The sequence below is a fragment of the Pseudorca crassidens genome, chromosome X, assembly GCF_039906515.1.
Source record: "Pseudorca crassidens isolate mPseCra1 chromosome X, mPseCra1.hap1, whole genome shotgun sequence".
Taxonomy (NCBI): Eukaryota; Metazoa; Chordata; class Mammalia; order Artiodactyla; family Delphinidae; genus Pseudorca; species Pseudorca crassidens.
In genome coordinates, this window is record NC_090317.1 from 77,493,629 (window position 1) to 77,637,807 (window position 144,179).

General features: G+C 38.9%; 1 protein-coding gene across 5 annotated transcripts; it reads right to left on the reverse strand.

Moving 5' to 3' along the window:
• Nucleotides 1-18,747: 18,747 nt before the first annotated feature.
• HEPH (hephaestin) lies at nt 18,748-114,827 on the reverse strand. Of its 5 annotated transcripts, none has more exons than XM_067722778.1 (21): nt 114,624-114,827; nt 107,970-108,149; nt 105,891-106,135; nt 103,835-104,047; nt 95,179-95,361; nt 93,842-94,096; nt 91,467-91,635; nt 90,163-90,299; nt 77,186-77,317; nt 74,551-74,762; nt 73,411-73,561; nt 70,852-71,064; nt 64,097-64,310; nt 62,399-62,538; nt 61,491-61,622; nt 29,854-29,960; nt 28,535-28,760; nt 25,960-26,099; nt 24,943-25,105; nt 22,033-22,077; nt 18,748-19,682 (listed from the first exon to the last, which is right to left on the reverse strand). In XM_067722778.1, exons 2-21 carry the CDS (start codon nt 108,143-108,145, stop codon nt 19,450-19,452), a joined length of 3,486 nt encoding a protein of 1,161 aa, XP_067578879.1. In that variant the 5' UTR covers nt 108,146-108,149; nt 114,624-114,827; the 3' UTR covers nt 18,748-19,449. The 5 variants fall into 5 exon arrangements, with proteins under 5 accessions (XP_067578879.1, XP_067578878.1, XP_067578877.1 ...); XM_067722777.1 differs by having other exon boundaries at nt 18,748-19,679; nt 107,970-108,172; XM_067722776.1 differs by having other exon boundaries at nt 107,970-108,172.
• Between the last annotated feature and the right edge of the window lie 29,352 nt (nt 114,828-144,179).

Below are 144,179 nucleotides of genomic sequence, written 5' to 3' on the forward strand. Positions count from 1 at the left end.
GACAGAATGGGAGAAAATATTTACAAAGGATTAATCTCCAATTATAGAAACAGCTCATGCAACTCAATATCAAAAAAACAGACAACCCAATCCAAAAATGGACAGAAGACCTAAATACACATTTCTCCAAAGAAAATATACAGATGGCCAAAAAACACATGAAAGGATGCTCAACATCATTAACCATTAGAGAAATGCAAATCAAAACTACAATGAGGTATCACCTCACACCTGTCAGAATGGCCATCATTAAAATCTACAACTGTTAATGTGCTGTTGGATTCTGTTTGCTAGTATTTTGTTGAGGATTTTTGCATCTATGTTCATCAGTGATATTGGCCTGTACTTTTCTTTCCTTGTGACATCTTTGCCTGGTTTTGGTATCAGGGTGATGGTGGCCTCGTTGAATGAGTTTGGGAGTGTTCCTCCCTCTGCTATATTTTGGAAGAGTTTGAGAAGGATAGGTGTTAGCTCCTCTCTAAATGTTTGATAGAATTCACCTGTGAAGCCATCTGGTCCTGGGCTTTTTTTTCGTTAGTAAGATTTTTAATCACAGTTTCAATTTCAGTGCTAGTGACTGGCTTCTTTAGGCTTCCTGGTGGAGGGGACTGGTGCCTGTGTTTTGGTGGGTGGGGCTGTATCTTGTCTTTCTGCTGGGCAGGGCCATATCCAGTTGTGTGTTTTTGGGTGTCTATGAACTTAGTATGATTTTATTTTTTTAAATTTATTTTTCAGGTTGTAAATTTATCTCCTTTTTTTTAACATCTTTATTGGGGTGTAATTGCTTTGCAATTGTGTGTTAGTTTCTGCTTTACAGCAAAGTGAATCAGTTATACATATACATATGTTCCCATATCTCTTCCCTCTTGTGTCTCCCTCCCTCCCACCCTCCCTATCCCACCACTCCAGGCGGTCACAAAGCACCGAGCCGATATCCCTGTGCCATGCAGCTGCTTCCCACTAGCTATCTACCTTACGTTTGTTAGTGTATATATGTCCATGCCTCTCTCTCACCCTTTCACAGCTCACCCTTCCCCCTCCCCATATCCTCAAGTCCATTCTCCAGTAGGTCTGTGTCTTTATTCCTGTCTTACCCCTAGGTTCTTCATAACATTTTTTTCCTTAAATTCCACATATATGTGTTAGTATACGGTATTTGTCTTTCTCTTTCTGACTGCACTCTATGACAGACTCTAGGTCTATCCACCTCATTACAAATAGCTAAATTTCATTTCTTTTTATGGCTCAGTAATATTCCACTGTATATATGTGCCACATCTTTATCCATTCATCTGATGATGGGCACTTAGGTTGTTTCCATCTTGGGGCTCTTGTAAATAGAGCTACAATGAACATTTTGGTACATGACTCTTTTTGAATTTTGGTTTTCTCAGGGTATCTGCCCAGTAGTGGAATTGCTGGGTCATATGGTAGTTCTATTTGTAGTTTTTTAAGGAACCTCCATACTGTTCTCCATAGTGGCTAAACCAATTCACATTCCCACAAGCAGTGAAAGAGTGTTCCCTTTTCTCCACATGCTCTCCAGCATTTATTGTTTCTAGATTTTTTGATGATGGCCATTCTGACTTGTGTGAGATGATATCTCATTGTAGTTTTGATTTGCATTTCTCTACTGATTAATGATGTTGAGCATTCTTTCATGTGTTTGTTGCCAGTCTGTATATCTTCTTTGGAGAAAGGTCTACTTAGGTCTTCTGCCCATTTTTGGATTGGGTTTTTGTTTTTTGTTATTGAGCTGCATGAGCTGCTTGTAAATTTTGGAAATTAATACTTTGTCAGTTGCTTCATTGGCAAATATTTTCTCCCATTCTGAGGGTTGTCTTTTGATCTTGTTTATGGTTTCCTTTGCTGTGCAAAAGCTTTGAAGTTTCATTAGGTCCCATTTGTTTATTTTTGTTTTTATTTCCATTTCTCTAGGAGGTGGGGCAAAAAGGATCTTCCTGTGATTTATGTAATAGAGTGTTCTGCCTATGTTTCCCTCTAAGAGTTTGATAGTTTCTAGCCTTACATTTACGTCATTAATCCATTTTGAGCTTATTTTTGTGTATGGTGTTAGGGAGTGATCTAATCTCATACTTTTACATGTACCTGTCCAGTTTTCCCAGCACCACTTATTGAAGAGGCTGTCCTTTCTCCACTGTACATTCCTGCCACCTTTATCAAAGATAAGGAGTCCATATGTGCGTGGGTTTACCTCTGGGCTTTCTATCCTGTTCCATTGATCTATCTTTCTGTTTTTGTGCCAGTGCCATACTGCCTTGATTACTGTAGCTTTGTAGTATAGTCTGAAGTCAGGGAGCCTGATTCCTCCAGCTCCATTTTTCGTTCTCAAGATTGCTTTGGCTATTCGGGGTCTTTTGTGTTTCCATACAAATTGTGAAATTTTTTGTTCTAGTTCTGTGAAAAATGCCAGTGGTATTTTGATAGAGATTGCATTGAATCTATAGATTGCTTTGGGTAGTACAGTCATTTTCAGAATGTTGATTCTTCCAATCCAAGAACATGGTATATCTCTCCATCTATTTGTATCATCTTTAATTTCTTTCATCAGTGTCTTATAATTTTCTGCGTACAGGTCTTTTGTCTCCTTAGGTAGGTTTATTCGTAGATATTTTATTCTTTTAGTTGCAATGGTTAATGGGAGTGTTTTCTTGATTTCACTTTCAGATTTTTCATCATTAGTATATAGGAATGCCAAAGATTTCTGTGCATTAATTTTGTATCCTGTTACTTTACCAAATTCATTGATTAGCTCTAGTAGTTTTCTGGTAGTATCTTTAGGATTCTCTATGTATATTATCATGTCATCTGCAAACAGTGACAGCTTTATTTCTTCTTTTCCGATTTGGATTCATTTTATTTCCTTTTCTTCTCTGATTGCTGTGGCTAAAACTTCCAAAACTATGTTGAATAAGAGTGGTTAGAGTGGGCAACCTTGTCTTCTTCCTGATCTTAGTGGAAATGCTTTCAGTTTTTCACCATTGAGGATGATGTTGGCTGTCGGCTTGTCATATATGGCCTTTATTATGTTGAGGAAATTTCCCTCTGTGCCTACTTTCTGCAGGGTTTTTATCATAAATGGGTGTTGAATTTTGTCAAAAGCTTTCTCTGCATCTATTGAGATGATCATATGGTTTTTCTCCTTCAATTTGTTAATATGGTTTATCACATTGATAGATTTGCGTATAGTGAAGAATCCTTGCATTCCTGGAATAAACCCCACTTGATCATGGTGTATGGTCCTTTTAATGTGCTGTTGGATTCTGTTTGCTAGTATTTTGTTGAGGATTTTTGCATCTATGTTCATCAGTGATATTGGCCTGTAGTTTTCTTTCTTTGTGACATCCTTGTCTGGTTTTGGTATCAAGGTGATGGTGGCCTTGTAGAAGGAATTTGCGAGTGTTCCTCCCTCTGCTATATTTTGGAAGAGTTTGAGAAGGATAGGTGTTAGCTCTTCTCTAAATGTTTGAAAGAATTCGCCTGTGAAACCATCTGGTCCTGAGCTTTTGTTTGTTGGAAGAATTTTAATCACAGTTTCAATTTCAGTGCTTGTGATTGGTCTGTTCATATTTTCTGTTTCTTCCTGATTCAGTCTTGGCAGGTGGTGCATTTCTAAGAATTTGTCCATTTCTTCCAGATTGTCCAGTTTATTGGCATACAGTTGCTTGTAGTAATCTCTCATGATCTTTTTTATTTCTGCAGTGTCAGTTGTTACTTCTCCTTTTTCATGTCTAATTCTATTGATTTGAGTCTTCTCCCTTTTTTTCTTGATGAGTCTGGCTAATGGTTTATCTATTTTGTTTATCTTCTCAAAGAAACAGCTTTTAGTTTTATTGATCTTTGCTATTGTTTCCTTCATTTCTTTTTCATTTATTTCTGTTTTGATTTTTATGATTTCTTTCCTTCTGCTAACTTTGGGGTTTTTTTTGTTCTTCTTCCTCTAATTGCTTAAGTTGCAAGGTTAGGTTGTTTATTCGAGATGTTTCCTTCTTCTTAAGGTGGGCCTGTATTGCTATAAACTTTCCCTTTAGAACTGCTTTTGCTTCATCCCATAGGTTTGGGGTCGTTGTGTCTCCATTGTCATTTGTTTCTAGGTAGTTTTTTATTTCCTCTTTGATTTCTTCAGTGATCACTTTATTATTAAGTAGTGTATTTTTTAGCCTCCATGTGTTTGTATTTTTTTACAGATCTTTTCCTGTAATTGATATCTAGTCTCATGGCGTTGTGGTCGGAAAAGATACTTGATACAATTTCAATTTTCTTATATTTACCAAGGGTTGATTTGTGACCCAAGATATGATCTATCCTGGAGAATGTTCCACGAGCCCTTGAGAAAAATGTGTATTCTGTTGTTTTTGGATGGAGTGTCCTATAAATATCAATTAAGTCCATCTTGTTTAATGTATCATTTAAAGCTTGTGTTTCCTTATTTATTTTCATTTTGGATGATCTGTCCATTGGTGAAAGTGGGGTGTTAAAGTCCCCTACTATGAATGTGTTACTGTTGATTTCCCCTTTTATGGCTGATAGTTTTTGCCATATGTATTGAGGTGCTCCTATGGTGGGTGCATAAATATTTACAATTGTTATATCTTCTTCTTGGATCGATCCCTTGATCATTATGTAGTGTCCTTCTTCTTGTAATAGTGTTTATTTTAAAGTCTATTTTGTCTGATATGAGAATTGCTACTCCAGCTTTCTTTTGATTTCCATTTGCATGGAATATCATTTTCCATCCCCTTACCTTCAGTCTGTATGTGTCTCTAGGTCTGAAGTGGGTCTCTTGTAGACAGCATATATATGGGTCTTGTTTTTGTATCCATTCAGCCAATCTGTGTCTTTTGGTGGGAGCATTTAGTCCATTTACATTTAAGGTAATTATCGATATGTATGTTCCTATTCCTATTTTCTAAATTGTTTTGGGTTCGTTATTATAGGTCGTTTCCTTCTCTTCTGTTTCTTGTCTAGAGAAGTTCCTTTAGCATTTGTTGTAAAGCTGGTTTTGTGGTGCTGAACTCTCTCAGCTTTTGCTTGCCTGTAAAGGTTTTAATTTCTCCATCAAATCTGAATGATATCCTTGCTGGGTAGAGTAGTCTTGGCTGCAGGTTTTTCTCCTTCATCACTTTCAGTATGTCCTGCCACTCCCTTCTGGCTTGCAGAGTTTCTACTGAGAGATCAGCTGTTAACCTTATGGGGATTCCCTTGTCTGTTATTTTTCCCTTGCTGCTTTTAATATGCTTTCTGTGTATTTAATTTTTGACAGTTTTATTAAAATGTGTCTTGGCATATTTCTAATTTGATTTGTCCTGTATGGGACTCTCTGTGCTTGCTGTACTTGATTAACTATTTCCTTTTCCATATTAGGGAAGTTTTCAACTATAATTTCTTCAAATATTTTCTCAGTCCCTTTCTTTTTCTCTTCTTCTTCTGAAACCCCTATAATTTGAATGTTGGTGCGTTTAGTGTTGTTCCAGCGGTCTCTGAGACTGTCCTCAGTTCTTTTCATTCTTTTTTCTTTATTCTGCTCTGCACTAGTTATTTCCACTATTTTATATTCCAGGTCACTTATCCGTTCTTCTGCCTCAGTTATTCTGCTATTGATCCCATCTAGAGTATTGTTAATTTCATTTATTGTGTTGTTCATCATTGCTTGTTTCATCTTTATTTCTTCTAGGTCCTTGTTAAATGTTTCTTGCATTTTATCCATTCTATTTCCAAGATTTTGGATCGTCTGTACTATCATTATTCTGAATTCTTTTTCAGGTAGACTGCCTCTTTCTTCTTCCTTTGTTAGGTCTGGTGCATTTTTATCTTGCTCCTTCATCTGCTGTGTGTTTTTCTGTCTTCGCATTTTGCTTTTCTTACTGTGTTTGGGGTCTCCTTTTTGCAGGCTGCAGGTTCATAGTTCCCGTTGTTTTTGATGTCTGTCTCTAGTGGCTAAGGTTGGTTCAGTGGGTTGTGTAGGCTTCCTCATTGAGGGGACTAGTGCCTGTGTTCTGGTGGATGAGGCTGGATCTTGTCTTTCTGGTGGGCAGGTCCACGTCTGGTGGTGTGTTTTGGGGTGTCTGTGGACTTGTTATGATTTTAGGCAGCCTCTCTGTTAATGGGTGTGGTTGTGTTCTTGTTTCGCTAGTTGTTTGGAAAATGTTGTCCTGCACTGTAGCTTGCTGGTCGTTGAGTGAAGCTGGGTGCTGGTGTGAAGATGCAGGTCTCTGGGAGATTTTCGCCATTTGATATTATGTGGAGCTGGGAGGTCTCTTGTTGACCAGTGTCCTGAATTTGGCTCTCCCACCTCAGAGGCAGAGCACTGACTCCTGGCTGGAACACCAAGAGCATTTCATCCTCACAGCTCAGAATAAAAGGGAGAAATAGTAGAGAGAATTACTAGAAGTAGGAAGAAAGAAAGAAAGAAAGGAAGGAGGGAAGGAAGGAAGGAAGAGGAGTGAAAGAACGAAAGAAAGAAAGAAAGAAAGAAGAAAAGAAGGAAAGAAGGCAAGAAGGAAAGAAAGGAGGGAGGGAGGGAGGGAGGACGGAAGGAAGAATGGAAGGAGGGAAGGAAGGAAAAAAGACAAAGAAAGAAGATATAGTAAAATAAAATAAAGTATAATAAATTTATTGAATTAAAAAATAATTATTTAGGAAAAAAAGGAACTTATAGAACCTTAGGACAAATGGTGGAAGTAAAGCGATACAGACAAAATCTTACACAGAATCATACTCATACACCCTCACAAAAAGAGGTAAAGGGGTAAAAATCATAAATCTTGCTCTCAAATTCCACCTCCTCAATTTGGGATGATTCATTGTCTAAAGGAGGGAAGGAAGGAAGGAAAGAAAGAAAAAAAGAAAGAAAGAAACAAAGAAACAAAGAAAGAAAGAAAGTATAATAAAGTTAATAAAATTAAAATTAATTATTAAGAAAAAAATTAAAAAAAAAACAATGGACGGATAGAACCTTAGGACAAATGGTGGAAGCAAAGCTATACAGACAAGATCGTACACAGAAGCATACACATATACATTCCCAAAAAGAGGAAAAGGGGAAAAAATCATAGATCTTGTTCTCAAAGTCCACCTCCTCAATTTGGGATGATTCATTGTCTATTCATGTATTCCACAGATGCAGGGTACATCAAGTTGACTGTGGAGCTTTAATCCGCTGTTTCTGAGGCTGCTGGGAGAGATTTCCCTTTCTCTTCCTTGTTCTCACAGCTCACAGGGGCTCAGCTTTGGATTTGGCCCTGCCTCTGCATGTAGGTCGCTGGAGGGCGTCTGTTTTTTGCTCAGACAGGATGGGGTTAAAGGAACCGCTGATTCAGGGGCTCTGGCGCACTCAGCCCGGGGGGGAGGGAGGGGCATGATGTGCGGGGCGGGCCTCGGGGGCAGAGGCTGGCGTGACGTTGCACCAGCCTGAGGCCTGCCGTGCGTTGTCCCGGGGAAGTTGTCCCTGGATCCCGGGACCCTGGCAGTGGCGGGCTGCACAGGCTCCCCAGAAGAGTGGTGTGGATAGTGACCTGTGCTCGCACACAGGCCCCTTGGTGGCGGCAGCAGCAGCCTTAGCATCTCCCGCCCGTCTCTGGGGTCCGCACTTTTAGCCGCGGCTCGCGCCCGTCTCTGGAGTGCCTTTTAGCACCACTCTTAAACCCCTCTCCTCGCGCACCAGGAAAAAAAGAGGGAAGAAAAAGTCTCTTGCCTCTTTGGCAGGTGCAGACTTTTCCCCGAACTCCCTCCCAGCTAGCTGTGGTGCACTAACCCCTTCAGGCTGTGTTCAAGCTGCCAACCCCAGTCCTCTCCCTGTGCTCCAACCGAAGCCCAAGCCTCAGCTCCCAGCCCTGCCCGCCTCGGCGGGTGAGCAGACAAGCCTCTCGGGCTGGTGAGTGCCGGTCGGCACCGATCCTCTGTGGAGGAATCTCCCCGCTTTGCCCTCCGCATCCCTGTTGCTGTGCTCTCCTCCGTGGCTCCGAAGCTCCCCCCTCCACCTCCTGCAGTCTCTGCCCGCGAAGGGGCTTCCTAGTGTGTGGAAACCTTTCCTGCTTCACAGCTCCCTCCCACTGGTGCAGGTGCCATCCCTATTCTTTTGTCTCTGTTTTTTCTTTGTTTTCTTTTGCCCTACCCAGGTACGTGGGGAGTTTCTTGCCTTTTGGGAGGTCTGAGGTCTTCTGCCAGCATTCAATAGGTGTTCTGTAGGAGTTGTTCCACGTGTAGATGTATTTCTGTTGTATCTTGGGGAGGAAGGTGATCTCCACGTCTTACTCTTCCGCCATCTTCCCAGCACCCCAGTGAGGGTTTTATTGTTATTATTATTTGTTATTTTATTTTTCAGTTCTTTATTTGCCATGTGGACCTTTTAAATAATGATTATTTCTTTGCCATATTTTCTAGTTTGAAAATTTGATTCAGATATTTTGAAGTGGTTTGTTGAAGCACTGTTGTGATGGCTGCTGTAAAATATGTGTCAGACAGTCCCAGTTCTGATTCTTCTCAGTGTTAGCATCTGTTGTCTTTTCTCATTCATGTTGTGATTTTCCTGGTTCCTGGTATGATGAGTGATTTTCTGTTGTATCCTGCATATTTTGGATATTGTATTATTACACTTAGAAACCTATTTCATTCTGTTTTTTAGTAAGACATCCTTTTTTTGAGGTAGTATGAGATCTGGGTTGGTTTGTATGGTTAGCTTCCTGCTTGACCTTACTGACACCAACCCAGAAAACGTGGGGTGCTGATTTACACTATGTCTTTGCAGATGGGTAGAGTGGATGCTCAGTTACTCCTGTAACCCTGATGACATTTTCTTGCTGAAAGTGGGGCTCCATCTAACAGTTTCTCATTGCCTCCATGTGGAGGTGTAAGATCAGCTTCTTTTTAGGCAACACTGCCAGCAGGGAAAGGGGAAGTTGAGGACTGATTCATACTGCTTTGTTGCTACAGGACAGATGTGGAAACTCAGCTCCTTACTGGACTCTGATGATATAAGAATAGGCAAGAATGCCTCACCATGCACCTCCAGGTTTATTCATATTGCTTCCAGCTGAGCTCCATCCTCAGCTCCCCACTGGGCCCCACTGACATGGAGATGGGCATGAAGTCTAGCGGTAATTAGCTTTGACTCATATTACCTCATTAATTCATATTACTGTTGGATGGGGATACAGATCCAGCTTTCTGCTGGATCCAACTGACTCTACCTTGGCAAGGGAAACAGAACATCACCTGATTTTTCTGGGTGAGGGTAGATCAGCTCCCCACTCAGCTTCACTGACACTACCCTGGTTCAAGAATTGGAGCACTGTCTAATTCTGGTGGGAGGGAGATATAAAATCAATTGCCTGCTCCATCCCCAAAACCACCCAATGAGGGACTCAGTGTACTACTGACTTCTGCAGGTGAGGGGTTTAGAAGATCAATTTCTCGCCTGTCTCTACTGAAACTGTGGAGGTGGTGGGCATGTAATTTTCCATAGGTGTTTGGCTGGAGTAGGATGAGTATTGCTCAAAACAGTTTCTGTTGTTAGGCCACATTTTCCCCTGTTCTTTCTAGGAGAAATAATCTCTTTCTGGAGTTTTCTGTCTGTGACTGTTAGCAGTTCCAGGTTGGATTTTTCTGCAGCACCATGTCTGGTATATATAAGAGACAACAAGGGAACTCACTAACATGTTGTTCTTCAAATCTCAAATTCTCTAGGCAGCCAGGCTTTATCTTTCCACCTTTAAGAGATTTTCTATGCTTGATTTTTGGATTATATCCAGGGTATTTTAGTTGTAAGGGGTAAACCTGAGGGGAATGAGGCTCTTGCATCTTGGCAGAACTGTAAATCTCTGCAGTTATTTTTAATTCAGGTATTCATTTACTAATTCAAAAACATTTATTGGGCTTCCCTGGTGGCGCAGTGGTTGAGAGTCCATCTGCCGATGCAGGGGACACAGGTTTGTGCCCCGGTCTGGGAAGATCCCACATGCCACAGAGCGGCTGGGCCCGTGAGCCATGGCTGCTGGGCCTGCATGTCCAGAGCCTGTGCTCCACAACAGGAGAGGCCACAACAGTGAGAGGCCTGCATACCACACAAAAAAAATTATTATTTACTATCTACTACACAAACTGTTAGATACTGGGGACTGGTATCGTTTCTGCTCTCATGAATAAAACATCTTAATGGGGAAGAGAAAGACAATAAATACATAAACAAATACATTAAAAATAGTATTTCGAATAGTTTTATGTGCTATGAATAAATTAAGAGAAGGTATAGGGATAGTAATTTCATTGGGGATGTGTGAATGCATATGTGGCCTTGCTAGACAAGACTTCTATGAGAATATAACATTTTAGTTTGGGTTTGAGTAACAGGAAGCTATGCCAGCTATGCCAATATCTGGAATAAGGGTGTTTCAGGCAGAGCAAACATCACCTACAAAGACCTTGAGAAGAAAATAAGCTTACCAAGTGTGAAGAATAGAAAGAAGGTCAGTGGGGTTGTAAGACTGTTGGGAAATAAGTCAATGTGATAGGCAGGAGCCAGTTGATATACAGTTTTAGAGGGCAGTGTAAGAAGTTTCAATTTTATTATAACTATGATGAGGAGTTTTAAGAATGGGAGTGATATTACCCACTCTATCTATCTTTCTATCTAACTATCTATCTATCTATCTATCTATCTATCTATCTATCTATCTATCATCTATCTATCTGTATATGTATTTTAACATCATTATTGGAGTATAATTGCTTTAAAATGGTGTGTTAGTTTCTGCTTTATAACAAAGTGAATCAGTTATACATATACCTATGTCCCCATATCTCTTCCCACTTGCGTCTCCCCCCTTCCCACCCTCCCTTTCCCACCCCTCTAGGCGGCCACAAATCACCGAGCTGATCACCCTGTGCTATGCGGCTGCTCCCCACTAGCTATTTTATGTTTGGTAGTGTATATATGTCCATGCCACTCTCTGACTTTGTCCCAGCTTACCCTTAGCCTTCCCCGTATCCTCAAGTCCATTCTCTAGAAGTTCTGAGTCTTTTTTCCCGTCTTGCCCCTAGGCTCTTCATGACCATATATTTTATATATATATATATATATATATATGGTCTACAATCTACAGATTCAGTGCAATCCCTATCAAATTACCACTGGCATTTTTCTCATTTTATTTATCCTCTATGGGACTCTGTACTTCCTGGACTTTATTACTTATTTCCTTTCCCATATTAGGCAGATTTTTAACTATAATCTCTTCAAATATTTCTCAGTTCCTTTCTTTTTCTCTTCTTCTTCTGGGAGCCCTATAGTTCAAATGTTGGTGCATTTAATGTTGTCCCTGGAGGTCTCTGAGACTGTCCTCAATTCTGTTCTTTCTTTTTTCTTTATTCTGCTCTGCAGTAGTTATTTCCAGTATTTTATCTTCCAGGTCACTCATCCGTTCTGCTGCCTTATTTATTCTGCTATTTACCCTTTCTAGAGAATTTTTAATTTCAGTTGTTGTGTTTTTCATCACTGTTTGTTTGCTCTTTAGTTCTTCTAGGTCCATGTTAAACGTTTCTTGTATTTTCTCTATTCTATTTCCAAGATTTTTGATCATCTTTACTATCATTATGCTGAATTGCTTTTCAGGTAGACTGCCTACTTCCTCTTCATTTGTTAGGTCTGGATGGTTTTTGCCTTGCTTCTTCATCTGTTGTGTGTTTCTCTGTCTTCTCATTTTGCTTAACTTACTGGGTTTGGTGTCTCCTTTTCGCAGGCTGCATGTTCGTAGTTCCCATTTTTTTTTGTTTTCTGTCCTCAGTGCCTAAGGTTGGTTCAGTGGGTTCTGTAGGATCCCTGGTGGAGGGGACTAGTGCCTGTTTTCTGGTGGTGGAGGCTGGATCTTGTCTTTCTTGTGGGCAGGTCCACTTCTGGTGTTGTGTTTTGTGGTGTCTGTTGCCTTATTATAATTTTAGGCAGCCTCACTTCTAATGGATGGTGTTGTGTTCCTGTCTTGCTAGTTGTTTGGCCTAGGGTGTCCAGCACTGTAGCTTGCTGGTCGTTGAGTGGAACTGGGTCTTGATGTTGAGATTGAGATCTCTGGGAGATTTTTGCCGTTTGAAAATCCATGCAGCTGGGATGTCTGTTGTGGACCAGTGTTCTGAACTTGGCTCTCCCACCTCAGAGGCACAGCCCTGATTCCTGGTTGGAGCACCAAGAGCCTGTCATCCACACAGCTCACAATAAAAGGGACAAGAACAATAAAGAAAGGAATAAGACAATAAAATAAAATAAAAGAATGTTATTAAAATAAAAATTAATAATTAAAAAATGTTTAAGTAATAAAAAGAGAAAGAAAGAAGAGAGCAACGAAACCAAAAGACAAATTCACCGATGATAACAAGTGCAAAAAACTATACTAAAAAAAAACAGAGAGACAGAACCCTATGACAAATGGTAAAAGCAAAGCTATACAGACAAATTCATACACAGAAGTGTACACATACACACTCACAAAAAGAGAGAAAAGGAAAAATTATATATATATATATATATATATATATATATATATCATTGCTCCCAAAGTCCACCTCCTCAATTTGGGATGATTCATTGTCTATTCAGGTATTCCACAGATTCAGGGTACATCAAGTTGATTGTGGCGATTTAATCTGCTGCTCCTGTGGTTGCTGGGTGGGATTTCCCTTTCTCTCCTTTGTTTGCATAGCTCCTGGGGTTCAGCATTGGATTTGTCCCCTCCTCTGCATGTATGTCCCCTGAGGGCGTCTTTTCTTTGCTCAGACAGGTTGGGGTTAAACGATCAGCTGATTCAGGGACTCTGGCTCACTCAGGCTGGGGGTGAGGGAGTTGCACACAATGCAGGGCGAGCCTGCGGCGGCAGAGGCCAGTGTGAAATTGCACCAGCCTGAAGCACGCCGTGTGTTCTCCCTGGGAAGTTGTCCCTGGATAATGGGACCTTGGCTCTGGCGGGCTACACAGGCTCTTGGGAGCGGAGGTGTGGAGCGTGACCTGTGCTTGCAGACAGGCTTCTTGGTGGCTGCAGCAGCAGCCTTAGCATCTCATTCCCGTCTCTGGGGTCCGCACTGATAGCCGCGGCTCGCACCCGTCCCTGGACCTCCTTTAAGCGGCACTCTTAATCCTCTCCCCTCATGCACCAGGAAACAAAGAGGAAAGAAAAAGTCTCTTGCCACTGTGACAGCTCCAGACTTTTTCCCGGACTCCCTCCCAGCTAGCCGTGGCGCACTAACCCCCTTCAGGCTGTGTTCAGGTAACCAACCCCAGTCCTCTCCCTGGGATCCAACCTCCGAAGCCCGGGCCTCAACTCCCAGCCCCCGCCTGCCCCGGCGGGTGATCAGAGAAGCCTCTCTGGCTGGTGAGTGCTGGTCAGCACCGATCCGCTGTGCAGGAATCTCTCCGCTTTGCCCTCCACACCCCTGTTGCTGCACTCTCCTCCATGGCTCTGAAGCTTCCCCCCTCTGCCACACAGTCTGCACCCACAAAGGGGCTTCTCATGTGTGGAGACATTTCCTCCTTCACAGCTCTCTCCCGCTGGTGCAGGTCCTATCCCTATTCCTTTGTCTCTGTTTTTTCTTTTTTCTCTTTTGCCCTACCCAGGTACGGGGGAGTTTCTTGCCTTTTGGGAGGTCTGAGGTCTTCTGCCAGCGTTCAGTATGTATTCTATAAGAGTTGTTCCACATGTAGATGTATTTCTGATGTATTTTTGGGGAGGAAGGTGATCTCCACGTCTTACTATTCTGCCATCTTGAAGCTCCTCTCCCAATCTATGTTTTTAAAAGTTCTCACAATTTGCAGTGGAAAGGATGTGTAGTGGGAAGGCAAGGGTAAAAGTATGAACAGGGAGGAGGTTATTGCTTTTGTTGAGTTGAAAGTTGATAGTGGCCTGTACTTGGCTGGGGGTGTACAAATGTTAAAAATAGATTGATTTTGGATACATTTTGAATATACTACTGGTAGAAATTATGGTTGTATTGGAAGTTAGGGGTGAGGGAAAGGGAGGGCTGAAGGATGACTCTTACGTTTCCATCTTGAATAGCTTAACAGATGGTGATACCATTTGCTGAAATGGGCTAGAATGGAGGAGCAGCACATTTAGTGGGAAAAAGCAATATTTCTCCATTAGACATATTAAAATATGAATTTCCTTTTCTACATCCTAAAGACACAATACATTCTCAAGCTCCCTGCTGTCATATATGCTGTTAGTCTGGCATAGAATGTTTTTTCACCTATCTACCAAGTTTCTCCTCATCCTTCAAGGTTCAGCTGAAGTATACTCTCTTTGTTATTCCTCCTGATCCCTCCCAGTTATCTGGTTCTTCCATCTGCTTTCAGAGCACTTTACTTATAACTGTCTTCTGTACTGGAAAATGAGCTTGAACAGTTCATCCCTGTATCCTTAGTGTCTAACATAATGTCTGAATTTTATTTTTTAATTGTAACATGAGACTGGATGTAGGTATGGACAAGACGGCTGACTAGGTAGACCCTGAACTCACCTCCTCCCATGGGCACAATGAAACTGCAACTATTCAAAGAGCAACTATCCATGACAGCAACCTGAAGACTAGCAGAAATGACATGCTACAGCTAAAGATATAAATAAGGAATCACAAGATGAGTAGGAGAGACAGAGCTTCCGTATAGTTGAGACCCATATTCCCTGGTATATGACCACAAAGGGAGAATAATCCCAATTGCACTGGTTCTTCCCACATTGGGCTCTCCAGCCATGTGGTCCTGCACCAGTAAGATGAGCCTCCAGAACATTTGACATTGAAGGCCAATGGGGCTTTTTGGAGAGACAGAAGACTGTGGGAAACAGAGACTCCACCCTTAAAAGGCACACACAAAATTTAACATGCTCTGAGACTCAGAGCAGAATCAGTAATTTAAAAGAAACCTGGGTCAGACCTGCTTACTGATTTTGGAGAACCTCCTGGAGAGGCAGGAGGCAATTGAAACTCACCCTGGGGACACAGACACTGGCAGTAGCCATTTGTGGGAGCTCATCCCACCAAGAGTACGCTGGTGCTGGTAAGCACCATTGTTGCTTATTAGTGCTGGAACCTGGCCCCACCCATCAGCCATTTGGCACCAGTTCTGGGATGCTCCATGTCAGTCAGCTAGCAGAGCAGGGACACAGCCCTACTCACCAGCAGGCCAGCTTCTGTAGGACCCCCCACCCCAAGACCCAAGCCCTCCCGGGATTGGACCCGCCCACCAGAGGACCCAGGAACCAACCCCACCCACTAGTGGATCGTTACTAACCCTGGAACCCAGCATCGCCCACCAGGGCATGGGCAAGAGCCCCAGGATCCCCTGAGCCTAGTTCCTACCCACCCTTGTACTGACAACATCTCTGGGACCACCAAGGTCATGCAGCCAAAGATGCTGGGACCCAGCTCCACCCACCAGTGGGCTCTCATTAGCCCCAGGACTTCCTGGGCCCTGGCACCACCCACCAGTAGGACAACTTCAGATCCAGAAACTCTGGGTCCCATAGCCAGAGACCCTAAGACCCGGCTTTGCCATCCTGTTGGCTGGCACTAGCTCTGGCACCAGGCCTCACCCACCAGCAGGCAGACTCCAGCCCCAGGATCATCAAGGCCCTGTAGGCAGCTGTGTCAACACACAGTGTAAACACCAGCATCCTGGCACCAGCCCCAGGATTCCCTTGTCCCTTGCCCTATCCACCTACCTATACCAACTCTAGGGTACCCAGGGTCCTGCAGAGACCCACCAGTGTGTTGGCATTAGCCCTGGGTCATCCTTGGCCCTGGAGCTGGACACCAGTGGGCCAACACCAGCTCTGGGAACCCGTGCCCCACAGCCAGGTACCCCAGGACCTAACTCTTCAAGTCAGTTGACACCCAGGACCGAGCTTCAGCTGCTTCTGTGTGAGCACCAGCCCTGGGACCACGGCAGCCTTGCATCCAGCTGTGGCAAGAACCAGCCTGTCCTCTAGCAGGCCAACACCACCCCAGGACGTCCTGGGGCCCCACCCAACAGCAGGTCGACACTTGCTCTGAGATCCCTGGCACCAGAGCCAGCCACCATGGGACCTGGCTATACGCACTGGTGGACCAGCACTAGCCCTGAGATCCCTCTGGGCTCAGTAGCCAGTCAACCTATGACATGGCCACAACCATCTGTGGCTTGGCACCAGGACCTGGAATCCCCTAACTGTGAAAGCAGCCATACCAGGACATGGTCTTGATCACCTGTGGCTCACAGCCTCTGCACAAGGCAGTGTCTGGCAACCAACTGGACAGGGGTACAGTCCCACCTACCAGTGTCCTCACAGTAATCAGCCCACCACAACAGAAGGACCCACACAGCCCACATAGAGGGAACCCAGAAAGTATACTGTCTTTTCTCATTCAAGTTGTGATTTTACTGATTCTTGGTATGATGGAACTCTGAATCATATTAAAACAATCTATTTTAGGAGGCAGTAACCCTGTTTATGTTTAGCATAAGTCCTGGCATAACTTTGTGTTCCAATGGCAATGTAACTTTCAGAGACTTTGCTGTGCTCTTCAGTTTTGCTTGGTCTCTCTGGTGTCACTGAGGTTCCTGTTGACCTCTGCCAGAACCATTATTGTCTCTGGGTAGGAAAAGGGATTCTCCAGCTTACAGGCACAAAGAGTGCTTCTTGGGCTGCAGCTTACTATGTTGGGATTCTCCTTGCAGTTGCTTCCTAATGTCTAACTGGGGGAGGAGAGTCTCTGGTCAACAGAGATGAAGAGCAGCTTCCATGGTTACTTGATGTAAGCAAGGCTCCTCCCCAGTCCCTCGTTCCAGAGTCCCAGGCCCACCTGGGCTGTCCCTAGGACTCCTTTTTGACTTTGGGCTGCATTCTTCTAGGTTAGGTGTTAGGAAGATGATTTGTTGCTATGTTTCTCTATTCTTCTTCAGGCTGCCTTCCTCTTCTCTATCTTTTTGAGCCCTTCTATTGTTGTCTTTTTTTTATTATTTCCAAGGTTTATTTATCTCCAGAGAGAGGTGAACCTATGGCATCTCATCTAAACTGGAAGTCCAATTTATGTTTTTCAAACATCACTTTTCTGCATGGAGAATCAATTGTAGGAGGCTGGAGTGAATGTAAGGTTATAAGCAGGAGGCTACCACACAAATCCTGGTAACAGATGGTTGTGCTTTAGTCTGGGGTGGTAGCAATGAAGATAGAAACAGATGAATAAATTAAAGATATTTTGGAGGAAAAGCAAACAAGGCTTACTTTGCGATTTCTGACTTGAGCAATTGAATGGATGGAAGTGCCACTTAATTGTCAAAAACATCTCCTACATCCCCACAGGGAGAACACCCATTACAAAAATGCATACTTTTCTGTAATACATGGGCTTGAGCTTACATTCCCCAATCAGGAGCAGAGTTACACATTCAGAAAAAACGTATCCCCATCCCACCTACTTCTCCTTGTCTCAGATTCGTGACTGAGACCACCTTCCATTTGCATACAGATTACAATAATTGAGTAGAGTCCCCAGAGTGCACTGAGTTTTCAATAACCTTCACGTTAACAATACACCAACAGAGTTCTGCTGTTAAGTACATTGATTATGCAATGGTTTAAATACTCTCATTTGATTTTATCACTAAAAATCCAAATCTTCTCCCTACTCCACACCCTGTTATGTTTCTGAGACTTCCAGTAAAGCTCTCCACAGAGCCATTGACCACAGTAAACCAAGATGAATGATGGGCTCTGGCCTGTGTTTTACCCTCCAACTTTCAACATTATTTAGCACCTGAACACCAGCTTTGTGGATTTCTACAGTTAATCTGCAAAGTGTTGCTAACTAGGCAGACAGTTTTGCTGGAAAGACAGGAAAAGGAAAGTTGGATTCAATATGGGTAACAAATGATGGAGATTAGTGGAGTTTCCATGATATAGAAGGATGAAGCAGGTATTTGGAGTCGAATAGATGAAGGCTTGAATCCCTACTCAATTTTTAGCTGAATGACCTGGGGTAAAATCACTTACTCTCTATAATAATTTGTTTACTAAAAGGTAAAACAAAGTATCACCCTGATAGAACTAAGGGAAGTAAAATGCAATCAGGTATTAGATGCTTTGTAAAGTGTAAAGCACTATGCATTTCAGTTATTATTTTAACTGTCCCTGATGCCTCTTCCATTTTCCACTTGCCATGTAAAATGGTATTATGGATACTATAGTAAGAATGGGCCATCTTATCTCATCCCTAATCTGTGTCTTGTCTGTGCTCTCTGACCAAGGTTTTAGAGAGGCTTGAACTTGTAAGTGACAAAGGAATATTGCTTTAAATTACCAGAGGAAGGACTCTACCCTATAAAGAGGCCCCCAAAATTGCAAGTAGACCTCTCATACCCCCAACTACCAAAAGAGCCCATTGGATCTGTGCCCACCTCTCCTTGCCCAGTGTAAAGGTTTGAGCTTAGTTTCAGCCCTTTATTTCCCTCTGGCAACTTTTCTTTGCATTCAGAATACTTTTGGCACTTATGGGTCAAAAGATGGTACCTACCACTCTGATTCTGAGGCTTCCTCTTGGGCAGCTTCTTCACTTCCAAAACACAAACCTGCAGGGTCCACAAAGGATAGGCAGACCCATTCTATGACCAACACTAGTCACCCCCACCAGTCTCGCTGAGTGCTCTCTTTTTCAATAACAGTCACAACTTCCCAGAGGCCACAGAGACAATCAAATTCACCAAGTTCACTCTTATGGTGTTCTAACAAGCACTTTAATGTGTAGGATTTTCTGACTAAAACATGGAGAGGACACTCAACATTCCCTTCAGTGCAAATGCACCAAGAACTTGGAGTACTGCCTTCCTGAGGAGCTTTTGCCTCCAAAGGTTGTAGTTGCTCATGACAACAATATTCCATCTACCCACTTAACCAAAACAGTCCACTGCCAAGAAGAATCAAAATACAAGTTGGATCTTAAAATCCCACCTCACCCATTCCCCATCAAGACTATGTTCTTAGTCCTAGTTTAGATTTGGATTATCATCACAGCTCACTTAGCCTCAGTTCAAACTGAACTTGCCTAAGTCCTGGAAAGCAGTAGAAACCTAATCAGTGAACCTTACTCTTGGTATCTACTTTGTGAGAGGAGTCAGTTTTTAGAAATTTCCAGACCTTCCAAGTGTCAGTGGGTGATATAATATAGCTGTTGAAATTTGTGATATTAGATACTAGGGGACTCAGCCCCAGGTGCTCAAGTGGAGTAAAGAAACTAAAGAAAAAGAAAGCATATCATTTCCATGTAAATAAATTAGTGAAGAAATACTCTTTTGAGTTTGATTCCCTCCTCTGCCTCTCTAAAACCCATTCCCCTTTGACAATGACAATGAGGTCAGCTGCTAGTCCATGACCTGCTGGGAGTGTGTCCCAGATGTGCAGTTCCAGGATCCAGCTGTTATTGCTTGAGAGACAGAAGCTTGAAGCTGTCATCCAGGATGGACCTCCTGTTGCGCCGTAGCTTTCTCTGCCGATGCTGGTACCACACCACACCACCAAGAGCCAGAGCAATGAGCAGGAGAGTGACACCCATGGCAATCAAGACAGAAGTCACTATCTCGATATCCTTTACAGGGATCTGCATGCCCAGCATCCTCACATTGCTTTCTCCAATGTCTCTGGGAATTGCTACTGAAATGGAACAAGAGGCAAGTGGGAACCCTGCGATGGAGAATATTCTAAAATGTCTTATTTTATAGTCAACTCTGGGAGAGGAGAAATAAGGTCATCCAAATAGGACAGAGGAACTATCCTTAGCCCTCAAAAGATCAGCCAATGATGACAGATACGGAGGTTACAGAGAACCAGCGTAACAAAATGTCATAGCTGAGAAAATTATTAGGAAGCATTGAGGCACCAGTCCCCCCATGGAAAGAGCTAACACTCAGAGTGAGAAGGGCCTTGACATATTTCTTTAAATATATAAAAACCTGTGATGTAGAAAAAAAAAAAGAATTGAATTTGGTTTGCGTGGTTCCAGAGGGTAGAACTGGGAGCAGTAAGTAGAAACTCCTGAGAAGCAGTTTGACTCAATTATCTAGCTTATCAATACTCACTTTGACCATTGGACCATGACAAGAGCCTGTCTCTGTGCTGTCTGGTCTCTCACATCTTTGCGTCATTGTAACACTGATGTCACATTGATCTTTCTAGGTGAAATATCTAATTTTCTTAGTTCCTGGCATACAAACTTTTGATGATCTCCAATCAGCCTATGGAATAAAGCTCAGACTCAAGTCAGACATTGCAACTCTCACGATCAGGTTCTAACTTAGCCTACTCTTATTTACTATCTTCAGGGATAGCAACTCATTCTTTGTTCTACAGAATGGGTGAGCCTCTTCAGGCTTCCAAGACTTTCTCATGCTGCTCCCATTGCCTGAACACCCTTTCTTCTTCCTCACCATTCTATCCCTAGCTTAAACATTATATGTCTCAGCAAAGCTTTCTTCAATTCAGCTGTATAACTAACAATGGTCTTTCTTTTGTGTGCCCAAAGTACCTGTACTGTTTGTACTCCCACAATTTACTTCCTTGGGCTAAGTGACCTAATCCACCCTCACTTCTGGATTTCAGTCTCCTCTTTTATAAAATGGGGATAATAACCATACTTAATTCAGTGGTTTATTGTGAGGCTTGAGTGAGTTGATATTTATAAAATATTTAACATAGCTCCTGGAAGACATCAAATGCACAATAATTGATCCGTTGTTATTATTGTTTCCCCACTTTAAAAAAATAACATAGTATCCAGCACTGCAATTATTGTCTCTGTGTCTCATTCCACTTTTAGACATGAATCTCTTGGAAAATAGTGACTATGTCTTACTTTTTTGGTGTCTCTGGCAGTTAGTATGTGTTTGATGAATGTATAACTGGATGAATCAATATTCTTACAGAACTGAGAGAAGATGAAATATAATGAGTTCAAATGGAAGCTGGGAAACATTCTGGTTTTGAGTTTACATTCTACCACTTACTTCCCTTGTGACCTTGGAAAAATCACTTTCCATCTCTCAGAAAATATTGGGCTTTAGTAGACCACCAGTTTTGAGGGGTTTTCCTCACTGTTTAACGTTTTTAACAAACAAGAGCTTATGAGGATGTATGTATGTATGTACACACTGATATGTAAAAATGCATATACAAATGTATGCACAAAATATGTATATATAAAAATATATGTGTGTATATATATATATATGTATATATATATACAAATACATATACATATATGTATGTCACTCTGCTCTCTCTGCTTCACCTTACCTCTCCCTAATCCTCCAGGACATACCCTAGTCCCCTGGTTGACTGTTTATAAGATACTTAGATCATTAGGACCTTTCCAAACAGAGCTGAAAAACCTCCAGACTAAACTGAAAATCTCTAACATCTATTCTAGCCTCTCACAACTTTATGAATCTTTCTCAGTTCAGGTACAAATGAGGTAGAGAGTGAAAGCATTATTTGAACCCAGCCTGGATAGAACAAGAAGCTCTATTTTCTGGAAGTACAGAAATGGATGGTTCTAAAGTGTCAACTATTTAGTATTCTATAGATGAAAGATTAATTACCTGGTGCAGACTGAATGGCATTTGTCCTAGTTTCACACTGTCCTTGTGGGGAATTCATATCTGTACTATAGCACCTTCATTCACAACTCAGCAAGACCTTGAATTTTATTTCCCCTCATACATTAGTAAGAGGATAAGATAGCAGCCTTCACTGAGGATGAGGCAATTTTCCTCAACTCAGGAGGTTGGGCATGGGGGTCAGAGAGAATAAACCTGCTGAGGGAAGCTTAACTGGAAGCTTAACCTTAGATTCCTGGCTTCTGAAATCTTAAATAAATCTCAGGATGTTTTCTGCTAGTATTGAGGTCCACATTGCAGCCATATGAAACTCATCTTCTAGAGGCACTGAAATTTTCCCCAAATGCACAACATATATAACTACCCAATCTGTGTATCCTTCTCCCTACCTTTTCCAGTCTCTTCAGAGATGATGGTGGTAGTGCTTAAGTGTTCTGGAGGAAAAAGAGAAAAGAAGTTAGTCCTATTATTCTTCCTACTTATCCACAGGCTTGTTGTAGGAGGTTAGCAATGGTTGGAGGACTCTCTGTGATATAGTAAGCAAAATGGAGGTGACTGGAATTAACTGTCTTGTGATCAAAGTCAGTATTGGTATGTGGATTTGATTTTGAGCAGTGACACAAAATATAAGCAAGAGCATAGTCTTAGGAGTCCAAAAGGTAAGTCACCCCTCTGCCAAAATTTACATATTTATTGACACTTTATCCTCATTATTGCTTTTTGCCACCTTTTCCCAGCCTTCCTTCAGGAAGCCCCTGTTCTTTGTCAAACCTGCATCCCTACATATTCAACCTTTTTAGAATACTTCTTCCTCTTCTTGCTTTAATGAGGCTGAGCTCTTTTCTGAGAACTATACTTCCTTTATATCTTCTCAATACTGTTTTGAGATTATTTATTATTCCTCCCCTTTTTGCAAAGATCCATCTCTTTTGAGGCTTATATTACTTGGCTAAAAAATCACAACCACTTCTTGTCACTGTTACCTAGCAGTTTTCATTCATGGAAGTCTTTGGTACGTGGCTCAGTCTTTCTTGTCTTCAATTCCCATCATAAGTGTCGACCTATCCAACACTTAAGCCTCACAGTTTTTAGACCTCTTAACTCTAACAAATTTCAAATATACTCCAACTCTATCAACCACTCTTATGGTTACATTGGGCTAATTATGCAGACTTGCTCCATCTCATAAGTCTAAAATCTAACAACAGCCTCCTATTCTCTCCATGTTCTAATGCTATTTATTCTATTTCACCTGTTATTTTCTCCTCTCATGAAGACCTCTAGCTCCTGGACACTTCCATTTTTCTCACCTCACCAGTTTCATCCTGTTTTTTTCTTCCATTCCTGGCCAGGCTGGACTCCATTGTCTATCACTTCAACTACTAACTTACCAGGAATATTATAATCATTTGCTGAAACCCCAGTAACTATACTTTCATTGTATTTTTTTCTGGTATTATGATGAATGCTGGTGGAGAAACATCACACAATTGTAAAGATCAGTATTCTTTGGGTCCAACTTCAACTAAGTCCTCAGTGCTGCTTGGCAATAATTAATTTATTTCCCATCACTCAGAGTAACTTTTCCCCCACCACCCAGAGTGGTTATTTCATAACCACTTTGCCCACTCTTCTAAAGCCCCTTACACTACCATCTATCTTTCATTCTTAGTAGATGACTCTGTCTCCTCCATCACAGATGAAACACAGACCATCAGACAGAAATATCTACCTTTTTGTCAAGCCTCTCACCCAAACCTACACATTGGTCTTTTCTGTTTTCTTTCTTCTTTTAGTAGAAAAAAATGACCTTACCCCACTCTAATATTTTTTTGTAGCTCTGACTTTCATCCCCTGCTTCTTCCCTGGGAAGCCCTTTCCAACAATTAGTCTTTTATTCCCTATCTGTCTTCAACTCTTCCCTCTGGTTGGCCTGTTAGCTTATATGTGATTGGAACAATATCAAATTAGACCATAGTCTGTCAAACAAACAAAAGGTAAATAGGTAAAATTTATGGACTGGCTCATTATTATAGAGAGAGGTAAGTTATTCTTATTCATGGAAGTTCCTTGATGATATGTATTGATGCAGTCTCTTATCTATTAGATGGTCCATATTTGACATGACCCGTTACTACACATGGAGAAAATCTATTGCTTTGGATCTATAGCATCTTGATGATATATCAATTTACCACTAGAGTTTGATTCTAAGGACTGACAGGATACAACAAAGAATTATGTGTGCCTGTCTGGGTGGTAGGGAATAGTACCACAGTAGTAACTGGAAGACACATTCTAGCAGTATGTGTTACCAGAGAACAAAGTTTTCCAAAGATATAGGAAATCATAATGTACAATTATTCATCTTCCTCCCTGGGGGTAAATAGCAGAGTTGTATTTTCTACCCTGGTTTGCTAGCCCTGTTTAAATGTCTAAAGACATTTTCCCACTTTCTATTCCTGCTGACAGAATATCAATGGCTGGGAATCCCAGAATACCTACCTCAATATAACCAGTTTTCAAAACAGCATGACTTTAAAAAAAAAAAAAAAGAACAGGAGAAAAAATACCTCTCTGGATTCATGTGGGTCCCTAGAGTTTCTATTGAGCCTCTTGCAAGGGGGATAATGATGAGTACTGGATTCAGGTTAAGAGACTTAAGAAGTGAGACTCAATGCTTTGATGACCCAAGGACACAAAATTCAACACAGCCTACTCTTCTATGTTATTGGTGGTGAACAAAGATTTATTGGTAAAGAAAATACCCTGGCTATTACGTCTCCATATAACAAATACAAGGAAAAAGTTTTTTCCATCCTTGTTAGCATCTGTCTGGGATTAGTTGTAATTGAAGGCTAATATCTCTTTCCAGCCTTAGACAATCCCCACAAAACAAACTAATTAAGGGGTGACTGTTGGAATTATATTTTTCCTTTTTATAAAAAAAGAACTCATTAATAAGATTCCTTTGAAATAGTTAATACCTCTAATAAACTCTAAAATAATAAATTTACATACAAATTAAATGTATTCAAAGGAAGCAAATCTACACTAAGCATCAATGCATACAGCCCAGCCAGGCTGAGTCAATTCATGTGAGCTCAACAAGTATCAAAGAAATTAGGAGGGGGCATGAGCAGGGGAGCAACAGGGAATGAGAAATATTGGTTGGGAGAACACTAGAAGGGGTCTGTTCTGTCTTCTTGGGATCAGAAGATGGATGCAAGTCACTTCTTGGATTATCTGGTTCTTACAGGCTAGATACAGTGCCACAAGATATCCTAATTAGGCTTTACCTCTTTGGGACAAAACCATAAAGACAGTCTCCATGCCAGCATGGACATGGTCTGTAACATGACAGTGAAGCAGCCATGTCCCAGGGTTGCTGGTCACCATCTCCACAACCTCAAAGGTCCCTGGGAACAGATCCACCACGTCTGCCCGGTAACTCTCTCCACTCTGCAAGAGAGATTGTGGGTGAGAGAGAGAAAGTGAAGGGTAGAGATAGTCTCAGAACTTATAGGAATTAAAAGGCTTGGGTATCCACACCAGAGACATGGAATTTCAAGATTCACAGACCAGAGAACAGCTTAAACATTCCATCTTATCCATCTCTTCTGTGAACCCACCCATACAAACTGACTCAACAGAGGAGACTTTCTCTCCTCCTACTTTTTCTTAAAGTGTCCCAAAGTAAAGTTCATTTAGTCTTTCATTAGGGGGATAAAAACTAGTATATCCATACATTTTAGCAGGCTTAAGCCTTGACCCCTAGGAAGGATCCACATATTTACTTTAGAAATGAAACTCAATTTAGTTTCTCCTCTATGCCACCACCTTTATCAGGACTTCTAAGTCTTTAAGTCCACATTAATGCCTACAACTCTGACCCCTTTTCCTAAGACAAAATTTCTTCTTCAAAACCCACATGTAGTCCCATGTAGGTCCTGAATTGAAGTTCAGGAATGGATTAAGGACTTTCAGAGATTGTGAGACACTACTCTGAAATTTCTTACTCAGGATGACTGCTTACTGGACCTCAAGTCCCTGACTGAGACCTAATTACATTTATTCCTTCAATCTCCTTATCACATAAATGAGCCATTCATTTCTTCTATATCATAGGGGAAAGCTAAGGCCTGGAGGGCAATGACTGACCTTGGGATACAAAGCCAAACTAGAATTCCCTGATCAATACTCCATGTACAAGACCTTTCTTCTTTTAACTGATTATTATCATGTTTCTTTTTATTCTCTTTTTTCTTAATGGATATCAAAGCACTCTGAGGGACTCAGCCTCTTTTCCAGCTCACCCGATAGAGAAAGCTTTCTGCATGGAAATGGACAGTGTGTAGGTCAATATCTTGTCCCATGGCCAGCATGTACCAAGCCACTCGTTCTCCTTGGTACATGGTAAGGCCCCTGAGGTTGGCATAGAGTTTTCCATTAATGGCTGTAAGAGAAGAAAACTATTTTATATCTCTCATTTTGACTTACCACTGCCACTACCCTAGAGCTAATCCCTATCATCTCTGATGATAGCAATACCCTCCTAAATTCTCTCATTTTTATTCCATTTGTCCCTCTCCAGTCTATCTTCCACATTGGTGTTACAAGAGTGGTCTTTCTAAATAACTAATATGATCATGTTATTCTGCTGCTTAAAATACTTTAATAGCTCCCTCCTGCCAAAAATATCAAGTCCATGCCTCCTTAGCTCAGCCAACAAGGTCCTTCAAAATACAGCCCCAAACTACCTTCCCAAACTCATCTACCATTATCTAACATATTTATTTCAATTAAGGTGATTTTTTCACCATCCCCCCATATGGTCCCATATTCATGTTCTCTGTGTTCTTGCTTATGTTTCTGATCTTCCCTCCCAGAAATTTTCCCTACTTTTATCCATCTTTTCAAAGCCCAGTCATACCTTCACCTCTTCTAATAATACTTCCCTGATCTAGCGCCTCTCAGCTCCTCTCATTGCCTGCATTCTTTTCCACAACTAAACTCCTCCAATACTGTCTGTACCACCCTTTGGAACTCACTAGAAACTGCCTTATACATTTACCTATCTTTTAATTTGTGGAATTTTATATCCCCAACTAGGTTGTAGGTTTCTATTAGGCAGGACATAAATGTATATACTATATTCCTTGTATTCTTCAGAACACCCAGCAGACACCTGAGCCTACAATAAATGTTTAAAAAAATACCTGTCACATTCTTGGAATTTATAATGATATTAACACATGGGACTCATCATCTGCCTCTTCCCAGGCCACATCCTATGCTTTAAAAACAACAAACCACTCATCACCATGTTAATTCACACTGTCAAGACTATGCCCAGGATACACACCCCCACTTTTCATGTTCTCACAGAGGGAAGATGATTTATACTCTACGTCCCAAGAGAGGAAATAATGGAAGGAACATTTATAGCCTATTTACTCTGGCCAAATTTTGTATTTGAGAGAAGGGACTAAATACGCTTAACTCAGTCTGACCATAGAAAGTGGTGCAGATGGATTTGTTATTCCATCATGGGGAAGATTTTATCCCTGTGAAGGAGGAGGGTATTGTTGTCCCTCTACGTCAATGACAGGATGAAAAATCTATCCATTGTTGGGGTAGTATTAGTAAGCCCATTTTGTTGCAGAACTAAATTCAGTTTGCAAATTAGCTTTCTCAGTAAGTTCACATTTGATCTTAAGCATCTCTGCCTCTTGCTCAATTGGTTCAGGAATCTGGAAGTGAGAGAAAGGGTATTATTTGTTTGCCCTCAGACACCAACATTATTTTTTTTCTCTAGTGTCAGCACTCAGAGAGTTTTCAACAAATATTTGATAGGTAGATAGATTGATACCTGAAGAGTTTGGATGAATAAACACATAAACAAAAAGATGGAAATGAGCATTATCTAAACCCCTGCACTAGCAAGATCTGTGTCCTCTTTTCATTTTGGTTTTGGGCAATTTATTTCTCTGATTTGAAAGGAGCTAAAAAAATTCATTTTGTAAAGTTTGTGAATCACTGGATTCAATGTGAATCACTCATATTTCCATCAAGGGGAAATAGCTAGAATCTGTGTGACTATGAGATACTACTTTTGAGTTCCAGTAGAGTCACTATAAAAGCTGCAACTTATCCTCAAATCAAAGAAATACTACACTAGAAGAGATAGTGAGAAATCACTTCATACATTCTGCTGCACTTAAATTCTCCCTCTTCTTTGAGATTTTCTCTATTTTTTTTAAAGATACACAAATCTCTAGAACAAAGGAAGGCTTGAGTGCACAATTTACCTCCAAAATCCATTTGAGCATCAAGAAGCTCTTATTTGTATGAAATATAACCCAGTATGCTGCTCTCTGAAGCTCTCTCTCCAATCCTTCCATCTGTAAATTGAACCTTTGTTTTAAAAATAGATTAAAAGATAAGCTGTCCTTCATTTGACTATATTAGAATATATTGAGAAAACAGATCTCAGATCCAGAGTGGTAAGGAAATAAGATAATATTGAGAAACTAAACTCAGAATTTTTAAGTAGAGAGGCCCTAATCAGCCAGTGCACCAGGTACATTGAGGGTCATAAATGTCCATCTTGCCTTCTCTAATATGTTAAAATGTGCTAGTGTCACCACAGCAACTTTACAGAGTCAGCTTCCTGCTTTCTGGGCACTTGAACTAACGTAGACCACATTACCTATTTTATGTATGAAATATATAATACTGTAGTAGGAGACATTTCTTCTAATTTGTCCCCATTCCACCTTCCTATCTTTTCAGAAAATATGCTCCCTTGGGTTGTGATGGGCCTATCAGATACCCCCATGCAGCCAGTAGGGACTTCTTTGGAAGAGGGTTAGGTTCTTTTCTACAGACCATGCATTTTATTGCTCTCCAAGAAAGTCTCATCCTGTAGGTTAACATGGCCTGGATCCTGGGGCCCATAAGTTTCCACATTCTCTTCCAGATACCAAGACTGGTTCTCATCAAAAATCAAGAATAACAAGGCAAATTCTCGGTCCATGTCATGCCGTCCTCCATTGGGCTCTAGGATGCCCTTTCGGCAGATAGCCAAGGGTCCCACCAGGCCACTGTACATGTCCTAAGGATAGGAGGAAGAGGGAGAGAGTGAACTAGATGGAGTTGTTTCTGGGTGGTAGTGCTCTACAGAGAGACAGGCTAACATCCAAGCCCATTGTGCCCTCAGCACTTCATCATAATGTCTTGTATTTATAAGTACCTCATCTATATTATCTGAATTCATCCTCACAACAATCTTGGGACATAGGAAAGATATGCTATCTCACTTATGATTTACCTCTGCTGGACTATTCGTTGATCTCCAAACTCACCAATCATTTTCACAACACAATGCCTTTTCTCAGGCTGTTTCTTCTTCCTGTAATGCCCCCCCACCACCATATCCCTATCTTTTATCATACTGCTATTCAGCTTTCAAGGCTCAATGTATGTCTACCTATCATTATGTTGCCTTCTCCAGTTTCCCCCTCATTCATCCTCTCCTCCAAGCAGAAGTAATCACTCTCTCATGGACCCCCACAGCAGTTTCTATTAAATGGTTTTATAGAGCTGCTAATACTATGCTATATTTAAATTTTATTCTGTGTATATATATATATAGTTATATTTTATATATTTAATGTCAACGTTATGTTTATATTCATCTGTCTCCCACAACTAGATCATACTCTTTGAAAATGGGAACTGTATCTTACATTTGTATCATCCAAAGCACCAGGTAAAATGTAGTAGGCTCTCAATAAATGATAGCTGACATCTGCCTGTGGATGGGTGGCTACATAGATAAGCCCATTTTCCAGGAAACAGAGGCAGAATGACTTGCCTAAAGTCACTTCAAAAGCAAGACAGAACAAAATTTGGGCTAGAAACCCAATCTCTTGACAACAAATTCTAGGCTTCTTGAATGATAACATACTGCCTTATATTATCCAAGAAGAAGAAATAAGGAAGAAAATCCTCAGAACTAACATGTGATGCTACCTATTCCTTTCATCCCTCCTCCTAACTACTAGAATAAGCCCAGCATTTGAGGAATTTCACCTGAACCCTGGACTTTAGTGCTGGGCTTCTTACTACATCTGTTTAATAACTTCTTTTTACTAGGCAGCCTGCCCAATTCTGAGACAACTCCAGGAAGCCAATATTGTCTTTACCTTGATGGGATCCACTGCAGAATAATAGATCCAGGAAACACAAGTAGAATCATTGGGCCCAGGGCCAGATCTCTCTGGGATGTTCCACTGGTAAGTGAGAACCTCACCTAGAAGTGGTAACAGGAGTCTCCAGTTAGACCAGATCAGAAATTTCTCCCAGTTCCCGGGTATCCCTAAGAGGCTGTGGCAGGTGAGTCCCAGGACCTTTAAGATATTTCTCCATCATTTCCATATCAGTCTTCATTTTATTTTTGTGACTTTATTCTTATCCCTCCTGGGACACCCTCAACATCTCTTCTACTGTCCCTATCTTTAAATATTCAGGTCCAATACTCTAGTAAGGCAGTTCTGCTACTATTCTCCCTGCTTATAATGACCTTCCTTCTTTGGCTCTGTTTTGGTCTCCCTATCCTGCTGCTGCCTCCTAAATGCAGCTGTTTCTTCAAGGCTCTGTCTCTAGTCCTCTTCTCCTCTTTTTCCATACTGTCTCCATGGAAGATTTAAGCCATCTTTCTGATGTCAATTAATCTGCGTGTATTGATGCCTCAAATACTTAGCCAGACTTTCCTTGTCATTAAGCTCCAATCCAAAATGGGCATAGAGAGAACGTACCTCAACATAATAAAGGCTATATATGACAAATCCACAGTAGGCATCACACTCAATGGTGAAAACCTAAAGCATTTCCTCTAAGATCAGGAACAAGACAAGGATGTCCACTCTCACCACTATTATTCATCATAGTTTTGGAAGTTCTAGCCATGGCAATCAGAGAATAAAAAGAAATAAAAGGAATACAAGTTGGAAAAGAAGAAGTAAAACTGTCACTCTTTGCAGATGACATGATACTATACATAGAGAATCCTAAAAATGCTACCAGAAAACTACTAGATCTAATCAATGAATTTGGGAAAGTTGCAGGATACAAAATTAATGCACAGAAATCTCTTGCATTCCTATACATTAATGATGAAAAATCTGAAAGAGAAATTAAGGAAACACTGCCATTTACCATTGCAACAAAAAGAATAAAATACCTAGGAATAAACCTACCTCAGGACACAAAAGAATTGTATGCAGAAAACTATAAGACACTGATGAAAGAAATTTAAGATGATAACAACAGATGGAGAGATATACCATGTTTTTTTTTGGAAGAGTCAATATTGTGCAAATGACTCTATTACCCAAAGCAATCTACAGGTTCAATGCAATCCCTATCAAATTACCAATGGCATTTTTTACAGAACTAGAACAAACAATCTTAAAATTTGTACTGAGACACAAAAGACCCCAAATAGCCAAAGCAGTCTTGAGGGAAAAAAACGGAGCTGGAGGAATCAGACTCCCTGACTTCAGACTATTTATTTGTTTGTTTGTTTGTTTGTTTGATGGGATTAACAGAAACAAACTACTTTATATAAAATAGATATGCAAAGAGGATATACTGTATAGTACAGGGAATTATAGCAATTATCTTAAAATATCTTATAATGGAGTGTAATCTGCAAAAATATTGAATCATGATGCTGTATAACTAAAATTAACATAATATTGTAAATCAACGACTGAACATTGGGGACAGAGTCAAGATGGCAGAATAGGAGGATGTGGAGTTTGCATCTCCTCACAAATACATCAAGAATACATTGGAACAATTCTCAGAGAGCACCTACTGAACACTAGTGGAGGACCTCGGACACCTAAGGGGACAAAAAAATCCCCGAGCAACCAGGTAGGATGAAGGAAAGGGGAAAGAAAAGTGGAAACAGGATGAGACCAGTGCCCCTGAGGGGTAGCTAAAGGAGAGCAGAGGTTCCTACACTCAGAAAAGCTCACTTACAGCAAGGGGGACAGTGGTGACAGAGAGGGACTTTCAGGGGATTGGGAGATTGGAGGGGAATGCAGCAACCAGTATGTGTAAGGCAGGACAGAGTAATACCTATTTACATAGTCTGTGCCACAGCCCTGCACACCCCAGCCTGAGTTGTGTGTAGGAGGGCTGGGTGCTGGACAGTGAGGTTTGGAGAGTGGACCCAGGGAGGGGGTAGCTGTTGGTTGTGAGGAGACAGCCTGAGGCAGCAGGAGGGAAGGGCTCCATGGCCAGAAAAGTTTGCAGAGGAAGCCCAGGCCACTATGGAGGTGAGATGCAATTGTTGAGTGGTGTGCAAAGAGCAGGACTGCCATTGGAATGCCCTTTCCCACCCGTTTGGCTGGCCTCCTTGGGCAACGTAAGTTGTGCATGCCTGAGCAGGCTCACCCACCCTGAAAACCAGGGTTCCCCTCACCTGCTCAGGCCTTGGCAAGCCTGCTAGGGACCCAGGCCTGAGCCCTACCCCTGCCAAAACCTCCTCTGGCCACATGGGTTCAGGTGGACCTGAGCACAACTCCCCCAAAGCATCCATGGGCTGTGTGGGTCTTGGCAGCCTGCCACCACCCCTGACAAATCTTCCTTTGTCCACGGAGGTCCTGGCAGGCTGAGCACCACCTTTCTCCAAAGCCTCCTCCATCTGTGCCAGCCCCTGAAGCCATGCCCATGGAAGTCTGCACCCTGGCTGGCCTATGCAAGCATGTGTGCTCCAGGCCAGCTTCAGGAGCAGATGCTGGTGAGAGGAACACAAGCAGAGGTGGGGATGACACAGCTGGTCCAGAGACCTACCAAGAGGTCTTGGAGGAACTCCTGGGGAGGTGGGGGTTGGCTGTAGCTCACCGTGGGTGCAGGGACATTGATAGTGGAGGCATCACAGAAGTTTCCATTTTTAAATTTTTTATATTTTTATCTTTAACTTTATTTTTTAAACTTTTAAAATTATTTTATTTTATTTTATCTTTTTGCTGTTGTTCTATTTTGCTTTGTTATTTCATTTTTATTTTTTCTAAAATATTTTTTATTTTTCTTTTTATTCTTTGTTACTGTCCTGCTCTTTGTTATTTGTTGTCCCTTTCTTCCTGTTGGTTTGTTATTTTGATATTTTTGTTTAGTTTTGTTTTGCTTTGTTTATTATTTTCTTTTGTTTTTATCCTTTTTTTCTAGTTTTGATTTTTTTTGTGTGTGTCATTTTTGTGTGTTTGTCTTTTGTTCACTCAACTTTTCTTTTAGTTTGTTTTTTGATTTTCTTTTGTTTTCAGTTTTCTGTTTGGGTTAGTTTTGTTTTTATTATTGGTTTTGGTTTGGGGGCTCTCTTGTTCATTTTGGTGTCTTCTTGTTTTTTTGCTTTCCTTGGGTTTTTTTTCGTTGTTGTTGTTTGTTTGTTGTTTTGTCTTTTGTTTATTTTGATTTTTTTGTTGTCTTTGGTTTTATTTGTCTGTTTGTTTTCTTTTGTTTGTGTGATTGTTACTTCTTATTTTTGTTGGTTCGGTTTTGTTTTTATTATTTGCCTTGGGCTTTGTTTGTCTGCTTTTTGTTTGTTTATTTGTTTTTGTCACATTGTGCAACTTGCAGGATCTTGTTTCCCAGGCCAGGGGTTAGGCCTGAGCCCCTGTGGTGGGAGCACCAAATTCAAACTGCTGGGCTATCAGAGAACTACAGGTCCCAGGAAATATTCATCACTGTGAGGTCTCGAAGAAGTCCTCATCTCAGCACCAAGACCTGGCTCCACCTAACTGCCTGCAAGCTCCAGTGCTGGACGCCTCAGGCCAAACAACCAGCAAGAGAGGAAAACAGCTCCACACATCAACAAAAATGAGATGACAGAGAAATATGTTACAGATGAAGGAGCAAGGTAAAAACCTACAAGACCAAATAAATGAAGAGGAAATAGGCAACCTACCTGAAAAAGAATTCAGAGTAATGATAGTAAATATGATCCAAAATCTCGGAAATAGAATGGAGACACAGAACAAGACAAGGATACCCACTCTCACCATTTCTGTTCAGCACAGTATTGGAAATCCTAGCCACAGAAATCAGGTAAGAAAAAGAAACAAAATGTATCCAAGTTAGAAGAGAAGAGGTAAAATTCTCACTATTTCTAGTTGACATAATACTCTATATAGAGAACTCTATAGTCTCCACACAAAAACTATTAGAACTAATAAAGAAATTCAGCAAGGTTGCATGGTACAAGGTTAATATACAGAAATTTGTTGCATTTCTTTACACTAACAATGAAATATCAGAAAGAGAAAGTAAAAAGTAATCCTGTTTAAAATGGTGTCAAAAAATACCTAGGAATAAACTTAACCAAGGAAGCGAAAGACCTATACACTAAAAGTTATAAAACATTGAAAACAGTAATTGGAGATAATTCAAGGAAATTGAAAGATATCCCATGCTTTTAGATTGGAAGAATTAATATTGTTAAAATGTCCATACTACCCAAAGCAATCTACAGATTTAATGCAATCCCTATCAAAACACCCATGATATTTTTCACAGAACTAGAAAAAATAATCTTAAAATTTATATGGAACGAAAAAAGACCCAAAAATTTCAAAACAATCCTAATAAAAAAGAACAAAGCTATACTTCCAGACTTCAGACAATACTACAAAGCTACAGTTATCAAAACAGCATGGTATTGGCACAAAAACAGACATATGGATCGATGGAACAGAATAGAGAGTCAAGAAATAAACCCACACACCTACAGTCAATTAATCTTTAACAAAGGAATCAAGACTGTACAATGGAAAGAAAGAAGTCTCTTCAACTAGTGGTGTTGGGAAAGCCAGATGGCCACATGTAAATCAATGAAAATATAACACTCGAACACTTCCTCATACCATATTCAAAAATTACTCAAACTGGTTTAAAGACTTAGATCTAAGACATGAAAGCATAAAACTCCTAGAAGAGAACAGAGACAAAACATTCTCTGACATAAATCATAGCAATATTTTCTTAGTTCGGTCTCCCAAGGCAAAAGTAATAAAAGCAAAAATAAACAAATGGTACCTAATAAAATCTAAAAGCTTTTGCACAGCAAAGGAAACCATCAATAAAACAATAAGACAACCTGTGGAATGGGAGGAAATATTTGCAAACAATGGAACAAACAAGAGATTAATATCCAAAATATATAAACAGTTCATACAATGCAATATTGAAAAAAGAAAGAACGCAATCAAAAAATGGGCAGAAGACCCAAATAGACATTTCTCCAAAGTAGACATACAGATGGCCAACAGTCACATGAAAAGATGCTCAACATCGTTAATCATTACTGAAGTGCAAATCAAAATCACAATGAGGTATCACCACACACTGGTCAGAATGGCTACCATCAAAAAGTCTACAAACAACCAATTCTGGAGAGGGTGCAGAGAAAAGGGAACCCTTGTACACTGTTGGTGGCAATGTAAATTGGTTCTCTCTCTATGGAAAACAGTAGTTTCCTTAGAAAACTAAAAATGGAGCTACAACATGATGCTGGGCATATATTCAGAAAAGGTGAAAATTCTACTTCAAAAGATATGTTCACCCCAACATTCATAGTAGCATTATTTATAGTAGCCAAGACATAGAAAACACCAAATTGCCCATCACAGATGATTGGTTTAAGAAGATGTGGTATAGATATACAATGGAATATTACTCAGCCATAAAAAAGAATGAAATATTGTCATTTGGAAAAACATGGATGGACTAGAGAATATTACACTCAGTGAAGTAAGTCAGACAGAGAAAGACAAATACTATATGATGTCATTTATATGTGGAATCTAAAATATAATACAAATGAATCTATATACAAAACAGAAATAGACTCACAGATATAGAAAACAAACTTATGGTTACAAAGGGGAAAGGGAGAGGGGAAGTGATAAATTTGGAGTATGGTATTAACAGATGCAAGCTACTGTACATAAAATAGATTATGAACAAGGGTTTACTGTATAGCACAGGGAAATATATCTATAGCTATCTATCTATATATAACTGAATCACTTTTCTGTACAATATTGTAAATCAATTATACTTCAATAAAAAAATCAGAAATAAAAAAACTAAAATCACAAGTGAATGTAGGGATATTTTACCAACCTCACAGAAATAAAAAGGATTATAAGAAAACACCAAAACAATTATATATCCACCAATTATATAACCTAGATGAAATACACAAATTCCTAGAAATATACAAATTACCTTTCAATACTATCAGTTTTTGATTTCATGTATGTTGGAGTTCTGTTGTTCAATGTGTGCATATTTAGGACAGTTTTTATTTTATTTTTGAGAATTGATCTCTTTATTATATTGTAATATCTTTCTTATCCTTGGTAGATTCCTTAGTCTAAAGTGTACTTTCCCTGACAGTAGTATTAGCCATGTTAGAGTTTACATGGTACATCTTTGTCCATTCTTTCACTTTTATCCTATTTTTGCCTTTACGTTTACAGTGAATTTATTTTATATAACATATAGTTGGGTAATCTTCTAAAATCCAGTATCACAATATACATCTGTTTTTATTGGTGTATTTATGTTTGTTTAAATTTAAAATTATTATTGCTATTGTTGAAATAAAATCTATCATATTGGTAGATTTTTTTTTCTATTTTTCTATTTCTTTTTGTTTTTTCCTTCTTTCTTGCTTTCTTTTGCATTAATTGAGCATTTTATGTGATTCCATTTTTTCTCTATTATTAATTCACTCTACCCCTTTAAAAATAATTTTACTTATTGCTCTAGAATTTATAACATATATTAGAATCTATCTTCAAATAATATTATATTGGTTACTATCTAGAAAGAGATCTTTGCAACTGTATATTCCCAATACATCACTTCCAATCATTGTGGCATTTTTTGTCATATATTTTATATTTGCATATACAAAAATACACTACATTGATAAAGTTTTCTTTTAGACAGTCTTTTGAGCACTAAAAATGAAAAAAATTATCTTTATTTATTCTATTTCCAGCACTCTTTATTTCACTGTATAGTTACCACTTGCTTTCTGGTGTCATGTCAGTTCTTCCTGAAGTGCTTTCTTTAAAATTTCTTGTAATATAGATATACTAGCAATGAATTCTTATAGCCTTTTTTTCTGAGAATGTTTTTATTTTTCCTTATTAGTTTCACAGAATATATAATTCTTCATTGACAGCATTTTTATTTCAGCACTTTAAAAATGTTTCATTACTCTTTCTTGCTTTTATAGTTTCTGATGAGAAATCTGCCATAAGTTTTATCTTTGTTCCTTTGTATGTAATGTGCTTTTGTTCTATTTTTCTGGCTGTTTTCAAGATTTTTCTGATTGTCTTTGGTTTTAGTAGACTTTACATGGCATGACTAAGGGTGTTTGCAAGTGTGTGTGTGTGCATGTGTGTGTATGTGTGTGTATTTATTTGTTTGCTTTTGGTAATTATCCCCGTTGGTCTTCTCAGAGCTTCTTGATTCTGTAGTTCTATGTCTATGGTTGATTTTGGAAAAGTTTCAGCTATTATTTCTGTAAATCTTTTGCTTGTCCTATCTCTCTTTCTTCTCTTATGATTTCAATTTCATTTATGTTAGAGTGTTTGATATTATCACGCAGATCTTACATGCTTCATTCTGTTTCTTTTTCCTCTTTTTTGTCTCCTAGTGTTTCAGTTTTGGTAATTTTTACTGACCTATCTTCAAGGTCAGTAGTCATTTTCTCAGTTGTGTGAAGTCTACTGAAGAGACCAGAGAAGCCTCTCTCTCTCTCTATTTTTCATTTCTAGCATTTTCATTTGATTCTCTCTTATAGTTTTTAATTTCTCCACTGAAATTATCATCCCATTTTGCATGTTTGTCACCTTTTCCATTAGGGCCTTTAACATATTAATTGTAGATATTTAAAAATTCCTGTCAGGCAGTTCCAACATCTATGTTATATTTGAATTTGGTTTGTTGTTTTCTTTGTTTCTTAGAAGTATGGGCTGTCAAGGAACAGGAAGCTGGTGTTCCCTAATCTGCAAATTTTGCTATCCTCCAAATTCTTTTTTTAAGTGAAAAGAATCTAGAAGTCAAAAGCTAAACTGTATGATTCAACTTTTATGACATTGTACAACGGAAAACCATAGGGATGTAGAACATAAGGAAAGTGGTTGACAAAAGTGGTGGGATTGGGGGAAAGGCTTGACTACAAAGAGGCAGCCTGAAGAAGTTGTTTTGGGGTAATGGAACTGTTCTGTATCTCGGTTATGGTTGTGAATACACAACTGTATGCATTTTCAAAATCCATGAAATTCTACAGTATGAGTGAATTTTACTAAATATAAAGTTATTTTTAATTAAAAAAATTCTAAAACAGAAGTATTAGTCCTTCCCTCTGTTAGAACCATGGGTCTTGATTAGGCCATGATCTGTGTGGTCAGGCCTTAAACTCTGATGGGTAACATATTTTTCTTTGGCTGAGAGTCATGCAAGTTATCAGATGATGAAGTACAACACATGTATGGCTGAACAATTAAAATATCTGGGGCCCCTAAAATATTTATATTTGAAATGATTGTCACTTATACACAGAATTCTGCTCCAAGTATGGACAAGATCCTTAGTTATTTAAAAACATGGATTAATGGACCTCATCTACAATCATGATTGCTGAATTCTGAAAGTCAGGATTTTGGTGCATCATGGAAATTTGATAAATGCCTTGATTTCCATTTTAGGCTTTTTAAAAGAGTATGATTTCAATTTAATTTCACTGTAAAATATATTCATTAATGTATAATATATACTTTCTTTAAAAAGCTAAAAAAATTCTTATAGCATGGAAAACAGATCACTTCAGTCACTGTTGAAGAAGCAATTTTTTCCCTGAACTACTGAAGCTTTTTAATGCTGATGGGAGTGACGGTGAAGGATACAGAAGTAGCCTAAGAGTTGAACATTGGCCAAAAGAAAATGGATTGCCCCAAAAGAATTCTCAACAACTAGATCGCTTATATCTGCTGTTGGAAAACTGCTTGCAAACATCTGGCTATTAAAGCAGACACAAAAAGCGACCCTCTTTACCAGAGGGTAAAGAAGCCTCATCATCACAGGGTTCTCAGGAGGCAGTCTAAGACACAATGTAGGAATATTCTGAACACAGTTCCTTTCAGGAAAACACCAAATCTAAATCTACTTATGGGAAAATTTCCTCTGAAAAGAGACCTGAAAACTGGCTGAGTGGTTCCTTCATATTGGCAAATGAGAAAAGGATCACATCGAGGCAGTAGGAGGGGCTGAGACATGGTCTTACCATAAATCCCGCCCCAGCTCAACAATCCAGAATTAGGAGGGAACTCACACAACCGAAGCTTCTCCCTGAGGAGCAAAGTGTTCATACCTCATATCAGCACCCTCCCCCTTTAATACCTGAACCTGAAATATGAAGCTGTAAAATATCTGGCTTTTTAAACCAATGGGGCTCATGTTCATGAGATCCAAAGCGATGTAGTGAACTAAGAAATACCTTCTAAATGGCTCATATGCAGACTCACTCGCCCCAGGGCCCAGCACAGACGTAACCATTCGAAAAGCACTCAGACTTTATGTCAAAGCAATTCATTGCTAATCTTAAAGCACTGACCTGAGGAGCAGGGGCATGTTTGGATAATCTCCATGGATGAAGATGCTGGTGGACACCATTTTCACACTCTCGCTCTAAAATGCTAAAGCTGACAAGAGCTATTTTTTCTCAATGGGCGCCACCTCTACCCACCAATTGGTGGGCACCATCTCTGTGCTCCCTCTCTCTCTCTCTCTCTCTGCCTTGATAAAGCTGGCAGGCACTAAGTCTTTTTTCCCTCAGTAAGTGCCACCTTCACTGTTGCCCTCTGCTACTGTCCAGAATGCCAGTATCTCCCAGAGGGAAGCTTTTATACATGTCTGGTGCCCCAGTTTTTATATCTGGTGCCGTGGTTTATGTGGCTGCAGCCCAGGAGTTTCCCCTTAAATGCCTGGCTCTGGTGACTAGGGGGGGCTTGTGTTCCTGGGTCACATGGGATTGTCACAATTGGAGAGACAGTTCCTGGAAGGCTACCATCCCTGGGGTACTGCACACAGAGCAGACTGAAACAAACCCCCAGTCTTTCCTTGAAAGAGGCCTCTTTGTTTGTCCTGGAGTTTTAGCTTTGTGTGTGGAGGGGAGGGCTGTCTTCAGGTAAGATAAAGAGTTTTCCAGACAAGCAAAAATCTTAAGAAGTTCATCAGTACTAAACAAGAAAACTAGTATGGTGGATAAAAGACAAAAGTAGTTAAAATAACAATAACTACAATAATTAGTTAAGGGATATGCAAAATAAAAAGATATAAAATGTGACATCAAAAACATATAATTTGGGGGGGGAAGAGTAAAAATGTAGAGTTTGAGAATGCATTCAAACATAAGTTGTTATCAACTTAAAATAGATGGTTATAAATAGAGGTTGTTATATGTGTTGTAGTAACTGCAAAGGAAGACCTATAGTAAACACACAAAAGATAATGAGAAAGGAATCCAAGCATATCACTAAAGAAAGTCACCAAACCACAAAAGTGAGCATGAGAAGAAGAAACAGAGGAACTACAAAACAGCCAGAAAATAAACAAAATGGCAATAAGTACATGATAAACATAGGTTTATCATGAACATAGATGCAAAAATCCTCAACAAAATATTAGCAAACCAACATCAACAATACATTAAAAGGATCATACACTATGATAAAGTGAGATTTATTCCAGGGATGCAAGAATGGTTCAGTATCCACAAATCAGTCAACATAATTATACACCACATTAACACAATGAAAGATAAAAATCATATAATCATCTCAATAAATGCAGAAAAAGCGTTTGCAAAATTCAACATCCATTCCTGATAAAAAAAGCTCAACAAACTGAGAAGAGACGGAATATAAGTCAACATAATAAAGGCCATATATGACAAGCCCACATATAACATCATATTCAACGATGAAAAGCTGAAAGTTTTTCCTTTATGATCAGGAACAAAACAAGGATGCCCACTCTCACAATTTTTATTCAACATAGCATTGAGTCCTACCCAGGGCAATTAGGCAAGAAGAAAAAATAAAAGGTACTCAAACTATAAAGGAAAAAGTAAAACGGCCACTATTTGAGGATGACATGATCTTATATATAGAATACTCTAAAGACGCCACCAAAAAACTTTTAGAACTAATAAACAAACTCAGCAAAGTTGCAGGACACAAAATCAACATACAGAAATCCGTTGTGTTTCCATACACTAATAACAAACTGTCAGAAAGAAAAATTAATAAAATAATTCCCAGTTATAATTCCTCAATAAGAATAAAATACTTAGGAATAAAATTAACCAAGGAGATGAACGACCTGAAAAATAAAAACCATAAGACAGTGAGGAAAAAAATTGAAGAATACACAAATAAATGGAAAGATCTTCACAGATTGGGAAGAATTAATATTGTTATAATGCTCATACTACCCAAAGCAATATGCAGATTTAATGCAATTGCTATCAAAATTTCAATGGCATTTTTCACAGAAATAGAACAATTCTAAAATTTGTTCAGAATCACAAAAGAATCTGAATAGCCAAAGCAATCTTAAGAAAGAAAAACAAAGCTGGAGGCATCATGCTCCCTGGTTTCAAATTATATTACACAACTACAGTAATCAAAACATTATGGTACTGGCATAAAAACAGATACATAGATCAATGAAATAGAATAGACAGCCCAGAAATAAATCCACACTTATATGGGCAATTGATCTACAACAAAGGAGACAAGAATATACAATGGTGAAAAGACAGCCTCTTCAATAAACGGTGTTGGGAGAACTGGACAGCTACATGTAAAAGAATCTAACTAAACTACTTTTCACACCATATACAAAAATAAACTCAAAATGGATATAGACTTAAATGTAAGACCTGAAACCATAAAAATCCTAGAAGAAAACATAGGTACTACACTCTTTGATGTTGGTCTTAACATTTTTTGGATCTGTTTCATCAGGCAAAAGCAACAACAAAAAAATAAGCAAATGGGACTACATAAAACTAAAAAGCTTTTGAATAAAAAACCCATTTTTCGAAAAAGCCACCTACTGAATAGGAGAATATATTTGCAAACAGTAGATCCAATAAGGGATTAATATACAACATATACAAAGAACTCATACAACTCAACATTCAGAAAAATGAACAACCTGACTAAAAAATGGGCAGAGGATCTGAATAGTCATTTTTCCAAAGAAGACATCAAAATGGCCAACAGGTACCTGAAAAGATGCTCAACATCATTAATTATTAGGGAAATGCAAATCAAAACCATGTTAGCAACTCATATCCATTAGAATGGCTATTATCAAAAAGGCAAGAAATAAGTGTTGGCAAGGATGTGGGAAAAAGGGAACCCTTGTGCATTGTTGATGGAAATGTAAATTGGTGCAGCCATATGGAAAATAGTATGGCAGTTCCTCAAAAAATTAAAAATAGAACTACCATATGATCAAGCAATTCCAATTCTGGGTGTTTATCCAGAGAAAACAAAACCCCTAATTCAAAAAGATATATGCACTCCCACATTTATTTCAGCATTATTTACAATATCCAAGACATGGGAACAACCTGAGTGTCTTTCAGTGGATAAAGTTGATGTGATATATACATGTGTGTGTATACACACACACACACACACACACACACACACGCACAAAATGGATTTCTATTCAGCCATAAAAAAATAAAATCCTTCCATTTGTGACAAATGAATGGACCGTTAGGGCATTATGCTAAGTGAAATAAGTCAGAAAAAGTTCAATACCATATGTTCTCACTTATATCTTAAATTAGAAAAAAAACAAGCAAAAAATAAACAACAAAAAACCCAAGGTCATAGATACAGAGAGCAGATTGGTGGTTGCCAGAGGCATGGGTTAGGAGTTGGGCAAAATGGGTAAAGGCAGTCAAAAGGTACAAACTTCCAGTTGTAAAATAAATGTCATGGGGATGCAATGTAAAACATGGTGACTATAGTTTATAATACTGTATTGCATATTTGAAAGTTGTTATGAGAGTAGACGTTCAAAGTTCTCATCACAAGAAAAAAATTGTAACTATGCATGGTGACGGATATTAACTACACTTATTACGGTGATCATTTCATAATGTATACAATTATTGAATTATTATATTGTACATCTGAAATGAATATAATGTCAAATGGCAATTATACTTCAATAAAAAAGAAGCCTCATCATGCAAATCCAAGATTGCTGTTGTCATTACCGTAGATGAACAGTGTCTCTGGGAAATCTGTTGTCTGGGGCTTCAAAACAGACTTGAGGTTCTGTAATGCAGTGATGGGTACCTTTCAGGAGCCTGGTGAAGCAGACCTGATGGTTGTTTTTTTCTCAAAATCCTAACTTGTGTGCATATTCAATAAGAAGTCTCTATCATATCCAGATATATCCAGTTGACCAATCTGTTACAGAGTTTTACTGAAGACAGTTTTTATGATGTTTTGTGATCAACTTTGTAAAGTGTTCTGGTTTTAACTTGCGATCTTTTTGTAATGAATTGTTCATAATATGTTGTAGCTGTACTTAACTCAGCCCATCTTTCACTTAAGATAGTTGTTTACAGACATAAGTATGTGAGCATTGTTGATTTGGAGTTGACCACCTGTTAATATGCGGAAGAGATAGATGATAGTTCTTGATTCTTGTGATGAATGTCTCTATATGTTAATGATTTGTTGGTGAGCACTCAAGGTAATAGAATTGATATACATGTAATATAGCATGCTTCTGAAATACAATTTATTATTTAATCTAGATGTTTAACACTATTAGAATATAAGCTTTTCCAAGGGTGTAATTTTTCCATGTATAATTTACAGTCTCTTTAAAAAATATATATGGTGTCTGTAGAATGTGCTATGTGTATTTATAACAACTATTTATATATTATGGTGTAAGTATTTTTAAATTACATGTTTTACATAGATATGTGGGAAAACATTTTTAAGGTGTGTGTACATTTACAACTCTAACTACATGATACTTGTTTTTATAGTAGTAAAATATTATGCTGCATTATTACTTGCATAATCCTCATTTCACCACAAGTTAACCAACACTCTAACTTATAATACAGACACTAAACTAGGATTTAATAAAGATCTTAGGTTAAAATACAAGTTGTTCATGCCAGTATTCTGAAGTAGTAAGTACAGTTTTTCAACAGTGGTGTGATTGGTCTCATAATTGGGTTAGGTTTTTCCTCTCTACTAAGAAGAAATTTACTGAATACAGGAAAATTTGTACGCCATGTGGGAGTATGTATTATAAAACCTTTAAATTTATTTGGGGAAGAGGGGGAGGTGTACAAATTCCAAGCTTATCAGAACCTATATCATTTAATATGGTTTGGGGATTAGGGCATGTCTGGTATAACCATCTTGGAAAGTGGTTTTAAAATGATCCTTCAAAGTGGTTTTAAAATGATCCTTCTATTAAAGGTTTTAGTCATTTACATTGACTAAAATTTAAATAAATTTATCATCTTCCTCCAAAAAAGATCCATAGCAAAGGGTGAGAAAAGTTAGTTGTATCCCCCTTGAGATTAGGAAAAAGCTAAAGGTTACCACCACTATCACTAATATTAGAGATCCTGGCAAACACATATGTCAAAAAGGAAATAATGAGTAGAAGGATAAAATATTCATTTTTTGCAGAATCAACAAACTACAGAATTAATAAGGAAATTCAGGAAGCCTACCAGATAAAAGATTAAATTATAAAAATCAATAGCATTTAACTACATTAGCAATAATCAATTAGAAATATAATTTAAAATTAGCAACAAAAGCAATAAAACATCTACAGATTAACTTAATTAGGCATATGTAAAACCTTAATGGGGAAAATTTCATAACACTATGAAAAAAGTGTTATGTGTCTTCACAGAGAAGACTATCTGAATAAACGGAAAGTTATTCCAACAAGTGAATAATATAAAAATGCCAATTTTCTCTAAAATAATCTATAAATTCAACACAATACAAATCAAAATCATAGTTGGATTTTGTTGTTGAACTTGATAAACTTACTCTAAAATTTATATGAAAAAATAACACACACTTCAGTCAATCTTGAACAAAGGAGGCCTATCCTCCAAATATTAAGACAAATTTCAAACTTATAATAATAAAAATAGTATGATATTTTTGCAATAACATAATAACATACAAATACAGCAGAATAAAAACTTGGAGTCAGATCTATTTATTTAAAGAAAGTAAACAATGAATGTCCATCAACAGAGGAATGGATAAAGAAGATGTGGTACCTATATACAATGGAATATTACTCAGCCATAGAAAGGAATGAAATTGGGTCATTTGTAGAGATGTGGATGGACCTAGAGAGTGCCATACAGAGTGAAGTAAGTCAGAAAGAGGAAAGCAAATATCATATAATAATATGTGATATATGCTTGCATATATGTGGAATCTAGAAAAATGGTATAGATGATATTATTTGCAAAGCAGAAATAGAGACACAGACATAGAGAACAAATGTATGGATACCAAGGGGGAAAGGGGTGGGGTGGGAGGAATTGGAAGACTGGGACTGACACATATACGTTATTGATATTATGTATAAAAAAGACAACTGATGGGAACATACAATATAGCACAGGGAACTCTATCTAATGCACTGTAGTAACCTAAATGGGAGGGAAGGCTAAAAGGGAGGGGATATCTGTATGTGTATGGCTGATTCATTTTGTTGTGCAGTGGAGGCTAACACAATGTTGTAAAGCAACCATACTCCAATAAAAATTCATAAAAAAAGAAAGTAAACTATAAAGGTGGCAAAAACAAGTAAAATGGGGAAGAGCTGAGTTGTTTAAGACATGGTATTGAGAAAACTTGCTCACTATATGGAGAAAAAAATTAAATGGATCCCTAGCTAATGGCACATAGAAAGGTAGATTCTGGCATTATTAAATATCTGAATGTGACAAAATTATAAATAGAAGATAATATAGCCCAATATCCTTGTGACCAGAGGTGAAAAGGACCTTATAAACAAAACTTAAAAAGCACAAATCATGAGGCCAAAATTTGATTACAAATGATGTTCTGTTCAACAAACAACACCATGAACAAAATGAACAGATGAATGACAAATTGGGAAAAGATACCTGCAATGTATAAAACAGACAAGGAACTAATATGTAAAATATAGAAACTCTTGAAAATCAAAAAGAAAAATCTATCTAGAAACCCCAATCTATCTAGAAACCCCAGAATCAGAACACTTCTTACTCCTTTCACTGTATTTGGCTGGCCTGAGCTGCCATCATTTCATACCTGGATTAATCTAATTATCTCGGTCACTCTTTATTGTCTAACTCACTCCCTAAGTGATCTCATGCATATTATATCTTTAAATATCATCTACATGCTGATGACCCTTAAATTTCTATCTCGAGTTCACACCTCTTCTCTAATTTGGCTACACGTGTAGCCAAATAACTACTTGATATTTCCACATCTTAAACTTTATTTCAAACTTCTCCATTTCATTGAATGACAACTATTTCCATTGGTCCAGACCAAAAACCTTGAAATCATCTTTTTCTGCTTTCCCCCTCCCATCTCACATCTAGACCATCAAAATATCTCATTGGATCTACCTTAAAAACCCATCCTAAATATGACCACTGCTCATCACTTCCAAGCTACCATCATCTCATCATCTCTAAACAGAATTACTGCATTGCTTCCTAGATCATCTCCCTAATTCCTCCCTTGCCTACTTATAATCTCTCCTCAACACAGCAATCGGATTGATCCTGTTAAAATGTAAGTCAGATCATGTCGCTCCTCTGCTTAAAATCTTCCAATGGTTTCCCAATCCACTCAAAGTTCCTATTATGGCCTGTAAGACCCAACATAATCTGCTTCCTGCTCTTCTTCCACTTTTAACTTTCTGACCTTTTCGCCTACCCTTCTCCCTGTGGCCTACTCAATTCCAGAATACTAGCAGTCTTGCTCTTCTTGATCAGAACGAATACACTCTTGCTTCAGGGTCCTTACCCTTGCTGTTCCTTTTTCTTGGAATTTTCTCCCCTTCCTCAAATACTCTTTTCATAGTTGTCTCCCTATCTCCTTATATCCATCAGGTCTCAAATTAAACGTCATGGCCTCAGGAAGATTTATACACTTCTCCCTCCACCCTGTCACATTATCTTCTTCTGCTTCCTTCATAGAACTTACCAAATTTTGTAAATATGTATGTATCTATTGGTTTCTCACTTACTACCTGCTTTCTCCCCTAGACTGTAAAATTTATGAAGGCAGAGGTCACATTGGTTTTACTAACCAATTCGCACTGCAATATTTATTAGTGACCCCCCAATTTTTTTTATTAGACATTTGTATTTCTTCCTTCATAAATTTCCTGTCTATATACTCATTTTTCTTTTGCTACTCTTTAAAAAAAATAAGTTTCCTACCTGTAGTAACAATATCTTATGTGTTAAACATCTTTTTAGGGTCTCAAACTTAGAAAAATCTATCTCCACCCAGAATTCAGATATATTTTCTTTTAATTCTTTTATTTTTAAACTATTTTACCTTTAATCTGTTTGTAATTTATTTTAGCATATGGTAATAAACAGAGATCTAATTTTGTTTTTGGCAAGAGACAACTTGTCCTAAAGCCATATAGTCCTCTCTCGGTATCCATGGGGGATTGGTTCCAGGAACCACCATAGATACAAAAATCCATGCTTAAGTCTCTTATATAAATGGTACACTATTTGCATATAATCTACACACATCCTCTCATATACATTAAATCATCTCTAGATTACTTTTAATATCTAATACAATGTAAATACTATGTAAATAGTTGTAAATACAATGTAAATGCTATGTAAATAGTTCCTGGCCCATGGCAAATTAAAGTTTTGGTTTTTGAAACTTTCTGGAATTTTTTTCTGAATACAGTTGACCCATGAACAACACAGGGTTAAGGATGCCAACCTTCCACACAACTGAAAATCCACATATAAGGACTTCCCTGGTGGTGCAATGGTTAAGACTCTGTGCTCTCAATGCAGGGGGCCCAGGTTTGATCCGTTGTCAAGGAACTAGATCCCACATGCATGCTGCAAATAAGAGTATGCATGCCACAACTAAGGAGCCCACAATCCACAACTAAGGAGCCCGCTTGCTGCAACTAAGACCTGGTGCAACCAAATAAATAAATAAATATGTTTTAAAAATTATATAAAAAATGAAAATCCACATATAACTTTATGGTTGGCTCTCCATATTCATGGTTCCTCATCTGTGGATTCAACCAACCACAGACTGGGTAGTACTTTAGTACATATTTATTGAAAAAATCTGTATATAAGAGGACCTGTGCAGTTCAAATCCATGTTGTTCAAGGATCAACTATATTTTCAGTCTGTAGTTGGTTGAATCCATGGATGTAGTTGGTTGAACCAGTGGATATGGAGGGCTGACTGTATTGATCAATTTTTCCTTTCTGCCACTGAAATGCTAGATTTTTCTAATATTAAACTTTTATATACACTCAGCATTAGAGGCAAGAGGCAAGATTTCTATGCGCTTGTGATAATATTAATACAGGACCACAAGAATGTCTGACTTTTATTAATTACTCCTCTCCTTGAGGCTTCTGAAAAACTTTGACTTAAAGTCCTAAACAAAGCTTCCTCATTCCAGCCCCTTGAAACAGATAGCTTGATCTGCAGTGCAGACATAACACAGAAAACCAGTTATATGAGTCTTAACTCATATAACCAGTTTACCCATTTGCAGGCACAGATCAACTTACCACATGGAAGAGTGAAATAGAGAGTGCTGAGATGAGAGAAAGAGTAACCCTGCCCACTAGTAAGGCATTGTCCAACAAATATCCTGGGTTCTGACTAATCAGGTTAATAACATTTCCTTAGTGAGGAGACCTAAGGAGGGAGGTAGAAAGAAGAAATGTGGGCTAGTATTGGAATAATTGTATTCCCACAGCTGTTGACAAAGGTAGAACTTTGAGTCTGTTTCAGGGATTTTTTTGTCCTATTAATTATTTTTTAACAGTACCATGCTGCTTTAATTATTGTACCTTTATAATATGCTGTAATATTGGGTTGTGCTAGTCTTCTCTCATTAATCTTTTTTATTAAAGAGTAGTTGATTTACAATATTGTGTTAGTTTCAGGTGTACAGCATAATGATTCAGGTTTTTTTCTGATTATATTCCATTATAGGTTATCACAGATATTGAATATAAATCCCTGTGTTATGCAGTATATCTTTGTTGTTTATCTATTTTATGTATAGTAGTTTGTATCTGTTAATTCCATACTCCTAATTTGTCCCTTCTTCCTTTCCTCTCCCCTTTGGTAACCATAAGTTTGTTTTCTATGTCTGTGAGTCTGATTCTGCTTTGTATATAGACTCATTTTATATTATTGTATTATTTTTTTAATTTCCACATATAAGTGTTATCATATAGTATTTGTCTTTCTCTGTCTGACTGACTTCACTATGTATTATATTCTCTAGGTCCATTCATCTCATTCATCTTTTAAAATACTTCTTGGATCTTCTTGTCCAGGCATTCCTTATTCTTCCAAATGAACTTTATATACAATCATTTCATTTAAGTATAAAAATGTCCAATTGTGCTTTTGATTAGAACTGCTTCAAATCTATAAATTATTTAAGGTATATCACCTCCTATTAAATAATGGTATTTGCAAAGTTCCATTCTCAGCTCAATGTTATTGTCGCTTTACACACTATCTCACTAGGTGATCTCACATATGACCATGATTTCAACTATCATTTATTGTAGTTACTGGTGACTGTTAAAACTCCACATTTTTACAGATATTTCTTCCAAATTACAAACCCATACTCAAATTGAGTACAGCCTCCTATTTTTTTTTTTTTTTTTTTTTTTGCGGTATGCAGGCCTCTCACTGTTGTGGCCTCTCCCATTGTGGAGCACAAGCTCCGGACGCACAGGCTCAGCAGCCATGGCTCACGGGCCCAGCTGCTCCGCGGCATGTGGGATCTTCCCGGACCAGGGCACAAACCTGCATCCCCTGCATCGGCAGGCGGACTCTCAACCACTGCACCACCAGGGAAGCCCAACCTCCTATTCTTTTCAGTGCTCTCTTTTCCACCTGGATGTCTTACAGGTACCTTATATTCAAGACAATCAAAAAAAAAACTTAATGGGCTTCTCTGGTGACACAGTAGTTGAGAGTCCGCCTGCTGATGCAGGGGACACACGTTCGTGCCCCAGTCCAGGAAGATCTCACATGCTGTTGAGCGGCTGGGCCCGTGAGCCATGGCCGCTGAATCTACGCATCCAGAGCCTGTGCTCCACAACAGGAGAGGCCACAACAGTGAGAGGTCTGTGTACTGCAAAAAAATAATAATAAAATAAATAAATAAACTTAATATCTTCCCCCTCTAAATAAACAAACAAAAACACCCCATACTTCGTGCTTTTTTATCTTCTTTTGTGAGTGGTACCACCATCTAGGTGCTTAATCCAAAAAATCAGTTTGTAATCCTTAACTCTCTCTTATCCCCTAACACCTGTACAATCATCGTGTCCTATTGATTATCCATTAACATCCCTCAAACCCAACTAATTCTCTCAATCCTCATTTCCTACCATTTTTGTTAAAGTCATCATCATCACTTGTATGTACAACAACCTTCTAAATGTTTTCCCTGCTTCCAATGTATCTCCTTTCTCCTTTTACTCATTTATTGATGATTTTAGTACCTGGATCACCATCTTCCTTTCCACCCCAATCTCTACCACTCTTCTGAGTAACTTTGAAGTCTATATGTATGACTCATCCAACACTCTAGCCTTTCAGTCCCTTGATCTCAATTCCATTAACTTTCACTTCCACTTTACTTTAGCCCCTGGTCAAACCCCAGACCATCTCGTCACCTGAAATTGCTCTTCTTAAGTCTTAAAATCAATCCACACTCACTGTTTCTACTCCCAACTCTCCCAATTACTCTTTATTCCATTATAATCTGGCTTCTTTTCCCACCAATTTATGAAAAGCACCAGCCATTCCTCTGTTGCTATATCCAATGGGAAATTTTATGTTATCTCATTTAATCCCTCTGAGGAAGCTGAAACTGTTGACCTCTTCATTTTTGAAATGATCTTTTAAACATTTTCGATACAATCTTATCATGGTTTTTCTTTTAACATCTTGCTCACTTTTTCTCACGCTTACCTTTCAATTAGTACCTCCCTTAAAAGTTGGTTTTCCTCAGGGTATCATTCTAGGATTCCTACTGTCCCAATGAATATACTCTTCCAGGGTGACTGTGCTTATTTCTTTGCCTTCAATTACTACTTAAATGTTGATGTCTTTCACACCTATTCCTTCAGATCCTACATTTCTTTTGAGCTTTGGACCTTTATGTCTATTAGATATCTCTATTTCGTTGTCTTACAGACATCACAAATTCAAGAAATTCCAATGTGAACTCACCATCATCCATTCTTCCCCATCCCAAATCAGTTTCTGCCCATGTTCCCTATAGTGGTGAATGACATTACCATATATCTGGTTGTCCAGGCCAAAAATGTGGGAATCATTCCAGGATTTTCCTCCAAATATCTGGCTGTCATTCAAGAATCCTCCTTCTCACCTTCCATATCCAATTAATCAAATCCTGTTGATTCTACTTACTTGATCTTTTTAGAACCCATTCCTCAACATCAAATTTCTTCTTTTCTTCCACACTATCAATTTACCAATTTACCTGTATACTTACTTCTCATTTTTTAGATTAGTGGTTCTTAAGGTGTAGATCCTGATCCAGCAACATCAGAATCACCTAGGAAATTGTTTGAATAAGAAAATTCTTGAACCCTATCCCAGACCTACTGAATCAGAAGATCTGGGGATATTCCCAGAAATCTATGATTTAACAGACTTTCCAGGTGATTCTGATGCATGTTAAAGTTTGAGAACTACTGATTTAGATCTCAGCTATCACCTACTCTGGGAAACAATCCTTGACCATCCAAACTTTAGATTAGGTACCCTATTCTACACTTCCATGGCACATTTTTAAAGCTCCGATTTAACAGTTAAAACTGGGATTATAATTACTGGTTTACTTATCTATCCTATTAGCCCAAGTTTTTTTTTTAGGGTATGAAAAAGTATTATTCCCCACTCTTTCTATAATTTCTAAAATTTCTCCTGCACCCAGTAAGGCTCCAGTAAGTGTTAATTCAATGAATGAATGCATGGAAGATAATGTGGTCAGGAATATGGTAACACTACATTTAGTATTAGAAGTTTAGTATATGACTGAAGTTAAGATTTAGTCTGTACTAAGAGGACAAGAACTTTATCTATGGCTGGGTTTAAGGATCAGTTTGTGGTCTGGTACAGGTCACTCTCTAGTCATGATTAGGAGCTCAGACTATAGCCAAGTTCAACTTCAGATCTAGAGAGGGTTAGAAGCTCAATCTGTACTCAGTGCTAATGACAGTATAAGGCTCCATGTGTGGCAAGTGTTGAGCATGTCTTTGATTAAACAAAAGACCTAAGGTGGTGGAAGATGGCAGAAGAGTAAGATGCGGAGATCACATTCCTCCCCACAGATATATCAGAAAAACATCTACACGTGGAACTGCTCCTATAGAACACCCACTGAATGCTATCAAAAGACTTCAGACCTCCCAAAAGGCAAGAAACTCCCCACGTACCTGGGTAGGACAAAAGAAAAAAGAAAAAACAGAGACAAAAGAATAGGCATGGTACCTGCACCAGTGGGAGGGAGCTGTGAAGGAGGAAAGGTTTCCACACACTAGGAAGCCCCATCGTGGCCAGAGACTGTGGGTGGCGGAGGGGGGAAGCTTCAGATACATGCAGGAGAGCACAGCAACAGCGGTGCAGAGGGCAAAGTGGAGAGATTCCTGCACAGAGGATTGGTGCCAAACAGCACCAGCCCGAGAGGCTTGTCTGCTCACCCGCCAGGGCAGGTGGGGGCTGGGAGCTGAGGCTCGGGCTTTGGTCGGATCGCAGGGAGAGGATGAGGGTTGGCGGTGTGAACACAGCCTGAAGAGGTTAGTGCACCACAGCTAGCCAGGAGGGAGTCCAGGAAAATGTCTGGACCTGCCAAAGAGGCAAGAGACTTTTTCTTCCCTCTTTGTTTCCTGGTGCATGAGGAGAGGGGATTAAGAGCACTGCTTAAAGGAGCTCCAGAGACGGGCGCAATCCGCAGCTAACAGTGCGGACCACAGAGACGGAGATGAGATGCTAAGGCTGCTGCTGTCACCATCAAGAAGCCTGTGAGCGAGCACAGGTCACTATCCACACCACTCCTCCTGGGAGCCTGTGTAGCACGCTACTGCCAGGGTCCCGTGATCCAGGGACAACTTCCCCAGGAGAACACACAGCACGCCTCAGGCTGTTGCAACATCATGCCAGCCTCTGCGGCCACAGGTTCGCCCCGCATCTGTACCCCTCCTTTCCACCAACCTCAGTGAGCCAGAGCCCACAAATCAGTTGCTCCTTTAACCCCTTCCTGTCTGAGGGAAGAACAGACGCCCTCAGGTGACCTACATGGAGAGGCAGGGCCAAATCCAAAGCTGAAACCCGAGAGCTGTACGAAAAAAGAAGAGAAAGGGAAATTTATCCCAGCAGCCTCAGGAGCAGCAGATTAAATCTCCACAATCAACTTGATGTACCCTGCAACTGTGGAAAACCTGATTAGACAACGAATCATCCCAAATTGAGGAGATGGACTTTGAGAGCAAGATATATTATTTTTTCCCTTTTTCCACTTTTTGTAAGGGTGTACATGTATGCTTCTCTGTGAGATTTTGTCTGCAAAACTTTGCTTTCACCATTTGTCTGAGGGTTCTGTCCATCCATTTTATTTATTCATTTTTTATTTTTTTTAAAAAAAATTCTTAATAATTACTTTTTATTTTAATAACTTTATTTTATTCTATTTTATCCTCTTTCTTTCTTTCTTTCTTTCTTTCTTTCTTTCTTTCTTTCTTTCTTTCTTTCTTTCTTTCTTTCTTTCTTTCTTTCTTCTTTCTTTCTATTTTTTCTCCCTTTTCTTCTGAGCCATGTGGATGAAAGGATCTTGGTGCTCCAGCCAGGAGTCAGTGCTGTGCCTCTGAGGTGGGAGAGCCAACTTTAGGACACTGATCCACAAGAGACCTCCCAGTTCCACATAATATCAAATGGTGAAAATCTCCCAGAGATCTCCATCTCAAGACCAAGACGCAGCTTCACTCAACGACCAGCAAGCTACAGTGCTGGACACCCTATGCAAAACAACTAGAAAGAAAGGAACACAACCCCACCCATAGCAGAGAGGCTGCCTAAAATCATAATAAGGCCACAGATACCACAAAATACACCACCAGACGTGGACCTGCCCACCAGAAAGACAAGATCTTACCTCAGCCAAGAGAACACAGGCACTAGTCCCCTCCAACAGAAAGTCTACACAACACATTGAAAAAACCTTAGCCACTGGGGACAGACACCAAAAACAATGGGAACTACGAACCTGCAGAATGAAAACAGGAGACCCCAAACACAGTGGGATAAGCAAAATGAGAGGACAGAAAAATACACAGCAGATGAAGGAGTAAGGTAAAAACCCACCAGACGTAACAAATGAAGAGGAAATAGGCAGTCTACCTGAAAAAGAATTCAGAATAATGATAGTAAAGATGATCCAAAATCTTGCAAACAGAAGTGAGAAAATGCAAGAAACATTTAACAAGGACCTAGAAGAACTAAAGAGGAAACAAGCAACGATGAACAACACAATAAATGAAATTAAAAATACTCTAGAAGGGATCAATAACAGAATAAATGAGGCAAAAGAACAGATAAGTAACCTGGAAGATAAAATAGTAGAAATAATTACTGCAGAGGAGAATAAATGAAAAAGACTGTAAAGAACTGAGGACAGACTCAGAGACCACTAGGACAACATTAAACACACCAACATTCAAATTATAGGGTTGCCAGAAAAAGAAGAGAAAAAGAAAGGGACTGAGAAAATATTTGAAGAGATTATAGTTGAAAACTTCCCTAATATGGGAAAGGAAATAATCAAGTCCAGAAAGCACAGAGAGACCCATACAGGATAAATCCAAGGAGAAACACGCCAAGACACATACTAAGCAAATTAACAAAAATTAAAGACAAAGAAAACATATTAAAAGCAGCAAAGCAAAAACAACAAATAACACACAAGGGAATCCCCATAAGGGTAACAGCTGATCTTTCAGCAGAAACTCTGCAAGCCAGAAGGGAGTGGCAAAACATACTTAAGTGATGAAGGAGAAAAACCTACAACCAAGAATACTCTACCCAGCAATGATCTCATTCAGATTTGATGGAGAAATTAAAACACTTACAGACAAACAAAAGCTGAGAGAGTTCAGCACCACCAAACCAGCTTTACAACAAATGCTAAAGGAACTTCTCTAGTCAAGAAACACAAGAGAAGGGAAAGGCCTACAATTACAAACACAAAACAATTATAAAATGGGAATAGGAACATATATATCAATTATTACCTTAAAGGTAAATGGATTAAATACTCACACCAAAAGACAGAGACTGGGTGAAAGGATACAAAAACAAGACCCACATATATGCTGTCTACAAGAGACCGACTTCAGACTTAGGGACACATAGAGACAGAAAGTGAGGGGATGGAAAATGATATTCCATGCAAATGGAAATCAAAAGAAAGCTGGAATAGCAATTATCATATCAGACAAAATAGACTTTAAAAAAAGACTATTAAAAGAGATAAAGAAGGACACTACATAATGATTACGGGATCGATCCAAGGAGAAGATATAACAATTGTAAATATTAATGCACCCAACATAGGAGCACCTCAATACATAAGGCAAATACTAACAGCCATAAAAGACATTAGCATAATCATAGTAGGGGACATTAACACACCACTTTCACCAATGGACAGATCATCCAAAATGAAAATAAATAAGTAAACAAAAGCTTTAAATGATACATTAAACAAGATGGACTTAATTGATATTTACAGTACATTCCATCCAAAAACAACAGAATACATATTTTTCTCAAGTGCTCATGGAACATTCTCCAGGATAGATCATATCTTGGGTCACAAATCAAGCCTTGGTAAATTTAAGAAAATTGAAATTGTATCAATTATCTTTTCTGACTACAACACTATGAGATTAGATATCAATTACAGGAAAAGATCTGTAAAAAATACAAACACAAGGAGGCTAAAAAATACACTACTTAATAACAAAGTGATCACTGAAGAAATCAAAGAGGCAATCAAAAAATACCTAGAAGCAAATAACAATGGAGACCCAATGACCCAAAACCTATGGGATGCAGCAAAAGTAGTTCTAAGAGTGAAGATTATAGCAATACAGTCCTACCTTAAGAAACAGGAAACATCTCAAATAAACAACCTAACCTTGCACCTAAAGCAATTGGAGAAAGAAGAACAAAAAAAACCAAAAGTTAGCAGAAGGAAAGAAATCATAAAGATCAGATCAGAAATAAATGAGAAAGAAATGAAGGAAACGATATCAAAAATCAATAAAACTAAAAACTGGTTCTTTGTGAAGATAAACAAAATTGATAAACCATTAGCCAGACTCATCAAGAAAAACAGGGAGAAGACTCAAATCAATAGAATTAGAAATGAAAAAGGAGAAGGAACAACTGACGCTGCAGAAATACAAAGGATCATGAGAGATTACTACTAGCAACTCTATGACAATAAAATGGACAACCTGGAAGAAATGGACAAATTCTTAGATATGCACAACCTGCTGAGACTGAACCTGGAAGAAATAGAAAATATGAACAGACCAATCACAAGCCCTGAAATTGAAACTGTGATTAAAAATCTTCCAACAAACAAAAGCCCAGGATCAGAGGGCTTCACAGGCGAATACTAACAAACATTTAGAGAAGAGCTAACACCTATCCTTCTCAAACTCTTCCAAAATATAGCAGAGGGAGGAACACTCCCAAACACATTCTACGAGACCACCATCACCCTGATACCAAAACCACACAAGGATGTCACAAAGAAAGAAAACTACAGGTCAATATCACTGATGAATATGGATGCAAAAATCCTCAACAAAATACTAGCAAACAGAATCCAGCAGCACATTAAAAGGATCATACAGCATGGTCAAGTGGGGTTTATTCCAGGAATGCAAGGATTCTTCAATATACACAAATCAATCAATGTGATACACCATATTAACAAAAAGAGGAGAAAAACCATATGATCATCTCAATAGACGCAGAGAAAGCTTTAGACAAAATTCAACCCCCATTTATGATAAAACCCTGCTTTCCTCAGGGAAAGCAGGGAAAATTTCCTCAACATAATAAAGGCCATATATGACAAACCCACAGCCAACTTCGTCCTCAATGGTGAAAAACTGAAACCATTTTCACTAAGTTCAGGAACAAGACAAGGTTGCCCACTCTCACCACTATTATTCAACATAGTTTTGGAAGTTTTAGCCACAGCTCTCAGAGGAGAAAAAGAAATAAAAGGAATTCAAAACGGAAAAGAAGAAGTAAAGCTGTCACTGTTTGAATATCACATGATAGTATACATAGAGAATCCTAAAGATGCTAGCAGAAAACTAGTAGAGCTAATCAATGAATTTGGTAAAGTAGCAGGATACAAAATTAATGCACAGAAATCTCTTGCATTCCTATACACTAATGATGAAAAATCTGAAAGTGAAATTAAGAAATCAATCCCATTTACCATTGCAACAAAAAGAATAAAATATCTAGGAATAAACCTATGTAAGGAGTCAAAATACCTGTACACAGAAAATTATAACACACTGAATAAAGAAATTAAAGATGATACAAACAGATGGAGAGATATACAATGTTCTTGGATTAGAAGAATCAATATTGTGGAAATGATTCTACTACCCAAAGCAATCTACAGATTTAATGCAATCCCTATCAAACTACCACTGGCATTTTTCACAGAACTAGAACAAAAAATTTCACAATTTACATGGGAACACAAAGAACCTGAATACCAAAGCAATCTTGAGAAAGAAAAATAAAATGGAGCTGGAGGAATCAGCCTCCCTGTCTTCAGACTATACTACAAATCTACATTCATCAAGACAGTATGGTACTGGCACAAAAACAGAAATATAGACAAATGGAACAGGGTAGAAAGCCCAGAGATAAACCCACGCACATATAGCCTCCTTATCTTTGATAAAGGATGCAAGAATATATAGTGGAGAAAAGACAGCCTCTTCAATAAGTGGTGCTGGGAAAACTGGACAGGTACATGTAAAAGTATGAAATTAGAACACTCCCTAACACCTTACACAAAAATATACTCAAAATGGATTAAAGACCTAAATGTAAGACCAGGCACTATCATAATCTTAGAGGAAAACATAGGCAGAATACTCTATGACATAAATCACAGCAAGATCCTTTTGACCCACCTCCTAGAGAAAAGAAAATAAAAACAAATATAAACAAATGAGACCTAATGCAACTTAAAACTTTTACACAGCAAAGGAAACCATAAAGAAGACCAAAAGACAACCCTCAGAATGGGATAAATATTTGCAAATGCAGTCCCTGACAAAGGATTCATCTCCAAAATGTACAAGCCGCTCATGCAGCTCAATATCAAAAATACAAACAACCCAATCCACAAATGGGCAAAAGACCTAAATAGACATTTCTCCAAAGAAGATATACAGATTGCCAACAAACACATGAAAGAATGCTCGACATCTTTAATCATTAGAGAAATGCAAATCAAAACTACAATGAGATATCATCTCACACTGGTCAGAATGGCCATCAACAAAAAATCTAGAAACAATTAATTCTGGAGAGGGTGTGGAGAAATGGGAACACTCTTGCACTGCTGGTGGGAATGTGAATTGGTTCAGCCACTATGGAGAACAGTATGGAAGTTCCTTAAAAAACTACAAATAGAACTACCATATGACCCAGCAATCCCACTACTGGGCATATACCCTGAGAAAACCATAATTCTAAAAGAGTCATGTACCAAAATGTTCATTGCAGCTCTATTTACAATAGCCCAGAGATGGAAACAACCTAAGTGTCCATCATCAGATGAATGGATAAAGAAGATGTGGCACATATATACAATGGAATATTAGTCAGCCATGAAAAGAAACGAAATTGAGCTATTTGTAATGAGGTGGATAGACCTCGAGTTTGTCATACAGAGTGAAGTAAGTCAGAAAGAGAAAGACAAATACTGTATGCTAACATATATATATATATATATATATGGAATTTAAGAAAAAATATGTCATGAAGAACCTATGGGTAAGACAGGAATAAAGACACAGACCTACTAGAGAATGGACTTGAGGATATAGGGAGGGGGAAGTGTAAGCTGTGACAAAGTGAGAGAGAGGCATGGACATATATACACTACCAAACGTAAGGTATATAGCTAGTGGGAAGCAGCCGCATAGCACAGGGAGATCAGGTCGGCGCTTTGTCACCGCATGGAGGGGTGGGATAGGGAGGGTGGGAGGGAGGGAGACGCAAGAGGGAAGAGGTATGGGAACATATGTATATGTATAACTGATTCACTTTATTATAAAGCAGAAACTAACACACCATTGTAAAGCAGTTATACTCCAATAAAGATGTAAAAAAAAAAAAACTAAAAATAGAATTACCATACGACCCAGCAATCCCACTACTGGGCATATACCCGTAGAAAACCGTAATTCAAAAAGATTCATGGGGCTTCCCTGGTGGCGCAGTGGTTGAGAGTCCGCCTGCCGATGCAGGGTCCACGGGTTCGTGCCTCGGTCCGGGAGGATCCCGCATGTAGCGGAGCGGCTGGGCCCGTGAGCCATGGCCGCTGGCCCTGCGCGTCCGGAGCCTGTGCTCCGCAGCGGGAGGGGCCGCAGCGGTGAGAGGCCCGCATACCGAAAAAAAAAAAAAAGATTCATGTACCAAAATGTTCATTGCAGCTCTATTTACAATAGCCAAGACATGGAAGCAACCTGTGTCCATCATCAGATGAATGGATAAAGAAGTTGTGGCACATATATACAATGGAATAATACTCAGCCATAAAAAGAAATGAAATTGAGCTTTTTGTAGTGAGGTGGATGGACCTCCAATCTGTCATACAGAGTGAAGTACGTTAGAAAGAGAAAAAAAATACCGTATGCTAACACATATATATGCAATCTAAGAAAAAAAATAAATAAAAAGGCCATGAAGTACCTATGGGTAAGCTGGGAATAAAGACACAGACCTACTACAGCATGTAGTTGAGGATATGGGGAGGGGCATGGTAAGCTGTGACAAAGTGAGAGCGTGGCATGGACATATATACACTACCAAACGTAAAATAGATAGCTAGTGGGAAGCAGCTGTATAGCCCAGGGAGATCAGCTCGGTGGTTTGTGACCACCTAGAGGGGTGGGATAGGGAGTGTGGGGGGAGCGAGACACAAGAGGAAGAGGTATGGGAACATATGTATATGTATAACTGATTCACTTTGTTTTAAAGCATAAACTAACACACCATTGTAAAGCAATTATACTCCAATAAAGATGTTAAAAAAAGAATAAAAAAGTAAAATAAAATTTACATACCTTAAAAAACAATGTTTTGTGTATATATATATATATATATATATATATATACACACATATATATGTGGGGTATATATATAGTGTAATATTATTCAGCCTTAAAAAGGAAGGAAACCCTGTCACAAAATACAACATGGATGAACCATGAGAACATTATGCCAAGTGAAGTTATCTAGTCAGAAAAGGTCAAGTACTGTATGATTTTACTTACATGAGCTACCTAGGTCAAATCCATAAAGACAAGAAAGTAGAATGTTGGTTGCCATGAGCTGGGGAAGGAGGAATGGCAAGTTACTATTTAATGGGTATAGAGTTTCAGTTTTGCAAGATGAAAACAGTTCTATGGTTGGATGACAGTGATGGCTACACAACAATGTGAATGTACTTAATGCCACTGAACTGTACACTTAAAATGGTTATGATAGCAAATTTTATGTTTGTTTTGCCACAAATATTTTAAATGGAAAAAGCAGGCAGAAAATCAGTGTTATAGTGACACAATGTGAAAAAGATTCATCCCACTGCTGCTGGCTTGAAGCTGGGGGAATCGGGTGTGAGCCAAGGAATGTGGGTGACCTCTAGAAGCTGGAAAGGACAAGGAAATGGATTCTCCCCTAGATTCTCTAGAAAAAACACAGGCCCTGCCAAAACCTTGATTCTAGTCCAGGAAGACCTATGTCAGACCTCTGACCTACAGAACCAGAAGATAATAAATTTGTATTATTTTAAGCCACACACACACACACACACAAGACCTTAGGTGAACAGTCTGTTCTGAGATTGAAAAAATGAGTGTTTCATAGGGACAGATTCAGACTGGGGCTTAGTTCTGGTTAATATTCCTGTTTCTGTTCGCTAAGGACATATATATATATATATATATATATATAGTTTTTAAAGGAACAAGCCAGAGAGCTGAAACAGAGATGCTTCACGTGTTCCTTCACTAAGTGTTCCCACTCACCAGGCTCAGCAGCCAGTGGCCAGCCGGTGCTAGATTCTAGCACTCCATGGGCATGCACAGAGTAGGGCCGGCTGGCATTGTTCTTGAATACCACAGTTAGAATATCACCAACCTCTCCTCTGATAAGTGGACCTAGTATACACAAAAGAAGAAAAAGTCTCATTAGTAGAATAGTGGAACAGGGACATTAAAGACATTAAAAAAGGGATATACATAGGAGCTCCCTAGATTTAGGAGTTTGCCCGGAGAAAGGGTCCCAAAACTGAAAGTCATGACTGACTCCATTTTTAAATTCAGAAGTCCTTGAGTTGATACTGCTACCCACAGGATAAAGGTACTTCAACAAGATTATGCCTCCAATTATCCCTACTTTTCCCACTCCAACTCTGTATAACAGCCCAAGTTTCTAGATATTCAGGGCTCTGTGGAATAATTGTTGGTAAGGAGTGAGAGTTTGACACAGAGTACAGAATTGCTGGGTTCCCTTCAAGGACCAGTGGGTCCCTTCTGTGTGAAGATAAGAATGATGAAACTCATTGGCTCCTATGAAAGTGAAAAAACTACAGCAATAATTGCAAGGGTGTAAGTGTCATACTAGTTCCCTGTACCATTTTTCCTACTCTTCGATGTTCCTAAGTTCCCTTGCTTTTAGCATTGAAAAAAAAAATCATCACCCTTACAGATCCCTAGATATAGAGGCCTGGAAATACCTGGTTTAGGTTGCAGCAGAATTCATGAATTACCCCCATATGATTGCTTATTTTCATGGATGATTTATAAAATATGACCATAGTTCCACTATAAGGAAAACTGATAATGGGGAATGGAGAGGGCTTCCTGATATGACATGACCTCCCTACGAGCATAACAGGTTTCTAGACACTAGGAGGGAAGTGGAATTCCCTTACCTAAGATTCCCAAGTGTTCCTCTGATCCAGTCCTTGGCCGTCGGACCCTGAATGTACCATCAGTGTATTCCCTGAATACAGCTTTCTTGTATCTGGAACCCAGGAGTCCATCTTTGTTGCTCAGGAAGATGTGACCATAACTAGAGGAATCCAAAGAGTGGCATCAGCACCTTGCCCTTAACCCCTCATTTTCAAGTATGGGAAATCTATGTCAGACCCAACCTCATGTCACAGGTATAAGAAGGTGAGGCCTATTCATTCTAATATCAGATTACACACTTTGGATGCATATCTGCAGTTAAAGATGGCATATTTCAATATTTATTTATATTTCCTTGTTTGCCATCATCCAGTTATGAATTTATAGTAAAATTAATCTGGTAAGAATCAGAGCCCTGAACTCTAGCTCAAGCCTTAATGATGTATTAGATGGAATTAGTCTGACAAAAAACAAGGTACAGGTGGTAGGAGAATGGAGAATACTAACTGCTTCTGTTGTTGGTGGATAAGGGGTAGGGAGAGGTAGGAAGAAAATGAAATCTTACAGATTTCTCATTATGGGATGTTTTCCTGTTTACAGAGAACTTTACTATTCATTTTATCATTTGATCGTCCCAATAGGCTGATGAGGTATGTATGTCCTAGAGGTGGAATCCAGTGATCTAGAGGTGACAGGGCTTATCTTCATTGATACTATCAGCCAGAAAGGGAGCCAGGGCTTGGATTAAAGGCTGCTCAAGTTCTTTCAACTATACCACATCACTTTAAAGATGAGTAAGCCAGAGTCCAGAAAAGGGACTTAATTTTTTCTAGCTTGCAGTACAAGTTAGCAAGAAGGCTTCAACCTTCAAAAACCAACAGAAAGATTGGCAAAGGGTAGTGAGAACACCAAAAATAAACTATAGTTGAAATTGCTAAACTGTACCATAATTTCCATTCTCCACTCCTTCCTTTTTAGTAATAGAATCACCTAGGTTTTAGCTGAGCACATGGCTGCCTAACCAGAGATTACACTTCCTGGACTTTCTTGCAGCTAGGTATGGCCATATGAATAAGTTCAGGAAAATGGGGTTTCAGAGAAAGTAATGTATTACAACTTCAGGTCATTGCCTCACAGACAATGCTGCTTGCCATGGATTTAGTGTCCATTTCTTGATAGCTGGGAGTGACTACAACTGGAAGAGATGTCTTAGTTCCAGAGATGAAAGCAAGTGTTATGGGTAACTAGTTAACCTATTGGTCCCGAACTGCTCATATTTGTACTTAAGCAAGAAATAAAATTCTAACATATTTAAGCCACTCTATTTTGGCCTTTTTCTTCTATACAGCTTAGCCTCTATCTTAATGACATTTTGTCAAGGGACATATGAGCTTGGGGACATTCAGTCCCTTGAGTATATTTCCTATAAAGTTTAAGTCCCAATATCAGTGCTTCTGGCTAACCAGAGGAAAGGATGCCAAGACTGAGAGCATGAGGATGTGGGCAAGGTTTTACTTCAGCTCTACAGTATAACAACATAGACAAAGCACTGAGTACCAGCTTACCTGTGTTCTAGTCCTTCCTCTAGATTTGTTGGTATCTTATTAGTTGACTTCAGATAAGTGCCTCCACAGCTCAGAATTTCAGTATCCTCCTCCATTTCAGTAAAATGGTCCAGAGTCTTTGAAAGTGTGATCACTTCTTTTCTGAAGCCTTACCTGTCCTTCTCAGACTGGTTGTGCCATTCTAGTTCCCAGCTCCTGTCAGGGCAATAGTCCCACTCCATCTCTTCTGCCATGATGTAGTAGATCCTTGCAGCTTGGTAATGTTGACGAGAGTTGGCTTGGTGGCCAGGACACTGGGAGACATTATAGATTGCCCTCATTCCTGCTTCTCTATGGCTGCCTGCCTGGCAGTAAATTTCAAATGTCCCTGAGGTAGGAACAGAGAGAAAAACCTGAATCAAAACACCCCTGTATAGTGTCTGAGGGAGTTCCTACTTCTCTCTAGGCATATTGCAGAGAGTGGGTAGTTTTAGATAAGGTTTTTCCATGCATTAGATAAAAGATTATTACAAGTTTATTGAGAGCAATGAGCACAGAGTTTAAGAGCTCTGGTGCCAAAGCTACATTGTCTGGGTTTAAAACTAAACCTGCCACTAGGATGACCAGCTCCTCCCTGTTTACCAAGGGCTTCTCTAGTTTTAGCACTGAAAGTCCCATGCCCCTGGAAACTCCTCAGTTCTGAGCAAACCGGGATGGTCAGTCACCCTATTTGACACTTATTTTCTATATAACCTTCAGGAAAATTTTAAGCCTCTGTATGTTTCAGTTTCCTCATGGTAAAGTGGGGAGCATTTTACTTAATAGGATTTTTTTAGAATTAAACACAATAATATGTAGATATTGCTTGGCACATTATAGAGTAAATGTTCAATAAGTGAAACTATAAGTAAGTAAATAAAGCTGTAATTATTATTTAAAGGAAGAAATTGACCAATTTTCTCCCTTCCTACCAAGTCTCAAAGAAATAAATGTGGGCTTATATATATATATGAATTTCTTGATCACAAGAATTCTTACATCAGAGAGCTTTGGAATGGCTTCCCCTAGGTTTTTTACAATGAAATATTTGGATATCAGTCTTAAATGTCTGAATTGTAGAGCTGCCTGGATCTAATCTCAAGATCCAGATTTCTATGTCAAGGACACATAGGCTCATAGACTATTGATCAGGAGAAACTAACTTTTTTACATTTTCCCCAGTATTACTTCCTTTACTGCTGACTGCCTATACCACCACTACAAATTCCTCCTAGCTTTTAAAGGCCTCTATGAGCTAGCTGAAAACTATTGATGCAATCCCACTTACCACTCTGTCCCAAACTCATCAGTGCTTTAACTAAATCTGTCCCTGATTGCCCCTCTCACATATCTCATTCTTATCTTGGAATTTTCACTCATGTTATTTTTACTTTTCTGGAATAGACCTGCCCATCCCCTTCCCCATAAATATCTATAAGTGTTCACTCATTCTCCAAGACCCAATTCATGCTTCATCTCTTCCAGAAAGTCCTCGCTGACTACTCTGGCCCACATTGGACTTTATGTTCTTGACCTCTCTACTCTTAAAACACTTTACATATAAATCACATGGTTAAGGACTAAGTGCTCCTCTCTTTAAAAAACAGTCCTTTCCACTAGTTTATAGACTTCTTGAAAAAATCTAATATTTTCTTTCCATATCTACTTTCTGACTTTTCAATTTCCCTTATACCCCAAATCTATTCCATCAATAAATCCTATCATCTCTTCCCTCACAGTCATCCTTCTGTTTCCACTCTCACTTCCTTAGTCAAAGCCACTATCGTCTCTCACCTGGAAAACTTCAATGGTCTCACAACTGTCTTCTCTGTTTCTCCCTCCCACCTCAAACATTCTCCAAACAAGATACAGGGTCCTCTTTAACAAATATGATCCAGAGCACATTGCTGCCTTGTTTAAATGCTCCATTCATACTCAGAATACAATTCAAGTTCCTGACTGTGGTCTATAAGGCCCTATATAATATGACTCTTGCCAACCTCTATGATTTCATATGATGTCAGGCTTCTCCTTGCTCACTACACTCCAACCATACTGGCCTTCTTTCTGACCCTTGAACAAACCACGTTTATTCCCACCTTGAGACATTTACACTTGCTTGTCCCTCTGCTCGGAATATTCTGCTCAGAGATCTTCATATAGCTCCTTCCTCCCCATTACTTAGATCTTAAATGTCACAATCTCAGAGTGGTCTTCCCTAAATAACTTCTCTAAAGCTCCAATCAGTTCATCACACCATTGTATTTTATTTCCTTCATGACATATATCATGATCTGAAATTATCTTATTATTTTATGTGTGTGTGTTTGTTGTAGATCTCCCCTGGGAGTAAGTATCATGTCTATCTTTTCACCTCTCTATCCCAGTCTTAGCACATGGAATGTGTGCAATAAATATGTGTTGAGTGAATGAATTTCTGTGCAAATGAATGACTGCATACACTGTCCAAACATCATAGCTTAGGGGTTGGTATGGAGAAGAAAGTCTGATGATCACTGGAGGGAATGGGAAAAGATAGAAGCCTTTTTGGGAGAATCATATGACCTAGGACTATCACATCATCTCATATGGACATTGTTGTCCAAGGTGATTCTTTTTTTAAAAAAAATTTATTTATTAATTTGGCTTCACCAGGTCTTAGTTGTAGCACATGGGATCTTTAGTTGCACCATGTGGGTTCTAGTTCCCTGACCAGGGATTGAACCCGGGCCCCCTGCATTGAGAGTGTTGAGTCTTAGTCACTGGACCGTGAGGGAAGTCCCCAAGTTGCTTCTTTTTCAACGCTTTTCTGCCTTTGGCATATGAGTCTCCTCCTACCTCTGTGACCAATTTTTTTCTGTCTCCTTAACCTGGTTTGTCTTCTCCCTTCTACCACTTAAATGTTGATTTTTGCTTTAAGTTTTATTTCCTATAACTTTACATGCTAAAGGACTTCAACTATGAAAATACTCAAATCTCTCTCTCTAGCCTGGACTTTTCCTCCAATGTTTATATTTCTACCCACAGCTATCTGCTGTAAAGTCCACACCACTTGGACTTCACAAGAAATGTGAAGTAATAATGTGAAGTAATAAATGTTCTCTTTGCTGCTGAGAAATCTAACATGAAGTTGGTGGAAAATAGCACATTACAAGCTCTAGCCTCTTTTTCTGCCACTTTCCCTGGATATCAAAGCTCTAGTATCAGTGGTTCTTTCGGAAAAGCTGAGGTGTATTATTCGGGACATTTTTAAGTGCAAAATCATCATTTCTATTAAAGGTTATTAATATTTGAAATTAAAATATTATTAGAATTTAAAGCAAAGCAAAAACAGGATTAAAAATGTCACCGATAAACCCACAACACTCACACTCCTAGCATTTTGCTGCATTTTTTTCTGGGAATTTATTCTTCTGTTTTGTTAAACATAATTGTAAGCATCCAGCAAACAACATGTTGAATCTCCATGGTAATGCTTTAAGTCATCTGCAAAGCTGCTTAATTGCATATTTATATTTACCAATCTTCATTGCTACCCCTTTTTCTAGAATTCCAAAGCCAGATTCTGGTTCTGGCTTTTCCATTAACTTGGAAATTTTGTCCTGTCTTTGGGGAACTACTTACAATGGCCTCTCTCAGTCTTAATCAGAGACTAAACTCTCAAGGTAGAATGAAGGAGACTTCAGATTAAAGAGATTACCTAGGAGTAAGAATCAACAGGGGTTGATGAAGAAGGGGCAAGAGGAAAAAAATTTAGAGCTGACGTTCCTAACATGAGAAAATCATTTTCCCCCCTCCAGATCTCTGTCTCTTCCACCCATTAGCAAAATAAATGAAAGATGATCTCGAAGGGGCTGTACCAGTTCAAACATTCTATGACTCGAGGATTGTTCAGAAAGAGGAGAGTTTGAAAGGACTGGAAAATGCAAAGGTAAAAAGAGCCTGGGCTTTTTCTAATAAGAAAACTCAGAAATCTTGACCAAGATTAACCTTTTAAGCCTTTACTGTTATAAACCCATTCACTGCCTCTCTTCCCATGTTTTTAAGCCATCTACAGTCACTCTCCTTGGGCCTTAGTGTGGCACAAAAATAATTTCACTCATCCAGAGTAAGAATGAGCCCCACAGAGGCATATAAACCTGGCTGGGTAGCCTGGCTAATTTCATAGGAAGGATATTAAACCTAGGATTTGACTTTGGGACCAAGGCTAGAGAGATGGGTCTTTCTTTCTCAGAAGTTCCCCACCCTAGCACTCACTACAAGCACTTAATTCTATTGTCCCTTTCAGCCCCATTAATGGTTATTTCTAATTTGCTAACAATAACTCTTCTTGACCAAGAAAGTATCCTAGGTAGATGGGGAGAAATGAGGACCCAAGTGATGTTTTTTGTCAAGTTTTTGTCAAACCCAGTGCCAGGCTGAAATTGTTAATTTGTCAAGGAAATTTCCTTTGTTTAAGGATTTTTTTCTCAAATATGAATGGAATTTACAGAACTAAAATAAAACTTTCGTGGGAACTGCATTTAACTGACAGATTTTTCTTACCAACACTATTGCCACCTACTGCCTGGACAAAAGAATATACCTCAGGCACTGCAAAGAGAAATTACTATATTTCTGTTTTTAGTATAGATCAATGAGACAGGATAGAAACCCCAGAGATAAACCCATGCACATATGGTCACCTTATCTTTGATAAAGGAGGCAAGAATATACAATGGAGAAAAGAGAGCCTCTTCAATAAGTGGTGCTGGGAAAACTGGACAGCCACATGTAAAAGAATGAAATTAGAACACTTCCTAACACCATACACAAAAATAAACTCAAAATGGGTTAAAGACCTAAATGTAAGACTAGACACTATAAAACTCTTAGAAGAAAACAGGCAGAACACTCTATGACATAAATCACAGCAAGATCCTTTTTGACCAACCTCCTAGAGAAATGGAAATAAAAACAAAACAAAATTAAAAAAATGGGACCTAATAAACTTAAAAGCTTTTTCACAGCAAAGGAAACCATAAACAAGATGAAAAGACAACCCTCAGAATGGAAGAAAATATTTGCAAATGAAGCAACTGACAAGGGTTAATCTCCAAAATATACAAGCAGCTTATGCAGCTCAATAGCAAAAGAACAACAACCCAATCCAAAAATGGGCAGAAGACCTAAATATACATTTCTCCAAAGATATATAGATTGCCAAGAAACACATGAAAGGATGTTCAACATCACTAATTATTAGAGAAATGCAAATCAAAACTACAATGAGGTATCACCTCACACTGGTCAGATGGCCATCATCAAAAAATCTAGAAACAATAAATGCTGGAGAGGGTATGGAGTAAAGGGAACACTCTTGAACTGTTGGTGGGAATGTAAATTGATACTACCACTATGGATAACAGTATGGAGGTTTCTTAAAAACTAAAAATAGAACTACCATACGACCCAGCAATCCCACTACTGGGTATATACCGTGTGAAAACCGTAATTCAAAAATAATCGTGTACCACAATGTTCACTGCAGCACTATTTACAATAGCCAGGACATGGAAGCAAACTAAGTGTCCATCGACAGATGAATGGATAAAGAAGATGTGGCACATATATACAATGGAATATTACTCAGCCATAAAACGAAACGAAATTGGGTTATTTGTAGTGAGGTGCATGGACCTAGATTTTGTCATACAGAGTGAAGTAAGTCATAAAGAGAAAAAAATTACCACATGCTAACGCATATATATGGAATCTAAAAAGAAAAAAAAAAGGTTCTGATTATCCTAGGGACAGGACAGGAATAAAGACACAGACGTTGAGAATCGACTTGAGGACACGGGGAGGGGGGAAGGTTAAGCTGGGACGAAGTGAGAGAGTAGCATTGACATATCTACACTACCGAGTGTAAAACAGATAGCTAGTGGGAAGCAGCTGCATAGTACAGGGAGATCAGCTCGGTGTTTTGTGACCACGTAGAGGCGTGGGAGAGAGTCTCAAGAGGGAGGGATTTTGGGGATATGTGTACACATATAGCTGACTCACTTTGTTACACAGAAGAAACTAACAGAATATTGTAACCCAATTAAACTCCAATAAAGATGCTAAAAACATAATCAAAATATACAAAAAAAGAGAAATGACTGCTACGTTATGAAATATCAGACACAGATGGAATCTGGAGAAACATTCTAGTCAAATTTCATCATGAAAGAAGGATAGGGAGAGGGAAAGGGAGGAGGAGAGGGAAGGAAGGAGGGACAGAGGAAGAAAGAGAAGAAAGGAAGAGAGGGAGAGAGGGGGAAGAATTAACAAAAAATAAAAAGAAGGAAGAAATCTAGCCACAGAGAGGGGAAGTAATTAGACAAAAATTGGACAGCAAGTTAATGAAAGAGCCTGGACTAGAAGTTCCTGTGTTCTGATTCCTAGGCTGCAAATGTTACAGCACACTTCGCCCCCCACTCCCACCAGAAGTTTGCAAAACTCCTCACAGAATATCAGAGTTGGAAGCACTTATAGGTACATCTCATGGACCTCTTTTCCAGTGCAAGAGTTAAATCTATAGAATCTCTACATGGCCAAGGGTCTATGCAACCAAGTCTACCCTCTGCCTATACAAGAATTGCCCTGATACTGGGCAGCATCCCTACTTCTCTCCTGTTGTTTCAGAAAAGAGCTTCCTCAGCTCTTTATTCTGCCTGCAACTGAGAAGAGAATCCAAATAACCAAAACATGGAGTACACATTGAGGAAGGAGAAGACACAACTGTTTTGAAAAGTTCACAAGTACCCTCAACATGACTTTCCTTTTCTCTTCACCAGCCCCCCACCTCACCCAGTCCAATGCCCAATAAAGTTTCTCAGCCTAGGGCCAGCTGCTAAAGCACTTACCAGGGTTGTCAGGCTGCATGATGGCCATAACAAAAGTGTGAGGAAAGAGCATGGCTGCACTCTTTCTCATGCCCTGAAGCTGCACAGTGTTGCCCTGGAACGTGACCCCATGCACATCAGTCTCTGTGCCCAGGCCAACCAGGTGCCAGGCCACTGTGTCACCCTTGCACATGTCCAGCCTGGGCAAGTTAGAGAACAGAAACCCGTTAATGGCTGGAAAACAAAAACACAAGACAGGATGGGGAGGTGAGACCAGACTACTTGGGCACCAGCCAGCAGCATGGCATCAGCTCTGTACTAAGTTTTCCCACAACTTGAAATTTCTGAGTCATTCTCAACTCCTCTGCCTTCTTCCCTAAGCCACTTTAGTTCTACTTATGAAGATCTGCCTCTTGGGACGAGGGCCCTATTGTCCTTTCTGGCTTTACCTGCTGCCCCTCCTCCACCATACTTCACATCCTGGCAAAACTGAACTACTCTCCACTCCCACAACTCTTTCACACACTTACACACACACACACACACACACGTATTAATCTTTCCTATTCCCACTTTCTTGAAACTCTTCTCCCTTGGATTCTATAGCACCAAATGTCCCTGGTTCTCTTATAACTTTTCTGAATGTTCCTCCTCCATCTTATACTCATTCTCCATGCCTCTGTAAAGTGTTGGAGTTCCCCAAGGTTCCTTCCTCAGCTTTCAATCTGTTTCCTCCTTTTCATCTTCACTCCCACTGCCTTATTTCTGGCTCTCAACATCTCTGGTCTGAACTCCCACACGAAAGCCTCCTCCCTGGTACTCCTACCTATATCCTATCCTCTCACTCTCTTTCACACACACATACACACCTTTATCCTGTGAGCTCTATTTGCCTCTGTATTCCCAGGACCTTAAACATGGTAGGCATGTAGAAAATACTTGTTGATTTTTCACAGGCTGTTCCCTTTGCCTGGAATAAACTTTCCCTCTGGTTTCTCTCTACAGCAAATTACTACATATCCATCATGCACTAGCTCAAATATCATCTACCCTGTAAAGCAGTTTTTGCACTCTTTCTGGCTTCCTTGAAACTTTTCTCCCCACAAAATTCTGAAATGTCACTTACCACAGAGTCCAGTGATTTAAGTACAAATTTATCTCCCACACTAGATTGACCTAGCATGAAGCACATCATTTTTTCCAAGCACCTCGCATGTTACCTAGTACTTATCAGTTGTCAAATAAATTCATACTGGAATAAACTTGGTTTGTAGACTGTATTACTTTTTCCAACTGATGTAACTGACTGGTAATGAGAAGCAAGAGATAGAGCCAAAAGACAACACACTCGTTCTTGACCCTCTCCCACCCTGCATACTCCGCTCAAAAATACAGGGAGACCTGCTTGAAGCTGATCCCTTTTCAATATTCCTACATCCACTGGAACCAGCTTTAATGAGTAACTTTATTTGATAATCCCCTGGGATGCTGATGGAACCATCGCTAACTGCTTGATTCTGCTTCCCCTACCTATAATGTTTGATTGCAAAGTTATTCAGACTTCAAGGCTCAGTCAAGCACTTCCTTCTTCCAGGAATCCTTTAACTGGATTGTTCCTCATTAATGTTCTCCTTTTCTGAATGCTATGTCACTTAAAAGCTGTTCCACACAATTTAGCACTTAATTATAGTCTGTCTTGAATATTCTATAATTGTTTCATGGGTGTTAGTTTCATTTCATTGCAAAATGCTGAGAGTTCCTTACAAACTTGGACCATGACTCCCCATTAATTCACTCACCCACCCACCTATTCATTAATTTAGTAGTTCACTAGTTCAATAACTACTTACTATATATTAGATCATGTAAAAGATACACAGATAAACAACAAACAATACTCACCTTTAAGGAGACTACACTCTAGCAGAAGTCAAAAGGCACGTAACAAATAACTACAATATTTTGGAGTGTATGGAACTTGCTATTGAAAGAGTCTGATAAAAATACAATAGTAGTTAGTAAGAGGGTATCATCATCCTGGGACTTGGTAATAAGAAATGAGGAGGAGGTAGCTTTTGAGTAGGGCCTTAGAAAATGAGAAGAATTTCCACTGGCTAAGAGCAAAAATGTAAGGAGGGGTATTTCAAGTGGAGGACAAATCATTACAAAAGCATGGACTCAGAAGAGTACAAGGTATGTCTATATAGAGAAAATATCCCTATTTGGCTGGAGTATGGGGTTGGGAAGCAAGAATAGCGGGTGATAAGAAAGAAGAAGATAAGACTGGAAAGGTATCATCCCAGCTTACTCTCCTCATTCTCTAGCGGATTCTTTGTGTGCAGTCCTCATTTTACAGTATCTTTTTCTAGTGTCTCCCATACTGTGTAACACAGAACAAAGCACAAGAAAGGACTAAGTATAAGATATGTTGTCTTAGGTTTAATACCTTGATGTAGCTTGTCTCTTGGGAAGAGATGACCGATAGGATCAATGTTTTCAGGAATGGATCATGATTAAATCTAGGCTAGATTTTACTTATAATCTCTCAGTTGTAGCTTAGGGTAAAAGCACTCCCCATACCATGCATCCGATTAGAGTCTTGGAAACCCTTGAAATCCTCTGAGATCAGTCGGGAATCCAACATAGCAGCTGCTTGATTGGCATTTCTGTACCAGCTCTTGTTCTCATCCAACACAGTGAAAAGGAGAAAGAATTCTTTATCCACTCCTTTCTGTAGTCCCAGTGGAAGAAAACAGAGTGGGAATAACCACAGTTTCAGCAGTTGTGGACTGTGCAGCTCCAGAGCCCAATGATCCCTGATTATTTTCCATTTCCTTTTCCAAACACAGATCCAAGCCCATATCTCCTGCCTAGAGCTGCAGTTGCTTGCTGTAAAGTTTTTCCTCAGGTAACTTCAAATTGCAGGTGGGTGAAGGGGGTTAGAATAAAGTGATAAGACTGGAGGGGAGGGATGTATGAAAGAGGCACAAGATTGTGCACAAGATTGATGAAGAGGTACAGAGTGTGATAGAAGAGAGCCTGGAATCAATTAAGGGAAGGAGTGGGGAAAGACGGCTGGGAGATCGGGGAGGGGGTGGCAGAGGATTCTATGGGAATGGAGAAGCTAGAAAATAAAAGAAAAAATAATTATACTAATTACTAACTTACTATTATTTTATTATTAATTTTAGTAATATTATTATTATTACTGCTAACATTTACTGAGTCTTTACTAGGTATCAGACACTGTGCCAAGCACTTTATATGGATTATTTTAATTAGTGTTCACAGAAACTCAAGATACCTTCTTCTATTGTTAACCCTTTACTGTAGATGAGGAAACTGAGACAAAGAGAGGTTAAGTAATTTGCTCAAGGTTAAACAGCTAAGATTTATGGGCTGGTTATGAAAGAAGGAAAGAAAATAGTAGGGCAGAGTTAGGAATTAGGAGCAAGGTTTAAGGGCCACTGAGGTTAAAACAATGAGGAGATGTTGGGAGAATATAAAATAGAAAGGAATAGAGACTAAGGAAGATATGTGTTTGTGAATAAAAGAATAGCATGCAAGATAGCATGAAGTCACCAACTATTAATTTCTGATTCAATAACTTTTGTTTTTATTCCTTCACTACTAGAACCCAGTTCCATGCTTAACTCCTATTCAGCAACCCAACCTCATCATCTTCCCAGCAGGCTTTCCAGCCAGAAACCATGGCAATACCTGCTTGCCATCTGCACCCAAGGCACCAGCCTTGCACACAAGCAGGGGGCCCACCAGACCAGAATTTGTATCTCTTATGGGATCAGCAGCAGAGAAGTACATCCAGGTGAGACAGGCAGGATCCTGAGCAGTGGGGCCAGCATTGGGAGGGACTGTCCAGCGGTATGTTACTTTCTCAAAGGGCTTAGCCACCAACCCAGGGTGGGATGAGCCTATAGGAAAAGACATAGAATTCATTACTCACATTGGCTAGAGTGAGTATCATCATCTCCAAACAGTGAAGTAAAGATCATAATCTACAAATGCATTTTGGAGTAGCAGTAGGAGAAGCAGCAACATAAAATATAGAATATTAAAAAAGGTTCTGAGTAGGAGTCAAGAGACTAGAGTTTGGTTTCTGGTTCTGCCACTACTTGTGATATGAACTGGGGAAATTTAAATTTCCCTAGGTTTCAGTTTTCCAAACTCATAGGACCCAAGGATTGAAAGAACTTTTAAAACTTATTTGGAATATCCCTCACTTAAAAACATACATTCATCTCCTCTTGTAGTCCTACCTCTGCTTAAAAGTATCCAGAGATAGAAGACTCACTACCTACCATCATAGCCTGTTTAATCTTTGAATGGTTCTAACTGTTGAACATATTTTCCTCTCTATGTGTATTCATGTATGTATGGATGTGTATATGTTTTGTATGTATGTGTGTGTGTGTGTGTGTGTGTGTATATATGATACTAAGGCTGTAATTCCTTAAATAGACACAAGTCATGGTCAGGCAATTCACAGAAATTTTATTTTATATGTTCAAACCTATTAGTAATCAAATTAGTACAAGTGAAAATATAATATTTTTGCCTGTCAAATTAACAAAATTTTACAAATTATAATAATCAGTTCTGGTGATAAGTGGTTCAAATGGCACTTACTCCTCTCACTCACCTATTAAAAGGGTAAGTGTAAATAAAAATAACCATTTTAGAAAAAATGTTGACAGAATGTATCAAAAGCCTTAAAAAGTTTATGTCCACAAAAAAAGTAAGATACAAAATAAATACTGAAAAGAATGTTCAACCTAATGCAAATAGAAATAACAGTGAGTTTTGTTGTTTGCTTACAAGACTGACATTTTGACAATGATTAAAATGGCTGCCCTCTGCTGGTGAGGTTGTAAGAAAATGTGTCCTCCCTCTTGGTAACTGTTGATGGAATTCCAAATTGATGTGACTGCAAATTTTTCCAGAGAGCAATTTGGACATAGGTATCAGAAATTTTCATGTGTGCACCCTCTGATATTATTCCACATCTTAAATATATATTCTGATGAAATAATCATAAAAGTAGGCAAAGAAGCATACATAAGGATATTTGTAGTATAATTTATCATATGGTGGTATAATTTAGGATAGCTTTAACTTATTTTTTCTTATTCATTCATTGTTCCTAACTCTTTAAATTTTTAAACATACAAAAAACCTTAAAAGATAGTGCGATAATTACCCTACCACTTGGAGTTGATTGTTAACATTTGGCCACCTTTTTTCTCTTTGTATTTTTTAAAATTTATTTATTTATTTATTTATTTTTACAGTAGGTCCTTGTTGGTTATCTATTTTATCACAGACTTGGCCATCTTTAATTTATCTAAATCTATGTGTATGCTTACTTTTTCTAAATCATTTGGAAGTGAAATGCAAACATAATGACATTTTACTTCTAAATACATCAGTAAGTATCTGCTATATTACCATAATAACATTACCAGACCTAAGAAAATACCCTAATATCATCTAACATCCAGACAAGGTTTGCACATTGCCCTTGGTGTTGTCTCTTTAATTCTTTTCCCTATGGCATTGATTTCTTGAAGATACTAGACCAGATGCATTGTAGAATGTTCTTTTATTCCAGATTTGTCTGTAAGTTTGCCCTTTATGCTTTCAGTATTTTTTGGTATTTTTGGCTTGAGGTTAGCAGGTGTTAATATTATTCTCAGGGAAAACAAGAAATTAACTACCCAATAATCCCACTTCTTGGATTTTTTCCTAAGCTAGTAGTCCAAACCAAATATATATATTCATTCATTGCAACATGATTTACAATATTAAAAAATAATGAAAGCAACCTACATGTCCAAATAATAGAAGATAAGGTAAAATCTATGTGTTAGAGTATTATATAGTCATTAAAATGTTTGTAAGATTATAATGACATAGAAAATGGACACAATATAATGGTAAGTGAAAATAGTAAGACACCAAACTATACAAAATATATCATCACAAATTTTTAAATATATAAATTTGTATAAACACAGAAAAATGTTAAAAGGTATATAAAATATATTGGCAATTTACTTATGAATGAACTTTATTTATTTTATAATTTTCCATGTTTATCAAAATTCCATAATACATGTACTTTCATAATCAGAATATATTTAAATATATTTAAAAGTAGTTGTCTCTTATTGATCCCAGCTCTGTCTCACTAAAATATCATACATTCATTCAACAACATCCGTCCATGGCAGTTAATTCTGCCTTCTTTTCTCTCTTTCACTCCTTTATTTATTTGTACTCTATAGGTACCTGTTATTATCTGTAGCCCACATTACTTGAAACCCTGCCTGCTCACCATCATTGTACACAGTTCCCTCGGAGTCTTTCTCATAAAAGACCCCATGAGGCTGTATGCTGAATGGCTGGGAGGCACGGTTGTAGAAGATCACCTGGATGGTGTCACCCACCTCAGCCCGGATCACTGGCCCTGGAAAATGGGAAGGAGAGACAATGGTAATGTAAACAGGATGATCAGGTAGGATGGAAGTAGGAGAGGGAAGAAAAGTAAAAAAGAAGTGAAAAAGATAGAGAAGTTTTTCCTCTGCAATAAGAAGAATAATCTTTTTCAAGTATATTGCAATTTACAGTTATAAAAAGCACTTTAAAGTCCACCACCTCATTTTGATCTTCAATCACCATTCAAAGGTATAAAAAGCAGATGATATCATCATTTTTCAGATGAGGAAACTGCAGCTCAGAGAGTTGGAACTGATCTGCCCAAATTCAAATGACTGATTAGGAAGAGAACCAGGTCCTGAAGTCAGGGTTTTCTCCTACTCCACTGTCAGGTCCAATCCCATTTCCCCAGTTTCCACAACTGCATTTCCTGGTAGAACTCAACTAAAAATCTGAGCTTGCCTCAATCCTAAACTGAATTGAAACAGATGAAATTATTATAACTTCTAGTCAGGTCCTGGACTAGGTAGTCTAGCCATCACTTCTACACTTACCTTTCTTCCATTACCTACCACATCTAACCTAGCCTGGAACAACTTTGAGATCAACAAGAAATACCAAGACAATACCTTGAGTACTTATGGTGGCTCTAACCCTAGTTCAGGGTTTCTGGCTTAGTTTTTACTCAATTGCTACTCCTAATGTTGCACTTCTGTTCAAAGACTAGGAACCTATACCCCACTTACAATAATGGAAAAAACAACTATACAAAAGATAAGCAATGAAATGAAGACAAAACACACGATAGACCAACTAGATATAATATATACAGAACACTCTACCCAACAAGAACAGAATACACATTCTTCTCAAGTGCACAGAGGACACATTCCAAGATAAACCATAAGTTAGGCCACAGATTAATCTCAATAGACTTAAAAATATATCACACAAAGTATTGTCTCCATCCACAATGGGATAAAGTAAGAAAACAATAACAGAAGGAAAACTGGAAAATTCACAAAGTTGTGGAAATTAAGCAACACACTTTTAAACAACCATAATATCAGAAAAGGGATCATAAGGGAAATTACAAAATATGTAGAGGAAAATGAAAATGACCACACAACATACCAAAAGATGAGAGGTAGTAAAAGCAGTGCTAAGCTGGAAACTTATACCTATAAACACATTTAAGAAACAAGAAAGTTCACAAACAAACAACCCAACTTTACAACTTAAGGAACTAGGAAAATAAAAGCTAACAAAACCCAAAGCTAGCAGAAGAAAGGAAATTATAAAGATTAGAGCAGAAATAAATAAAATAGAGAATAGAAAAACAATTTTAAAAGTCAATGAAAATGAATATCGAGAACATTCAAGATGGTGAAGGAGTAAGACGTGGAGATCACCTTCCTTCCCACAAAACATCAAAAATACATCTACATGTAGAACAACTCCTACAGAACACCTACTGAATGCTGGCAGAGGACCTCAGACCTCCCAAAAGGCAAGAAACTACCCATGTGCCTGGGTAGGACAAAAGAGAAAAGTGGAAAAAAAGACAAAAGAATAGGGATGGGACCTGCACTTCTGGGAGGGAGCTGTGAAGGAGGGAAAGCTTCCACACACTAGGAAGCCCCTTCACTGGCAGAGATGGTGGGTGGACAGTGGGGAAGATTTAGATCCATGGAGGAGAGCACAACAACAGGAGCACAGAGGGCAAAGCAGAGAAATTCCCACACAAGGATCAGTGCTGACCAGCACTCACCAGCCAGAGAGGCTTGTCTGCTCACCCACTGGAGCAGGAGGGGGCTGGGAGCTGAGGCTCTGGCTTTGGAGATCAGATCCCAGGGAGAGGACTGAGGTTGGCTGCATGAACACAGCCTAAAGGAGGCTAGTGCACCACAGATAGCCAGAAAGGAGTTGGGAAAAAGTCTGGAACTGCCTAAGAGGCAAGAGACCATTGATTCGGGGTGTGCGAGGATAGGAGATTCAGAGCACTGCCTAGACGAACTCCAGAGATGGGCGCGAGCTGCAGCTATCAGTGTGGACAGCAGAGGCGGGTATGAAACACTAAGGTTGCTGCTACAGGAGATCAGCTCGGTGCTTTGTGACCACCTGGAGGGGTGGGATAGGGAGGGTGGGAGGGAGGGAGACACAAGAGGGAAGAGATATGGGAGCATATGTATATGTATAACTGATTCACTTTGTTATAAAACAGAAACTAACACACCATTGTAAAGCAATTATACCCCAATAAAAATGTTAAAAAAAAGAAGCATGTGTGCAAGCACAGGTCACTATCCACACACACACACCTCTCCCCCCAGGAGCCTGTGCAGCCTGCCACTTCCAGGGTCCCGAGATCCAGGGACAACTTCCCTGGGAGAACAAACAGTGTGCCTCAGGCTGTTGCAACATCACACCAACCTCTGCCGCCTCAGGCTCACCCTGCATTCCAGACCCCTCCCTCCCCCTGGCCTGAGTGAGCCAGAGCCCCCTAATCAGCCACTCCTTTAACCCCATTCTGTCTGGGTGGGGAACAGATGGCCACAGGAGACCTACATACAGAGACAAGGCCAAAACGAAAGCTGGAGCTGTGCGAACAAATAAGAGAAAGGGAAATCTTTCCCAGCAGCTTCATGAGCAGTGGATTAAATCTCCATAATCACCTTAATGTACCCTGCATCTGCAGAATACCTGAATAGACAATTAATCATGCCAAAACTGAGGTAGTGGACTTTGGGAGCAACTGTAGACTTGGGGTTTGCTTTCTGCATCTAATTTTTTTCTGGTTTTATGCTTATTTTAGTTTAGTATTTAGAGCTTATTATCATTGGTAGATTTGTTTATTGATTTGGTTGCTCTCTTCCTTTTTTTAACATATATATTTTTTCCTTTTTCTCTTTCTGTGAGTGTGTATGTGTATGCTTTTTTGTGTGTGTTTGTCTGTATAGCTTTGCTTTTACCATGTGTCCTAAGGTTCTTCTCTCTGTCCGTTTCTCTTTTTCTTTTTGTATAGTTTTTAGCGGTTGTTATCATTGGTGGATTAGTTTTTGGGTTTGGTTGCTCTCTTCTTTCCCTCTTTTTTAAAAATATTTTTTACTTTTTATTTTTAATATTTTTTTCTTTTAAATATTTTATTTTTCTTTATTTTATTTTTTTCTCCCTTTTTTTGAGCTGACTGGCTGAGAGGGTCTTGGAGTTCCAGCGTGAGCCTCTGAGGCAGAAGAGCTGAGTTCAGGATATGAGTCTACCAGAGACTTCCCGGCCGCACCTAATAGCAAAAGGCGAAAGCTCTCACATAGATCTCCACCTCAATGTTAAGACCCAGCTCCACTCAAAAAAACAGCAAGCTGCAGTGCTGGAAACCATAGGTCAAATAATTAACAGGACAGAAACACAACCCCACCCATTAGCAGAGAGGTCACCTAAAATCATAATAAGTTCACAGACACCCCAAAACACACCACTGGATGTGGTCTTGCCCAGCAGAAAGACAAGATCCTGTCTCATCCACCAGAACACAGGCACCAGTGCCCTCCACCAGGAATCCTACACAACCCACTGAAACAACCTTACCCACTGAAGGCAGACACCAAAAACAATGGGAACTACGAACCTGCAGCCAGTGAAATGGAGACCCCAAACACAGTAAGTTAAGCAAAATGAGAAGACAGAGAAATACACAGCACATGAAAGAGCAAGATAGAAACCAATCATCAGACCAAACAAATGAAGAGGAAATAAGCACTCAGCCTGAAAAACAACTCACAGTAATGATAGTAGATGATCCAAAATCTTGGAAATACAATGGAGAAAATACAACAAACGTTTAACAAGGACCTAGAATACTAAAGAGCAAACAAACAATGATTAACAGCACAATAAATGAAATTAAAAGTTCTGTAGAAGGAATCAATAGCAGAATAACTGAGACAGAAGAATAGATAAGTGGCCTGCAAGATAAAATAGTGGAAATAACTACCATAGAGCAGAATAAAGAAAAAAGAACAAAAAGAATTAAGGACAGTCTCAGAGACTTCTGGGACAATATTAAACACATCAACATTCAAATGATAGGGGTCCCAGAAGAACAAGAGAAAAAGAAAGGCACTGAGAAAATATTTGAAGAATTATAGTTGAAAACTTTCCTAATATGGAAAAGAAAAGAGTCAATAAATTCCAGGAAGTACAGAGAGTCCCATACAGGATAAATCCAAGGAGAAACACACCAAAACATATATTAATCAAACTATCGAAAATTAAATACACAGAAAAAATATTAAAAGCAGCAAGGGAAAAGCAACAAAAAACATACAATAAAATCCCCATAAGGTTAACAACTGATCTTTCAGCAACAACTCTGCAGGCCTGAAGGGAGTGACAGGATATATTAAAAGTGATGAAAGGGAAAATACTACAACCAAGATTCCTCTACCCAGAAAGGATCTCATTCAGGTTCGATGGAGAAATTAAAAGCTTTACAGACAATAAAAAGTTAAGAGAATCCAGCACAACCTACCAGCTTTACAACAAATGCTAAAGAAACTTCTCTAGGCTGGAAACACAGGAAAAGGAAGAAACTTGCAAAAACAAACCCAACACAATTAAGAAAATCATAATAGGGACATACATATCAATAATTACATTAAATGTAGATGGATTAAATGCTCCAACCAAAAGACTGGCTACATGAATACAAAAACAAGACCCATATACATGCTGTTTACAAAAAACCCATTTCAGACCTAGGCACACATACAGACTAAAAGCGAGGGGATGGAAAAATATATTACATGAAAATGGAAATCAAAAGGAAGTTGGAGTACTGATAGTCATATCAGACAAAATACACTCTAAAATAAAGACTACTACAAGAGACAAGGAAGGACACTATATAATGATCAAGGGATCAATCCAAGAAGAAGATATAACAATTGGAAATATTTATACACCCAACATAGGAACAGCTCAATACATAAGGGAAATGCTAATAACCATAAAAGGGGAAATTGACAGTAACCCAATAATAGTAGGGGACTTTAACACCCCACTTTCACCAATGGACAGATCAACCAAAATGAAAATAAATAAAGAATCACAAGCTTTAAATGATACATTTAACAAGATGGACTTCATTGATATTTATAGGACATTTCATCCAAAAACAACAGAATACACTTTCTTCTCAACTGCTCATTGAACGTTCTCCAGGATGGATCATATCTTGGGACACAAATCAAGCTTTGTCAAATTTCAGAAAACTGAACACATATTAAGTATCTTTTATGACCACAACTCTATGAGGCTAGATATAAATTACAGGAAAAACGGCTAAAAATTAAAAACACATGGAGGTTAAACAATACACTACTTAATAACAAAGAGATCACTGAAAAAATCAAAGAGGAAATCAAAAAATACCTAGAAGCAAATGACAATGAAAACAAACCGACCCAAAACCTATGGTATGCAGCACAAGCAGTTCTAAGAGGGAAGTTTATAGCAATACATTCCTACCTTAAGAAACAAGAAAAATAAACAACCTAACCTTACACCTAAAGCAATTAGAGAAAGGAGAACAAAAAAAAAAAAACCCAAAATTAGCAGAAGGAAAGAAATCATAAAGATCAGATCAGAAATAAATGAAAAATAAATGAAGGAAACGATAGCAAAGATCAATAAAACTAAAAGCTGGTTCTTTGGGAAGATAAACAAAATTGATAAACCATTAGCCAGACTCATCAAGAAAAAAAGGGAGAGGACTCAAATCAATAGAAGTAGAAAAGAAAAAGGACAAGAAAAAACTGACACTGCAGAAATACAAAGGATCATGAGAGATTACGAAAAGCAACTATATGCCAATAAAATGGACAATCTGGAAGAAATGGAGAAATTCTGAGAAAAGCACAACCTTCCGAGACTAAACCAGAAAGAAATAGAAAATATAAACAGACCAATCACAAGCACTGAAATTGAAACCATGATTTAAAATCTTCCAACAAAGTCCAAGACCAGATAGCTTCAAAGGCGAATTCTATCAAATATTTAGAGAAGAACTAACCTATCCTTCTCAAATTCTTCCAAGATATAGCAGAGGGAGGAACACTCCCAAACTAATTCTACAAAGCCACCATCACCCTGATACAAAACCTGACAAAGATGCCACACACACACACACACAAACAAAAACTACAGGCCAATATTGCTGATGAATATAGATGCAAAAATCCTCAACAAAATACTAGCAAACAGAATCCAACAGCACATTAAAGGGATCACACACCATGATCAAGTGGGGTTTATCCTGGAAATGCAGGATTCTTCAATATATGCAAATCAATCAATGAGATACACCATATTAACAAACTGAAGGATAAAAATCATATGATCATCACCATAGATGCAGAAAAATCTTTGACTAAGATCAACATGCATTTATGATAAAAACCCTCTGGAAAGTAGGCATACAGGGAACTTACCTCACCAAAATAAAGGCCATATATGACATACGCACAGCCAACATTATTCACAATGGTGAAAAACTGAAACAATTTTGACTAAGATCAGGAACGAGACAAGTTTGCCCACTCTCACCACTATTATTTAACATAGTTTTCAAAGTTTTAGCTACAGCAATCAGAGAGGAAAAAGAAATAAAACGAATCCAAATCAGAAAAGAAGAGGTAAAACTGTCACTGTTTGCAGATGACATAATACTGTACATAGAGTATCCTAAAAATGCCGCCAGAAAACTACTAGAGCTGATCAATGATTTGGTAAAGTAGTAGGATGTAAAATGGAGAGATATACCACATTCTTGGATTGGAAGAATCAACACTGTGAAAATGACTCTACTGCCCAAAGCAATCTACAGATTCAATGTAATCCCTATCAAACTACCAAGGACATTTTTCACAGAAGTAGAACTTTTTTTTCACAATTTGTATGGAAACACACAAGACCACGAATAGCCAAAGCAATATTGAGAAAGAAAAACCAAGCTGGAGGAATCTGACTCCCTGACTTCAGACTATATTACAAAGCTACAGTAATCAAGACAGTATGGTACGGGCATAAAAGCAGAAATATAGATAAATGGAAGAGGATAGAAAGCCCAGAGATAAACCAATGGACTATGGTCACCTTATCTTTGACAAAGGAGGCAAGAATATACAATGGAGAAAAGACAGCCTCTTCAATAAGTGGTGCTGGGAAAACTGGACAGCTACATGTAAAAGAATCAAATTAGAACACTCCTTATCACCATACACAAAAATAAACTCAAAATGGATTAAAGACCTCAATGTAAGGCCAGACACTATAAAAGCCTCAGAGGAAAACACAGGCATAACACTCTGTGACATGCATTGCAGCAGATCCTTTTTGATCCACTTCCTAGAGAAATGGAAATAAAAATAAATATAAACAAATGGGACCTAATGAAACTTAAAAGCTTTTGCACAGCAAAGGAAACTATAAACAAGATGAAAAGACAACCCTCAGAATGGGAGAAAATATTTGCAAATGAAGCAACTGACAAAGGATGACTCTCCAAAATATACAAGCAACTCATGCAGCTCAACAGCAAAAAAAAAAAAGCAATCCAATATAAAAATGTGTAGAAGACCTAAATAGACATTTCTCCAAAGAAGAGATACAGATTGCCAACAAACACATGAAAGGATGCTCAACATCACTAATCATTAGAGAAATGCAAATCAAAACTACAGTGAGATATCACCTCACAACAGTCAGAAAGGCCATCATCAAAAATCTACAAACAATAAATGCTGAAGAGGGTGTGGAGAAAAGGGAACCCTCTTGCACTGTTGGGGGGAATGTAAGTTGATACAGCCACTATGGTGAACAGTATGGAGGTTCCTTAAAGAAACTAAAACTAGAACTATCATATGACCCAGCCATCCCACTACTGAGCATATACCCTGAGAAAACCATAATTCAAAAATTGTCATATACCACAATGTTCATTGCAGCACTATTTACAAAAGCCAGGACATGGTATCAACCTAAATATCCATTGATAGATAAATAGATAAAGACAATGTGGCACATATATACAATAGAATAATGCTCAGCCATAAAAATAATTGAAATTGAGATATTTGCAGTGAGGTGGATGGACATAGAGACTGTCATACAGTGTGAAATAAGTCAGAAAGAGAAAAACAAATACCGTATGCTAACAAATATATATGTAATTAACGAAAATGGTTCTGAACAACTTAGGGGCAGGAGAGGAATAAAGACACAGACCTAGATAATTGGCTTGAGGACATGGGGAGGTGGATGGGTAAGCTGGGTGAAGTGAGAGAGTAGCATGGACATCTATACACTATCAAATGTAAAATATATAGCTAGTGGGAAGCAGCTGCAGAGCACAGGGATATCAGCTCTGTGCTTTGTGTCACTGTAGAGCGGTTGGATAGGGAGGGTGGGAGGGAGATGCAATAGCGAATGGATATGGGGATGTATGTATACATATAGCTGATTCAATTTGTTATACAGCAGCAACTAACACAACATTGTAAAGCAATTATACTCCAATAAACATATTTAAAAAAATCAATGAAACCACAAGTGGTTCTTCAAAATGGTCAACAAAATTGAAAAATCTTTAGTTAGATGGAGTAAGAAAAAAGTGTAGGAGATTCAAATTACTAAAATCAGAAATGAAATTGGGGACATTACTACTGATTCTACAGAAGTAAAGAAAAAAATGTTTATAAGAGATTATATAAAAAGATTATAAGAAATATTATTTAAAAGATTATAAAAAGATTATAATTTGTTTGTAAACCAACAAATTGGAAAACCTAGATAAAATAGACAATTCCTAAAACAGAAAAACAACCAAGAATTAATCATAATGTAATAGAAAATCTGAAAGACCTATAAAGAGATTGAATCTGCCATCAAAAATCTGGGAATTAAGAAAAGCCCTGGACCTGATGGCTTTACTCGTGAATTCTACTAAACATTTAAAGAAGTAATACCAATTCTCAAATATTCCCAAAAAAATTGTAGAGGAGGGAATACTTCCTAAATCATTCTATGAGGTCAGCATTACACTGATATCAAAGCCAGGCAAAGATATTACAAGAACACCACGCACCAATATTACTTATGAACACTGATGCAAAAATCCTCAATGAAATACTAGCAAAACAAACTCAGCCACATATTAAAAATATTACACTGTAAAGCAATTATACTGCAGTAAAGATGTTAAAAAAAATAAAAATACATTCAATTCTAAAAAAAGCAAAAAAAAAAAAACAAAAACATTACACACCATGACTAAGTCGGTTTTATTCCTGGAATGCAGGAACGTTTCAACTTACAAAAATTAATCAATGTAATATATTATGTTAAAAATGAAGGGAAATAATGATCATGTTAATTGATGCAGAAAAAACACTTGACAAAATTCAACACCTTTTAATAATTAAAAAAAAATCCAGAAACTAGAAATAGAAGGAGTCTACTTCTATATAATAAAAGCCATATAGGAAAAACCCACAGCAAACATCATACTCAATGTTGAAAGACTGAAAAGTTTTCCTCTGAGATCAGGAAAGAACAAGGATGCCTGCTTTTACCACTTGTATTCAACATATTACTGGGGCTTCTAGCCAGATCAATTAGTCAAGAAAAAGAAATAAAAGATATCCAAATTGGAAATGAAGAAGTAAAATTATCTGTTTGCAGATGATAAGATCTTTATCATACTTATTTAGAAAATCCTAAAGTGCCCACAAAAAACTGTTAGAATCAATGAATTAGGCAAAGTAGTGAGATACAAAATCAACACACAAAAGTCAGTTGCACTAACATTGAAAAATCTGAAAAAGAAATTACAAAAGGAATTCCATTTATAATAACATGAAAAGAATAAAATACTTAGAATTTATTTAACCAAGGTTGTGAAAAACTTGTAGAATGAAAACTACAAAACATTGCTGAAATAAAATAGATATAAAAAATGGAAACAGGGCTTCCCTGGTGGCACAGTGGTTGAGAGTCCGCCTGCCGATGCAGGGGACGCGGGTTTGTGCACTGGTCTGGGAAGATCCCACGTGCCGTGGAGTGGCTAGGCCCGTGAGCCATGGCCGCTAAGCCTGCGCATCCAGAGCCTGTGCTCCGCAACGGGAGCGGCCACAACAGTGAGAGGCCCGCATACCACACACACAAAAAAAGGAAACACATTGCATGTTCATAGATCAAAAGACTTAATATTGTTAAAATGTCAATACTACCTATAGATTCAGTGAAATTTCTATCAAAATCTCAATGATGATTTTGAAGAAGTGGAAAAACCCTTTCTAAAATTCATATGTAATCTCAAGGGACTCCAAATAGCAAAATAATCTTGGGGAAAAAAGAACAAACTAGAAGACATCACATTTCCTGATTTTAAAACTTACTACAGAGCTATGGTAATCAAAACAGTGTGATATTGGCATAAAGACAGACATAGAGACCAAAGGAATAGTATAGAGAGCCCAGAAATAAACCCTTGCACATATGAGGATAGTCTTTTAAACAAATGGTGCTGGGAAAACTGGATTTCGATATGCAAAAGAATGAAGTTGAACCCTTACCTAACACCATATGCAAAAATTAAATAAAAGTAGATCAAAGATCTAAATGTACCTAAAACAATAAAACTCTTAGCAGTAAACATAGGGCAAAATATTCAGGATACTGGATTGGGCAATGATTTCTTGGCTATGACACCAAAGACACAGGTAACTAAAAAAATAAACATATTGTATTTCATGAAAAAAAATTTTAAGTGTGCATCAAAAGACACTACCAGCAGAGTGAAAAGGCAGCCCACAGAATGGGAGAAAATATTTGCAAATCATACATCTGACAGGAGATTAATATCCAGAATATATAGAGAACTCCTAAAACTCAACAACAAAAAAATAATCCAACTAAAGTTGCGCAAAGGACTTGAATAGACATTTTTCCAAAGCAGATATACAAACGGCCAATGGGCACATGGAAAGATGCTCAACGTCACTAATCATCAGGGAAATGCAAATCAAAACTACAATAAGCCAACTCCTCACACCCATTAGGATGGATACTATGAAAAAAATCAGAAAATAAGTGTTGCCAAGGATGTGTAGAAATTGGAACACTTATGCACTGTTGGTGGGATTGTAAAATGGTGCAGTCACTGTGGAAAACAGCATGGTGGTTCCTCAAAAAATTAAAACTAGAATTACCATAAGACCCAGAAATTCCACTTCTGTGTATATACCCAAAGTAATTGAAAGCATGTCTCAAAGAGACATTTGTACACCCATATTCATAGCAACATTATTCTAAACAGCTAAAACGTGGAAGCAAACCAAGTGTCCATTAATAGATGAGTGGATAAGCAAAACTACAATGGAAATTCTGCAATATACTACAACATGGATGGACCTTGAGGACATTATTCTAAGTGAAATGTTAGTCACAAAAAGACAAATATTGTAAAATTCCACTTATATGAGGTGCTTAAGGTAGTCAAAATCATAGAGACAGAAAGTAGAATGGTGGTTGCCAAGCGCTGGGGGGAGGGAAGAATGGGTAGTTATTTTTTAATGAGTATAGTGATTCAGTTTTACAAGATGAAAAGAGTTATGGAGATGGATGGTGGTGATGGCTGTGCAATGCTATGAATGCATTTACTACCATTGAACAGTGTACTTTAAAATGGTTAAGATGGTAAATTTTATGTTATGCATATTTTACCACAATAAAATATTGAAGAAAAACAAGGACTGGGGACCAACACTGAATACCAGCTAATGATAGCTCCTTACTACTCGCCACCCACCCTCTTTCCCAAACCCAGGTGGGTTTCTTCTCCTTATATCTCCCTATCCAGCTAATGAAACAGCAATTGTCCATGTTCAGGTCTCCTAAAATCAACTGGCACAAACCTATCCCCAGAATATGGTCCATTACTTTATTTCATTTTCAAAGTTTTTTCTCATCTGATCTATCTTATTTCCTGCTCTACCAAGTGACTAAGCCACACCAAACCTTCCTATAGTAATTCAGTGCTATACTGTGATTTAGGCCTTCTAGATACCTTCTCTAAGGTCAGGCCCTAAGCTTTGTTCCACAACCCTCACCATAGCAAGCATGTCTGCATGTCATGCCAATCTGCTCCTGGTCCCGTATTGCCAAGAACATGAACAGTCTTACTGCCTTATATAGCCCTTCAGAAATACACCTAGAGAATAACGTTTAAAAGTGTGATATGGGGCTTCCCTGGTGGCGCAGTGGTTGAGAGTCTGCCTGCCGATGCAGGGGACACGTGTGCGTGCCCCCGTCCAGGAAGATCCCACATGCCGCGGAGTGGCTGGGCCCGTGAGCCATGGCCGCTGAGCCTGCGCGTCTAGAGCCTGTGCTCCGCAACGGGAGGGGCCACAGTAGTGAGAGGCCCGCGTACCGCAAAATAAAATAAAAATAAAAATAAAAAAGTGTGATATGTACAACACTGCTATCAGAAGATGTTCAATGAAAAAAGGTTTCAGTAGCAAAGCAAATATAGAAATACTATATACTCTACTCCCATCTTGGAGATTCATGATGAACAAAAATAAATCCAAGGCTCTGGGAAGCCCTGCATCAAATAACACTATTTAACTGTTTAACTTAGTGTTTTGCAGACAAATTCAGACCTATAACACTTTCTCACAAAACACTCATCTCTTGGGACTCACTTTGGGAAATGTTGGTCTAGAGTGTGTTTCTGAGCTGTCATCAGCCTCCAGTTTCTAAGCCCTTCCCAATTCTCTGGCTCTAGTCAATTAAATTCACAAGTTAAGGATTCCTCACCCAGGATTCCAAGATGCTTATCTTCCTCCAGCTGCACCTTTTCCTGGAATGTCTCATCTTGGAAGGCTTCATATCGAACTTTCCAGTAAGTACCCCCGATTCGGCTGGAGCTCTTCTGGAAGAATTTATCTGAGCCACTGGCATATAAGGAGGCAAATTTCAAATTATTTAGCCATGTGTCAAATAGGTTTCCATCTCACCCTTTTTCTCATCAAGTTATGGATCTTTGTGATTAGGAAGGACCTCAGAGATCATCCAGGTTAACTTCCACCCACTGAAGGTATTTCCTCTGGTGACAACACAAATTAACAATACACAGCTTCTGCTTGAGCCTTTCCAAGATCAGGGAACTTATTTTCAGAGAAAGCAATTCCTTTTACTGTTGTATAGAAATAGGCTGAAATCTTCTTGCTTGTAAGTTCTAGACACTGGGATCAGTTTTGTTCTCCAGAGTTAAGTAGTCTTACATCTGTCCTTAATCATCCTCAGGTACTCAAGATCCTTTCTTCCCTTAATCAATAATATCTTTCTTTCAAAAATGAAAACCCACTAACTTAACAAGACGAGCTGCAGATTCTTAGAAGCCATGCTGACACCCAAGTGCCTACTTTCCTATGTTTTCTGCAGATTCATTCCATTATGTCCTACTGGAAGAATAAACATGATTGGGTGTCCTAGGATATTTCTCCATAAACTCTCTTAGTCATCTATCAAGTGCCTCTTTTGAAAAACCTTGAATCACTGATAGACCAGTGAGTAAGTATAACTTAAGGCTTAGCAACTGATTAGGGCACTAACCTTCTACTCTATCTTGCCCACATCTGAGTCATGGATGAGGCATGAGAATTTGGAGAAATTCCTCCAAAAGGATGAGCATGGAATGGCCACAGGCAGGTTGCTTCCCCTCTTCCTACACTTCTCAGAGTGCATTTTACACTTCAGCTTAAATGTCTCCTTCAGACTATGGTAAAGAAAGGAAGGAGCAAAGACGTAAATAATTAGTAAATTATTTTAAATGATCCGGTCCCACCTGGACCTTCTTTTCTGCTTGGACTCTTTGCTGGGAATATGACTCTTTGCTTGGACTCTTTGCTGGGAATATGACATAACCATACAAAAAGTTTTATAGCTCCCCAAGAGCAAGCACTTCTGGGGGCTACAAGAATTTGGCTATCAGTTGTGCCATGTAACTTCAGACAAACAATGATTGTGATCCCCAAGTGAAGTGAGAGATTTCTGAGAGGGAATAATAGGTGTGTGTTGTTGGGCCCAGGAGTAGGGAGAGGGAATACACTACCTCTTACCTGCCTGGCTCCCTCAAATTCTTCCCCGTACTCCCATCATGCCCCATTGGGCCGTAGTCCCATTGAATCTCATGGGCCTCAATGAAGTACTGCCGGACTTTGCCTGTGAGTAGGTTCATGGGAGGTGCCATGGAGCAAGACTTGATCTTGTAGAGTGCTTGCATGCCATCTGCAGGAAGAACATCATGGCTAGCTCCATTCCACCCAAAACATCTTCTACCCAGGTGACTCAGCTTTCTCCTTCTCCTAATGTTTCCCCCTTCCACCTTCCACTAGGCTCTTTACCCCTGCCTCCAAATGGGCTACTTTCTCTCACTCCTAAAGAGCCTAGCTGGGAGAGAGAAAGCCTATGTGGGAATTCAAATATCTCCACCTGCTCACCACCATTGACTCATTTACCAGACCCTTGCTCTTGCCTCTGCAAAATGCTTACATTGTAGCAACATCACAGAGCTTGAAGTCAAAATACCTGAGTTCAAGTCCAAGACTTATCCTTATCTATAGGACCTTAGGCAAGTCACTTCCTAGACCTGAGCTTAACCCCTGATTTGTAAATGGGGAGAATAGGGAAATCTACCACACTAGGCCCATGGGAGCATCAAATTTTAAAAAGAGGAGTAAGTTATTTGTAAAGTGGGAAGCTCCCAAAGTAATGGAACATCATCTACACATGAAGATGAAGCTTCACACTTGGGACTGTCAGGAAAATTCAGATTCTAAGTAGTGTTTCCAAATGTGGAAGATGTTACATTGAGGCATAATGGTAATGGATGATGCTGTGTTATATTTGCTTGGCTAATTATAGAGGTCATTCAGGTACATTATCTCATCTGAGTCTCACAACATCCCAAGGAGATTTGAAATTTGAAATCAGAAATCAGAGGTATGAAGAAGGAGGAGGTAAGGATATTCATTTTTGTTGAATGTGTACTATATGCCAGGCCCTGTGTCAGGTGATTTACATATGTTATCTCCTTCAGTCCTCATAACTAGCCTATGAAGCAGACTTTTAATGTCCCTTTTTGAAGATTAAGAAAATTAAGGATCAGAGAGGTTAAGTAAATTGCCCAAGATTACATAGCTAGTCAGAGGTACAGTTGAGATTTAAGTGCCTATCTTTTAACTGCAAATTTGAGTACTCATTTTCTTCTCTTGTATCCAGGATCTTGGTCTCATCATTCCCCCATCTCTAAGATTCAAAATCCCATTATCTCTCTGAAACCTCATTACAACTTTATATGGTAGGAATCATTATTGCAATCCTCATGAGGAAACATAGACTCAAAAAAGTGATATGTCTTATCAAAGGTAACTAACTGGTGGAACCAGGTTTTGAATCCAGGCTTGTCTGGCTCTAAGGCTTATGTTTGTTTCACTATTGCACTGCATCCCTAACCTCCATCCACATTCATACTCTCTTATCCAGGTACATCTGGTACTGAGGGCAGACCCTGGACAATGGAACATGAATACCTGGCTCCTATTGGGTCAAACTTACCATTCCAGAATCAATATCCCACCAGTCTATAATTCCTCACCTACTCAAATCGACTTTCACATACTCACATATCATTTTCATGACTTTCACTTGATTTACCATACTTCAAATAATTCTAGAAAGTGAGAGCTGAAGATCTTAGAAACTATTTAAACCCAATCCCGTATTATATATATATATATATATATATATATATATATATATATATATATATATATATATAGCAAATGAAGCATAGAAGTGGGAAGGGATTTTTCCAAAGTCACATAGAGATTTCTTCAGTTTTCCACAGAGCTGAGACAACTTGAACCTTCTAATCACCTACCTAATGCTCTTTCCATTGTCTCATAGGTTCCTCTGGTCCTCTGATGTTTCTCACTGCACAGGGCCATTACCTCAACCATTCTTCTTCTAAAAACCAAACCTTCTAAACCTATTGCTGTTGGATTCTAACTAGAGTGTCACTACTTGCCCACAATACTCCATGATCTCCTGAAAAAGCCTTACTCTTCTTTAACTAATTACTCCTTCACTCCCTGTTCAATCAGCAGCAAATACTATCAGGTCTTAATTCCTTAGAATTCTGAGCAAAAAAAAGGCAGCTTAAAAGTTCACTCATCCATTCCTATACCACCTTATGTTAGAGACGGGGAAGAGGAAACTCAGAGAGTAATGCCCCAGGTCAACTTGCAATTTAATGGCTGAGCCAGGAAAGAACCTGGAATCCCAGAATTCTAGTCTAATGTTTCATCATTTATATCCAACTATCTCACCTGAAAGACCAATTTTATGTCTCCAGGTCAGAAACCCAGCCTCCTGATAATCATCACTGCCACCTATGTCCTGTATCTGAAAGATCAGAGATGTTGGATCTCACCTTGCAAGTGACTATTCACTTGACAGCTAATTAACCAGGTGCCAGGTTCCCGGGGTACCATCTCAGCAGTCACAAAAGTGGCTGGAAAGATATGAGCCACATCAGTACGGTGGCCTCGGATGGTCAGCATCTGTCCATGGAAGAAAGCTGTGTGGACATCTACCTCGTTGCCCATGCCAAACAAGTGCCAGGCCACACGCTTCTGTGCACACATGTTCAGATCTGGTAAGTTTCCAAAGACAAAGCCATTGATTGCTGCAAAAGAAAATATCAGAGTTAGGAAAGGACAGCCCAATGAGAGAGGCCTTCCCATCAGACAATAATAATAGATAACATTTAGATGAGGATTCAAAGAGCACACTGTGCTGACCATATGTATTATCTTATATAAATCTCACAAACATCCCTGGGAAAGAGGCAGAATTCACTGTTATTATGTAAAAAAATGTGAAAATCAAAGCTCAGAGAGCTAAAGTTACTTCTCTCCCAAGACCACAAATCTATTATGTGGTAGAGCCAGGATTCCAACCCAGAAATCTGAGGAAGCTTTCTAAGAAATGGAGTTTATTTTACAAACTTTCTGTCCATCTAAACCAATTTCCTTCTGAAATTTCCACAGGACAGCTGTCAAGTTAGCTAACTAATTATCATAGTTATTACAAGCAATTGGTTTAAAACTAAGGGAAATTTGAGCTGTCCAAGCCATACTTTGCATCTTCCCTCTGAGTTTTCACCTCCCCTTGGGACTCTCTCATTTTGTGCCCACCTCTGTCACCAAGTAAATCACTCCCAAAAATAAATGAAAGCAAAATCACTTACTTTCATTTCTAAACTCAGTTCTCTGTCCATGCCCCAGGCTTTTGTGCCTTTAGTTTGTTTTAAATTTAATTAAGATGGTCAACTCCCTTATGGGAAATCATTTATTTTCTCTACAAAATGTGTAATTTTAACAGTTTGCATCCTTTTTAGAACAAAGAAATGTTCACTAATTATATCAGTAGGCAATCCTCACCAAAGTGACCTGAGCATATAGTATATGACTTTGGAGTCCACAACCTGGGCTATTCCACTTTAGAAAGCAGGGTACCTAATGGCAAGAGCATAGCCTACGCAGTCAGACATATCAGGGTTGGAATTTTAGCTGTGCCATTTATTTTCTGTGTAATCCTAGAGCCTCGGTTTCCTCATGAGTGAAACGGGAAAACCATCTACTACTCACGGTCTTTGTGAGAATTAAAAGGAACAAGGTATGTGAAAACATCCACCAAATGCTAGGCCCAGTGGAGACCCTCCATCAATGTTCACTGTCATAGTGTGGCCACATACTCCCACCTTACCATGCATCCTATTGCTCTCCTGAAAGGTCTCATCTTCTATGTCAACTGAGGCAGGGTCTGAGCAATAAGTGGCAATGTTCTCATTGATATGCCAGCTAAGGTTCTCATCTATCACACTAAAGAGGAGGAAGAAATCATTGTCCACATCCTGCCGCTGAGGAGGGAAATTCCCATCCAGGGTTCCTAGGGAAAGTAAGAAAAGAGCCTTTAAGAACCTTCTTTCTTGGAAGCGGAGGAAGATGGCAGAAGAGTAAAACGCGGAGATCACCTTCCTCCCCACAGATAAGTCAGAAATACATCTACACGTGGAACTGCTCCTATAGACCACCCACTGAACGCTGGCAGAAGACCTCAGACCTACCAAATGGCAAGAAGCTCCCCATGTACCTAGGTGGGTTTAAAAAAAAGAAAAAACAGAAACAAAAGAATAGGGACGGGACCTGCACCAGTGTGAGGGAGCTGTGAAGGAGGAAAGGTTTCCACACACTAGGAAGCCCCTTCGTGGGCAGAGACTGTGGGTGGCTGAGGGGGAAAGCTTTGGAGCCACGGAGGAGAGCACAGCAACAGTGGTGTGAAGGGCAAAGTGGAGAGATTCACGCAGAGAGAATCGTTGCCAACCGGCACTCACCAGCCCCAGAGGTTTGTCTGCTCACACGCCGGGGAGGGCGGAGGCTGGGAGCTGAGGATCGGGCTTTGGTCAGATCACAGGGACAGGACTGGGGTTGGCGGCGTGAACACAGCCTGGAGGGGTTAGTGCACAACAGCTAGCCGGGAGGGAGTCCGGGAAAAAGTCTGGATCTGCCGAAGAGGCAAGAGACTTTCTCTTCCCTCTTTGTTTCCTGGTATGCGAGGAGAGGGGATTAAGAACGCTGCTTAAAGGAGCTCCAGAGACAGGCGTGAGCCGCGGCTATCAACGCTGACCCCAGAGATGGGCATGAGACGCTAGGGCTGCTGCTACCACCACTGAGAAGCCTGTGTGCAAGCACAGGTCACTAACTACACCTCCCCTCCTGGGAGCCTGTGAAGCCCGTCACTGCCAGGGTCCGGTGATCCAGGGACAAGTTCCCCAGGAGAATGCACGGAGCGCCTCAGGCTGCTGCAACGTCATGCTGGCCTCTGCCGCCGCAGGCTCACGCCACAGCCGTACCCCTCCCTTGCCCCGGCCTGAGTGAGCCAGAGCCCCCGTATCAGCTGCTCCCTTAACCCCATCCTGTCTAAGCACAGAACAGATGCCCTCAGGTGACCGACATGCAGAGGCGGGACCAAATCCAAAGCTGAACCCCAGGAGCTGTGCGAACAAAGAAGAGAAAGGGAAATCCCTCCCAGCAGCCTCAGGAGCAGCGGATTAAACTGCCACAATCAACTTCATGTACCCTGCATCTGAGGAATATGTGAATAGACAACGAATCATCCCATATCGAGAGAGTGGACTTTCAGAGCAAGTTACATTATGTTTTCGCCTTTTCCTCTTTTTGTGAGTGTGTATGCGTATGCTTCAGTGTGAGATTTTGTCTGTATAGTTTTGCTTTCACCATTTACCCTAGGATTCCATCCTTCCGTATGATATTTTTTTTACTTTTTTAAAAAAATATTTCCCTTAATAATTAGTTTTTTTAAAATAAATTTACTTTATTTTATCTTATTTTATTTTATCCTCCTTCTTTCTTTCTACTTTTTCTCACTTTTATTCTGAGCCATGTGGATGAAGGGCTCTTGGTGCTCCAGCCAGGAGTCAGTGCTGTGCCTCTGAGGTGGGAGAGCCAGCTTCAGGACACTGGTCCACAAGACACCTCCCATCTCCATGTAATCTCAAATGGCGAAAATCTCCCAGAGATCTCCATCTCAACACCAAGACCAAGCTTCCCTCAAGGACCAGCGAATTACAGAGCTAGACATCCTATGCCAAACAACTAGAAAGACAGGAACGCTACCCCATCCATTAGCGGAGAGGCTGCCTAAAATCATAATAAGGCCACAGACATCCCCAAACACACTACCAGACACGGACATGCCCAACAGAAAGAAAAGATCCAGCCTCATCCACCAGAACACAGGCACTATTCCCCTCCATCAGGAAGCCTACACAACCCACTGAACCAACCTTAGCCATGGGGGACAGACACCAAAAACAACAGGAACTACGAACCTTCAGCCTGTGAAAAGGAGACCCCAAACACAGTAAGATAAGCAAAATGAGAAGACAGAAAAACACACAGCAGATGAAGGAGCAAGGTAAAAGCCCACCAGACATAAAAATTGAAGAGGAAATAAGCAGTCTACCTGAAAAAAATTCAGAATATTGATAGTAAAGATGATCCAAAATCTTGGAAATAGAATAGACAAAATGCAAGAAACATTTAACAGGACCTAGAAGAACTAAAGAGGAAAAAAGCAACGATGAACAACGGAATAAATGAAATTAAAAATACTCTACAAGGGATCAATAGCAGAATAACTGAGGCAGAAGAACGGATAAGTGACCTGGAAGATAAAATAGTGGAAATGACTACTGCAGAGCAGAATAAAGAAAAAAGAATGAAAAGAACTGAGGACAGTCTCAGAGACCGCTGGAACAACACTAAACGCACCAACATTCAAATTATAGGGGTTTCAGAAGAAGAAGAGAAAAAGAAAGGGACTGAGAAAATATTTGAAGAGATTATAGTTGAAAATTTCCATAACATGGGAAAGGAAATAGTTAATCAAGTCCAGGAAGCACAGAGAGTCCCATACAGGAAAAATCCAAGGAGAAACCCACCAACACACATATTAATCAAACTATCAAAAATTAAATACACAGAAAACATATTAAAATCAGCAAGGGAAAAACAACAAATAACACACAAGGGAATCCCCATAAGGTTAACAGCTGATCTTTCAGCAGAAACACTGCAAGCCAGAAGGGAATGGCAGGACATATTTACAGTGATGAAGGAGAAAACCTGCAACCAAGATTACTCTACCAAGAAAGGATCTCATTCAGATTTGATGGAGAAATTAAAAGCTTTACAAGCAAGCAAAAGCTGAGAGAGTGCAGCACCAACAAACCAGCTTTAGAACAAATGCTAAAGGAACTTCTCTAGGCAAGAAACACAAGACAAGGAAAAGACCTACAATAACAAACCCAAAACAATTAAGAAAATGGGAATAGGAACATACATATTGATAATTACCTTAAATGTAAATGGACTAAATGCTCCCACTAAAAGACACAGACTGGCTGAATGGATACAGAAACATGACCCATATATATGCTGTCTACAAGAGACCCACTTCAGACCTAGGGACACATACATACTGAAAGTGAGGGGATGGAAAAAGATATTCCATGCAAATGGAAATCAAAAGAAAGCTGGAGTAGCAATTCTCATATCAGACAAAATAGAGTTTAAAATAAAGACTATTACAAGAGACAAAGAAAGACAGTACATAATGATCAAGGGATTGATCCAAGAAGAAGATATAACAATTGTAAATATTTATGCCCCCAACATGGGTGGACCTCAATACATAATGCAAATACTAACAGCCATAAAAGAGGAAATCGACAGTTAACAATCATAGTAGGGGACTTTAACACCCCACTGTCACCAATGGATAGATCATCCAAACTGAAAATAAATAAGGAAACACAAGCTTTAAATGATATATTAAAAAGATGGACTTAAGCGATATTTATAGGACATTCATTCAAAAAGCAACTGAATACACACTTTTCTCAAGTGCTCATGGAACATTCTCCAGGAGAGATCATATCTTGGGTCACAAATCAAGCCTTGGTAAATTTAAGAAATTTGAAATCGTATGAAGAATCTTTTCTGATCCCAATGCTATGAGACTAGATATAAATTACTGGAAAAGATCTGTAAAAAATACAAGTACATGGAGGCTAAATGAAACACTACTTAATAACCAAGAGATCACTGAAGAAATCAAAGAGGAAATCAAAAACAATTGACAATGCAGACACAACGACCCAAAACCTATGTGATGCAGCAAAAGCAGTTCTAAGAGGGAAGTTTATAGCAATACATTCCTACCTTAAGAAACAGGAAGCATCTCAAAGAAACAACCTAACCTTACACCTAAAGAAATTAGAGAAAGAAGAAGAAGAAGAACAACAACAACAAAATTAGCAGAGGGAAAGAAATCATAAAGATCAGATCAGAAATAAATGAAAAAGAAATGAAGGAAATGATAGCAAAGATCAATAAAACTAAAAGCTGGGTCTTTGAGAAGATAAACAAAATTGATAAACCATTAGCAGACTCATCAAGAAAAACAGGGAGAAGACACAGAGAAATAGAAATGAAAAAGGAGTAGTAACAACTGACACTGCAGAAATACAAAGGATCATGAGAGATTACTACAAGCAACTGTATGCCAATGAACTGGACGACCTGGAAGAAATGGACAAATTCTTAGAAACGCACAACCTACTGAGAGTGAGCCAGGAAGAAATATACAATATGAACATATCAATCACAAGCACTGAAATTGAAACTGTGATTAAAAATCTTCCAACAAACAAAAGCCCAGTACCAGATGGCTTCATAGACGAATTCTATCAAACATTTATAGAAGAGCTAACACCTATCCTTCTCAAATTCTTCTAAAATATTGCAGATGGAGGAACAGTCCCAAACCCATTCTATGAGGCCACCATCACACTGATACCAAAACCAGACAAAGATGTCACAAACAAAAAAATCTACAGGCCAGTATCACTGATGAACATAGATGCAAAAATCCTCAACAAAATACTAGCAAACAGAATCCAACAGCACATTAAAATGATCATACACCATGATCAAGTGGGATTTATTCCAGGAATGCAAGGAGTTTTCAACATACACATAACAATCAACGTGATACACCATATTAACAAGTGAAGGAAAACAACCATATGATCAGCTCAATAGATGCAGAGAAAGCTTTTGAGAAAATTCAACACCAATTTATGATAAAAACCCTGCAAAAGTAGGAACAGAGAGAACTTTCCTCAACATAATAAAGGCCAAATATGACAAACCCACAGCCAACTTCGTCCTCAATGTTGAAAAACTGAAACCATTTCCACTAAGATCAGGAACAAGACAAGACTGCTCACTCTCACCACTCTTATTCAACATAGTTTTGGAAATTTTAGCCACAGCAATCAGAGAAGAAAAAGAAATACAATGAATCCAAATCAGGATAGAAGAAGTAAAGCTGTCACTGTTTGCAGCTGACATGATACTCTACATAGAGAATCCTAAAGATGCTACCAGAAAACTACTAGAGCTAATCAATGAATTTGGTAAAGTAGCAGGATAAAAAATTAATGCACAGAAATCTCTTGCATTCCTATACACTAATGATGATATATCTGAAAGTGAAATTAAGAAAACACTCCTATTTTCCACTGCAACAAATAGAATAAAATATCTAGGAATAAACCTACGTCAGGAGACAAAAGACCTTTATGCAGAAAATTATAAGACACTGATGAAAGAAATTAAAGATGATACAAAGATATGGAGAGATATACCATGTTCTTGGATTGGAAGAATCGACATTGTGAAAATGACTCTACTACCCAAAGCAATCTACAGATTCAATGCAATCCGTATCAAACTACCACTGGCATTTGTCACAGAACTAGAACAAAAAATTTCACAATTTGTAGGGAAACAGAAAAGACCCCATATAGCCAAAGCAATCTTGAGAATGAAAAATGCTGGAATCAGGCTCCCTGACTTCATACTATACTACAAAGCTACAGTAATCAAGACAGTATGGTACTGTCACATAAACAGAAATACAGATCAATGGAACAGGATAGAAAACCCAGAGATAAACCCATGCACATATGGTCACCTTATCTTTGATAAAGGAAGCAAGAATATACAGTGGATAATAGACAGCCTCTTCCCGTGAGCCATGGCCGCTGAGCCTGCGCGTCCGGAGCCTGTGCTCCACAGCAGGAGAGGCCACAACGGTGAGAGGCCCGCATACAGCAAAAAAAAAAAAAAAAAGACAGCCTCTTCAATAAGTGGTGCTGGGAAAACTGGACAGGTACATGTAAAAGTATGAAATTAGAACACTCCCTAACACCATACACAAAAATTAACTAAAAATGGATTCAAGACCTAAATATAAGGCCAGAAACTATCAAACTCTTAGAGGAAAACATAGGCAGAACACTCTATGACATAAATCACAGCAAGATCCTTTTTGACCCACCTCCTAGAGAAATGGAAATAAAAACAAAAATAAAAAAATGGGATATAATGAAACTTACAAGCTTTTGCACAGCAAAGGAAATGGTAAACAAGACCAAAAGACAACCCTCAGAATGGGAGAAAATATTTGCTAATGAAGCAACTGACAAAGGATTAATCTCCACAATTTACAAGCAGCTCATGCAGCTCAATAACAACAAAAAAATAAACCCAATACAAAAATGGGCAGAAGACCTAAACAGACATTTCTTCAAAGAAGATATACAGATTGCCAACAAACACATGAAAGAATGCTCAACATCATTAATCATTAGAGAAATGCAAATCAAAACTACAATGAGATATCATCTCACACCAGTCAGAATGGCCATCATCAAAAAATCTAGAAACAATAAATGCTGGAGAGGGTGTGGAGAAAAGGGAACACTCTTGCACTGCTGGTGGGAATGTGAATTGGTTCAGCCACTATGGAGAACAGTATGGAGGTTCCTTATAAAACTACAAATAGCACTACCATATGACCCAGCAATCCCACTACTGGGCATATACCCTGAGAAAACCAAAATTCAAAAAGAGTGATGTACCAAAATGTTCATTGCAGCTCTATTTACAACAGCCCAGAGATGGAAACAACCTAAGTGCTCATCAACAGATGAATGGATAAAGAAGATGTGTCACATATATACAATGGAATATTACTCAGCCATAAAAAGAAATGAAATTGAGCTATTTGTAATGAGGTGGATAGACCTAGAGTCTGTCATACAGAGTGAAGTAAGTCAGAAAGAGAAATACAAATACTGTATGCTAACACATATATATGGAATCTAAGAAAAAAAAAAAGTCATGAAGAACCTAGATGTAAGTTGGGAATAAAGACCCAGACCTACTAGAGAATGGACTTGAGGATATGGGGAAGGGGAAGTGTAAGCTGTGACAAAGTAAGAGAATGGCATGGACATATATACACTACGGGACATAAAATAGATAGCTAGTGGGAAGCTGCCACATAGCTCAGGGAGATCAGCTCGGTCGTTTGTGACAACCTAGAGGGGTAGGATAGGGAGGGTGGGAGGGAGGGAGTTGCAAGAGGGAAGAGATATGTGAACATATATATATGTATAACTGATTCACTTTGTTATAAAGCAGAAAGTAACACACCATTGTAAAGCAATTATACCCCAGTAAATATGTTAAAAAAAAAAAAGAAGATGTGGCACATATATACAATGGAATATTACTCTGCCATAAAAAGAAACGAAATTGAGTTATTTGTAGTGAGGTGGATGGACCTGGAGTCTCTCATACAGAGTGAAGTAAGTCAGAAAGAGAAAAACAAATATCATATGCTAACACATATATATGGAATCTAAGAAAAAAAAAGTCATGAAGAACCTAGGTGTAAGTTGGGAATAAAGACCCAGACCTACTAGAGAATGGACTTGAGGATATGGGGAAGGGGAAGGGGAAGCTGTGACAAAGTAAGAGAATGGCATGGACATATATACACTACCAGACGTAAAATAGATAGCTAGTGGGAAGCCGCCACATAGCTCAGGGAGATCAGCTCGGTCGTTTGTGACAACCTAGAGGGGTAGGATAGGGAGGGTGGGAGGGAGGGAGTTGCAAGAGGGAAGAGATATGTGAACATATATATATGTATAACTGATTAACTTTGTTATGAAGCAGAAACTAACACACCACTGTAAAGCAGTTATACTAGAATAAAGATGTTAAAAAAACCTTTATTTAGCAACAGTTAGCTGTAAGGGGTACTCATAAGTAAAGGATAGAAAGAGAGGGGCCTTAAGAGTCTATCAGCAACAGAAAAGTAGGTAGAGACTTCTGCTGCTAATTTGTATTTCTGAATTCTCCACATGAAACCACCAATTCAGTTGAGCCTGTGACTTGAAGATGAGGTACATAGGATCTAGAATAATTCCTTCCCACCATCCCTGCCTATGTCTTCAACTCAGGGCCTTGATCTAACCACACTCCTGTAACACACAGGTCTTCAGGCCTGACTACACCTTAAACATACCATATTTCAAACGAAACCCACAATCCTCCCCAAATTCTGATGACTACACTTTCAATCCTATCCAACAGGCTATTAACACATACCTTAGTCTTATGTAACTTGACATCCATCATTACTAATTCGAGTTTTTTAAGTAAAATAAGAAAAAAAGAAAGTAGCAAAGTGTTTTTAAGTATTTTGTTTCTGTTTTTTGTTTGTTTTTAGAAGAAAAGTAGTGAAATAGAAAAAACAGTGAAAAAGGGAGTTTGGCAGGATTTATTCCTGTTAATAAACTAGGGTGCTAAATTAACACTCCCCAGCCTGCTGCTTAATATGTAGGTGAGTCAACAATATCACTGCTTCCCCTAGATATCCCAAACTGTATCTCACAGCTCACATTTGGGGCTTATACCTCTTTTACAGGTTATAAGGGGTCCAATAAGGCCAGTAGCAATGTCTCGTGGAGCATCTACGTGAGAATGATAGATCCAGGTGAGGCACGCTGGGTCAGCATCAGTGGGTGCATGGCCTTCTGGAATGGTCCAGTTGTAGATGTGGCTGCCTCCCGGGGGAACAGAGTCATCAGCTTTCAGCCAACCAGAGGAACCATCTGGATATAAGGATCCTAGAAAATGAAATTGCATATGTTTAGTCCCAGGGTGAGTGAGAAGGAGCCTGGCAGATGTAGAAGCCAGGAGAGGGACGTATGGAATACCTAGTTCCAGTCTTGTGGAAGGTAGAGTTCTAAAGTTCAGCACAGTGTTCCTCACAACCTAAGGAAGGCACAGATTCAGGTAATATCTAGCCAAGAAACCTAGACCTCAAATCAACAGTGGGTAGAATGCTAGCAGCCCTTGGGGAAGGAGCTATGACCATAGAAAGTGCTATACAGCCTAACCTAGTAAGGCTCTAGTGCAAAGCCAATGGAGGCAAGAGAGAAGAAAATATTCCCTTCCTTCAAGCACTCACTTTGAAAAACAGAAAGCAGACAATCACAGAATTTCCATTTAAAAGCAACTTAGTGATCAATTGATCTATTCCCATGTTATGAAAGAGAAAACAGAGGAAAAATAACTTGTCCACAGGGAGTTAATGGTCAAGTCAAGACCTTCTGAGTTTGCTCTCTATTCCCCTCACTCACCGTTGTGTCAGTACTATAGGCCATTGGGCCTGGGATAGTAGGAGATACAGATGAGTAAACTGATCTCCCTCTTAAGAAAAACAATGGGCCTTTTGGAAGACTGTGGCACAAGAATAATGCTCCCTTACATTCACAGAACACCCCTCTCTTTTCAAAACACAGTCAAATATTTTACGGAAATGCCATTCAAGTAATTCTTTGTGATAAAAGGTAAATTGATTTTCTCAGGGTATATGCCCAGTAGTGGGATTGCTGGGTCATATGGTAGTTCTATTTGTAGCTTTTTAAGGAACCTCCATACTGTTCTCCACAGTGGCTGTATCAATTTACATTCCCACCAACAGTGTAAGAGGGTTCCCTTTTCTCCACACCCTCTCCAGCATTTATTGTTTGTAGATTTTTTGATGATGGCCATTCTGACTGGTGTGAGATGATATCTCATTGTAGTTTTGATTTGCATTTCTCTAATGATTAGTGATGTTGAGCATTCTTTCATGTGTTTGTTGGCACTCTGTATATCTTCTTTGGAGAAATGTCTATTTAGGTCTTCTGCCCATTTTTGGATTGGGTTGTTTGTTCTTTTGTTATTAAGCTGCATGAGCTGCTTATAAATTTTGGAGATTAATCCTTTGTCAGTTGCTTCATTTGCAAATATTTTCTCCCATTCTGAGGGTTGTCTTTTGGTCTTCTTTATGGTTTCCTTTGCTGCGCAAAAGCTTTTAAGTTTCATTAGGTCCCATTTGTTTACTTTTGTTTTTATTTCCATTTCTCTAGGAGGTGGGTCAAAAAGGATTTAACGGTGACAAAGCAATAAAGAGGCATGGACATGTATACACTACCAAACGTAAGGTAGATAGCTAGTGGGAAGCAGCCGCATAGCACAGGGAGATCAGCTCGGTGCTGTGTGACCGCCTGGAGGGGTGGGATAGGGAGGGTGGGAGGGAGGGTGACGCAAGCGGGAAGAGATATGGGAACATATGTATATATATGGCTGATTCATTTTGTTGTGAAGCTGAAACTAACATACCATTGTAAAGCAATTATCCTCCAATAAAGATGTTTAAAAAAGAAAAAAAAAAAAAGGTAAATTGAATCTCTACATTCTTAATGAAGAATTTGAGGTTCAGAGAGGGACAGTGACTTGCCCAAAGTGACAGTGTGTGAATAGCAGAACTGATAACAGTACCCAGCCATATTTTCTCTGAGGAGAGTCCCTGCCATTTCAGATCAAAAAGGAACACTATCTTCATTCCCAGCTCCTCTCCCATGGCAGTAAAGAAAAAGCGATATTTGTTGTAGGTAGGAGAAAAAGGATGGGCTGATTTACCTTCGGAGTCTTTCTCATAGAAAACACCATGGGGGTGGATTGTGTAGGGACGAGTGGCAAAATTCTTCAGGTGGATAAGAATAATATCTCCCACCTCAGCCTTCAACACTGGCCCCAGGAAGCCCAGCCAGGCTGGCTGAACCATTTCATCCATGTATGAACCATCCCTGTATTCCTTGTAGATGGTCTTCTTGTAGCTGCTCCCTATTCGGTTCTTGTCAGACTTCAGGAAGTTGGAAGCTACTCTGGGAAGGAAGGAAAGGGAAAGTCACAATTTTGCCTTTTTCCAGAGGTGGCTGACCAAAATGTGTCCATCTTTGTTTAGGGCAAAACAAGAGGAAATGGGATTGTACTGATCAAAACATGAAATCTTTACGTTAGAATCTAATTGTTAGACAATGAGAAGTATTAAGTTAAACCATATGAATTTGCTGATATTTGAGCAATTTTAACCTACAAAATAGACAATTTCACTCAGTAAATCCTAATATATAATAATGTGGAGGCAACCAACTATGGACAGACTCTTTTTAAGTGATCAACTCCCTATCCAGGTGGCCTAACTTAGTGCTGCCCTTCTGTATATGGGAAGTCTTATAACACAGTGGTTAAGTTCACAAACTCTGGAGCCAGGGAGTTTCAATTAAATGCCAATATTGCCATTTCCAAATCTGTAGGACTTTGAGCAGGTTACTTAACTTCTCTATGCATATTTTCTCCATCTGTAAAAGGAGATAACCATGGTACCACTTATTACTGGTGACTAAAATAATTAAAATACATAAAGAATTTAGAAAAGTACCTGGAAAATAGTAAAATCTTAATAAATGTTAACTATTACTTCAAGGTATTGGAGAAGGGGATAACAAAGTTATCCCTCAAAGATACTTTTAATACAGACTCTGTGACGCCAAAACTAGATGAGTAGAAAAATCGTTTGTTAAAAAAGAGAGCTGTTTTTCTTACTCTAATTCTTCCTAGAGAGCTCTGAGATGTTACAGTCAACTTTGGAAAACTTTGAGGCTTTGGAGAGACAAATCAATTCATGATCACAAAAGATTTTTTAATACATAAATTCGATTTTTTTCAATGGGCATTTGTGGAACACCTGCAAAGCTCTAAAATCAAGAAAGGTTAATCCTGGGCTTCCCTGGTGGCTCAGTGGTTGAGAGTCTGCCTGCCGATGCAGGGGATACCGGTTTGTGCCCCAGTCCGGGAAGATCCCACATGCTGTGGAGCGGCTGGGCCCGTGAGCCATGGCTGCTGAGCCTGCGCGTCCAGAGCCTGTGCTCTACAACGGGAGAGGCCACAACAGTGAGAGGCCCGCGTACCGCAAAAAAAAAAAAAAAAAGAAAGGGTAATGCTGTAGGATCTGTGAGAGGCAGAATGGTGAGAAGAGTACCAGCTTTGCATCCACATTACCCAGGTTCAAATCCTAGCTGTCCGTTTACTAGCTCTTGGACTTGAGCAAGTCATTTGATCTCCCTGAGCCTCAGTTTTTTCATCTATAAGATGAGAATATTCATACTCACCTCCTAAAGTTTCTGTAAGAATTAGGTGGGACAAAGTATATAAATTTCTAGTACAGTACCTGTCACAAAGTGTTACATAAGTGATAGCTATTGCTGTTATTTCCTTGATTGTAAGGCTGATCTTATTTTTTCTCATTTTTACATATCTTAAATCAGTATAGTTCCACTGAACTATGGCAGCATACATATACTACACACATCTTACAAACACTGTATATATATCATGTTTTTTCTTGCTTAAAAGCTAAATACCTATTATTAAAAGAGTATTGTGGATATCACCTTAGAATCAAGGCAATGTGGAATGACCTTTAGGACCCTAAAAATACTTAGGCATCTCACTGTGGAAAAGCGAACTCCATATGGGATACTGGCTCCTGAGTCAACTAGTTGTCTTCTCAGGAAATGTATCACTGGGCTTATGGCCCAGAGAGATCAGGAGCTGGCTGCAACCACACCCTGGGGAAAGGTCTTCAAGAGCTACCTATTGACCTCAAGAGTGCCCCTCCCTAACTCCACCTTTAATTCCACAAGAGATTAAACCTACGTGTCACTGTCCAGAGGCTGGTTCGTGATGACATTCCTTCCCTTAGGAGCATAGTTCCACTGCACGTCCTGGATGCCCAGATAGTAGACTCTAGTGGCCCCATCAGTCAGTCGGGGCCACAAGGGTTGCACGAACAGCAGAGCCCATAGAAGATGGCCTGGCTCCATGGCCCACATTACTCTGGGAAACAGGCAAATGAATAGCTGTCGGTATAGAAGAAAGAGAACAAAGGGGCTTTGCATGTGTCTCGAAAAGTAAAGAGGCAAGAGCCAGACTGAGTGACTGAGAAAACAAAAACCGATTAGCCTGGAATCTCTGCCTTACCTTTTTCCTTTCAACAAGTGTTCAAGGATCTCTACACATTGGACTTTGGAGGGCAAAGTTAAAAATCACTTGTACTGACAATTGTGTATCACTTTCTTCAGAAGAGAAATCTGGATCCATTTTCTTCAGCAATGTAGAAAGAAGAATATACTCTAGCCCAAAAATTAGGAAACAGGCATCAGTAGCCCGAATGAGCCACTGACTCACTCGGTACCCAAATCAGGTCACTAATTCTCCCTGTGTCTCTGTTTTCACCATTGTCACTTTCCATCCTCTATGAACTGTGTTTAAAAACAAATGAGAATTCACCAAAATACATTTATTAGGATGTTCATAGACCCAAACTGGAAACAGTCAATATGTCCATGAACACTATAATGGATGAGTAGATGATATTTTATTCATATAATGGAATTCTATATAAATGGTAATGAGCAAACTAACACTGTACATGAAAATATGGATGCCTCTCACAAATACAATGGTGCAGAAAGAAACGAGACACAAAGGGTACATATTGTATGATTTCATTTATATAAAGTACAAAATCAGGCAAAACTAATCTATGCTGTTAGAAGCCAGGATAATGTTTTCTCTTAAGGTAGGGATCAGTGACTAGTAAGGCAGAGGAGGAAGGCTTCTAGGAAATGTTCTGTTTCTTGATTTACTTACTGGTTACATGGGTACGTTCAGTTTGTGAAAATACACTGAGCTGTGAACTTAGCACATTTATCAGAAGAAATGTTCTCTGCTGGTTCTCTGCCATGCACAAATCCATTTAATGTGTCCAATCTTGAGTCAGAGTTAGAACTAAGCTTCTAACCTTTCATTCTGATACATCAGCCAGGCAGTTAGACTTTTGGGGGCTGATATGAAGCACTCAGTCATACTATACACAGCCACAGTCAATCCCAGAAACACAGGTGACATAACATAAACACAAATATACATACACTTGCATGCATATACATAGACACATGCAGTCTTATCTAAAAGCAGAGATGCAGACACTTTCATCCACACTAGAACCACAGTGTCACACAGAACCTTAGTCACTTTCAAAATAATAATAACTTACAATGGAAAAGAATCTGAAAACGTATATATATATATATATATATATATATAACTGAATCTCTTTACTGTACACCAGAAACACAACATTGTAAATCAACTATGCTTCAATTAAAAAATAATAAAAATAAATATTTATAGTGTGTGCATGACATGTCAGACATTGTTCTAAGTGCTTTACAGATTAAATCATTCAATCTTCACAGCAACACTATGAAGCAGATGCCATTATTATCCCCATATTATAGAAGGAGAAACCGCAGAACAGCAGTATAAGATAATTTGTCCAAGTTTACCTAGTTAACAATCAGTAGAGTTGGGTTGTGAGCTCAGGGAAGTATAGGTCCAGTGTCTATGCTTTTTTTTTTTAATTGAAGTATAGGTGACTTACTATATTATGTTAGTTTCAGGTATACATGTTCGTAATTACCATACTATACTACTTTTCACAAAATATACTTGCACACACAGAAAACATGTACAGACATATCTTGCTTTATTGTGCTTCACTTTATTTCACTTCACAGACATTGTGTTTTTTACAAATTGAAGGTTTGTGGCAATTCTGTATTGTCAGATGATGTTTAGCATGTTTTAGCAGTAAAATATTTTAAAATTCAGGTATGTACATTTTTAAAGATGTAATACTATTACACACTTAATAGGCTACATTATAATATAAAGATAACTTTTACATGCACTAGGAAACCAAATAATTGTGTGAAGATTTATTATGATATTAACTTTATTGCTGTAGTTTGGAACCAAACCCACAATATCTCCAAGATATGCTTGTATATGCCTATAGCTATAGTTATATCTGAGAAAACCCCATACATTCTGAAACATGCAATCATATGTAGTTGTGATCACTTCCAGAAACAGACACATATATTCATATGGGCAGAGATACATCTAATCAATATAATTCATGATGATGATAATAATGATGGTAACTATCATTCATGCAGAAATTACTACACACTAAATGTGATGCTCACTTTTTTATATATAAATTATTTCACTAAATCCTCAACCTAAGCACATGATATTAGGGACAATTAATCAAAAATAGAAAATCAAAAATATGCACAGACTCACACGTGGATAGGAAATCCCCAGATATTTACCCTGATTGATAAACAGAACTACAGATTTCCCTACATATTCTCAGACCCCTCCACACAAAGTAGTGGCCCAAGTGTGTAATCCCCAGTCTTCATATGACATTTGGAAGAAAGCCCTTGATATGTGGGAGGACCTGTTTTTGGATTCCTCTTCCTAAAACCTGGCTTTCCTACTGACCAATTATGTAGCCTTGGATGATATTTAGCCACTCTGGACCTGTTTTCTTATCTATAAAATATATCTAATAATATAAGCCTTGGAGAAGTAAATTAGAAAATTACATGTAAATTCCCCAGTACAATTAGTGCTTAGAACATAACAGACAGTAAATGTTGGTTTTCTTCCTCTTCCTTCTCCATCCTGGTGACAGTTTGTTAATTTATCCTTACTGTCTCCCACACATCTTATGTTCTATATTTCAACTCTAAGGGCTAACTTAAATCCTAACTGCTCCAGAAGACCCACTCTAGCCTCTCCATATCACTGTTCTCTGAAGAACTATTTACTCTCTATAACACCCAAATACATGAAGTGAAACTTTGTATTATTATTTTCTTTGTCTCATAAGCTGCCTCATGAACTGTCTTTATTTACCAGATTGGACTATAAACTCCTTGAGCGTGGATGTCACATCTTAGAGGTCTTTGTGTAACTACTGGCAGATATGGTGATGGGGGCCCTGTAGGTGTAACATAAACAGCTACTGCTAAAGTGACATAAAACAACATAGACATACATTTTCCCACCAGTTGACTTTAGTCAAGTTCGCCACTGGTTCAAAGAGTAACCTTAGTGAGCCCCAGTTTTCTCATCTATAATATAATAGAGCTGGACTATAACTTACTTTTGGGGGGTCATGGATCTTCGGGAATATAATGAAATGCAAAAACACAGAACTACAAAAATGTTTTATATAAAGAGCTCTCAAAGAGTCTTTCTAGCTCTCACATTCACTGATGAAATACAGGTGCATTCACATGCACCAACATATAGTACCACATATGGATACACAAATATCATGTCCTCAGCAAGGAGGGAGTGTCCTTGATTCAATGAGAATCTGAATGCAACATGCACCTCTTTCAAGCTTCCTTATCAAAGAGGTGTCAGCAAGGCTGTTGTGCCTTAAACTAACGTAGAGAGAAAACTGTCCCAGGTAAGAGTTCCACAATTGAAGAAGCACATTGTTAACTTGGAAATATTCCCAGAAAAGACTGGTATAGAACTTCAGCAATAAATGAAAAATCATTCAAAGGGTGACTAATGACCAAAAGGACTAGATAATAGAACCTGAGAAAAAATGCAACTTAGCATTTGCCTAGCACTTTCCACTGTACAGTATGTTTTTCATATCTTCCATATTATTTAATTCTCACATTCTTGTGAGATAAGGATTTTCTTCCCCATTTTGCATTGAGGACACAGGCTTTGGAATCAGATTGCCTAAACAAATCCTGGCTTCGCTTTTCCTAGCTCTGTGACTTGATAAACTGCTTCACTTCTCAAGCCATAGTGTCTTGATCTTTGAAATAGAATTTATATTATTTGCTACATCTCAGAGTAGTTGTGAGGATTAAATGAATTAAGATATGTAAATGAATAGAACACAAATAAGTACTCAAGTGCACAAGAGATCAAAAAGTATTAGTGGCTATGATTATTACAGACAAGGAAATAGCTTTAGAAATGAAAATTGCCAGATTCACAAAGCTTTAACATTTTATGGATAGCCATAGCACATACACACTCATAAGTTCCTATATACAATAGCACATTGTAAGCATATAGGCACATGTATATGGCTGAGATTAATTTCTTTGGAAGGAAAATGATATATGAAAAGAACCAGAACTTTTGAGTCAGATAAACTTAGGTTTGAGTGCTGTTTTCAGCTGCGTTTGAAAGAAATAGCACCAAGGACTTAGTAGATATCTGATAAGTATAAGTTTTCACTTCTTCTAGTCACTAACTTCCCTTTTTATTCCCAAAGCTGCATTTGTTGTTGCTACTTTTATTGTTGTTTTTTTAAACTTGGTTTATCATTATAAAACAGAAGAAAGGGAAAGTCCATAACATTCTTTTAGAATCACTTGGATATTTCATGGTAAAATTGAAAGTCTTTAGACTCTAGGAAAATAGATTCTAGTTATGAATTCATCATTTATTAGTTGTATGACATGGAAAAAGTCACCTAGTTTCTTGAGCCTTGATTTCATCATCTCTTAAATGGAAATAATCTCTGCTTCAGACTCCCTATTAGTTTGCTATGAAGATAAAATGAGATGAAGGATTTGAAAGCCCTATATAAACTTTTCACTTGGACAGGGCTATTTTTTTTCAGCTGAGCCCACAGGAGGAGGTCTTATAGAAAGGCCAGACTGAGGAGGAAAAATAAAAGGGAAAGGTAAAAGGAGAAATGAAATAAAGTGAGCAAGAATCCTGGAGGAAAGTGAAAAAAGAGGGCAAAAGGAGGAGGTGCTCAAAGGAGGAGAGAGAAAGAGAGAGAGAGAGAGAGAGAAGGGATTTCTGGGATACTTCTAATTAGACATAGTTTAGTCAGTGTACACTGAGACTAGTCAAAACTTCCTTTCCTGGCATCCCAATGTTACCTGGGCCTAGTCTCCATCATCCATGATAGTTTTCATCACTGTTTTCCCTAGAATTTGCAAGTTGATCCTTTAATGAGACAATGCTCTTCACTCTGAGTTTGAATAGACTGGTCTGGACACTCTCATCCTAGACAAAGGATCACTCAGCTGGACACAGAAATGCTGAGCTATCCTTGAGGTTTCATCTCCAATTTCAGAAGTCTTACTAATAGAACCCTCCATCAAGATTGACCTTTTGGTCCTCCACTTTCTTAATGCTGTGTGGTTTTTTATTTACCTTGTGACTCAAAATAGGGGATTTTCTCACCTTCAGAGGGTATGGGACTTTACTGGAAGGGAAAATGGGGAGAGTGTTTAAAGTCTCAAAAGAGTAGTACAAGTACAATTTATATTATTTTTTAATCATTGTCACTGTATCTTAGTATGTCAGAGATGGGAAAATGGAGGCCCACAGAGGAAGAGACTCACCTGAAATCCTGAGAGCTAGTACTAGAACCTAAGATTCTCTAGCCTGGCAATCATGTCCAGTATATTATCACCATACTGTTCCTGGGACAATATGATTTCACTACATATTTGCATTTGTATTAAGGAGGTTTCTTTATTTCCTCACACCCCAGTTGTGGTATAATAGAAAGTATACTGATTTGAAACTAGAAAGGCTGGATTCAAATTCTCTTTCTTGCCTGTAATAGCTATGTGACCTTTCAACAAGTCACTTTCACCTATTTGAGCCTCAGTTTTCTCATCCAGTTGGGGGTAATATTTATTTCACAAGATTGTTTTGAGGCTCAAACAAAATAATGGATATATGAGCCCCTAGCAAAGGGCTTAGAATACAGTAGATGCTCAGTAAAAAACTGAATGTATTTTAGATACATACATCCACAAAGACCTTTAGAAACTATATTTTTTCAATCCCTGATGTGACATATAGAAAACTGAGACCAGAGAGATGAAGGGGCTTGCTCAAAGTCAAGCAGCCAGTTACTGGCAAAGCCAGAATTTGAACCCATATTTTCTAAAATATTTCTTCTACTTAGGCACTAAGTGTGAGAAATAATTCAGATTTTAAGCTGATAGCTTAGTTCAGCTATAATTTACTGCCTTACTTTGTGCCAATCTGGATCTCAAAGTATGAAACTAAATGATCATTTTTAAGTGTTTGAGCTTCCCATTTATGTAGTCCTCAGATCCATTACTTCAATAAACCCCACAAACTGTGAGACAGAAAATGAGCACACTATTTCAACAGGAAAATTAACTACTCTCTACAACTCCAGGATCGTCTCTGAAACAGCTGAGCCAGTGTGGTCCTGGCCATTTTGGTGAGAGGAACAAAGAGAGCGTATTGTCCACTTTAACTTTCCTGCACACCAAGCCATGCTTCCTCCAACTTCTCAGCCACTGACTTTCTCTTCTAGTGGCCCAGGATTCCCCTAAACCAAGCTGAATAAAGGTTTTCTTCAAAGAAAGGGAGGCAAGGTAGGGTTTGGAAAGAGAGGGGAAAAAAGCTTACCTTTGCTGCAGAAAACACTTCCATATTCATGTCAGTGGCCTAGTGATGCTAAGCTGCAGACCCCAGCATGAGTCTGCCAGCCCTGCTCAGTCTGTATCCTGGGTTACAGAGCCTTTCTCATAAATAAAGTCCGGGGCTCCAATTTGGCTGGTATTACTGGAGAGGGGTGAATGGAGGCTGGGGCAGTTCTAGGTGACCTCTTTTCCAGAAACTAAACTGCTGGAATGTCTTGTTCTGGGCCTGGTTTGGTACAAAACCCGGGACGGTTCTTTGACCATATCCGGTGTTTTCCAAATCCCGGTTAGGATCTCCAGAGGAATTACAAGAGGGTGGGCTGCACTTCTCTTATCTCAGCTTGCTAGTTGGTATTTGCTGAGAGGGGGAAGGAAATGCACTGTCACTGTAGCCAGTCAAAACTCACAGGATTCCAACAGCCTCATTTAAGGGATAGGGCCCTCTGCAAGGGTTACAAGATGTGAAAAGAGCCCCCATCCCCATCAACATTTTCCCTTGTTGTGAAGTACAGTTATCAGCCCTCCTAATATTCTGAGGCCATGGTTGCTTGGTAATAGAGAAAAATAAAACTGGTAATAAAACAAAGAGCTTTCTACATGCCAGTCCCTATGTTAACCACTTTTCATGCATTCTCTCATTTAAGTTTCACAATTATTCTGTGAAATGAATATGCTAATTCTCCTTATTTTACAGCTGAAGGAAAGCAGACTCCGAGAGAGAAAGTAACAGTTCAAAGTCAAACAATTAAGAAGTAAAAGGCGGGGTGGGGTGGGGTGGGGGAGGGGGGTGGGGGGGTGGGGGTGAATTTTACTGGGTCTGTCTAGACTCTTAGCCACCACACGACCACACTGTGCTACTTCAGGGAGAATCGCAGAGAGCCCTTTTGCAAGGAAGGAAGTGACTTCACAGTTATTGAGTGCCTGCAGTCCACCAGTCACTGCTAGATTTTTTAAAATGTACATTAACTCTGCCTCTGCCGTTTTTATCAGCTGCTAGGGTGAAACCCCAGGGCTGTATTACTCACATTTTCCAACGAGGAGACCGGATGTAGCTACAAGATAGCCTGGATTAACATAAGTCAACATCCTAAAAACTAAGAAGACCCAGAAGAATTGGAAATATTAAATTTAATAAAAAAGGAACTAATAAAAATAGCAAAACGGGGCCCAAAATTTCTGGGTGAAGCTGGAGTCTGGATTTGTTTAAAACCAGAGTCCATCTTTGTTCCTGTTAGAAAGAGACAGTAATGAAAAATCACTGGTCTGAGTCAAGTGACCTAGGTTCCAACCCCCGCTTGCTCTTGCAGTAATCAGATATGTGGCATTGGCTCAGGCCCTTCTCTTCTTTGGGCCTCAGTCTTTCCATTTGTACAATGAGGACCTTAAACTAGGTAAGGACCCTCTCAGCTCTATAAATTTACATATCTAGGATTCCATGAAGAAGGCACATTCTTTTTTTTTTTTTTTTTTTTTTTTTTTTTTTGCGGTACGCGGGCCTCTCACTGTTGTGGCCTCTCCCGTTGTGGAGCACAGGCTCCGGACGCGGCCATGGCTCACGGGCCCAGCCGCTCCGCGGCACGTGGGATCTTCCCGGACCGGGGCATGAACCCGTGTCCCCTGCATCGGCAGGCGGACTCTCAGCCACTGTGCCACCAGGGAAGCCCAGAAGGCACATTCTTGATATTAAGAGTAGAAGAAAAAGAGATTTTAAAGATGCAAAGTGTAAGAAAAGAATGGGTGCAGAGTAATTCGTGGAGAAAAGGTAGAGAACTCCATGCCTCTTTAGAAAGGACTGCATCTACCCACCAGAACCAGGTATAGGAAGGAGAAAGGTATGATGGCAGTTCCACCACCTAGTATCCTTACTTTGTGATGGGGTAATCTTGGCTAGGAGCAGATGTTGTTCCCCAGGCAGTCTCAACACATTTTTCTCTCCTGGATTTAAAGTGTCTGGAGCAGGGTCCAGGGAGGAGGAGTTTCAAAGACTGAGCCAGTGGGGCAAAGTCTGGGTCATAAACCAATGAAGGTGCTTAAAGGTGCCTAGACATTTAGGAGCTGCCCCCACAGACTGCACCCCAGGCTAACCCAAGTAGAAGCACCAATAGGGAGAAGGCAGGAAGCACATTTCTTCAGCTCCTTCAGAAGTTATCAGTGATCAAGGGAAGCTGGATCAGGCCACAGCAGCCCGATCTGTCTCTCCCCCAACTTAGCACAGATGTAGACCTTGAAGCTAGAGTGGGAATGTGGAGACCAAACCCATTAAGCTGGGATCCAAGTCCAGGCTTAAAGGCATTTATGACAGGGAGGGGTAGGGATAAGGCCTGTGTTCTGACTCACAAAAGACAACAATAAACAGGTCTTATGGACACACTTGAGTCAACATAGTGAAGACTGCAGGAGGCCAGCTAGGCTAGGTTTCTGAGCCTGTATTATTCATTCAGCAATTCACTGAAAGGGCACAGAGTACCTACTTCTGCAAATCCTGGGCATATTTCTAGTGCCTTTCCTCAAGGATCACCTAAAAATGGTTTAAGTTGATACCTATAGACTAGGATGGTAAACTATTTCTGTCAAAGGCCAGTTAGTAAATATCTTATGTGCAGAACATACCGTCTCTGTCTGTCATAACTATTAAAATAGGCCATTGTAGCATGCGGGGTATATCTATATTCCAATAAAAGCTAATTTACAAAAACAAGCAGCAGACCAGATTTGGCCCATGAGTTGTAGTTTGAAAACCACTGTAATATAGACATTTACAATAAGACAACATTATTAAGAGTGTGGAAACTAGAATCAGACATCCTAGATTGAAATCCCAATTCTGACACTTCCTGATTCTGTGACCTTGGAAAAGTCATCTAATTCTTCTAAACTTCAGTTTTACATCTGTAAAATAGGGATAATAGTACCTATTTTATAGGGCTGTTATAAGGACTGAAATAAAAGTTTACATGTGAACTATTTAACAGAGTGACTGGTACATAGTAAATGCTCAAAAATGAGTTATCATTTTAAAATGTTTAATAAAGAAATCTAAATTCTTCTGTCCTGATTCTTAGAAAATAAGTTGTATTAATTCAGGGAGAAAAGGAAGAGTGTTTCAAGAATCCTAGTTTTAAGTTTTAGTTATGCTACAAAAGAAAACACAGTGATCTTGGATAAGTCACTTTGCCTTTATGGGACTCAGTTCCATCACCTGTAAAATGGAGAAGATAGTCTTGACTTGTCATTTTTCAAAATTATTTTTGGTGACAAAACTATTTCCCCAAAGAGAATCTTATAGTAAACCTCCACTATCTATGGAAGTCTCATCTTTCCTGTGGAGCACTACAGGCAAGTTAGGAGGGAGAAAGGAAATGGGCAGGGATGAGGATACCCAGGGACCTACTCATTTGTATGCCTGCCCATGCAGACAATGTGGTTAACCCTGGAGCACAAGTAAGGACCTTCATTAACACTAAAAGCATGTTTGAGTAGCACAAGACCAGAATGTGCTTAAGCATTCTTCAAGTCTTAAATTCTGTCACTAACCCATCCCTTCATTTTTTCATTTACTCAGTCAATATTTCCATGTTATCTGTGTATGGACAATCACAAGGGCATGGCCCTGGGATGTCTACAAAGATGAGAAGATCACAGGGAACTTCATGCTAGGGAAAGGCTATCCAGTGTGAGAAGCATGGGGTTTGGAGTCAAAAACACCAGGATTGGTATCCTGGCTGGCTCCTTCTGAGTTGTGTGACATTGGGCAAGTCACTTAACCTTTCCGGCTCTCTGGTACCTCATCTGTAAAACTGGAACAATAACACTTCCATGACTGAAACATTGTGAGGATTAAATAAGCTGCAATTTGCATGAACCCTTGGAACAGTGCTCAATAACTTAGGGACTGTCAATAGATACTCCTTTTCTTCCCATCTTCCCCACAGTGAAATTTAGTGGCAGCATTAGTTGCCTTGTGAAAATAAAAAGCCCTGAGCAGTGCCCTGGCATAGCCAGTCTACCATTTTATCTCAGGACTCTGATGAACTTGCCCTTAGCAGTTTTTAAAAAGAGGGACTCTGGGAAAAGACTGAGGGATGCAGGGAGGAAGAGAGGAAGGGGTTTTCCCCTAGAGACCACACCTCTGAAGACACCATTCTCCCTTTTCATTACCCACCACCACTTCTCACCAGCAGGCTCTATCATGCTTTGAAAGGATTGATCTACACTGCTGTGATGTGTTTCCTTGGCTCCCTCAGGGCACACTGTCTAGTTCTTGAGCTGTGGTTCTTGAATTCGACTTGTTGCTTTCTTAAGTCTTCTAAGGCAGTGGATCTCACACTTGGGCATGCACCAGAATCCCTTGGAGTGTTTGTTAAGAAACTGAATTTCTGCTTCAGTAAATCTGGGGTGAGGACCAATAATTTGCATTTCTAACAAGTTCCCAGGTGATTCTGATGCTGTTCATCTGAAGACCACACTTTAAGAACCACTGCTCAGGGCTAAGGGACTCTGGCTCTGAAGCTTACCCCCCTGCCAGCTAACTTGCACTTGTAGACTGATTTCGACAGCTCTCAACAGCCTTGGTACTCAGGTATCCAATATTTGGCTCTAGGTCAAAAAGTATATTTCCTTTAGCTTTCTGGTACCTCATTCATCTGCAGTCTCCCTGAGTGTCCTTCCAACACCTATTTGCCCACTCCCTTTACCTCAGACCCTTCTTGCCTGCCTGAGTAAACTTCCCTTTCTCCTCCACACTCAGTTAATATGTCTTGTTTTCTGGCTGCCATCTTTGAACAGCTCTATAAATGGCCTCAGCTTCTCCTTCCACCTCTCCTCTATATTCTCATGTGGCTTCCTGATTGTGGGCTATGGGCACAGACAGTGAATCTGTGAATCTTGGCTCTGCCTCTCCCTGAAGTATGTGATCGTGGGAAGGTACCTGAGTTCCACAGGCCTCAGTTTGTCATCTGTAAAATCAGGCTGTGAAAATAAAATGTAAAAATGTCTATAAAAAGGCCTAGTGCAACACCTGTCACATAGTAAGATATCAGTAAATGTTAGTCTCTTTTTCCTTACTTTCTCTACTTTTCTCACTCCAGCCTACCACCTCTGCTACTAAGGAGCTGGCAACAAGTAAGAAGGATAAAACAATGAAGGAATAAAAAGCCTTTAATTATTATAAAATAACATAGTAAGTGAGAGAAGGGGGGCCTATACAAAGTGTTACAACAATTAAGAGAAGGAAGAAGTCATTTTTTTTTCTTTTTTTTTTGTGGTACACGGACCTCTCACTGTTGCGGCCTCTCCCGTTGCGGAGCACAGGCCCCGGACACTCAGGCTCAGCGGCCATGGCTCATGGGCCCAGCCGCTCAGCGACATGTGGGATCTTCCTGGACCGGGACACAAACCCGTGTCCCCTGCATCGGCAGGTGGACTCTCAACCACTGCGCCACCAGGGAATCTCAGGAAGAAGTCATTTTCAATAGGTGTGTGTCAGGATAAGCTTCATAAATGACTGAATGATATCATTTTCCCTCCCACTCCCATTTCTCAAGCCAGAAATCTGAATGTCATCCAAGATTCCTGCCTTCTCCATCACTATCCACACCCATTTCATTGACAAATCTTGACATATTTATATTTTAAATATCTTTTGAATCCACCCACTTTTCTCCATCTCCACTGCCATAGCCGTGATCTGAGCCATGCTCATCTCTTAATTGAATCACTGTAATGACCTCCTCATTGTTCTTTTTGTCTTCATTCTTGCCTCCCAAAATCTGCTCTTCAAATAACAACCAAAGCTATTTTGTCCAAAACACAAATGTATATTTTCCCCTTACTTAAAATCCTCCAAAGTGCTTGCCTTATTGATTGAAGTTAGAGTAATATGGAGATTAACAGGGCTCTCGGGTAAAGATAACATTTAAACTGGTGAAATGTTCCTCGCGCGCGCGCGCGCGTGTGTGTGTGTGTGTGTGTGTGTGTATGCGCACATATGGAAATATCTCCAAGATATATCATTAAGTAAAAGATAAGGTACAGAACAATGAGCATTTTGTGTTTCCTTCATTCACACACACACATACTTCTATGTATATACTTATATAGGAGAATAAGGAATTTTTCTTCTGGAAATCATCACAAAAATATTTTTAACAGTGGTTTTCCTTCAGGGAGAGTGACCTAGTTGGGGAGGAGCATGAATTTCATTTTTTACTTTGAACTGTTTGAATTTTCAAACCTCATACATTAATTGTTTTTTTAAAGATTATCTAGAAAGTGAATATATACTGACTTTTGTTTCTTTCTTTGTATTCCTATGGATAAGAAAATTATAACTGTTATATTGAGAAAATTAATGACTTCTCATTTTCTCTAGGATAAAGGTCAAACTCTTTAGCATGGCTTATATGGCCCTTTGTAATTTAGCTCCTCCTACCTAATCTTTCTAGCTCACTGTTTGTCGTTCCTCACCTCATACTCTGTGTTCCACCCATACTGGAGTTCTATCAGTTTGTCCGTTTTCCAAGGTACTACATGCTTTCTCTTACCTCCAGACTTTATATGTTGTTCTATCTGGCTCAAACACTCTTCACTCTATTATTCTTACCACTCATCTTTTGGGTCTCAGTTTAGAATTCCCTTCCTCCAAGTGGTTTTCCCTGACTTCCTGTGTTTCTCAGTTAGGTGGCCCTTCCATGTGCTCCCAAAACACAATGTGTATTTAACCAGAGTTTATTGAAATTCCTTGTTTAACTGCCTGTCTTCACAGCTTATAATAGAAACCCTCTGAGTTCAGGGATCACAACTTTCTTGCTTCCCATTGTAGCCTCAGAGCCTAGCACAACACTTCATATAGACTTGGTGCTCAATAAACATTTGCTAGATGAATGAATGATGAACAAAGTAATCAATAAGACACTCTTTGGGCATGGTCAGCAAAATCTTAAGAGAAAACAGCTGCATTCATAACCTTCATTTGGGAAGATGACTTAGGTGGGACTTTTCCAGTTTTAAGGTTGGCTTAGTTGTACTTGACAGTTTCACTATTTGACCAACAAGTCTGTTACCAAAACGTCCTGTGTGTCTGTCACTGCCAGTCCCTATGCTTTTCGAATTGACCCATTGTAATGAGCCTGGCCCAGTTCCTCTAAGCACCTAACCCCCAAATCCACCTGGGGTACCTCGGGTTAGAAGAATAGTGAGCAAAAAAGGCCTCAGAAGGCATGGATGGTGTTTACTTCCATATTAGGTTGCTTCCCAGGGCTCTTAAAGGAGCTGCATTTACCTGTTTTATATTCTGGGTTAAGCAGCCATGTAGACCTTCATTCAAAGAAACTGTTCTTAGCAAAATAAATCAGAAAACTCCCAATACAACAATCTTTCCTTATGACTATACAAACTCTGTTTGGATGCCTCCAATAATTGAGAGCTCACGATCTCCCAAGACAACTCATTCAACTTCCCAGTTATTTTCCTTATATTAAATAGCTAAATATTTGCCTTCCTCTACCTTCTGTTTATTGGTTCATTTTTCTACTGAATTTAGGACTCCTGAGCAAAAATTCTAGTCAATGTCATCTGACCTCTTTTTAACAGCAAAAAACTAGCTGTCTTGTGGACAATATTTCCTCTCTTGGGCATGTACAATGCAGTGCTGACTCCCAGGTCTCATCTTTTCTTTGTTCTCATGTCAATATTTTCTTCATTCCCAGAGAATTATGGTAGGAAATGCCACATTCAGGAGACCTTCAAGATGGTGAAGTAGTAAGACATGGAGATCATCTTCCTCCTGACAAATATATCAGAAATACATCTACATGTGGAACAACTCCTACAGAACACATACTGAATGCTGGCAGAAAACCTCAGACTTCCCAAAAGGCAAAAAACTCCCCACATACCTGGGTAGGGAAGAAGAAAAAAGGAAAAACAGAGACATAAGAATAGGGACAGGACCTGCACCTCATGGAGGGAGCTGTGAAAGAGGAAAAGTTTCCACACACTAGGAAGCTCCTTCACTGGCAGAGATGGGGGTGGGGAAGCTTCAGAGCCACAGAGGAGAGCACAAGAGCAGGGGTACATAGGGAAAAGCGGAGACATTCCCGCACAGAGGATCTGTGCCGACCAGCACTCACCAGCCTGAGACGCTTGTCTCTCACCCGCCAGGGCGGGTGGGACTGGAAGCTGAGGCTCAGGCTTCAGAGGTCAGATCCCAAGGAGAGGACTGGGGTTGGCTGCATGAACACAGCCTGAAGTGGGCTAGTGTGCCACAGCTAGCCAGGAGGTTGTCCAGGAAAATGCCTGGAGATTCCTAAGAGGCAAGAGATCATTGTTTTGGGGGTGTATGAAGAGAGGAGATTCAGAGAACCGCCTAAACGAGCTCCAGAGACTGGCTTGAGCTGCGGCTATCAGTGAGGAACACAGAGACAGACATTAAATGTTAAGGCTGCTGCTGCAGCCACCAAGAAGCCTGTGTGCAAGCACAGGTCTCTAACCACACTTCCCTGCCCAGGAGCCTGTGCAGTCTGCCACTGCCAGGGTCCTGGGATGCAAGGACAATTTCCCTGGGAGAACACATGGCACGCTTCAGGTTGTTGCAACATCTTGATGGGCTCTGCCGCCGCAGGCTCGCCCTACCTTCTGTACCCCTCCCTCCCCCCGTCCTGAGTGAGCCAGAGCCCCCTAATCAGCTGCTACTTTAACACCGTCCTGTCTGAGCAAAGAACAGATGGTCTCAGGCAACCTACATGCAGAGGTGGGGCCAAATCCAAAGCTGAACCACAGGAGCTGTGCAAACAAAACAGAGAAAGGGAAATATCTCCCAGCAGCCTCAGGAGCAGTGGATTAAGTCTCCACAGTCAACTTGATGTATCCTGCATCTCTGGAATACCTGGAAAGAAAACGAATCATCCCAAAATTGATTCGGTCAATTTTGGGAGCTACTGTAGGCTTAGGGTTTGCTTTCTGCCTCTAATTTTTTTCTGGTTTTAGTTTATCTTAGTTTAGTATTTAGAGTTCATTGTCATTGGTAGATTTGTTTATTGATTTCATTGCTCTCTTCCTTTTTTTTTTACACATAGATATGCATATATATTTTTCCTTTTTCTCTTTTTGTGTGTATGTGTATGCTTCTTTGTGTGAGTTTGTCTGTATAGCATTGCTTTTACCATTTGTCCTAGGGTTCCCTCCATCCGTTCGTTTTGTTTGTTTTGTTGGTTTTAGTATAGGTTTTAGTGCTTGTTATCATTGGTGGATTTGTTTTTTGGTTTCATTGCTCTCTTCTTTCTTTCTTTTTTTATTACTTTTAATTTTTTTTAATTTTTTATTTTAATAGTTTTATTTTTCTTCTTCCTTTCTTTCTTTTTTTCTCCCTTTTCTTCTGAGCTATGTGGCTGACAGGGTCCTGGTGCTCCAGCTGTGTGTCAGGCATGTGCCTCTGAAGAGGGAGAGTGAAGTTCAGGAAATTGGTCCACCAGAGAAATCCCAGCTCCAAGTAATATCAAACGGCAAAAGCTCTCACAGAGATCTGCATCTCAATGCTAGGACAAAGCTCCATTCAACAACCATCAAGCTACACTGCTGGAAACCCTATGCCAAACAACTAGCAAGACAGGAACGCAAACACACCCATTAGCAGAGAGGCTGCCTAAAATCATTATAAGGTCACAGACACCCCAAAACACACCACCAGACATGGTCCTGACCACCAGAAAGAAAAGACCCAGCCTCATCCTCCAGAAAGGAGGCAGCAGTGCCCGCCACCAGGAAGGCTAGACAACCCACTGAACCAACTATAGCCACTGGGAGCAGACACCAAAAATAATTGGAACTACGAACCTGCAGACTGAAAAATGGAGAACCCAAACACAGTAACTTAAGCAAAATGAGAATACAGACAAACACACAGCAGATTAAGGAGAAAGGCTAAAACCCACTAGACCAAACAAACGAAGAGGAAATAGGCAGTCTACCTGAAAAAAAAATCATAATAATGATAGTAAAGATGATCCAAACTCTTGGAAATAGAATGGAGAAAATACAAAAAGGTTCAACAAGGACCTAGAAGAAATAAGAGCAAACAAAAAATGATGAAGAATACAATAAACGAAATTTAAAATTCTCTAGAAGGAATCAATAGCAGAATAACTGAGGTAGAAGAATGGATAAGTAACCTGGAAGATAAAATAGAGGAAATAACTACTGCAGAGCAGAATAAAGAAAAAAAGAATGAAAAGAATTGAGGACAGTATCAGAGACTTCTAGGACAAAATTAAACAAACCAATATTCGAATTATAGAGGTCCCAGAAGAGAAGAGAAAAGAAAGGGTCTGAGAAAATATTTGAAGATTAAAGATGAAAACTTCCTTAATATGGGCAAGACAATAGTCAGTCAAGTCCAGGAAGCACAGAGAGTCCCATACAAGACAGAAACAAGGAGAAACAAACAAAGACACATATTAATCAAACTATCAAACATTAAATACAAAGAAAAAAATTTAAAAGCAGCAAGGGGAAAGCAAGAAATAGCATACAAGGGAATCCCCATAAAGTTAACAGCTGATCTTTCAGCAGAAATTCTGAAAGCCAGAAGGGAGTGGCAGGACATATTTAAAGTGATGAAAAGGAAAACCCTACAAGATTACTCTAACCAGCAAGGATCTCATTCAGATTCATCAGAGAAATTAAAACCTATACAGACAAGGAAAAGCTAAGAGAATTCAGCACCACCAAACAAGCTTTATAACAAAAGCTAAAGGAACTTCTCTAGGCAGGAAACAGAAGAGAAGGAAAAGACCTACAATAACAAACCCCAAACAACTAAGAATGGTAATAGGAAAATACATATTGATAATTACCTTAAATGTAAATAGATTAACTGCTCCAACCAAAAGACATAGACTGGCTGAATGGATACAACAACTAAACCCATATATATATGCAGCTTACAATAGACCCACATCAGACCTAGGGACACATACAGACTGAAAGTCAGGGGATGGAAAAAGATATTCCATGCAAATGGAAATCAAAAGAAAGCTGGAGTAGCAATTCTCATACCAGACAAAATAGACTTCAAAATAAAGACTATTAAAAGAGACAAAGAAGGACACTACATAATGATCAAGGGGTCAAACCAAGAAGAAGATAGAACAATTGTAAATATTTATACACCCAACATAGGACCACCACAATACAAAGGCAAATGATAACAGCCATAAAAGGGGAACTCGATAGTAACACAATCATAGTAGGGAACTTTAACACCTCACTTTAACCAAAGGGCAGATCATCCAAAATGAAAATAAATAAGGACACAAGCTTTATATGATACATTTAACAAGATAGACAATTGATATTTATAGGACATTCCATCCAAAAAAAGCAGAATAAAATTTCTTCTCAAGTGCTCATGGAACATTCTCCAGGAGGAGTCATATCGTGGGTCACAAATCAGGCCTTGGTAAATTTAAGAAAATTGAAATCATATCAAGTATCTTTTCTGACCACAACACTACAAGAGTGGATATCAATTACAGGAAAATATCTATAAAAATTAAAAATACATGGAGGCTAAAATATACACTGCTAAATAACCAACAGATCACTGAAGAAATCAAAGAGGAAATCAAATCATTGTGTAAACACAATGACCCAAAACATATGGGATGCAACAAAAGCAGTTCAAAAAAGGAAGTTTATAGCAATACAATCCTACCTCAATAAACAAGAAACATCTCAAATAAAAAACTTAACCTTGTAACTAAAGCAGTTAGAGAAAGAACAAAAAAAAAAAAAAGCAAAAGTTAACAGAAGGAAAGAAATCATAATGATCAGAGCAGAAATAAATGAAAATGAAATTAAGGAAGCAATAGCAAAGAGCAATAAAACTAAAAGTTGGTTACTTGAGAAGAAAGACAAAATTGATAAACCATTAGCCAGACTCATCAAGAAAAAAAGGGAGAGGACTCAAATCAATAGAATTTGAAATGAAAAAGGAGAAGTAAAAACTGACACTGAAGAAATACAAAGGATCATGAGAGATTAGTAAAAGCAACTATATGCCAATAAAATGGACAACCTGGAAGAAATGGACAAATTCTTATAAAAGCACAACCTTCCAAGACTGAACCAGGAAGAAAGATAAAATATAAACAGACAAATCACAAGCACTGAAATTGAGACTGTGATTAAAAATCTTCCAACAAACAAAAGCCCAGGCCCAGATGGCTTCACAGGTGAATTCTATCAAACATTTAGAGAAGAGCTAACACCAATCCTACTCAAACTCCTACAAAATATAGCAGAGGGAGTAACACTCGCAAATACATTCTACAAGGTCACCATCACCCTGATACCAAAACCAGACAAAGATATCACAAAAAAAGAAAACTACAGGGCAGTATCACTGATGAACATAGATGCAAAATTCCACAACAAAATACTATCAAACAGAATCCGACAGCACAGTAAAAGGATCATACAACATGGTGAAGTGGGGTTTATCCCAGGAATGCAAGGATTCTTCAATATATGCAAATCAATCAATGTGATACACCATATTAACAAACTGAAGGATAAAATCCATATGATCATCTCAATAGATGCAGAAAATCTTTCAACAGAATTTAACACCCATTTATGATAAAAACCGTACAGAAAGTAGACATACGGGGAACAGACCTCATCATGATAAAGGTCGTATATAACTAACCCACAGCCAATATCGTTTTCAAAGGTGAAAAACTGAAACCATTTCCACTAAGATAAGGAGCAAGACAAGGTTGCCCACTCTCACTACTCTTATTCAACATAAGTTTTGGAAGTTTTAGCCACAGCAGTCAGAGAAGAAAAAGAAATAAACGGAATCCAAATCCGAAAAGAAGAAATAAAGCTGTCACTGTTTACTGATGACATGATACTATACACACAGAATCCTAAAGATGCTACCAGAAAACTAATAGAGCTAGTCACTGAATTTGGTAAAGTAGCAGGATACAAAATTAATGCACAGAAATCTCTGGCATTCCTATACACTAGTGATGAAAAATCTGAAAGAGAAATTAAGGAAACACTCCCATTTACCACCGCATCAAAAAGAATAAAATACCTAGGAAAAAACCTACCTAAGGAGACAAAAGATCTGTATGCTGAAAACTATAAGAAACTGATGAAAGAAATGAAAGATGATACAAATAGATGGAGAGATATACCATGTTCTTGGATTGGAAGAATCAACATTGTGAAAATAACTATACTACACAAAGCAATCTACAGATTCAATGCAAACCTTATCAAAGTACCAATGGCTTTTTTCACAGAACTAGAACAAAATATTTCACAATTTGTATGGAAATGGAAAAGACTCCTATTAGCAATCTTGACAAAGAAAAATGGCGTTGGAGGAATCAGGCTCCCTGAGTTCAACTATACAACAAAGCTACAGTAATCAAGAAAGTATGGTATTGGCACAAAAGCAGAACTATAGATCAATGGAACAGGATAGAAAACCCAGAGATAAACCCAGGCACATATGGTCACATTATCTTTGATAAAGGAGGCAAAATATACAATGGAGAAAAGACAGACTCTTCAATATCTGGTGCTGGGAAAACTGGACAGCTACTGTAATAGAATGAAATTAGAACACTCCTTTACACCATACAGAAAAATAAACTCAAAATTGATTAAAGAACTAAATGTAAGGCCAGACACTATAAAACGCTTAGAGGAAAACATAGGCAGAACACTCTATGACATAAATCACAGCAAGATCCTTTTTGACCCACCTCCTAGAGAAATGGAAATAAAAACAAAAATAAAAAAATGGGACCTAATGAAATCTAAAAGCTTTTGCACAGCAAAGGAGATGATAAACAAGGCAAAAAGAAACCCCTCAGAATGGAAGAAAATATTTGCAAGTGAAGCAACTGACAAAGGATTAATCTCTAAAATTTACAAGTAGCTCATGCAGCTCAATAACAAAAAAACAAACAACCCAATCAAAAAATGGGCAGAAGACCTAAATAGACATTTCTCCAAAGAAGGCATACAGATAGCCAGGAAACACATGAAAGGATGCTCAACAGCACTAATCATCAGAGAATTGCAAATCAAAACTACAGTGAGGTATCACCTCACACCAGTCAGAATGGCCGTCATTAAAATATCTACAAACAATAAACGCTGGAGAGGGTACGGAGAAAATGGATCCCTCTTGTACTGTTGGTGGGACTGTAAATTGGTACAGCCTCTATGGAGAACAGTATGGAGGTTTCTTCAAAACTAAAAATAGAACTACTATACGACCCAGCAATCCCACTCCTGGGATATATCTGAGAAAACCATAATTCAAAAAGAGTCAGGTACCACAATGTTCATTGCAGCTCTATTTACAATATCCAGGACATGGAAGCAACCTAAGTGTCCATCGGCAAATGAATGGATAAAGAAGATGTGGCACATATACACAATCTAATATTACTCGGCCACAAAAAAGATGAAATTGAATTATTTTTAGTGAGGTTGATGGACCTAGCATCTGTCACACAGATTGAAGTAAGTCAGAAGATAAAAACAAATACCATATTCTAATACATATATATCAATCTAAAATAAGGTTTTGAAGAACTTAGGTGCAGGACAAGAATAAAGACCCAGACTTAGAAATTGGACTTGAGGATATGGGGAGGGGGAATGATAAGCTGGGACGAAGAGAGTGGCATCGACATATATATACTACCAAATTTAAAATAGATAGCTAGTCGTAAGCAGCTGCAAAGCACAGGGAGATCAGCTCGGTGCTTTTTGACCACCTAGAGGGGTGGGATAGGGAGAGTGGCAGGGAGATGCAAGAGGGAGGAGATATTGGGATATATTTATGGCTGATTCACTTCATTAAAAAGCCAAAACTAACACATCATTGTAGAGCAATTATACTCCAATAAAACTGTTAAAAAAATATATATGGTAACTTCTGAATGTATTGATTTTAGCAGTATTGCATTAATAATTAATTTCCAATATTTTTTCTTTTAATTATTATTTATTCAAATTTGAAATACAAAAAAGAAAAAGAAAAGAAAATGCCACATTGGTGGCTGGCTTAACCACTGACAAGAGGAAGCAGTCATCTCCATGATATCATTTAAGGGACTCAAAAGCACTTGCACTGCCTCTAAACATGACATCTTTGTTCCGAGTAATTGGACCTAGTAGTGAGAAATATATTCTAGTACTCTCTATGCCACAATCTTATGTGTTACCTGGGGTGGCCTATTTTCCTTCTTTGGTCTTAGTCTTGTCACTTGTACAAGGAGAGTCTTGTATTAGCTGGTCTTTGAGGTCCCTTTCAGTTCTCACATCCTATATTTCCATGATTCAGTCTTTTGAATTAGAGCCCACCAGCATCCAGAAAGCTTATGCAAATGTCTGAATACTATTTATACGCCCTCTGTGTTTGCCTGAGTAAGTTTATGGGAAGTTCACCATTTGGGGAAATGAATCATGTACAGTTTCAAAACCTGAATCTTTATTCACATTCATTAAATGCAGACATTCTCACAATCCAGCATCTCTTCCAGGAAATGTGAACACAATCTAATCTCAGGATATAACCCAGGTTATAGTAGATGGGTCCCTTCTCAGCCTTATTTTCAAAAACATTTGATCTATTCCTTTGGCTACCTGTTACTCTTTTGCAGTGTATTAGGGAGTGAGGTAGGCAAAATAATGCCTCTCCCAAAGATGTTCATATCTTAATCCCCAGAACCTATGAATATGTTACATGAACAAGAGGAATTAAGGTTGCAGATGGAATTATGGTTGCTTATCAGCTGACAACCCACCTGCAACTGAATATTTTAATTTCACTTTAATTCTCTGCCACTTCCTTATTGTGAAATTTAGGCAAGTTTCTTAAACCTCATTGTGCTTCAGTTCCCTCATCTATAAGATGGAGATAGTAATACCTCACAAGATTGTTTTGACGAATACCTCACAAGATTGTTTTGATGATTACATGAATAAATACATGGTAAGTATATAAATAGCTCCTAGCACATACAAGATACTCAATAAATATTAGTATTACTCGTGAAATCTTCATAAATTTTACTAATAGCTTTGACTGCTATGTTTTAGTCAAAGGAATCCATAATTTCTGCTTCTCTGATTCACTTAAATTTTATAAGAACTATAAGGAGACTTTTCTTTCTGAGGCAGTGTTTAGATATAAAAATAGTGTGAGGCAAAAAAATTATAGATGCCAAAAGGAAATATCAGTTTATAAACAGAGCCTAATTTTGGAGTGTAAACATGTTCCATCTCTCCCCCCACACCTTACTTGAAATGTTTTTCCTTTCACTAATCCAAATCCTTCCTGTCCTAGAAGGATGAGTTTAAATCCCATCTTCTCCAGAAATTCTTCTCTGACTCTAGTCTTCATGAATTGCTTTCACTTCTTAGGTTCTAGAGCAGTTTTAGTTGGTACCAAGTAACATTGTTTTTAGTTCAATAATGTCTCATATCACGTTCTAGTAACTCAGTGTAGGAATTTTGTCTTATAAAGAGGGCAAGATATCTATCATCTCCCTAATCACCAGGACTGATTCACATGACTCACATGGTTACCTTTTCTTCTTTAGTACACTCCTGGTGATGAAAGGAGTGCAATGGGCATTGCAGACACATAGTAGTCTGACTGCCAATCCCAATGTGAAGGAAAATGTGTGAGCATTGTTTAAAAGCGGGTTTACTGGGTTCATTATTTGGATCTCTTAGAGTCAGGCATACTGTTCTGCACATAATATCTGTTGGATGGATGCACAAAGGAATACAATGCTGGCACATACTAACAAAGTACAAAGTAGATTCACCAAAATCTAATGAGCTAATGAATACTTAGATTAAAATTGTTATTCTGGCAAAAAGTATGGTTTTGGGGAAGGCAAATACTTTCCTTCAATATTTTTAAAAACAAAAACATTTTTAATTGGGGTATAGTTGTTTTACAATGTTGCGTTAGTTTCTACCATACAGTGAAGTGGAATTCCCTGTGCTATAGAGGAGGCTCTATGAGTTATCTGTTTTATACATATTAGTGTGTATATGTTAATCCCAATCTCCCAATTCATCTCACCCTGCCTATCAACCCTTGGTGTCCATACTTTTGTTCTCTACATCTGTGTCTCTATTTCTTCCTTGCAAACCAGCTCATCTGTACCATTTTTCTAGATTCCACAAATATGCCTTAATGTACAATATTTGTTTTTCTCTTTCTGACTTACTTCACTCTGTATGACAGTCTCTAGGTCCATCCAGGTCTCTACAAATGACCCAGTTTTGTTCCTTTATATGGCTGAGGAATATTCCATTGTATAAAGTACCACATCTTTATTCATCTGTTGATGGACATTTAGGTTGCTTCCATGACCTGGCTATTGTAAATAGTGTGGCAATGAACATTGGAGTGCATGTGTCTTTTTGAATTATGATTTCTCTGGATACATTCCCAGTAGTGGGATTGCTGTGTCATATGATAGTTCTATTTTTAGTTTTATAAGGAAGCTCCATACTGTTCTCCATAGTGGCTGTATCAATTTACATTGCCAATAGTGCAAGAAGGTTCCCTGTTCTCAACACCCTCTCGAGAATTTATTGTTTGTAGATTTTCTGATGATGCCCATTCTAACTGTGTGAGGTGATACCTCATTGTAGTTTTGATTTGCATTTACCCAATAATTAGTGATGTTGAGAATCTTTTCATGTGCTGCTTGGATATCTGTATTTTTTCTTTGCAGAAATGCCTATTTAGGTCTTCCACCCATTTTTGCATTGGGCTGTTTGTTTTTTTGATATTGAGCTGCATGAGCAGTTTGTATAATTTGGAGATTAATGCTTTGTCCATTGATACACTTGCAAATATTTTCTCCCATTCTGAGGGTTGTCTTTTTGTCTTGTTTATGTTTTCCTTTCCCGGGCAAAAGCTTTATAAGTTTCATTAGGTCCCATTTATTTTGTTTTTATCCCCATTACACTAGTAGGTGCATCAAAAAGATCTTGTTGTGATTTATGTCCATGAATGTTCTTCCTATGTTTTCCTCTAAGAGTTTTATAGTGTCCTCTGGTCTTACATTTAGGTCTTTAATCCATTTTGAGTTTATTTTTGTGTATGGTGTTAGGGAATGTCTTAATTTTATTCTTTTACATGTAGCTGTCCAATTTTCCCAGAACCACTTACTGAAGAGACTGTCTTTTCTCCATTGTATATCCTTGCCTAGTTTGTCATAGATTAGTTGACCATAGGTGCCTGGGTTTATCTCTGGGTTTTCTATCCTGTTCCATTGATCTGTATTTCTGTTTTTGTGCCAGTACCACACTGTCTTGATTACTGTAGCTTTGTAGTATACTCTGAAGACAGAGAGCCTGATTCCTCCAGCTCCGTTTGTCTTTCTCAAGATTGCTTTAGCTATTCGGGGTCTTTTGTGTTTCCATACAAATTGTGAAATTTTTTTGTTCTAATTCTGTGAAAAATGCCATTGGCAATTTGATAGGGATTGTATTTAATCTGTAGATTGCTTTGGGTAGCACAGTGATTTTCACAATATTGATTTTTCCAATCCAAGAACATGGTATATCTCTATATCCATTTGTGTCGTCTTTGATTTCTTTCATCACTGTCTTATAGTTTTCTGCATACAGGTCTTTTGTCTCCTTAGATAGGTTTATTCCTAGGTATTTTATTCTTTTTGTTGCAATGGTGCATGGGATGGTTTCCTTAATTTCTTTTTCTGATCTTTTGTTGTTAGTGTATAGGAATGCAAGAGATTTCTGTGCATTAATTTTGTATCTTGCAACTTTACCAAATTCACTGATTGGCTCTAGTAGTTTTCTGGTGGCATCCTTAGGATTTTGTATATATAGTATCATGTCATCTGCAAATAGTGACAGTTTTAATTCTTCTTTTCCAGTTTGAATTACTTTTATTTCTTTTTCTTCTCTGATTGCTGTGGCTAGGACTTCCAAAACTATGTTGAATAATAGTGGCAAGTTCCTGATCTTACAGGAAATGTTTTCAGTTTTTCACCATTGAGAATGATGTTTGCTATGGATTTGTCGTATATGGCCTTTATTATGTTGAGGAAGGTTCCCTCTGTGCCAATTTTCTGGAGTGTTTTTTATCATAAATGGGTGTTGAATTTTGTCAAAATCTTTTTCTGCATCTATTGAGATTATCATATGGTTTTTATTCTTCAATTTTTTAATATGGTGTATCACACTGATTGATTTGCATATATTAAAGAATCCTTGAATCCCTGGAATAAATCCCAATTGATCATGGTGTACAATCCTTTTAATGTGTTGTTGGATTCTGTTTGCTAGTATTTTGTTGAGGATTTTTGTATGTATATTCATCCGTGATTTTGGTCTGTAATTTTCTTTTTTTGTAATATTTTTGTTTGTTTTTGGTATCAGGGTGATGGTGGCCTTCTAGAATGAGTTTGGGAGTGTTCCTTCCTCTACAATTTTTTGGAAGAGTTTGAGGAAGATGGGTGTTAGCTTTTCTCTTAATATGTAATAGAATTCATGTGTGAAGCCATCTGGTCCTGGGCTTTATATGTTGGAAAATATTTAATCACAATTTCAATTTCATTACTTGTGATTTGTCTGTTCATATTTTCTATTTCTTCCTGGTTCAGCCTTGGAAAGTTATAACTTTCTAAGAATTTGTCCATTTCTTTGAGGTTGTCCATTTTATTGGCATGGAGTTGCTTGTAGTAGTCTCCTATCATGTTTTGTATTTCTGTGGTGTCCATTGTAACTTTTCCTTTTCCATTTCTAATTTTATTGATTTAAGTCCTCTCCCTCATTTTCTTGATGAATCTGGTTAAAAATTATCAATTTTATTTACCTTCTCAGAGAACCAGCTTTTAGTTTTATTGATCTTTGCTATTGTTTTCTTTGTTTCTACTTCATTTATTTCTGGTCTGATTCTTACGATTTCTTTCATTCTATTAACTTTGGGTTTTCTTTGTTCTTCTTTCTCTTGTTTATTTAGGTGTAAGCTTTGACTGTTTATGAGATTTTACTTGTTTCTTGAGGTAGGATATTATTGCTATAAACTTCCCTCTCAGAATTTCTTTTGCTGCATCCCATAGGTTTTGGGTTCTTGTGTTTTTGTTGCCATTTGTCTCTAGGTATTTTTTGATTTCCTCTTTGATTTCTTCAGTGTCTTTGGTTATTTAGTATCATATTTTTTAGCCCCTGTGTGTTTCTGTTTTTACAGTTCTCTTTTCCTGTAATTGATTTGTAATCTCATAGCATTGTGCTCGGAAAAGAGGTTTGATATGGTTTCAATTTTCTTAAATTTACTGAGGCTTGAATTGTGACCAAAGATATGATCTATCCTGCAGAGTGTTCTGTTTGCACTTGAGAAGAAAGTGTAGTCTGTTGGTTTCAGTTGGAATGTCCTATAAATATTGATTAAATCTATCTGGTCTCTTGTGTCATTTAAAGCAGCCGTCCCCAACATTTTTGGCACCAGGGACCAGTTTCGTGGAAGACAATTTTTCCACTGATGCAGGGGGGATGATTCATCCGGTAATGCAAGTGATGGGGAGTGATGAGGAATGGTAGATGAAGCTTTGCTCGCTCTCCCACTGCTCACCTCCTGATGTGTGGCCTGGTTCCTAACAGGCGAGGGACTGGCACTGGTCCAGAGCCTGGGTGTTGGGGACCCCTGATTTAAAGCTTGTGTTTCCTTATTAATTTTCTGTCCATTGGTTTAAGTGAGGTGTTGAAGTCCCCCACTATTATTTTGTTACTGTTGATTTCCACTTTTACAGTTGTTAGCAATTGCCTTATGTACTGTGGTGTTCTTATGTTTTGGGTGCATACATATTTATAATTATTATATCTTCTTCTCAGATTTAACACTTGATCATTTTGTAGTGTCCTTCCTTATCTCATGTAACAATCTTTATTTTAAAGTCTATTTTGTCTAATATGTGTATTTCTACTCCAGGTTTCTTTTTATTTCCATTTGCATGAAATATATTTTTCCATCCCCTCACTTTCAGTCTTTATGTGTCCCTAGGTCTGAAATTGGTCTCTTGTAGACAACGTATATATGGATCTTGTTTTTGTATGCATTCAGCAAGTCTGTCTGTTTTAGTTGGCACATTTAATCCATTCACATTTAAGGTAATTATCAATATGAATATTCCTATTACCATTTTCTTAATTGTTTGGATTTGTTTTTGTAGGTCATTTTCTTCTCCTGTGTTTCCCAGTTAGAGAAGTTCCTTTAGCATTTGTTGTAGAGCTAGTTTGGTGCTGCTGAATTCTGTTAACTTTTACTTGTCCATAAAGCTTTTGATATTTCTGTTCAATGTGAATTAGATCCTTGCTGGGCAGAGTAATCTTGGTTGTAAGTTTTTCCCTTTCATCACTTTAAATATATCCTGCCACTCTCTTCTGGCCTCCAGAATTTCTGCTGAAAAATAATCTGATATCCTTATGGGGATTCTCTTGTGTGTTAATTGTTGTTTTTCTCTTGATGCTTTTTAATATTTTTTCTTTGTATTTAATTTTTGTTAGTTTGACTAATTTTGTCTCAACATGTTTCTCCTTGGGTTTATCCTGTGTGGGACTCTCTGGGCTTCCTGGACTTGATTAGCTATTTCCTTTCCCATGTTAGGGAAGTTTTCAACTATTGTGTCTCCAAATACTTTCTCAGACCCTTTCTCTTTCTCTTCTTCTTCTGGGACCCCAATAATTCGAATGTTGGTGTATTTAATGTTGTCCCAGTAACCTCTGAGACTGTCCTCATATCTTTTCATTCTTGTTTCTTTATTCTGATCCACAGCAGTTATTTCTACCATTCTATCTTCTGGCTCACTTATCCGTTCTTCTGCCTCAGTTATTCTGGTATCTATTTCTTTTAGAGTATTTTTAATTTCACTTATTGTGTTGTTCATCACTGTTTGCCCTTTAATTTTTCTAAGTCCTTGTTAAACATTTCTTGTATTCTCTCTCCTCTATTTATGAGTTTTTAGATCATTTTTACTATCATTACTCTGAATTCTTTTTCAGGTAGACTTCCTATTTTCTCTTCATTTGTTTGGTCTTGTGGATTTTTACCTTGCTCCTTCACCTGCTGCATATTTCTCTGCCTTCTCATTTTGACTTACTGCCTTTGGATTCCCCTTTCCACAGACTGCAGTATCGTAGTTCTTCTTACTTCTGGTGTCTGTCCCCAGTGGGTGAGGTTGGTACAGTAGCTTGTGTAGACTTCTTTGTGGGTAGACTGCTACCTGTGTTCTGGTGGTTGGAGCTGGATCTTGTCCCTCTGATGGGGAGGGTCACATCTGGTGGTGTGTTTTGGGGTTTCTGTGAGATTACTATGACTTTAGGCAGCCTGTCTGCTAAGGTGTGGGGTTGTGTTCATTTCTTGTTAGTTGTTTGACATGAGGCGTCCAGCACTGGAGCTTGCAGGACTTTGGGTGGAGTCATGTCGTAGTGTTGAGATGGAGACTTCTGGGAGAACTCTCACCAATTAATATTCCATGGGATCAAGAGTTCTCAGGTGGTCCAATGTCCTGGATTTAGCTCTCCCACCTCGGAGGCTTAGGCCCAATCCCTGACTGGAACACCAGGACCCCAGAAGCCACATGGCATGGAAGAAAAGGAAAAAAAAAAAAAGCAAACAGACAAACAAATATCTGAGAAAAATGGTAAAAGCAAAACTGAACAGACAAAAACAGGAAAAGAAACACACACACATTCACAAAAAGAAGACAAAAAAGAGAGCAAGCAAACCAATAAACAAACCCAAAAATGAAAACAAAGACTAAAAACTAAACTGACAAAACCAAAATATTAAAAATGGATCAAACACAGAAAGCAAGCTAAAATAAGACAAAGAGAGTTGAGGAAGATGGTGGAAGAGTAAAACACGGAGATCCCCTACTTCCACACAAATACATCAGAAATACATCTACACGTGGAACTGCTCCAATAGAACACCCACTGAACACTGGAAGAAGATCTCAGACCTCCAAAAAGGCAAGAAATTCCCCAAGTACCTGGGTAGGGCAAAGAAAAAAGAAAAAACAGAGACAAAAGAATAGGGATGAGACCTGCACCAGTGGGGGGGAGCTGTGAAGGAGAAAAGGTTTCAACACACTAGGAAGCCACTTCATGGGCAAAGACTGTACGTGGCAGCGAGGGGAAGCTTTGGAGCCACGGAGGAGAGCACATCAACAGGGATGTGGAGGGAAAAGTGGAGAGATTCCCGCACGGAGTATCAGTGCCGACCAGCACTCACCAGCCCGAGAGGCTTGTCTGCTCACCCACTGGGGAGGGTGGAGGCTGGGAGCTGAGGCTCGGGCTTCACTCGGATCGCAGGGAGAGGACTGGGGTTGGTGGTGAGAACACAGCCTGAAGAGGTTAGTGCACCACGGCTAGCTGGGAGGGAATCCGGGAAAAAGTCTGGACCTGGCAAAGAGGCAAGAGAGTTTTTCTTCCCTCTTTGTTTCCTGGTGCATGAGGAGAGGGGATTAAGAGCGCTTCTTAAAGGGGTTCCAGAGACAGGTGCGAGCCACGGTTAAGAGTGCGGATCCCAGAGATGGGCATGAGATGCTAAGGCTGTTGCTGCTGCTACCAAGAAGCCTGTGTGCAAGCACAGGTCACTATCCACACCTTCCCTTCTGGGAGCCTGTGCAGCCCACCACTGCCAGGGTCCCGGGATCCAGGGACAACTTCCCCGGGAGAACGCATGGCATCCCTCAGCCTGCTGCAATGTCACACCGGCCTCTGCTGCCGCAGCCTAGCCTCACATTCGTACCCCTCCCTGCCCCTGGCCTGAGAGAACCAGAGCCCACGATTCAGGTGCTCATTTAACACTGTCCTGTCTGAGCGAAGAAGAGATGCCGTCAGGCATGCTACAGGCAGAGGCAGGGCTAAATCCAAAGCTGAATCCTGGGAGCAGTGCGGACAAAGAAGAGAAAGGGAAATAACTCTCAGCAGCCTCAGGAGCAGAGGATTAAATCTCCACAATCAACTTGATGTACCCTGCATCTGAGGAAAACCTGAATAGACAACGAATCGTCCGAAATTGAGGAGGTGAAGTTTGGGAGCAAGATATATTATTTTTTCCCCTTTTCCACTTTTTGTGAGTCTGTATGTGTACGCTTCTGTGAGATTTTGTCTGTATAGCTTTGATTTCACCATTTGTCCTAGGGTTCTGTATGTCCGTTTTTGTGGTTTTTTTACCTTTGAAAAAAATTTTCTTAAAAATTATTTTTATTTTAATAACTTTGTTTTATTTTATTTTATCTTCTTTCTCTCTCTCTTTCTTTCTTTCTTTCTTTCTTTCTTTCTTTCTTTCTTTCTTTCTTTCTTTCTTTCTTTCTTTCTTTCTTTCTTTCTTTCTTTCTTTCTTTCTTTCTTTCTTTCTATGTTGTTTCCCTTTATACTGAGCCATGTGGATGAAAGGCTCTTGGTGCTCCAGCAAGGAGTCAGTACTGTGCCTCTGAGGTGAGAGAGCCAACTTCAGGACACTGGTCCACAAGAGACCTCACAGATCCACATGATACCAAATGGCGAAAATCTCCCAAAGATCCCCATCTCAACACCAAGACCCAGGTACACTCAACGACCTGCAAGCTACAGTGCCTGACACCTTATGCCAAACAACTAGCAAGACAGGAACACTGCCCCATTCATTAGCAGAGAGGCTGCCTAAAATCATAATAAGACCACAGACACCCCAAAACACACCACCAGACATGGACCCGACCACCAGAAAGACAAGATCCATCCTCATCCACCAGAACACAGGCACTAGTCCCCTCCACCAGGAAGCCTACACAACCCACTGAACCAACTTTAGCCACTGGGGACAGACACCAAAAACAACGGGAACTACGAACCTGCAGCCTGCAAAAAGGACACTGCAAACACAGTAAGATAAGCAAAATCAGAAGACAGAAAAACACACAGCAGATGAAGGAGCAAGATAAAAACCCACCAGACCTAACAAATGAAGAGGAAAGAGGCAGTCTACCTGAAAAAGAATTCAGAATAATGATAGTAAAGATGATCCAAAATCTTGGCAATAGAACAGACAAAATGCAAGAAACATTTAACAAGGATCTAGAAGAACTAAAGAGGAAACAAGCAATGATGAACAACAGAATAAATGAAATTAAAAATACTCTAGAAGGGATCAATAGCAGAATAACTGAAGCAGAAGAATGGACAAGTGACTTGGAAGATAAAATAATGGAAATAACTACTGGAGAGCAGAATAAAGAAAAAAGAATGAAAAGAACTGAGGACAGTCTCAGAGACAACTGAGACAACATTAAACAAACCAGAATTCGAATTATAGGGGTCCCAGAAGAAGAAGAGAAAAAGAAAGGGACTGAGAAAATATTTGAAGAGATTATAGTTGAAAACTTCCCTAATATGGGAAAGGAAATAGTTAATCAAGTCCAGGAATCACAGAGAGTCCTATGCAGGATAAATCCAAGGAGAAACACACCAAGACACATATTAATCAAACTGTCAAAAATTAAATACAAAGAAAACATATTAAAAGCAGCAAGGGAAAAACAACAAATAACACAAAAGGGAATCCCCATATGGTTAACAGCTGATCTTTCAGCAGAAACTCTGAAAGCCAGAAAGGAGTGGCAGGACATATTTAAAATGATGAAGGAGCAAAACATACAACCAAGATTACTCTACCCAGCAAAGATCTCATTCAGATTTGATGGAGAAATTAAAATCTTCACAGACAAGCAAAAGCAGACAGGTCAGCACCACCAAACCAGCTTTACAACAAATGCTGAAGGAAGTTTTCTAGGCAAGAAACACAAGAGAAGGAAAAGACCTACAATAACAAACCCAAAACAATTAAGAAAATGGGAATAGGAACATACATGTCGATAATTACTTTAAATATAAAAAGATTAAATGTTCCCACCAAAAAACACAGACTTTCTGAATGGATAAAAAAACAGGACCCATATATATACTGACTACAAGAGACACACTTCTGACCTAGGGATACATACAGACTGAAAGTAAGGGGATGGAAAAAGATATTCCATGCAAATGGAAATCAGAAGAAAGCTGGAATAGCAGTTCTCATATCAGAAAGAATAGACTTTAATGTAAAGACTATTACAAGAGATAAAGAAGGATACTACATAATGATCAAGAGATTGATCAAAGAAGAAGATATAACAATTGTAAATATTTATGCACCCAACATAGGAACACCTCAATAATTAAGGCAAAAGCTAACAGCATTTGGGGAAATCGACAGTAACACAGTCATAGTAGGGAACTTTAACACCCCACTTGCACCAATGGGCAGATCATCCAAAATGAAAATAAATAAGGAAACACAAGCTTTAAATGATACATTGAACAAGATGGACTTAATTGATATTTATAGGACTTTCCATCCAAAAACAACAGAGTACACATTTTTCTCAAGTGCTCATGGAACATTCTCCAGGATAGATCATATCTTGGGTCACAAATCAAGCCTTGGTAAATTTAAGAAAATTGAAATTGTATCAAGTATCTTTTCTGACGACAAAGCTATGAGACTAGATACCAATTACAGGAAATGATCTGTAGAAAATACAAACCCATGGAGGCTAAACAATACAGTACTTGATAACCAAGTGATCACTGAAGAAATCAAGGAGGAAATTAAAAAAATAAGTACAAAAAATGACAATGGAGACACAACGACCCAAAACCTATTGGATGCACCAAAAGCAATTCTAAGGGGAAGTTTATAGCAATAAAATTCTACGTGAAGGAAAAGGAAACATCTCGAATAAACAACCTAACCTTGCACCTCAAGCAATTAGAGAAAGAAGAAAAAAAGGCCCAAAATTAGCAGAAGGAAAAAAATCATAAAGAACAGATCAGAAATAAATGAAAATGAAGTGAAGGAACGATAGCAAAAATCAATAAAACTAAAAGCTTGCTCTTTGAGAAGACAGAGAAAATTGAAAAACCATTAGCCATAATCATGAAGAAAAAAGGGAGAAGACTCAAATCAATAGAATTAGAAATGAAAAAGGAAAAGTAACAACTGACACTGCAGAAATAGAAAGGATCATGAGAGATTACTACAAGCAACTATATGTGAATAAAATGGACAACTTGGGAAAAAGGGGCAAATTCTTAGAAATGCACAACCTGCTGAGACTGAACCAGGAAGAAATAGAGTATATTTACAGACCAATCACAAGAACTGAAATTGAAACTGGGATTAAAAATCGTCCAACAAACGAAAGCCCAGGATCAGATGGCTTCGCAGGAGAATTCTATCAAGCATTTAGAGAAGAGCTAACACCTATCTTCTCAAGCTGTTCCAAAATATAGCAGAGGGAGGAACACTCCCAAACTCATTCTACGAGGCCAGCATCACCCTGATACCAATACCAGACAAAGACGTCACAAAGAAAGAAAACTACAGGCCAAGATCACTGATGAACATGGATGCAAAAACCTCGACAAAATACTAGCAAACAGAATACAACAGCAAATAAAAAGGATCATACAACATGATCAAGTGGGGTTTATTCCAGGAATGCAAGAAGTCTTCAATATACGAAAATCAATCAACATGATACACCATGTTAACAAGTGAAGGAGAAAAAACACATGATCATCTCAATAGATGCAGAGAAAGCCTTCGACAAAAATCAACAACCATTTATGATAAAAACCCTGCAGAAAGTAGGCATAAAGGGAACGTTCCTCAACATAATAAAGGCCATATATGACAAACCCACAGCCAACATCGTCCTCAATGGTGAAAAACTGAAACCATTTCCACTAAGTTCAGGGACAGGACAAGGTTGCGCACTCTCACTACAATTATTCAACATAGTTTTGGAAGTTTTAGCCACAGCAATCAGAGAAGAAAAAGAAATACAATGAATCCAAATCATGATAGAAGAAGTAAAGCTGTTACTGTTTGCAGATGACATGTTACTCTACATAGAGAATCCTAAAGATGCTACCAGAAATCTGCTAGAGCTAATCAATGAATTTGGTAATGTAGCAGGATACAAAATTAATGCACAGAAATCTCTTGCATTCCTATACACTAATGATGATAAATCTGAAAGTGAAATTAAGCAAACAGTCCCATTTACCACTGCAACAAAAGGAATAAAATATCTAGGAATAAACCTACCTAAGGAGACAAAAGACCTGTATGCCGAAAATTATAACACACTACTGAAAGAAATTAATGATGATACAAAGAGATGGAGAGATATACCATGTTCTTGGATTGGAAAAATCAACATTGTGAAAGTGACTATTCTACCCAAAGCAATCTACAGATTCAATGCAATCCCTTTCAAACTACCACTGGCATTTTTCACAGAACTAGAACAAAAAATTTCACAATTTTATGGAAACACAAAAGACCCCGAATAGCCAAACAATCTTGAGAACAAAAAATGCAGCTGGAGGAATCAGGCTCCCTGCCTTCAGACTATACTACAAAGCTAAGTAATCACGACAGCATGGTACTGGCACAAAAACAGAAAGATAGATCAATGGAACAGGATAGAAAACCAGAGATAAACCCACGCACATATGGTCACCTTATCTTTGATAAAGGAGTCAAGAATATACAGTGGATAAAGACAGCCTCTTCAATAAGTGGTGCTGGGAAAACTGGACAGGTACATGTAAAAGTACGAAATTATAACACTACCTAACACCATATACAAAAATAAAATCAAAGTGGATTAAAGACCTAAATATAAGGCCAGACACTATCAACCTCTTAGAGGAAAACATAGGCTGAACACTCTATGGCATAAATCACAGGAAGATCCTTTTTGACCCATCTCCTAGAGAAATGGAAATAAAAACAAAAATAAACAAATGGGACCTAATGAAACTTAAATGCTTTTGCACAGCAGAGGCAACCATAAACAAGATGAAAAGACAACCCTCAGAATGGGAGAAAATATTTGCAAATGAAACAACTGACAAAGGTTTAATCTCCAAAATATACAAGCAGCTCATGCAGTTCAATAACAGAAAAAGAAAGAACCTAATCCAAACATGGGCAGAAGACCTAAATAGACATTTCTCCAAAGAAGATATACAGATTGCCAACAAACACATGAAAGAATGCTCAACATCACTAATCATTAGAGAAATGCAATCAAAACTACATTGAGGTATCACCTCACACCAGGCAAAATGACCACCATTAGAAAAGCTGCAAACAATAAATGCTGGCGAGGGTGTGGAGAAAAGGCAAGCCTCTTGCACAGTTGGTTGGAATGTAAATTGATACAGCCACTATGTAGAACAGTATGGGGGTTCCTTAAAAAGTAAAAATAGAACTCCCATTGGAGCCAGCAACCCCACTACTGGACATATACCCTGAGAAAACCATAATTTAAAAAGAGAGGCATGGATATATATACACTACCAAATGTAAGGTAGATAGCTATTGCGAAGCAGCCGCATAGCACAGGGAGAT

Coding starts and splice junctions, on each gene's coding strand:
- HEPH (XM_067722776.1), bottom strand. CDS start 114,653: ATGAATATGGAAGTGTTTTCTGCAGCAAAG. Junction 77,318..90,162: donor TAAGCATCTTGGAATCCTGG/GTGAGGAATCCT, acceptor CCCATTTTCCAG/GGCCAGTGATCCGGGCTGAG. Junction 22,078..24,942: donor TATGGTTTTGTCCCAAAGAG/GTAAAGCCTAAT, acceptor TTTTTCCTCCAG/AACACTTAAGCACTACCACC.